We start from the raw sequence: 144,179 nt of genomic DNA on the forward strand, positions 1-144,179 counted from the left end.
TTACAAGCCCATGAAGAACAAGGTCCACTGAGGAGTGCAGAGGCTTATCTGTGACATGCTTTTCACATTGCATTTTAACTTCCAGCAACATTGGCAGCCCCAGGGATGCAAGGGATTTTGTTTGTCTTCTTCTTAGATGCTTGAGGGAAGTTTGAAAGCATCATGGAGCAGAATTATTTCATTTCTGTTATGCAAAATGCATATTTGGCCTGTCTTTCCACACAGGTCAGACTCTCACCAGACTTTCACCCCAAGAACCAAATAACCAACCATTTGAAAGATAACAGCTCTGTGGAGTCCCATGACCCCACACAACAGGACTAAAGGATGGAAACTGTTGGAAGGGCATCTTACTCTCATAAAATGTCTTTTCTAGATCTGGGCCTTCTCTGCAGATGATGCTGGCTTTAGCAGGGAGAGTAGAAAAGAAGATGAAAGAATAGACAGGTTTTTATTGATACAAGTCTAGTTTTGAGAGCCTGTTCAGATCACACATGGCATCTGTAGTGTTGTCTCTTTTTAGAAAAGGCTTGATGGAGACTGTTTCCAGTGTCCCCATTTCTTTGGCATGGTTAATGGGTGACAGTGCAGATTTTACCTGAAGTGGCCCTGTTCCCAGTCACTCTTCTCCTGTTTGCCTCTGGGATCAGATTACCTTCTTGCTACTTTTAACTCCTCAGAGATTTGTTCTCATCTTTAGGCCTTGGCTGCAAACAGTGCAGGTTATACATAAATTGTAATGAGAACCACAGAAGTTTGCTCAGGGTAATACAAATGCAAAATTCAATAGGTCATGAGACACCAAAAACCCTCACAAAAAACCTTTGAGAGTTGCCCACTTGTCTGGAGTTTCTCCCAATAAAGGATGTCTTAAATCCCCTATTCCTTTTCAAGCTGACTACTCGGTAAAAACTATTAACACTTTGCTGTACTTCACATCAGGGAGCCTGAGAGCCAGACTTTGTCACATCTGGAACTTCATGTGCTGTCCAGCAAATTCTTTTCTTCACAGTGAAAACTGAGCTGAAAATTTCCTTTAGACAGCTGAGTGTACTGGAGAGTATGATATAATCCTGAGGTCTTCATGGAAAACTGATAATGGCAGCAGGAGGCATTACATAAGAAAATGTGAAAAACTGAGCATCACTAAAACCTGTAAATAAAAGTAGTCAGAAATCTGAGAGATAATAAGCACAAAACTTAAAGTTGCACAGAGGCCTGTATTTGATTCTGTAAATTGAATCATGCATGGTTATAGAATTGCCCAGAAATAACAAGTAGCATGTTGATGAGAAAATAGAATATCACTAAAAGCAATCTCTAATTTTCACAACAGAAAGAGAACTTACTAATAAGAACAGAAAATCTGACCAATGATTTGCCATTGTTTTGAATGAGACTTAGAGCTGTTTCTTGTTCTGCAATTGAAGCAAAATCCATTGTGGTAACAGCACATTGCTCTCAGCTTCCTTTGCTTCCTCACCACCAGTGAGGGGTGTCCAGCATTCCAGGGCAGGGTTACTTCCAGTAATCCTGGGAATCTCAGCTCCTCCAAGATGCCCACAGCTTCTTCTAAGATTTAAAAAAAAAAAAAAACAAAACAATTTGTTACTAATGTTTGCATGGTTATGTGCAAATTTGGTGCACAATTGTGCACAATTTACTGCACAATTGTGCACCAAACATACTGAGGTACTTCCAGATCTCAGTATGTTTGGTGCACAATTGTTTCTCCTTAGTTGCCACAATATCTTTGTGCTCCTCTAGCCCCCTGAGAAAAAATACATTTAATTTCTACACTTTTGCTAACCAGGAGTTGGAAAAATCCTCACGATTTGAATATTTCACCCAAAAACCTACTGGACTCAACTGGTTTTGACTGTTCTACTGTACCTATTAACCCTAGATAGGATTGCTGGTTGAACTCCTGCTCTTGCTGACAGAGCTCATGCAATATAAAAGCAGATACTTTATGTACCTTATGTAAGGTCAGAACATTTGGCATTTCTTCTGAGACTGTAAGGAAATAAAATCAAAGCACCATGTGATTCCGTAGACTTTCTCCTGGTGATTTATTCAGTGACATACTGACCATCACCTGCCTCATGGATGGATATGAGAATGTTTGGATTAACATGCTATCTCAAAATCTGGATCTTTAGCTAGGGTTTATCTAAATATATTAATCATAACCATGTAGACAAAAAGCTCTGTGTTATTTCTCTTTCCTTGTGATCTCAATTAACTTAAAATCCTACTATGAAGAAAGGAAAAAAAGTGCAATCAGATTTTATGTTTCTCTAGGATAGTGCCTTTAAACAGGGGCTGAATTTTTTTTTTTGAGGCTGAATTTTCCAGCCATGTACTCCACTGCAGTACCTTAAGTTCCACATTCTGAGAAACTGAAATAAAAAGCTGAAGACTACTCATATAGGCTTTATTTTTTACCCGTGAAGTCACTGATTTTTCCACATTAATGACAGGATAAAAGATATCGGGCTTCAATTCAGATTATGACAGTATTTAATGTCTTTTCCACATACAACTTCAAGCTAGGAGAGGACTTCCTCTCTTGTTTTCATGGGAATTTTGTGAATTCCAGTATATATATTTTTCCAGCTGTGGTATTTTATTTGAAATTGGAAATTGCCAATTGAAATATCACCTTTCCCATGGAAAAGTTGCTCGTACTAAATCTTAGCAACATAAATTTATTTGAAGTACTCCGGTTAGGTGGTCTCTACACATAAAGCAGTGTCCTGAAATTTGAAATTATTCTCCATAGAAGTCAACACCTGGATCTTGGCTTGTTTCCCCACAGAGAAATCCACCACTGCAAAGCTGAAGGACAGGGAGGAGTGTGTTGTATCTTTAGTCTAAGGTCACTCAAGGTAAACCTTTCCTTTGTTAACCTATCTTCTGATGAAAAACCAGCTCTGTTTAAGCATCCACCTGGTTTTCTGGGGAAGTACTGAATAAAAGCAGCTACTGCTGTATTCATGGGTTTCACTTTTTATCGTCAGTCTGGAAATTGCATCTGGGGAAGCAATTAACCAGGAAAAATCATGGCCTATATGATACACTATATACTATATAGACTATATGCACTAACTTTCCTGTTAAAGAGAAAGTTTGTTACTGCCTACAGAAAATAACCTAGCACTTTTGCTACTCCGGTGGATCTGTAAGTGTGAGATTCTTGAATGTGGCCTCTCCTGTGCCTCTGTCATGTGGTTGTCTTCTTGTCCAGCTCCTCTTGTCCCACTACAGTAGCTCAGCCTCGCCTTTTCTGGCAGCCTGGAGCCTTTGGCTAGGCTGGCCAAGAAACGGTGCTTCTTCCCCCTTGCTAGGGTGCCTGTCTGGTCCAGCCTTGGCTCTCTGCAGGTTTCAGGGGCTATCTGGTGCAGCCCACGGTGACATGGGGTGTTGTCCCTAGCAGCAGGAGTCCCAGGCCAAAAGCAGTTCAGCTCCTCAGTGTCTTGCTGCAGAGATCCAGTCTCACAAGGGTGGAACTGGAGTGTGTGCACTGTGCTGCCACCATGGGAGATGAACTTCTGCAAAAGCAGTGGCAGCCAGGCTGGGTGCAACCCAAATTTGTTGCCTCCTAAGCTGAACAGTGAAGGATGCAGTGCAGAGGTGCTGCTGTATAAAAGCTATGGTTTTAAGCATTGATGTGATCCTGGTAAACATTAAATACAATGTGTGCGGTGAAGTTGAAGAACAATCTTGGTTTAACCAGAACTGGTCTGAGGGTTTGGTGGCTGCTCAGGAGCAGGGCTGTTTTCCTTGATGTTCAGGCTGAGATATTTGGTCGCATTCAGCACAGCAGATGCTCTCAGATGGACTCTGCCTTCATCTGAGAGTCCGTAACTTCAAGAAACTGAGAGCTTTGCAGTTTGGGTGTCTCAACGCTAAAAGGCATTGCCAAAGAAGAACACATTGAAAAACTCTAGTGACAAAGGTAGGAAAAATAATGTCAGATCTACTGTTTTATGGCTGTTCCAGCACACAGTTTTCATTGATGACTTCTCCAGATGGAAAATATTTCTTGCTTATTCAGTGCATCATGTCTATGCATATGTTGCCTATACCTGCATGCATACATGCCTATACATATACATGCAGCAACTTTTATTCCCATTGACCACGTGTCTAATTGTTTCAGCTTCACATTTGTAAGCAGGCACAGCACAGACTCCCCAAATGTTCTTTTGCTTTTTCCTGAAGCTCTGCTGATTTTGCATACAGAGCACAGAAATCTGACAAAATTTTGTCGCCATCTGTAACTGCTGTATGCATCATTAAACTGAGTTAGAAATTCATACCTATCAGCTTTCATTCTGATTGCCACGTGCACACACAAAATTCCTAAACAGAAAAGTATAGATAAGTCTTTGAAGACTGTACCTCACTTGTTTTTCTCACACTCAGTTTCATCGCTAAAGAGCTTTTTACCATGGAAGTTAAAATTTCACCAGTTTCCCTCTACAAGGATAATCAACTCTTTTTTCCCCTTCTCCTTGTGCCTGCATAAGAAAAATAAATATCCAAATGAGCACTTCATTCTGCCCATAAAGCTGACCAGTCATATTTTGTTTAATAATCTTTGCACTGTTGCTGTTTTGTGTTTAAATGTTTTGGAATTTTACATGATCAGAAACTTAGACAACATCTAATGGACTCTAAAAGGATTATAATAAATGTTAAGAATAAGATCATGTGCCATTGAAATAAAAAAAATACCATTTTAGGGGCCTTTTGCTATGACATAAAGCATCTTTGACTATTTTGGAAAAAAAAACAATCCCTCAATATAAGACTTTAAAAACAGATAATATAAAGCTCCAAAATAAACTTACCCCTCCTTTTGGAAACAGTATCTCTCTTTACTCAAGCTAGACAATTTTGTAAGTCATCTTCATTTTTGGAAAAAGACGTCTTAGAATGACTGGCAAATCTGGTGATCCAATGGAAAGAATTTCTGGATGTTCAGCCAGTCTGATCCATGTTTTGACATTTTATGCAAGGAAATAAAAACTGGTTTTCCCCCCATTACTACAGGCTGCTATTACAATCATTTCATGCAGATCTGGTTACAGGCTCACAGAAAAGTCATCAATGTATTGGAAGAAATGAATAAGAAGGATTATTTCTGTTTATGCAAAACCAAAACTTCTGGAGGCGCATTGCAGGTTATTTTCACGGTGCAGCTTGCCATAGATCCAAGTTAGCAACACAACACTGAGCAGCAAAACCTGCAGTGATGGCTGTTACTGTTAGCCTGGAAGGCCAAATGAGACCAATTGTATCTACCTTGTCCCTAGAAGACCACAAAAGTACATCCCCACACTAGAGAGCTCAGGGAATGGTGGATGTGTTGAATGGTCTAACGAAAAACTAGAAAGGTACCACATGCCCTCCTAGAGACATTTCCGAAAATCCTATTTTTAGGTGAGATTTTAAGAGGTGTGCTGGGTGAGAGACATAGTGTGGGAAGAGGGTTTCATTTAAGGAAAGTTTCATTGTGTTCTCACCTCTGGAAATAGACACAATTTGGGTTTCTTTTCAGAAGTCTTCGTACCAGCAAGACCTATGATTCAACATAGGTGCACATTCTGGCACCATCGTGGTCAGTGAATCTCCTTCTGATGTCTTCTCTGCTAGTTTGACTTACCTTTCTGAAAGATCAATGAGCTGGCTGCTGCACCTGTGAAAAAACTCCAATCATGCACTTTACAAACTGCACAGTGTCTTGGGGAAAATAACCATATTCTCCTGACTTTTCTCCTCCAACCTTTTGAGGTCTAATTGTATGAGTTGGAGGTAGCTGTTCCTCAGACTCAAGACAGACTCAGTCACAACTTGGATGTCACACCCAGGCCACAAAAAACAACTTGACCATTTTGGCAGACAAAGGTGATGAGGAGAAATAGATGAAGAAACTGAAGATATTCCTTGATCCTAAAGCCTGGCCCCTTCTGGTAGCTGATGGAAAATCCATGGTGCTGAGAACATTAGCAAGTTGGATACCTTGGGTGTACCACCCCCAGTCACATTGTCACTGCCCAATGAAGGTAGTGAATGGATGCAAACCTTTGCATGTTCAATCTCCATTACATTGTGTGGTCTTCCTGCTCTGTGACTGCAGCTTTCTCCTCAAGATTAAAATTCTGACTCTTCTCTTCTGACTTATGTTCTGCTTGGCCTCCGAAAAAACCCTAGTTAAAGGTCTTTCCTCCAGGTCATGCACATTGGATTACATTTAAGAAAACAATAATGACAGGCTAATGACCAATCCCAAGCCTGTGTCTACCTGCCCAAGCTCTGGGAGAAGAGGCCCAGGGGAGGTGGGCATTGTGAGAGTGGGCATGTGTTACTGTGCTGTTTGTATTCCACAAATGCAGCTCTGGGGTACAGCTGAACAGCTCCAGGAGCTGTGCTCTGCCCTCCTATCTGCAGCATGTGTGTGCAGACACCACTCTGCATTATGTTAATTTGTAACCTACAACAAGTATTCTAAAATGTGTCTTTTCTTTCAATTTTTTTTAAAGTTTATCAGGTGCAATTCCCAGCTGAGTAATGGTCCCACTGAGCATGGTAAAAAAACACCACCCTCTGAGGGTGCCAGCACAGCCAGTGCCTGTCAGCTACTACTCTTCACTAGGCTGGCATGCACAAAAATAGAAAAGACAGCCATGTCATACTTGCATGCAGTGGCCTTGGATTTCCTCCACCAGCCCACAGATTCAGGAAGTTCTTAGGCTATGGAAATATAATTATTCTAATATTGATTTTATTTGGCATAGATATATTAGAAACACAAGTAGCTCCAATTTCTTCCCTAGTTAAAAGTCCCTTTATTGCCTGATCAACAAACATAAGGGAAAATTAGTTTTATACAGACTGCAATTAAAACTAAGGCTCTAGGCAATCTAGGAAATGCAAATTGTCTGAGGACCCTGGAAGCAGAACCAGGCTCTGTATACAGCCAAACTGAAATGGAAACAGAGCAGAAGTGAGGTTGAGCAAATAAGTCAGTACAGTGAGATGAGTAAAGGAAGATGTTATAAAAGACTTGTGGAATACAAACAGTATAGTAGGGAAATACCAGAAGAGGGAAGGACACAATAAATGAGATAAATCTGTGTGTCTGTGGATGTGTCAAGCAGAGAAAACCTCATTGATTTTTTACTTATAGGAAATAGCATTTTGCTACAGTAGAAAGGTAGAATGAAATTGAAAAGGCGGGACTAATAAGAACAAATTTTCGTTACTCTAGCCCGTTGATGTTGACTCAAGTTCAGGTACGGTCCACTGGCTTTTGTTAAAGGTTCCAGCTCTTCATGACAAAACGCAGCAAGATGTGCTTCTCCAGCAGTAGTTCCTTCCTGGAAGAGTGAGAGGCTTAGTCAGAGCAAAACTGTTTTTGTTTTTCTTGGCCTCCATAGATGTTGGTGGTATAGTGCCATCAGTGAATCAGAAAGCTCAAAGATATACTTTGGAGTTAATGTCTGTGTTGTTCAATGTATATAATACATATAATACATGGTTCGATTTTTTAAAAAAATATTTCTTACTCTTTCTGTTGTCTCTGTGGTGTGACTGAGATAACTAAATATATTGAATGGGAGTTTGTAAATCTATGCTGGGATGTGTTGCAATATCCTGAAAAAGTCCCCTTCTTCTGGAGGGCACAGCCTGCCTCCTGAACCCACAGAAGAACACTGTTCAGAAGAGATGATTGCCTAAGGGGAGGACAGGGCCTGTGCCAAGGAGGAAGAAGCTGGTCCAGAGAGTTGTTGCATAGTGCACCGGGGCTGGGGCTGGTCCCACAGCAGCAGACAGCAGTGGGAAAGAAAGCTGGAGCGCAGGATCCTGAGAACATGGCCAGCGAATCCTGCCCAGGGGACCAAGAGCAGACCCTGCACAGCCAAACCCAACAGACCCTGGGACTGCAGATTGCCTTGACAACAGATGGATATACATGTTTGCTCTCAGTCTGAAGTCTGGTCACAGTCTTGTCAAATCCCCAAAAATGCTGCCTTCTGCCAGCAAGCATTACTACTGTTTTATCTGGATGGAACCAAGAGTATCAGACTTTCATCCAGACACTGGGGGCCACTCTGGATTTACACTGGAATAACACCAATGTTACTGAGGTCAGACTCTGGCAGTGGGTGAACAGAAACAGAAATAGCTCCATATCATGCAAAGGAGACAAAGAAATTTGTCATGAACTGTGATGTGACAGAAAATCTAAGAAGGTTCATGAGAATAGACAGACTCAAAATATATTTTATTTTTTTAAAAATACTTTTATGACCTATATATTTTAATACACAAAATACGTATTTATTTGTATTCATTATTTTATATATAATGAAAAGAGGGAGCCCAAGGTTTCCAGATTAAAAACCTGCATAAATCAAACATGCACTTTAGATGTTTCTTGAAAAAATGTTTCAACATCAATGTCTGTTTCTACTTCCTGTAAGGTCTACATGGTAAAAGGATAGTAGGATCCACCTGATAAAAAATATACATATCAAAGTAGAACCCCCAGATTGAATATCTCAGGGCCTGAGTAATTCAATTCAGGACAAGAAATACATTATTTATATTTCTGCAAGGTAAATGCAAATAAAACTACATGTTGGCAAGGATTTCTAATTTAATTCTAGGCCTTTCAGAGTAGGACATCTTCCCTCCACCTCAAGCAGAAATTAGAAATGAAGGTAAAAATAGGGCTTAAAGTTTATTTTAAGAAAGAAAAATAGCACATAGAAGGATAAGTGAAAGCTCACAAATGCAGAGAGACAGTTTTTGAAATTAATCCAAAAATAAGAACTGATTAGATTGTATTGCTCTGCCAAAGAGACAAGTTCATCTGTTGTTGAACAAAAGACTCAATTCATTAAAAATTACTTAGGTGGATACTGATATTTTTGATATTTCACCCTCTATGCTGGAGTCAAGATGGTGATTTTCTACCTGATTTAAAATTAAAAAAGGCACTTTTGTGGCATAGAAGCTAAATGAGAAAGCTAAAATTAAACATAAGCCAATAGCTCTTTATATTGAATTAGAATGCTTCAGCCAGATATCTGGAGGATGTAAGCAACAATGTTTGAGTGGGATGGGTCTGAGCCAGAAGTGGCTTTTTCTTTTGTCCTCTTGTGATTGCAAATCACTATTCTTTGAATCATAAGCAAAAGAAAGAGAATCATGAGAATGAGAGGCCGATGCCTGCTTTGAAAAAAACTGTCTTGAGGAAAAGCCCTCATGACATAGTTGATCAGCACGGACAGGATGGGAAGTTATTGCATGGGAACAGGAGGAGTGTGAAGTACATCCCTACAGTGCCACCTCTGCAGGCCTCATCTCTCCTCACTCTGGGACTGCTCTGCTGGCTTTGCCAGTAAAGCTGTCTGCAAGGGTCAGTTCATCTGTGCTGTGCAGGTGGGAGCAGAGCGGAGGGCAGAGAGCAACAAGTAGTGCAGGATGTTGTTCTGGGAACACTGCTGTAGGTCGAGGTCACTCATGCAGAATATAAAGCTCTTTGTAAAGGCCACCTCTGAAATCTCCCATTTGTTCTGATGGCCAACAATTGTGTCAGGTGTGCCAGACCATGACTTCCTTCCTCTTTTGCATTCATATCAACAATTGGAAGGAATATCAGAAGTTTTTCCACCTTTATGAGTTACCTGGAGGAGAATGACACTTGGCAAAAACCACGATTCATAGAGGCTGATTTGATTAAGATGCAGACTGCAAACTCCCTGTATACCAGCCCTCCTCTGCTTTTGGCTTTGAGTTACTCAGGACCCAGAGTGGCTTTTAAGCAAGATCCTCAATAGGAATGCCAACATGAGTCCAAATAGTAGATATTCAAAAATAGCACTTTGTTGTGACCTCAGTGTAGATTCACAAACTGTTCAAGGGTCTGTGTTTTCACTATGTTCTTTACATGTTGGGATTTGTTTGGGATATAAAGGAGTTATACTAAACAGGCCTAAAAGTCCCTGCCCAACTGCATGTGACCAGCTCCCTGTCCTAAACAGAGATTTTCAAAACACACCTAGAGAGAAAGACTTCTCATCAAAAGCAAGAGGGGGAAGTGGCACCATTGAGAAGCGCCACACATGCTTCCCCAAAGTGTAAGTCATATTCAGTTGTCTAAACATAGCTAAAATATAAGTAATAGAAAAGGATTAAAATCATAATGAAGGTAAGCTTAACTAAATCAACTTACAGAACATACTGTTTTGTCTCCTGTTCATTCCTGTAAACCCTGAGAATCAGTAATACCCATTTTTAGGATGTGTAATGACATTCAGAAATAGTTTTGCACTTTTCTTTCCTCTGACTGCCATTTCTCTCTTTTTTAGTTCATATCAACCTAATACTATAAACTGACTCTTTTTCAGAAGCATTCCTACAACATGGTGTTTCTTGTGCTAGCCCTTTAAATTTAGTGATAACACCCTCAAACCAGCTAATTACAGTCTACTTCCATCACCTTTTAACGCTGGCTGCCCTCCTTACTCTTATGTCCTCCCCACCTGCTTCCTGGATCTCTGGGGTTGAAGTTTGTTCTTATAAGCCTTTCTGCAAGAACAGCCTGTAATGTGTGTTTTGGTTGCTAATGCTGTGTCCATTTAGGGAGCTCTATCTATCTATCTATCTATCTATCTATCTATCTATCTATCTATCTATCTATCTATCTATCTATCTAGATGTATATATAGTCTACATAACTACAAGTACAAAGGTGTGAGCATTAAAAGCCTTTCTTCAGCTTGTCATGATGAGAGGTGAATTAACTACTGAGCTCTGTATACTGACTATGTAATTCACACGTAGGCAGAGAAGTATAAATAGTCTAAGAAAGGGGAAGATGTGAGTAAGTTGAAGTGGAGCTGCCAGTAAAGTGGAGTGAAGGTAGAAGTTTTTCTTCAGGTGTGTGGGGGACAGCAGCTCAAGGTCAATGCAGAAGACCCACAGAGTCTGTAAAGTTTTGAGGTGTGTGCTCTTGCAGGCCATGGAAAAATACAACCTGTCTTTTCAGCTGAACAACTTGAGGAAAGCAGTGACGGGTAAGAAATAATCACATGAAGAAAATAATTCTGTAAGCAATTGAAATTCTGCTGAAGTGACTGTTTCAGGAAAAATAAAAAGAAAAATAACTTTTCTAAATGTATTGAGCAGATCAGTGATTGGAAAACTACCAATATGGTGAAAAGAACACCTCTGGTGGGCAAGAAGCTAAGGAATGGGGAAAAAATCTGTCCTCTTTTCCAGTCAGTGTTCTTAAATTTCTCTAATGAGGAGTATATGTATTTGCTGATCCAGATTGTCTATGAAATAATAAGGATAGCTTTTGGTTGCTAGAATAAATTCCTGATGAGACTTTGGCTGCAGGATCTGGGGCTCAATGAGAATCCCTGCTCAGTGATGCAAAGAAGTTCATGCAGTGCAGACATCAAAATGGATGATCTGGCTGGTAAAAGGCATGCACGATCACAAGTAAAGCTTTAAGCCCTAATAGAGATCTTTCTTGATTTCCTCACGGTTGGTCTCTCACCTTGCAGAAATCCATCACCACTTCACAGGATCAGACTCTAAGTGTTCTGGTGGTAGGTAAAACTATAACTGAAAATGCAGTTCCTGTTTGATGAAAAATAAATGCCATCCTGCTGAGAGCAGCTACAGCCTTGGAGTCAGCAGCACTTGGAAAGGATGAATTACCCTTATAGCTGTCTTGAAATATCAAGCAATTTAGGAGCTCCTGGGGATTAATTTAGAATGGAAGCTGCTCTGAGACACTGGCACTCGCTGTCTCGGCTCTACCTGTTACACCAAAATGCAACCAGTGCCATTAGTTTTATGTCTGGAAAATATTTTTCTGGCTGTTCATGTGATCTGCAAGGTTGTTTGGTGCCTAAGTAGATGAAAGAGCTGGACTGAGGTATTCAGAAGAAAAAATGGATTGTGTTAAGTAAACTGTGCCCAAAATTTTTGTGTTCTATCCATTAATTGCTAAGTAATAATAACATCTGTGGTAAGGATGTATTATTTTACCCAGTTTCCAGTTGCAGAGCTCAAACTTTTTCCTAATTCTCAGTGCTAACTTCTGCCATTTGGATTATTAGATAGTGTGTTGAAAAATGAATTCTCAGGTATTATGGATCTGTATTTCATAGCATGACAAAAAAAGTCAAGACTGGTTTTGTTGAAGGTGCCAACAGAAAGATGTCTACAGGAAAGCTTTTGCCTCTCAGCTCCATAGTCTATGGGGGTGAGGATCATTCACCAAGTCCAGTCCCCAGTGTATTCAGTGTGTTAAATCAATGACTTTGGTTGTTGCTTTTTTCTTGGTTTTTTACCTTCCTCCCTCCCCCCCTTTATGTGTTTCCCCTTCTGTTGAACCAGACTGCTGTGCTGGTAAAAAGGTTTTCTGTTTATTACAGGTGGTGCTTTTTCCAGAAGTTTTGATAATTCAGGGGTGCTGGAAAGATAAAGACCAGCAAGTTTGTAAAGTTCCTGTCGGGTCACTCAAGAGAGGTCAGTAACAGTATCAGATGAAATCTGTGGAGCGCAGGTTGCAAAACAACATTGTGCAATCTAGAGATGCTTTTGTAGATGAGGGAATACTGGGCTTGGGGAAGATTTGTCCCAGTAAAGAATTCAGGACATGCAGTTCAGCTCCCATGTGAGGTGGTATATGGGCATGTCCAATCCAGGAGGTTGGAACAGACAATGAGAATTCTCTGTCTTGGCTGAGGGTGTGTCAAGATGTAGCCTAACGGGATGGCTGAAAAGCTGAGAGCAAATGAGCCTGCTGAGACATCCGAGTCTAAAGGAATAGCCACATGTTAAATTTCAGCTTCATGAAAATTTTGAGGCAGGGATAAGTTTTAGATACCTGGAAGTCGTGCAGTGGTCCAGCTGGCTATCACTTCAAGGTTTTCATGCAGCTGGCATCATGTGGAGCTGGGTTTATTCTAGATAAAGTGCGATTATTAATACTCAATAGTGAATGCTGTTCCATAATATTTCCTTTGACACCTTTTCTGCCCCAGGTATGTTCTAAACACATAAACTTCTCTCATGTGTGTGTTTTCCTGCTGACTGGGTTTCTTGAAATTAATCTTGTTGCTGGTCACACTGAAGTTGAAGATTTTCTCTACTCTTTCCTCCATGTGTGACCTAGTGGTGCTTAGATATTGAAATTTTGTGCTTTGGTTTAGTTATCAAGCCACACAGTTCCTTTCTCAAGCTTTCTTCGGTCTTTCAAAAATAGCATTGTTTATTTATATTTGCCAAGCAAGTGAGGTGCAGTGAGGACTTTGTGAGACAAGGAAGACTGAGTCAGTCTTACTCTCTTAAAAGCAACATTTAAAATTGTTTTGTAAGTGGATTCTTTCAGACCAAGCCTCTGTCTCTGTGCTCGGAGACGGTAGGTGTTAAAAGATACTTTTACCTCAATTTTACATCAAAATAATTTCAGTGAAGCAACTACAAAGTACTATTTATTATTTTGTTGCCTTTTTATCTCATGTTAAAACTCTAGCGGTTAGATACTTCTGCATGTGGAGTACATTCTTATTTTTCACTAGATTGGTATGTATGAACTGGTGAGAAAGCTGGGAAATTCTCATTTTCTTTGTGTATGGAGATACTATTTTACATATAATATTTTTTTCTCCTCTGGAAAAAGCTTTTCTCATCTCTGTGCATTTTAATTCCTTGATATTTCTTGAGCTGATGCTATTGGCAGTCAAATGCAGAGAAGAAAAACTGAATATCTAGAGTGGGAGTAAGAATTTAGCTTGATGCAATTGATTTTCCTTTTCCTGACTTCCATATTGCACCCTAAAGGAAGTCATTACGAGAAAAGTAGGGAAGGGGAGGGGTGTCTTAAAAATGTATTATTAGATATACAAGCTGAACCCACATAATACAATTCTGAGATCTTTTAGTGCTCTTTTAGTTGATTTCTGTAACCTTAAATGAAAATTCTGACAGTATTTGTAAATGAGTGATCACTAGCACTGCACTGGCTGAGAGGCAGCAGACCAAGTATGGATAGAGGCTATATTAGTCTGCTCTGCCAGTGAACTTCTTTCCTAAGTTTGACAGGCCTATTATTGCAGATCTGTGACACTCCTTACCGCGAAAGCTAGGATTCTATAAGCAGTACTATTTAAATCAAGATTATTTTTGCTTTTTAGTATTTGCTCCAAGATTGGAGAAGTGGGGTGTGGGGGGGGGAATGGGGGAAGGGGAACAGCTTATAGAAACTCAAATGCCAAGCTGGTGATTATTCTTTTTCTCCTTGAAAAGGATGCCAAATTCTTCCATCACACGAGACTTCTGTACTGCTTTTTCTACACCACTGCTTGCAGTTCATATATGTTGTGGCCGAGATCCAAGTGACTTCAGTAAAAGCAGGACCAAGAGGGAGAGGGTGGAGTGAAAGGTTACAAGTTCACCAAGAGGCAATTCAAACCAAATTGAATCATAGCATCCTAAAGTAGTTATTTAGCGTAAACATGTAGCCTTAAATCAATCACCCTAATTGCCAGGCTGCCTTTTTATTCCCTGCCTTGATGGGCACTTTGATGTCTTAACATTTGTTAGTAAATCCCCTGGGAAGCTTCATCTGAATAGTGTCACTGCCAGAGCTTGGTGGAAAATGAGGGGAAAGACTATGTTCAAGCCATAGAGGATCTTGCAGTAGGTCCTGGAAAAGAGGACAAAATACACAGGTTATCTCCCTTGATATTTTCTGCACCATCTCCCTGTCTAATATCTAGGCACATGGTGTGATTCTTGGGGCTGTCCTGTGCAGGGCCAGGATCTGGACTTTGTTGATCCTTCTGAGTCCTTTCCAAATCAGGATATTCTGATACAGCTTTCACAGAGGTCAGTTTGTTGTCTATCCATGTCTTTCACAAGAGGCAAGGTCACACAGGGTTCCTGCATCTGCCATCTGCTGCCTTCCTCCACCCTCCATAGATAGATTGAGTGCCTTTGCAAAAATAACCCAAACAGAATTTTAAACATAAGACAAATCAAAAGTTGCACCACAGAAAAAAAAGATAAGAGGAAAATCTGGATTTTCATATTTGGTAAATTTCATACATGGGTTGGATAGGATTAAACATTATATCTGTTTCTGAAAGTATATGAACAAGCCTCTTTTTTAAGTAGTATTTTAAATAATAAGTGTTATGACTTTCCTATTTTATCCCTTGTTAAAATGCGAGGAACTCTGACTTGGAAGAAAGCATTTTCAATGAACAAGCTGGCCCTGCCAAGCTCTTGCTGTTCACAGCCTTCGTTGTGGGTCAGTGGGTTGTACTGTGGGAGCACCTCTTGCCATGGGCTGTGTCCACTGCTCACTGGAGTGGAGTGTTTTCCTTCAGGGGCAAATTGCTTCACTTGTCTTTTGTTCATTTGCACAGAGACTTTCTCCTCCCAGCCTCCTCCCTCCTCCCTGAGGAAACTGCAGGGAAAATTTGAAAGAATATCTCTCTGTGTTTCGTAATGCTTTCTTGTTTTGCTGGCTGGGATCATATCCAGATACCATGTGAAAGGTACAAATGAGACCTTCTGATACAGCAGTGTGCCCAGGTGGCCAAGAAAGCCAAAGACATCCTGGCTTGCATCTGAAACAGTGTGGCCAGAAGGACCAGGAGAGGGATTGTCCCTGTATATTAACCAGTGCTGAGGATGTGCCCATGAGCGCTGTGTCCCGCTCTGGGACCCACACCACAAGAAAGACAAGAAAGAGGTGTTGGAGCCTGTCCAGAGAAGGGCAGCATAATTGTTGAGGGCTCTGGAGCACAAGTCTTAGGAGGAGTGTCTGATGGAACTGGGGTTGTTTGACCTGGAGAAAAGGAGGCCTGGGGGGAGTTTATCACTCTGTACAACTCCCTGAAAGGAGTTTGTTTCTTCTCCCAGGCAGCAAGAGATAGAACAAGAGGAGGTAGTCTCAAGTTGCACCAGGAGAAATTTAGATTTGATATTAGGAAAAATCCCTTCACTGAAAGGGTTTTGAAGCATTGGAACAGCCCAGGGAAGTGGAGGAGTCACCATTCCTGGAGGTATTTAAAAACCACATAGGTGTGGCACCTGGGGACGTGTGTTAGTGGAGGACTTGACAGTGCTGGGTTAATGGTTGGGCTTGATCTGAGGTCAAGAGGTCTTGCCCAACTAATGATTCTATGATTCTGCAAAGTGAGACCCCAACGTCTTTATGACTGTTGAGAAAGTCAAGCATTGGCATGTTCAACAGGAGATCTGAGCTGCTCATTGCTGTTTTTAACTTTGAAGCTATGGCAGGCATGCTGAATGTGCCTTATGAACCTGCAGCTGCATTCCTGCTGGTGTTGCTGGCTGTCACACTTGGCCATCATGCACTGACTGCCCAAATAAAGCTGTTTGGGTTTTTTTTCCTGGCACCTTTGGCCAGCTAAAACTGTAATGTTGATTTTGTGCTTATTTCTGGAAGCAATACAGCAAGTGCAAGGTGCAAACCTTTGGGGACAGGCCGATTTGGAGGTGGATAAATCTATACATGTCTATGACTCTTAGTGCTGGGACTCTGTGGCCTGCTCAAACATTGTCAGTGTGACTGTAATGTTCATGGACAATGACATTGCAGACAGTAAAAGTTGTGGCCATATCCCATGGACGTGATCTAGGGCAGGTTTCAGTAAGGGGTAGAAAGCTCAAAAAATTTGTCCCAGTCAATTACTGTCAGGATCAGTTACAGGGTTGATTACAGCTGGGATGATGGGAGGAGGAGGGAGAAGAGGAGGAGGGTTGATAAGTCTTGAGTGTTTTTTTCGGATCAATAGATGTAAACCATGTGCTATTAAGATGTGAAAGTTTTGATATTAACACTGGGACAGAGACAGGCAGTGAAAAATTAATTATGATTTGGGGAGAAACTGCGTTCCTGCCCAATTTGACCTGCTGTGAGCTGAAACCAGGAGTTTTTCTCCAAGCCCTATCCTTCCCAACCTCCCCTGAAATGTTCTGCAAGAGCCAAATTTCAGTACCAGAAGGAATCTACCTCTGGCAGTGCCACGTGTGAGCAGATGTCAGTGTCAGCCACCTGTGTGACTTGATGCTGGAGCTTTTCACAGAAATGTTTATTCTGAAGCACATCATAGTAAAAGGACAGGGTTTGCTCAAGTTAGAATATGTGGGCACTTCTGCCAAGAAGGAACTCAACCTTAGAAATCTGTGAAGATACTGGATCATATTTTTCTTTTTTCCCTCCAGTATTCTTGCCTAGAGCTTGTTTTAGTCTCTGCATGTCTGCACAAATGTGTAGGTCAGTATCTTAAAATGCAGTGTAAATCTGAGTTCTGTTTGCAGCTCTCACTATAAAGAGGGTCTTTGAGTTAAGGCAGACAGGTAATACATAGCATTTCTCATGCTCTTGCTACTGGCCTTTCATCAAAATGTAATTAAAAACCTACTAAGAGTAATTTAGTAAAGCTGTTTCTGCTTTGAAGCAGAACCAAGCCACAATGGGACTGTCAGTCTTTGCTATTACAGAGCTTCAAACCTTATTAAAATCTTAGGGAAATTCTACTGAGGTTAACTTGGAGGATCTGATAGATGGGGGATCTCTGTGATCAGTTTACTTCTTATTAATGAATTGTATTTAAAATTCTAAACATTGTATGTTTAAAATATTATATATGTCACCAGAAGTTTGTACAAAAGACAATAGATTTTAGTTTAGACTTATTCTCCCAATAGAAAATCTGGATTAATTCCTTAATCATAAGTTAGAGAGAAAAAATTAGAGCCATTTTTTTTTCAACTTTCAAAAAAATAATATTCCAGATGATAATAAACATGTACATGAAACAGATTCTGATACTATATTTGAAGACTATTTTTTAATGACTTGGACTCATCTGTTATTTCATTTTTTTTTTACTGGGCCTAACCATTTATTGCAATCTGAACATGGAGTTACTTATTAGTTCCTATTTAAACACCAGTCTATAGAATAGTTATTTTGTGAAGAAGGTTGTTGTGAGATGATTGACCTTATGAATTTTAAATATCAAATTAATTATCATGCTAGGATTTTCATTGGTGATGCTAACCTCAAACACATTTATTTTTCAACTGTTTTTTTAATATCTTCCAGTGTTATTATTTCTTTTGTTTTGACTCTTAGTGAGGAAAAATTAAATGAATCTCTTTTCTCAAGTAAGAATTTAGGGAATCCCATAGTACATTTGGCAAGATTTTAGGGGATTTGTTTTTATCCATGGATTTATCGATCTCTTCACTTATAAACTCACCAGATTTGAAGTCTTAAATCCTTGGAAAGAAAGTGTCAATATTAATAAAGAGTGAAACAGGCTATGGAGCAAATTTATGGATTCTGCTGGTACCAGCAACTATTATCTGTGCTGCTGGAAATGAGAAAATTAGCAGCATATCCTTCCTAGAGAATTACTCTGGAAACAATTATATACTTGACCTCTGCCAGATTCCAGTAATGCCAAATATCTGATTAGGTGAAGCCAGTTTCACATTTTGGTACCTACAGTGGGGCTTGTTTTTGCAGAGGTGAAACACCATGTGGTTTCTGGTGGCTTTGCACTGCAAACAAGGAGTTGTGTCCTTGTGTTTGTATAACACCCCGTTGAGGCTGGGGTGCAACAGTGAATGCCACCATGTGATGATGCTTTCTTGAGCTGCCATTCATGCTGGCTGCTTGTCTAGACCCTCACTCTGTAGATGGCAGCAGGGGCTGGAGTTCAGTGCATTTTCATTTGGCAAAGCCTGCATCTGGGAAGACATCTTTTCATTAACAAGAGGGAAAGTTTTGCAGTTTGAACCCAGTTTGATCTGGCAATATAGAAAAGGCAGTGAACTGTCAGAGTAAACCCCACAGTGGCTGCGCTCAGTGGAGGTCTTTGGAGGAGGTTCAGACTTCCTATTTAAGGTGTTGTAGGCAGATGGATGGGGAATGTAACAGCTGGGTCTGGAGATTCAGTAGTGCAGTGCTCCTTGATCCTCTCTAATTCCATTGACTGGAGTTCACAGGCAGGTGTCTCACGCCTCTAGAAGATTTTGTTTCTCCAGAAGTCCCCCGAACTCCCTTGGCTATGCAGCTCAGCCAGGACACAGAGCTTTAGAAAGGTTTTGTTTCAAGGATTTGATATGCACTTTCCATAAGACAAGTAAAAGCAGAGTTTGGCATTACCCTTTTCCAGTGGGCACTGTAACCTCTTTGAAGCAGAGCCTACCACTTGTACTGCATTGCAGCCTTCTGGTGGAGTGACCCTCAAGTCCAGGGCTAAGCTCTGGCTGATTGCTTAAAAAAAGGATCAGAAAATGCATCAACCATCAAAAGCATAGGCTGGCCCTTGGAAGGTCTGTTGAAAAAGGGGTGTTATGAGCCTGAATCTCTTCAGGCTAGCAGAACTGGAAGCCAGTGCTTCCATTTCATGCCTGGATGAAGGCTCCTGGCACTTGTCATCTCTACCTGCCCTGATCGTGGTTTTGTATCAACTGGGATAACCCAAGCTGCAGGTGGATGAAAATTTATATGGACCTGATTTTGGTTCCAAGGAGTTCAGATGCTGTTGAAATATCTGCAGTTTTCCTCCTGGATGTATAGGTATTGCCTTCCCCATCAAAGCATTTGTGAGGATCCTTCATACAGCCCCGAGATCTCGTGTGCCTTTGCACAGGCTAGGGAATATGTTATAAGTACTGCAATAAGCACTGGTATTTTAGCTTGTCTGATTATTGCCCCTTGGGACATGTTTAGCTTTCCAAAAGTGGTCAGAGAAGATTCCTTCTGTATAAGATGACAACTTTTATGTGATGCCTCTGGTATTCATTCCTTCCAATAAATGCAGGTGCTGTTTCAAGCACATCTAATTCTCTATTTGTCAGTAGTGAAAGTTTGCCTTACTAAGGCTGGGGAAAAAAAAAGGTAACATATACATGTATATTTAACACCTAGAGCTTTGGTTATATTGCAGGAAGGCTTTGTTTTTAGTTTTGTTCAAGAATTTTTTTTACCAAGCTGGATGAATTTCCATGCTCTCTGAGGCTGATGTTTTGTTCAAGGACTTCACAGGCTTTTCTGGAACTCTGAGCTGAAAGGTGCTGGTAGCAAAGCTGTTGTTTATTCCTTAGGAAAACTGCAGTTTTATCTATGTTTTTGTTTGCTGAGACAATAAAAATTCTGCAAAAGTGCCCTAGGCCATGCAGGCATAATCCATGAGCGAGGACACACAAGCTGACTTGCATATTTCCTAGAATCCACACTGGTTTGGCAGCAATGTGCACAGATCACTTAGTTTCTGACTAAGCTGTAGCAACATTTAGGTATGGAGTATGAAAGCAGAAGCCCAGGGATGTGATACAAGCAGTGAATCTATGGGTAAGAAAAATTAAAGTAATTACTGTACTGCTTGAGTGTTCTATTATTCAGGATGCAGTAAACCTTTGAGATATTTCTGCTACCTACATAAATCCTGGCACAATCAGAGAAAACATACAGGCAGTTTAAAAATAGCATATGGCAATTTAAGGTGAGAGCATCTTCTTGTTATTTAAAAGGATCTTATTGTGATTAGAAAAATATACATTCTTTCTACACACCTTTATGTTACTTCAGTTGCTGTGACTTAGTACTGCTTTCTCCTTGCAATGTTTGCAGGAGTTTCAACCAATGTACTTCTAAAGATGAAATGCAGCATTGTCATGCCTATGCAGATTTTACTGAGGAAAAGAAATAAAATTTTGGAAGCAAGAATTAGAAAAAAACGTGTGACTGAATAATGGTCCTTGATTATAAATAACATCCCTGAAAAGCAGAAATAATTGTTGCTGTGGCAGGGGCATATCTCTGTAGTCTTGGAAATCCAGCAAAGCCATGACATCTTTGTGAGCTTCCTTGAGAAAAGCTTTCAAGTACAGGTTAATTCTGTGCCTTTTCCAATTCACACCTGAATTACTTCATGCAATGGGATTGTTTTGTATACAGCTCAACAACTATGACTAGATTTTATTCCTTTCTATGAGAGCCTAACAACGTGATTTGACATCTGCCAATGTCAGAATTATATTACAATTTAGAAAAATTTAAATTACCAACAAGTTACACATGTAAAGAAAAGAATTAGTTTTCAGAGAAGCAGTGACCAAGCATAATAATCTTTATTGTCCAGTTCTACAGTTGGGTTGTTGCTTGTTTGGGTCTTTTTTAACATGTTTTGTGAATCCCAACTTTCTTATTTGATATAATTTTCCTCATTTCTTTCTCTGTCTGACAATGAATGGAGTAGTCTTGCTTCATAGTCTGAAATTGGAGGGTGGGAACAGTGTATACATTTACCAAGATAATGAAATAATGGGACAACTTCCTTTCAATAAAATAATTTTCATGAACACAGACAGTCAGATGAGCCTATCAGCCCTCAAGCTGGGGGCTTGCTCTCCTGGTGTATGTGCTACAGGAGCATCAGTTTGCACTCAGGCTCAGCTGGGGTGTGAATAGAGTGCACTGATGGTAAAATGGTTTCGGGGTTTAGACTGCAACAGAGCCAGAACCTCCATATAAGGTCTTTATCCCTAAGACAGTGCAGTCAGAAGTAGAAATATTCCCTTGCTTTAGGTGGATATAGATGTTGGAAGAGAGCTGTATAATTCACCATTATTTTTACTTTCCCATTGCATAATTTCTACTTTATATTCTTCGGTAAAGAGTGTTCCAGGCTTTAGCAGGACACGTGGTTCCATACAGTAATTTATGAAGACACTGGTGAAAGCAAGAGCTGAGATATATCCTTTATTCTTTATAGACTTCAGCACATGCAGGATAGAGCTCAAAGCAACAGGGAGAACTCAGGAGGAAGAACTGTGAGCTATGGACCACAAAACTGCAGACTATAAGCACCTATGGAGCTGAACTCATGCTGTTAATAAGGATACCTCTCAGACTTTGGGTTGTGTTGTAGTTTGCTATTATAATTTCTTTTTACTCTGAGATTTTAACATCCATTTTCCTTAGTAACAGAGTTTATGCAGCTGGGTGAGCCTAAGCTGTGCTGTGGCCCCACATGGTTCTGAGGTCATTCCATAAATCAGGTGTGGAGAAAAAAATTAACTTTAGGTAGTACAGACATGAAAATCAGAGGAGTTTTTTTTCAACAGCTTTTGAATGCTTTAGAATGAACAGGAGAAAGCAGAGGCAGAGAATTTTTCTGCATTTGTCCCTCTTTCCACTGACATCAGGAAAGATTTGTCCTCGAGACGCCATCCTGTTGTGGAACAAATACCACTGTTCCAGGATCAGGTTGGTGCCAACTCACTGTTCAACTTAGCTGAACAGGATATTTTTTTTTTTTTTTTAACGTGTAGGGCATTTATCATAAAGCCTTTGTGGCTTCCTTCCTTGAAACTTATTTTAGCCCATGACTCAGGTGCTATAAACACTGGTACTGGTTGCTCCTGCATTGTCTGCTGCACCAGCCTGTATTTAAATTGTCTAATGAACAGCCTGGTGATGTTGTGGGAAAATGATTGCCCCATCCAGCTCACAAGTGCAAAAAGTAGGGGAAACAAGCAATAAAGATGAAACTTTTGCTATGCTACTCTGACAGCACACTGTGATTTGGGAATGGTACTGCAGCTTCCTTCCTTGAGAGAAGAATGCTGCTTGGTTGTCCTAACAGACACTGTGTTTTACCCCTGTGGTAGGAAGCAGGTATCCTGAGAGAACCCTTGCCCATCAATGGGCAAGAAAATGTGTGCAAATACAAAGATCTGGGAGACTTGATGATATGTGTTTCTTTCCATTTATTTATTCTCCGTAGGTGATTTCTGCTCTTTATGGAACAAAAATCTCAGTGGTCCAAGAGGACAATTGTGCTGGCACCACAGCTTTATCACAGATTTGGGCCTTTACAGCACCCTGCTGCTCTCTCTTCTCTGGCACTTTCCAAGACAGTGACCTGGAGGATAAACCTCATCTGGCTGATGAGAGGAGGTGGGTGTAGCGCTTTGGTAGCTCATGTACCATGTCCCTGGAGGAAAAACCATCAGAGGTCATCCACAGCTCTGAGCCCTGTGTGCTGACATGGGGAGTTCCCCTCATATTTAAACACTTATGTGTTTTCCCAGGAAAAATTAGGATGTGAAGAAAGGAATTGTATGACTCTTGAAGAGCTACTGCAGCCAAACCTTGTGTTCCAGGCTTTCTCCTCTTGAGACATGACAAGCAGCATGTTTTATTTGTGGTTCACCTTGCAGTTCACCGAGGGCTCACGGCACAGCAGGAGGAAGTGGGGACTTGGGGCCATGTGTGACCTCTGGGTAAGCAAGGTTTAGTAGCCATAACCCAAGCATAGGAGTCATGCTCTTTAAAACAGAGTTTAGAGATGTGCTGGAGGTGGCATTTTGCCCCTGAATCTCTTACATAATGGCTTCATTGGAGTGACTTTGTGCTGCCTGCTGTTGTACTGCTGCTTTAATATTACCTAAGCATTTTACCTCACAGGGCTGTTGCTCGCTACAGGTGACTATTTTTCTTCATGCCCAGGCTTTTGAATTATTTCTCTGTTTTAAAGCCAGATGAGAGCATGCACAAGAAGGTTTTTTCCCTGTACATGTGTTTGTTTCTTTGCCTTTTAGTTTGGTAGTCATCTTGTTGCCAAGGGGATGCCTTAATATTATGCTACTTTGCCAGTGCATGATTCGTTGATTGATTCTTTGGGAAACTGCAAGCTCAACTTGCCATATCATTTGCGCAGCTAACAATCATAGTCTAAAAATAAGCTGGTTTCCTGATAGATTGAGGTCACCCTTTAGAGTGCTTGCCTCTTTCCACCTGGATCAAAAGTTCTGGCAGAGATGTTCCAAGGAAAAATTAACAGTAATTGAGAAACAAAATTTCCATTTCATCACAGCAGCTAAAGTTACTAAAACAGACATACAGAACTCATTAGCAAAATAAAAGGCCTTGACATAATTTGTCACAAGACAGTGAAATTGCTCTGCATTGATCTGTGCCAACGTGGGCTCAGCGGTGAGGGAGTGCTGCCAATGCATCTGAAGGAGTTTGCTCCTTGCTGTGGTGCCCCTGGAAGTATTCTTGGTGGCAGATGCTCTTGCAGAGATGTGCTGAATTGGTGCACCCTGCAGTCCCCAGCTCTTTGACCTCTCAGGCTGTTCCACCCCCTGTTTTTTCTGGTTGTGCTAGACCTGCAGGGCAAGATATTGTCTGCCACTCTTCTTTAGCAGAAGCCCTGAAGATATTGGCGAAATCTAGTGGAACAATGAATGAGTTTAGTCCATTTAATGAATTTACATAAATAGGAGGTTTTCTTCCTCCGTCTCCCCTCTGCCCCCCCCCCCCCCCTTTTCTTTGTTTCTAAATTCTGCATAATGCCCTGTTAACAGCTTGGTTAACTTACTCAGGCTTGAAACACTTTGGATAACCCCTAACTTTTGGCTGCCACTAACAAATTATGAAATATGGTGCAAGCTTATCTTAACCACAAAGAGAAAGCATTTCTCTCTTACACTGTATATTTTCCATTTACTTGGACTCTATAGTAGTAACAACAAGCTCTTTTGCTACTCTTCTACTGTTTATTTTTCCTTTCCTTGATATAACCAATACTGTACAATGCAATGAGCTCCTGATGGTAAGCTGAGGGTGAATGTTTTCCTTTCTCTTTGAATGATGTCTTCTGTTTCACATCTAACAATTAGAAGCTATGGAAATCAATACTATTAAATAGTCTAAAAGTCAACATGAAGGAATGAAGTCCAGAGGAGACTGAAGGCCATAAAATCAAGGCAGGCAAAAATGCAACAGCAGCAATAGCAAGGAAACTTGTATTCTGTATTGCCTGATGTCAAACATGTCTTCTGTGCAAACAACAATAATGTTTGAGGTTTGTCAGTGTTTGCCACTTATAGTCGCATCTTTCCATGAATGAGATTTCCTTTATTTAGTTTATAGTGCTGGAAAAGCTTTGGTTTTCTGCCTTCTTCAAAATTTCTTTTGCTGAGACCCTCTTTTGTTGTACGTTAGGAAGCTTGACTGATTGAATGGGGTTTAGTCATGACTTCAAAATATTGAAATTATGATTTTATTGATATTAACAATTTTACTTTATGTGTAGGGCTGGTCTCTGCAGCTATGCATGCATAAGAAATCTTATGGCTTGATAGCACAAAACTACAGTAACTCCATAAATGAATGCAATAGATAATGCTTGGAGCATATTTACAGGATGAACTATGCTTTGCATTTATGATATTCTATATCCGAAAGTGCTTCCTCTGAGGTGTGTAGGGCATCAAGTATACAAAGAAAGAAATAAATCTAGGTCATCATCACTTTTGAAAATTATTGGGCAGTAATTGCTGGCACACATGACTTAATTTTGATATCCCAGCAACATTAATTGGAAACTAGACATTTCTACCCATTGTGGGAACTTTAAAATGTACATAGTACTTGTAACCTATAAGCAATTTCTTAACAAGTATAAATTATCATTTCCCAGAACTACTGTAGAATTTCTCTTGCATGCATTATAGAATTACCACTGCTTATTTGACCTTGGTCCACTTTTGCTACACTGAATCTGGACTATGGGTCTATTGGAATTTGACAGATGCAAAAAAAAGCTAACAGAATGCAACTTTAATGATTTTTTTGGAGTTGCTTCCCTCTTTAATTTCAAAGCAATTTCATATCTATAGTTGCTTATAATTTCAGCTGATTTCCAATATAATAATTTCATTAATTTAGCTACTAAAGGATATATGAGATCTGACTTTCTTGTCTTCAGTGGACAGTTTACAATTTCTGCATCATTAAGTTTTACTAAAACTTGACACTGGTAAAACTGTATTCTACACAGACTCTTGCAGGTGTAATTTTCATTTCCTCCATACTCCTGGAAAGCCACTATTCATGGTTGCTTTTAGTCCCTGTAAGAGTAACATGTAATTTGAAGAAAGGCTTATCTTTTTCAGACATCTACACAAGCATCTATGTACCCTCCTTGACAAATACATACTCTTCTGTCATTTGAATTCAGTAGGCAGATTGGTTGTGGAGAATTTCTCAGTTAAAAAAATACTGATATTAAATCTACTGCCAGATGTTTAATTTCTACTTCATGTAGCAAGTAGTTAATGTACAACTAAAACATCTAAGGTGGGCTGATAAAAAAGGAAGAAGACAGAAAGAAAACCTATTATCACTCCTTTCAATGATATTATATTGAGTTTTGACCTTATCAGAGCTTTCCTAACCTGTAACATACGTGCAGGGAAGCAGAAAAAACCAAGACTGGGACACACAGAACTGGAATACCAAAAGGCTGGAACTACCAAAATCCAAAGTTTTGTAATCACTGAGAGTAAAGCCAGCTAAAAACTCCTGAGCTGAGCAAAGGTGGCAGAGAAGATCTGTGACACCTTGAGGGGATGAAGAATTGGATTTAGGGTGTAGGAAGAAACTCAGGAAGGTGGGATTGTGATGAGAGCCCCCATATTGACATTGCAACGTCACCATATCCCACAGCAGAGCAGGGTCAGGCTGATCTGGTCTCTGTGAGCCCTTAGCTGACAACAGACCTCCCTGCTGACCATGAACAACAGAGGTGCTGCAGTTAGGACAGATGACTGGGGTTTAATATGGCTGAGAAAACTGAGTAACACCCCTTGCTGCTGTCATCTCCAAAAGTTGAGAGTATCCGGAGGTAGGATCAGCACTGGGAAATATTCTTCATTTGGGGGTAGAAGTAAAATGCTGGGAATCATAAAGCTATTTGAATTTTCAACTTTCAAATATTGTATTTTCTTTCTACTAAAAAATAATTCTGAAGAGAATTAAAGGAGTTGTTGCAGGACTTCTTCTGTCTGGGAGATACAGCCAAAGTGGTAAGTTACACTGCTTGCACACCTGAAGGAAATAAAAGCAACTAGTGATATAGAGTGAGGGAGAAGAGTGCCAAATTTTCTGCTGCAGAATGCAAGTAGCAGAAATGTTCTGAGGAAACAGACTAATTATCATGCCAGTGATTTGTATTTAATATATTTCATTGGCTTTTACTAGGAATAAGGAAGGTTACTGAGGAACACATTCCAGGATGAGTAACTATTAAAAGTAGGTCAGCCAAGTTTACATTTTGTGCTTTGACTGGTGCAGAAAACAACTGGTGTGATGATCTCTTAGTAGAAACACAAACTCCTCCTTCTGGGACATAAAGCCACATCAGTCTTCTTTTTTGGGAGAACTGTGACCACTTTTTTGCAAGTGCATTCTTTTTATTTATATGTAAATAATCTTTTTCACAAAAGAAATTCCAGTTGAGACCTTTTAAAAAAATCAGAGCAACAAAATATTATGGATTGCATATGGGATGAATAGTTTATTTAGGGCTATTCAGGCTTCCAGTCATGCAATGAGGTGGATTCTTACATCTTACATGATCGTTTTTCAGTCTCTGACTCCCACTTTGCTTGTGTTCACCTTTTATTTAGATTGAGATTTGTTTCCAAACTTTGTTAGCCTCCTGATGACTGTATTTAAATGTCATTGTCATCAAGGAAGCCAAGAAAAGCTGATTTCCATTTATTCTTCTTGAAAAATTCTCTCAGGGGTGCCTTTTAAAAATTTGTCATTAGGTGAATCACATACTCATTTTACATCTTTGAGACTTTTTTAATAAGAAGCCATCGGCAGCAGTCAAAGGTGTGAATGAGGTTTTGTATCTTTGTATTGACATGGGATTGGAAATATAAAATGAAGACCAAATGAAAGAGATTGCAGCATGAGAGCTGCTCATTCAGTCAAATACCCAACATGGACCAGCTGCCAACATCTTGTGCCTTTTATTCCATTGACACCAATTAAACTGCTCTTTTCTTACAACTCTGAATAAACTGATTAGGTCAAAAGATATTTAATTTTTGGCGAAGAAAGATCTGAGTTCAATTTATGTTGCTGAAAGTTCTCTCTTTCTGTGAGCAGGCTACTAGTAAAAGGAAAAAAATAGTATTTGTAAACAGAACATTCAAATGCTTGGACTTCTTTAAAGAACTTATAGCAGAAGTCATAGAAATACAATGCTAATACATCTTATGTGGTTTTCTTAATGCTATTGACAAACTACTGAGAATTAAAGAGTCTGAGTTCCTGCAATACAAGAGATAATGCCCTTACGAGGATAAAAATATTTTAAAAGCTGGAAAACTTCAGAGTTTTATTGGAATATTTCAGGGCTGTGTTCTGGGAAATACAGTGATCAACATCTTAGTAACTGGTTTGAGTAGTAGTGAAGCATCAAAATTTGTGGATGACACCCAAGACACCCAAGTCTTAAGGGCTGGGTGAAAATAGTCACAGAAGTACTTGCTGTTAACAAAGAATAAAATAGAAGCTGAAGTTTGACTGATCCAGTCAAATTTAAAACAAAGGGAATGAAGAAACTTTCTAAATCCTAAGTGTTCTGTGCTTGCCTCCAGGCCGATCTGTTTTGGTGCCTGGGAATAGGATTTGGGCCAAAAATAGGCTACAAAAGCATTACTTCACTGCTTCTCAGGGAGGCCTGGGGAAAAGCAAACAAAGGCTAGTAGACTTAAAGTGAAAGTTCAAAATGTTCTATAAATCAGTGTTTCTTCTAATTAGGAAATACTTTCTTATTTTTTTTATTTTTCTCTTTTTTTTTTTTTTTTTAATATATGTTTCGTGTTGTTTAGTTCAAAACTATTTGTCATGGGTGGAAAAGGAAGAGGGAGACAAGGGTGGCCAGGTCTGGAACTCAGGACTTCATCCTGAAGGGAAATGACAAAAGGCCATAGAGGTGTAAGCATGTCACATTTTGTCACATAAGCACTATGAGGAGGATGATCTGGGAACAACAGTTCAGGGATTTGCTCACTAGAGTGGTTGGGGAGCATTAAATGAGCTTTAAAGGTGAGGGAATAATTCACCAAGCGAGCAATAACTCTGCCAACCTCCTTATCATGGGACATTGTAGACATCATTTTATGTCACAAATTTGATCAAGGTAATTTATGGAAGATAATTCATCTTAGCACTTAAATTGAAAGGAAGCAGTACAATTTCAGGAAGCTTTTGTGTTTGTGTTTTTTTTTTTTTTTGGTGTTTTTTTTTTTTTTTTGTTGGGTTTTTTTTTTTGTTTTTGCTTAAAGATATGCATGTTTGTAGCTTTCATTTGTATTTTTTGATACAGCAGGACAACAAGATATTTGCCAATATGCCTTACTCTTACAACCAAAAGCATACGCATTTCTTTGCTCTGTCAACCAGAATGTACTTCAACAGATGCAGATGTCTCAGATAAAGTGAAGCAGCTGAAAGTTTTTTTTAGTCATGTTTATGTCTTCATAAAAGAAGATTTTCCTTTAAAAGGGAAAAAAAATGAAAATGGAGTAAGGCAATTGTTTTCCTATTATTTTACAGATGTTTCTCATGAGATTCTTTTAAAGTACTCTGATAGTTCATTCCTTTTGGATCCAAGAAATATAATTTTGTTTTATTCTTAAGGATCTTGGGAAATGGGGAAAGAAGAGTGGTAAGCTAATGTTAGGAACCTGGTGTTCTGCCTCCTAAATTTCTTTTTCTGCTTCACTAGTCTGAAAAGCTGTTGATAGCAAAGGGAGCTCAAGGAGATTGTGGAACAGAAGGAAATTCTCTGTGAAGCAACATGAAACTTTCTGTATAAAGAACAACCTCTTCGTTCTTCTGGAGATAGCTCACATGAATAATCTGCATTAGAACTGTGACCTATTGACTGAAAAAGTAGTGAGCTTGTTTGAAAGTGCAAACACTCCCAGTAATTCTCATCAAAGCAGCTGGGTTTAGGCTAATTTTACTTCCCCCTCTCCTGCTCGTGTGCTGTCATATGGAAGGGGAATAACGGATGACTGTGAATGAAGTGGAGGCTTGGACCTTTCTGTGAACTGGAAAAAATGGGAATACATGCAATTTTGGGTATATAACACTGATTATCCACACATAAAGGAGCAGTAAATGAATAGCCTGCCCTAATAATAACTCAGAGGAATGAATGGCTTTTCAGGGGACAAGTGTTTTTATTCCATTGAGGAAAGCCAGAAAGCCTTTATGGCTGTAAAAAAATAAAAAAAAAAAAAAAAAAAAAGAAAAAAGAGTTGTTCTGTTGATTTTTTTTCTAGAATTATTGGGCGTTTTTTTTTTTGCCATCAGATATGTCTAAAAGTGAAATCTTTAACATTTTAATTAGTGCAAAATTAGTATTCCTTTAGAAATTCTGTTTTAAGGCTGCTTATTGACACAGGTCACGTAAAAATGAAAACTGCTGAAGAGGTGACAACACCAGCTTATGTTCAAATAAGGGTCTGTCAAATTAGTTGCTCTTCACAAGATCCACAGTCTGATATGATTTTATGGAATGTCTTTATTATGGAAGAGATGATAAAAGGCAAAGGGCCAGAATTTCTGGTCAACATCAGCAAGCAGGGAGGTCAATGTAATAACTATTCCATGTGATCCCACAGTAAATACATAAAGAATCAAGTTCAGAATTGGAGTGAGATGCTAACTCCCACCAAAGTGTAACCTAGCCAATAAATCATTTGTGTGAGGACTGGGAGCAGTGATTTTGTCTTACAGAAGCTTACATAAAATGGCAAGGCTTGTGGGGAGCAATGACAATAAAACCTTCTCAATTTAATGTACACCTCCTATTGGAATGTATTGTACTTCTCTTACTGCTCTTGAACAGCCATAAAGCAGGATGTGTAAATCACTTAAGTCAGTTCAAATGAAATACTAAAACTCTCACATTTTCACGTGACATAAAGAGAAAAATGCAATCTTCATAAAACACATTCTTTAACATAAAGTGAACTATACTAACATGCTAGGGATACATTTGTAAGATACCTTACATGAGTACAAGGGATTTATGTTTTAGAGTTTGTTTGGAATGAGGATCCAGAAATGTGCTTCTGTGTTGAAACTAGGTGGTGACAATTAAAAGGTGTATGTTGCCTGCTTATTAGCTCACAAGCCCAAAAGTATATCTCCCATCTACCTGACTTTAAACTGGCCCTTTCTGCATTTCTTTGGTCTTCTACCTGGTAGTTCCCCCTGCTTGTGGCCTGCTGAAGTATCCAGCTTCTGCATTTCTGGGGATTATTGATTGGATTCATTCTGATGATTTCCGGTCTTCAGAAAAAATCACAAATGTGCAACTCAGTGACAGATTGTTAAAACAGATTTTCAGTTGATTATGAGATGTGTATCCAGATGTTCAGATAATGAGTGACTTGGGAGCACTTATCTGCAGCTTAAAATTTCACCACATTAGTCTTTGTGTGTTACCTCATGAACATTACAAATGCACGGCTCATTAATGCTAATATGTTTTGCTCTAGTGCTCAGAAATTTCAAATTCACTTCAGTTCTGAAAAACCAAGGCAAACTCTGTGTTTTGTATTCAATTAATGAACCCAGATAGATGTTTGGGATTTTTTTTCTGTCAAAGATTCAGTATTCAACTACTGTCAGATACAAATTATTTAATAGAGGAAAATATCCCCCACCAAACTCTGGTAAAGTTCCTATTATATGGATTTGAATGTTATTGTTAGCATTGATGAACATCCAGGGCAATTGCCTAAAGTGTTTCTGTAAAAAAACAGTCTCTCTATCCTATCCCTCAAAATGTGTGATCTGAATGAAAAGACATTTACAACATAAAAAAACTTTTTTCTATTTTAATGTAACTTTTTAAATTCTGAAATTATAGGCTGATATTTTTTAAGTTGAGAACAGATTTTTAATTTTCTGGAAGTTTCTTAAAAAATTTTTACTAAGTATTTCAAAAAGAATAAAATATTCTAATATCTTTTTCACCTTGTTCTTTTGCACAGTAGCTTTATTATCCTAATTTTTAGAATTTATGGCCTGGTGAAAGTGGAATGTTAAAAGACTTGAAAAAAAATGGAAGTATTTGTAAAATATTAATTTTATAACTCTTCTGGAGTCTTCTGGAGGAAAATAATATTATTTCTTTACTGATTCCTTGGAGTTATAGAAGTTCAGCACCAACTAATGTAGTATGTGTCAGGTGTCTTCCTGTCTAAGAAATCAGTATCATTACTGATCATTATTTTGTAAGAAATTTTTTTTTTATAGTGTGAAGAAGCAAAAGATATCATAAGTCCTTTTTTTAAGGGAGAGCAATTAATGACTTTGTAATACTTTAAAATCAATCAAAGGAATATCAACTTTCTAGGACAACATCACTTTCCAGGATTGTCTCTGAAGTTGCCTTGGCAGTACACTTCAATGTGATGAAAAATGTCTTTTATGCTTATATTCTCATCCATAAAGGTTGAGCAGAGGGAAGTGTAGGCATTAGAATTGTGCACAGCCGTCAACTGAAGAGGCAAGAGGGGGCAAGAACCTTAGCTCAACACAACAAATATTTAAAATGCTTTTTTATGTTATTCTGTGGCCAAAACAATGCATGGTAGCAGCACTCCTGTTGTGCTGCACTAATGCAGCTGCAAGGTGAGCTGCACTCAGACTCCAGAGAAAGATGCCTGGAGGGGAGAGTGCTTCCACGTTCATGTACAACAGGAATTTTTTACAGTGAGAGCAGCCTCTGGAACAACTTCCCCAGAGATGTGGCAGAGCCCCCTTTGCCAGAGATTTTCAGTATACTGTTGAGCAGTACTGGATAATTTCATGCAGGCACACTTTTCCATAGAATGTTGATGAAGTAATCCTTTAAGTATCTTTTCAACCTGGGCTATTCTAAGGTTCCATAATTCTCCAGCACAACTTTTCCTCTGCTAAATGCAGAGGAAAGAACAGATATTAATTTGGTGGTACTGGTGACTGTGTCAAAAGTGTGGGAAGTATTTTTGGAAAAGTCAAGGAGTGTTATTTGCTATTTTTGGTTGGATGTATTCCTTCTGTATCTTTATCAAAGCCTGGTTAGATTGCCCAGAATTAGTAATGAAAATAGGCAGGAAAAGGAAATTGTAACATTTTAACTAGGATAATGTTCTTCTCAAAAAACAATATTTAAATTAACTTGTGTAAATAACATATGAACATAGAGGAAATATAGATTTATCCTGACTAAACTTGCTGCCGATTGAGGAAGAGCAATTAATCACATGCATGGTTTTAGCGCCTAGCAAATAGAAGTAAAAAGCTTAACTTCACATTTTATTTCATTTCACATTTATGATAGGTTGTGTGTGTACCTGACTCATTACCATCTGTCAGCTGATGCACAATAATTTGTTAAGAGATGATATATGTTCACATGGTTCAAAGTAATCATCGTGGCTTAATATATTGCTTTTTATCTCTTTGGGGTCTGACTGTGAATGCTCCTAGTTTGCTATGGCTGTGTAATATTGTGCTGTGTAGATTAACAAAAATCTCATAGTAAAAGGATTGTCTAAAGACGTTATAAACTCTCCATCCTTGGTGGTCTTTTAAAAACAGGATAGATAAACATCTGTCAGGGATGATGTGAGATGAGCTGATCCTGCCTGTGGACAGGGAACGGACGAGACCTCTTGAGAGCTCTTCCAGTCCAAGGAATCTATGATTTTAGTTTAACTCAGTGAAATGCCACAGAGGGATTTGTGCTAATTTAATTAAGTTGGCTTTTAAACAAGTTAACAGATGTTTACACTTATAGATGTAACCTTTTAACGTCTAGAATGTGCATTCTATTCCATTGCTTCACTGTGCTTTTAATTAGAAAACTTTTCTCTAAATGTAACTGCAACATGTATAAGTCCATGATACAATTGTGTGTCATTCATGCAACTTTTATTCTGTCCATCATAAGCATATTTGTAGTAGGGATTTTTTTTTTACTTGGAGTCATGTGCTGATTTTCCCACTTTGTTTTTGCTCTTTGGTCTTCCTCCATAGGTTTAGCAGCCTGCATTTTGGAATCAGAGGAGTTTTACCCTTCTGAATATTTTTTTTCTCTTTTTCTCCTCCAGAAACTTGCCAGTTAACTTTGGTTTTGTTTTGTGGGGTTTTGTTTCGTTTTTTTTTTTTGTTTGTTTGTTTGTTTTTTTTTTGTTTTTTTTTTTTTTTTTTTTTTTTTTTAAAACTGTGACTTCCCAAACTGCATCACTTCTTAGGCTGAATCATTATCAGTACTGATAAAGAAGAAATATATTTTCATGGGCAGCATTCTTGGTGGTACATACCAGAAATTTTAAACTGTTTTCAGATGCATCTGAAGGATCTGGGTACAGACTGCTTGCAAATAACTAAAAGTTTCAAATCATACTGTTCATCTCTTATGATTTTAGTGCAGATAAAACTATATGTATCCTGATTTTTATTTTTTGGTTAGACCAAGGACATTGTGAGGCCTGGACTCTTGAATATGTTTATATGCTCTTCAAGGTTGTGGGGTTTTTTGTTTGTTTGCTTTTGGTTTTTGTTTGTTTGGTTTCTTTTTTTGTTTGAATCAAAATGAAACTTCTGAAAATTCTAACTGGAATTTCTTGATTTTTTGTTTGTTTTTTCCTAAATTACAGATTAAAGCAGTGTTTCTCACTTCTCAGGAGTTATTTAGATTCAGAGGGAGGATCACTGAATCTAGGGAAGTGTAAGATTAATTGAATTTCTGCCCCACCAAACCATTTACATGGCCTTTAAAGTATGAATAATAGTCATATAGCACCAGTAACATTAGGTAGTTGTTCTCAACATGGAGGGAATTCTATGAACATTAATGCAATTTTCCACAATCAACTCCACAATGCATTTAAGACTTCAGGTGTTTGGATTTATTCATGCCCTTGGGGGTGGCATGGATGTAGATTTTGCATTAGCTCATGTTATTTGCTGGCAAACACTGACACTTGTTATCCAGTAGCTATCTACAAGGGCCATCCTTCCTGTTCTGTTTTGCTTATTCCTTATGTTGACTTCTGGATATTTTCTTTGTTTGCTTCATTTTCAGTCTCAGATGAGTCAGTGATATGTCTTTCTCATGTACCCGATGTTAAACTGATGGTTAAATTTTTTTCTATCAAATTGACAAAAGGTGTTGCTTGGGGTTTTTTTGCTTTATTTTGTTTTGTTTTGTTCTGGTTTTGAGCACTTTCTGGTGCTTGCAGTTACTGGGGTGTCTGGTTCTGCTGGTGGTCTCCCAGCCAGCCCATCACCTTTTTCTGGTAGAAGCAGTCTGAAAACATCAGCATAGGTGCTGCAGCTGTAATGATGCAGCTCTAGGCACCCTCTCAATCTCTAGACATTTTCAACAAAGTAATTGCCTGCTATTGTAGGAATCTTTCCCCTTTTTGTGACATAATTGCTTTTCTTGAGGTTTCTTATTTTGTATGTGAAAGGCTTTAAGCTTATTATAGGGTGGATAGTGTTTGTTTTTGGTGGAGTTGTGGTATGGTCTAAATTCTGTTGTATGGTTACATTCTGTGCTGGGGAACTAGATTTGATAGCCCTGATGAGATTAGTGGGAGTCATGATCTCATTATTGTTATTTGTAGTGCTGCAGCACCTTCCCTAATGGCACTGCAAAAGAAACAAATGGTCCCAGTCATGAACTAAAGAATTATAAAACATAGAAATGAAAAGTTCATGTAATCCTGATTAAACAGAGTCAACTGTTCCTTAATTCCTCTGTGTTGTATAGTGCTAGGCAATATAGTGTTTCCCAAACACTAAAAATTTAAATAAGTTATAGTGTTAATTCAATTTTAGTATTCTTCGATTTCAATCTGTTCCCTAAATACTTTGGTCTTTGATCCTTTTCTGTTGTCCTCTTTTGTGAGTGAATAAAGCAAAGACTTCTGTGATCAGGCTTTTTCTTGTGAAATTTCCTATTTTGTCAGCCTTTTATCCCTGACCTCACAGAGCAGTCTCTGAGAGATCTCTGAGCCCAAGCAGGACTCAACTAATTTAATGGCCAGCTGGAAACAGGGACATGCAAGAACTATATTTTGATGAAAGTTTTGATTTGGCACTGCTTCTACATCCCTGTTTATTTATTTATTTACCATAATCCTGCACTGGCCATTCATTTCTGCCTCAGGCTTGACTGTTCTGTTGTGCTGGAATTGTTATTTAATCTCTTTCATTCCAAAGAGAATTCAGCTCATTAAAGCAGCAAGAAAGATTTTCAGCAGAGGATTACAGGCTCAGGAGCTGTCTGGGGGTGTATGTATACTGTGCATGTGTGTGTGCCTGTTGGTGAACAAGAGGGAAGGGGAAGTGACCAAAATAAGGAAGCTCCCTTATGTCTTCTCACATAGAAAGTGGTATGGTTTTGTACTTTTTTTTATTTCTTCAGTTACAACTTCTCAGAGTCTCTGTCTCTCTCTCAGGGAAGAGCAAACCCAGTCTTAACATTCTGATTTAAAAAGTCAAATTGTTTTAAAGCTTCACTCCAATTTCAGCCACTGGTTGAACCTTTTTAAACTTCTAGACATTACATTAACAATAACAAACAACTGGAAATGTTTTACAATCATAATGACTAACCAGGTCCATGTTTTCTACTTCTTTCCACAGAACCACTGAAACAGATCTGGAAATGGGTAGTTTCAAACACTGCTGTTTGTATCAGTAATTTGTTCTAATATTTCATTTTTTTAAATTAAAAAGGTTTCCTTTTTAATGAACATTGCCACCACATGCCTTTTTTATTTTAGCCAGTTGGGTTAGTTGAGTGGAGTAGATTAGTGCTTTCTATTAACTATAGTTGATTACGCTTGCTATAGGAGGTCTGTACTGCAATTAAGATTGGATTAATTTCTCCTTCCACTTCTGCCTTTGCTTCTATGCAAAAATGGTATAGCTATAAATCTGAGGATGTCAAGCATCCATCTTGCTTTGTATTTGCTTGCAACACCTACTAATGGGTCCTTTTGAAAACTCAAGTAGGCAGTGATGGCTTTGTATGGAATTTGGATATTCCTGTACAGAGAAGCATGAAAAATTCTGTTAGGGGAAGGAGTCTGCAAAGAATGAGAAGATTTGATACAGATCCTTCGGCCATGCTGAGGCCAGTGTATTGCTGTGCCTAAGTCTTGTAGACAGACACATCCAACCTGTGATGTGGGTTCTGCAATGTCCCCAGACAATCCTAATCCTGGTGATGGGGTAGGCATGTATAACTCATGGCTAGAGCCATTGAGTAAGTCATCTCCCAGGACAAGCTGTTGGAAATCTGAAGCAGAAAGCTGAGGTTATATACAAAAACTCCATGCAATGACTGCAAACTCGGATATAGGCACACACAGCAAATAAATACTTCTTTTAACTAGCATATGGAAAGAAACATGAGTGGATTTTTTTTTTTTAATTTGGTTGGCTTTTTAATTGTTATTGTTAATTTATGGGATCATCTTAAACATTTGTCTGAGAACGGCTCCCTTCTGAAGTGGGGATGCACAGAGCATAAATGTATTGCATGTGGGACACTCTCTTTGCTGCAAGTTTACAGCATAGGAAGAAAACTTGGAAACAGCTGGTCCGGTGACAGCACTTAATAGATTGTTTTACATATGGTCTGTCTTGTTGAGAAGAAAATGGAAATCCCAAGAGGATGCATATAGGCTCATAAGAAGAGGGGAAAGATCCCTCTGAGGGTATAGCCAGAGTGACAGACCTAAGGGAGGAAGTAAGGGCAGGAGGTTAGGACAATGTGCTGCAAAGAGACACTTTTAAGCAAAAATTAACATAAATACCAATTTCTGTATGAAATGTTTTTGTGAGCTCCAGTGAATGACTTGATTTCCTTGCAGATTTTTTTGTTTTTCTGGTATTGTTTGCAGACACCCTTTTTCACTCAGCTCTTGTAACTGAGCATTGAGTTTGCTATCCTTCTTTGGAGCAGTCATTCACACCATTGGAGCAGATGTGAACCCTTTGGTTTGGATGCTGCTCCAGCTGGGTCCCATCAGCTTTTTCTACTCTGGTGTATTATGGCTTAAAATTTAATCAAACCTTTTCTCAGTTATGCCTTGTAATGTCTAGAGGATCCATCACAGAAAGACAGGTATGCTGAGATGAAATAAAATGTGACTCATGGCAGCATAGTTTGCTCCAAGCTGCTGGGCCAAGACAGCCTTTTGAAATGATGCAATTATTTACTTGTATTGAAGGTGGTCTTAACAAAATAAAACATTTAGTTAGGTATCATCAGGCTACATCGTAGAGCAACCATTGCTCTGTGTGGGTAGAGCAATCATCCCTGGATCTGGTTAGAAGGAAAATACATGAGAACATTCCTGACTCTTTTGAGATGTTGAGAGAAATATATGCCTGGGGTATACTCCAAAAAACTTTAAAAAATCCCAAACAAAGAAACGCCAAAATCCAACAGTCATGATTATTCTTCTCATCCTTCAGTTAGAACTTGAATTTATTTGGAATACAAAAAGCTGGAAATCTTGCCATACAATCTTGCCTTTAATTTCATCCCACCCAAAATTGGACAATGGAATTATATATATATATAGTCACACAAAGTTTTATCTGTAATTGACTGAAGATATTTCAGAATTATTCAAAAGGAAGACAGTATCCACTGACTAAAAGTAGAGTACTTAGTCCTTTAGGCAAGTGTCTGAAATTAGAGATGATGAATCCAGACCTTGAAACATCAAAAGGTATTTCAGAGGAAATCTTTCAATCACTGTTTTCTACCAGAAAAAAAAAAGGAGTTGGCTAAAAATAATAACAACAATAATTTAAAAATGATATATAAAGACTTTAACCTATGCAATCCATTAAAGATGGCAATTGGCCTTAAGTTACCTTTGATTTCAAGAGAGAAACAAAGCCAAACCCACAGTTTCTGACATAGGCCTCTGGTTTCCAGACTCTGCCTCTTTGCTGCCATGCAGAGAAGAAAAACAAGCCTGCTCCTATGCAACTCATGTAAATGAAGGATTTCTGGTTTGTAGCTGGCAAGCAGATGCTGATTTTATTGAAGCAAAACAAAATAGCATGTCTTTGTTTTTTGATTTCCATTTGCCACTTAAGAGAGCTCTCAGCTGAAAATAAGAAACTTCTTGCAGCTTGAGGAATCCTCACTCTGAATTTAATGGGTAACATCTCTGAAACATCAATGTCAAGACTTTGATTTCTGATTAATCATCTGTTTGTTTTTTTTTTTTTTTTTTTTTTTATGTTGCCATATTTTGAGTGTTTGACTTCGTGTTCTTAATGGTTTTTTATGCAGTTCAAAATGTGTTAATAATGTTCTTATCTATTTTCAGGCTATTGAAAACATTATTCTGGAATTATTGAATAAGAACAAAAAATAGCAATTGCTTGTTCACAAATTTTAACCAGAATTCTTCCTGGTATAAAAATGTTTTAATTCTCTTAGTAGGAAGTTCCTTTTTAGTGTATTGATAAAAATATTTGCTTACATTCTCTTTAGTAATTACTTCCAAAAACAATGTTTGATAAATACTACAATGTTGGAATTAGTTCAGGTACAAAAGCTTGATTTTAAGTTTAATTTTTACATATATTTTGATACCATGTAAGATATGTGATAAAAACAATATATCCAAAATTGCAATTGTTACTAAATTTTTACTGTGTAAATGCATCCATAGAAATTTAAGCATAAACATGTAGGTATAAATGTGTTTTGAAAATACTAATGCATTAATAAATATATTTTATATTAAATTTCTCTCTATGTGTGTATATAGATATTTCTGGAATTTTTTTGACTTGTAAATATCTGTAGTTGGGTTCGTTCAGCTGCTTTGCACTGATGGCTGTTTTCTCTTTCTTCCTGTTTTCCTCTTCTGACCATCCCTGGCAGATATGTTTTAAAGAGGAAGATCACAGGTTCTCCTTCTCCTCCTCCATGTTTGGAAACAAAATGATCTTCTGAATGCAGAGAGGCTCTCTGTAACTTGGAGTACCAGTCCATAAATGAAGATTATTTGTGTAGAAATTGCAGGGTGTCCTGCAAAGGCAGACAATGCTGTAAATGAGAGCAAGTAATTTCATCCTGGTTTGAGAAGTCCTAAATTTGTGGTGAGTTTGTGCATAGCTGTCTGTTTGAGATAGCCTGAGGAGTTACTGCTTCTTTGTTTTTCTGCCCCCCTTGTCTCAGCTCTACCCTGTACAGTTCCCTTCAGTGCATGGATGTGGATGAGATCATAGCTAGTTCTGCTTTTCTGTTTCCCTTTCTCTCTTGTCTATGTTTACAATAAAGTGCCTGTATTGAAACTGCAATGAATATGCAGAGTGAAGGAGGAACTTCTTTTAGTGCAATTCTTTGTCTTGGAGAAGTTTTTCAGATAAAGTTGAGCAAGACCCTGAAGGACTTTTTTTTAAATTTCAATTGAAAAAGATAGAAGGAGCTTTCTCAATGCATGTTGTCCTGGTTTCGGCTGGAATATAATTTATTCTCCTCTTCATTGGTTCAGAGCTGTGTTTTAGATTCAGTAAGATAATAATGTTAACAGCACACTGATGTGGAGGACTCCCACAGAAATAAGGCTTAAGGATCACAGGGAATGACTCTGCTGTTTCCCTACTGATGTAGTAAACCACTGGCTGCAGAGCTGGGGAGAAGCAAAAGGATGGGGGAAAGGTTTTCGCTTCTATAAATATTCTACAAATACCAGGGAATTTCATGGTCCAGTAAGGGCCCCCACCACTTCATAGCATAGAGTGTGTCCTCTGAGAGGGCTTGTCTTGCAGACATGCTTCCCTTCCTTCCACTGGTGAAGACTCCAGCTTTCCCTTCATCCAAAGCATTATACTAATATGTCTTTCTGTGGTACCTGGCATATGTTGAGACAAATATTAGGAAATATTTAGTGCACTCCAGCAGTGGGAAATGAGAAGGTTCAGCATCACATAATCAAGCAGCTATTTGTGGATGACAGGCAAGTGCTCCACAGATCACATGGCTGGAACTTCGTGATTAATGCCTTTCCCAAAAGCTATGCAGTCCATCCTAACTGCTCCTGTCACCCCAGGGTCTGAATGCCTAGTCCAGCTCATCACAGTTATTACAGGCAGCTGAAGCAGAAATGGCTCTAGGTAAAATTACCTGGCAATTTCCATTATAAAATACTGTTTTCAATGACTTACAGCTTTTCCAAAGTTTAATTTGTTTTTAACTTTGCACAGTAAAAGATTTATTCTTGTGGGGGGAGGGGTGGGAAGGGGCAAGAGAGGAAGGAATGGTAGTGGGTAAGGAGAATAAATGGATAGACTTAGAAACCCTGAAGGATTTTGTCTATTTTACTCTTCTAGAAACATGTGCAATTTTTTACCTGCTCGTTTGGGAGCAAGGACAGCAGAGAATGTTTGTGGCACTGAAGGTGGTCACTGTGGCTGATCCTTTGTAAATGCACCCACGTTATGCATTTGGAAACCTGTTTGCAGATGGTCAGACGTGGGACAGGGGGCAGCTCGTTTTTCCCATGGCAATGATGTGTGTGCTCCTACCCTTGCCAGCACCACCGTCCTGCCAGCTCTGAACCTGTCCCCTCCTGAGTGGCGTGGGACACATAGGCCGTCAGCGTGGCCGGGAGCTGCCGTGGCACTGGGCCAGGACCTGGCACTCTGGATCCAAGGCTGCAAGCAGGAAAGAGAAGATGGAGATCAGACTTGGAGAAGGGGCCTTGTGCAGATGGCAGGGTGGCTGTGGCACTGTGAAGGAAGAAGGAGGTGCTGGGGCAGGGGGAGACAAGGGATGTTGGAAATACAATGGATGAAATCCTCGTGCTGAGTTGTGCCATTACACAGAATCACAGAATCACAGAAATTCTAGGTTGGAAGAGACCTGTAAGATCATCAAGTCCAACCCATGTTCTAACAATTCAACTAGATCATGGCAGCAAGTGCCACATCCAGTCTTTTTTTGAACTCTTCGAGGGATGATGACTCCACCACCTCACTGGGTAGATGATTCCAGTATCTGACCACTCTTTCTGTAAAATACTTCCTTAATTCTAACTTGCATCTCGCTTGACGCAGCTTGAGACTGTGTCCTCTTGTTCTGTCTGTTGTTGCCCGGAGAAAGAGACCAACCCCCAGCTCACCACAGCCACCCTTCAGGAAGTTGTAGAGAGTGATAAGGTCACCCCTGAGTCTCCTTTTCTCTAGGCTGAACAACCCCAGCTCCCTCAGTTGTTCTTCATATGGCTTGTGCTCCAAGCCCCTCACCAGCCTCGTTGCCCTCCTCTGGACACGCTCAAGCATCTCAACGTCCCTCCTAAACTGAGGGGCCCAGAACTGGATACAATACTCCAGGTGAGGCCTCACCAGTGCCGAGTACAGGGGAAGAATGACCTCCCTGCTCCTGCTGGCCACTCCATTTCTGATACTGGCCAGGATGCCATTGGCCCTCTTGGCTACCTGGGCACACTGCTGGCTCATGTTCAATCGACTGTCAGCCAGCACCCCCAGGTCCCTTTCCACCTGAGCACTGTCCAGCCACTCCGTCCCCAGCTTGTATCGGTGCAGGGGGTTATTGTGGCCGAAATGCAATACTCGGCACTTGGACTTGTTGAACTTCATCCCGTTTGATTCTGCCCATCCATCCAACCGTTCCAAATCTCTCTGCAGAGCCCTACGTCCCTCTAGCAGATCTACACACGTTCCCAATTTAGTGTTATCTGCAAATTTGCTAATAAAAGACTCTAAACCCTCATCCATGTCGTCAATAAAAATATTGAACAGAGCAGGCCCCAGCACAGACCCCTGAGGGACACCACTGGTGACTGGCCCAGCTGGATGCAGCACCATTCACCACCACTCTCTGGGCCTGGCCATCCAGCCAGTTCTGAACACAGCTGCTTTTACAGGAGTTACACACACACTTGTGTGCACTGGTGCACAGCTCTGAGCCGCAGGAGTGCTAATCGTTTCTGCCATTTATTTCCAAGGGTATCCAGTGCTTGGAGGGTGAGTTTGGGCTGTATCATAAAGGCAGCTGCTCCCAGCTGAATCCTTTCCTTCTTTTTGGCCAATAACGTTGAAGGACAGAAGATTGCTGAAGAAGAGAAGATATCTCATGTGATTTTGTGACTTGGTTTTGAGTTGTAACCTATACATCTATCTTGCTAATTTTAAATTTCTTAATTTATATTTCCTTAAGCTTATTTTACTAATAACTTTTTACCATAAATTACCTATTATGTTGATGAACTCCATGGAATTAAGACATTATGAAACTCATTCTGCATTCAGAACAGATTTTTGATAACACCATGTAAATAAACCATGAGATTATATTTTTAGCTGTTTAAATATTTTTATTTGTTTTCATTAAGTGTTTTTTTTTCATTGAGAACAGTCCATCCTGTGCACTAAATGGTTAGAGACTCTCTGGGGGAGTAATAAATGCATGATATTTGAATGAAACTCTGTCTTGGCATGTAGCAGAGAGAAGATAAATGTAAGGTTTTCTGTGCAAACTCATGTGGAAACTTCTTAGATTTTGAAATTTTCACTGTACTACCCTAGTACTGTATTCAATTAAATTATTTTTATTTGTTATTTAAGCTAATATGGAATTTTTTCTCTGACTCCTTTGGCACATGTGCATGCTCAAACATATATGTGTTTATGTAAAGTGTAGTTATTTAGTATGCATAGAGATGTACTAGAGATGTATGTTGGGCCAGAACTCTCTCATTCCTGAGCTGCCCCATGAGACTGTAAAAGTTATGGTTTCCTGTTTACTTGTTAATTCATCATTATAAAATCAAAATGCTATTAGTATTCTCAGTGCTCCTGGTGAGTATCTGGAGTTTTAAACAAATCCTTTATTTTCATAAAATGAGAACAAGACTTTATTTATATCAATTTGATGTTTTTTAAACACAGAGAATGCAGAATGTTTTTAAAAACAATTCTCCCATCATCTGAATTAGAAGTACTGGGGACATTTTGAGAACACAGTGTTTAGGCTGTACTTGTGTTCCTCCTATTTTCAAATCCTATGTTTAAGAGTAGATTCATGTGCCACTTAGGTGCTACCACTGATTGATTCTGCAAGGTGACAGGATAGGCAGGGAGCTACGCTGAGCAAAGGAGAAAATCAGGGTTTACCACAACCAAGGGTTGCCTTGGTGTGGTAAAGCTTAAAAATGATGTTATCTCTGTTATCTCTCTGCCACCCAGCGCACTTTCCCAGCTGATTCTGAGTGCAGCTGTCAGAGCTGCCAAGTCAGTTTCCTTGTAAGTTCACTGAGGATTTGAGACAGCAATAATGATGAAATTAGATATGGGCATTTTGATTGTGTTCTCCTGGGATCTTCAGAAAAGTGCAAGTTTGGACGGCTTGACCTTGTTGTAATTCACACAGAGCTTGTTCTGTAAATTGCAGTTTTCTGCCATTGGAACATGCACAGCTCCTCTCCTGGAGGAGCCTCTGGCCATTCTCAGACATTGTTTATGGCAAGAGTTCAGGAGGATGTGAGCCAACTCTCTTAGCTATTTGTACCATTTATCTCCCAGTCCCTCACCCGATCTTGATTTTTTCCATGGTTATGAGAAGAAAAGATTTTATAGACATCTTTACAGCCCAGTCTCTCCACTGATGTCATGAACAAGCATAATCTTTTCAGTACAATGTGATAACTGAGTCCTAAGAGGGAATTCAAGTATGTAGTGGGTGACCTGCTTGGCATGTTTCCTCTCCACCTCTTTGATTTCCTTCCTCTGTACTGCACTCAGACTGTAATGGTTATTCAGCTGAAGCATGTACATTGGAGTGAGTATTGATCCCTGCTCCACTTGCACTTTGGCTGGCTATCCCTCCTCTGAAGCTCTCTTACCACTAAAAAGATTGTGTTTGACTGAAGCTTAGACAATCAACCATTTATTTTGAGTTACAAAGATTTGTCTGTTTTCAAAATTTCCCATGTAGATAATGGTCATTCTTCAAAATGCTTTTTTACCTTTGTGCAGCTGAAGACATGCAATTTTAATTGCATTTTGGGAAATTTAAACTGATTGGTCAGTGGTTATGTCTGTAAACATTTGACAATGTAATTTTTCTCCACCTACAAAGCTTGTTCATTGTCATGACTCTTAATCATTCTCTTTACCTTCAGGTTTATGCCCAAAAATTAGTATCTAGAGATGTTACTGGGCAACAAGATAGTGTCTTCACTAAATGCTCTTCATGTATTTGTTGCAAGAGGAGGTTGGATCTCTGCTAATCCATTTGAATTCTTCTTTTGACATTAACCACACTGTGCTTCTTGATGAAAGGAAGAATTTTAGGGAACCAGCTGGAAATCTTCTTTTTTCCTTTGGTCAATGCCAAGTTCTCAGCTGCACATCATGTTCCTGCATATGAGCCGAAAGATAAGAAGGAACTTTGAGAAATTGAATCTCTCCTATTGAGGTACCTGCAGGCCAATTATTGCCTCAGGTGGCTATGCAATCTATCTTTTACAGATTGTTTATTCCTGTCTTTGGCTGACACTACTGCTTTTGTGGTGGTTGTCCAAATTGGATCAGGCATGAAGCGTCTTGATTCCTTCTTAGGAATCACTCCACAATTTGTACTAATGCTTTTCCTGTGGGCCAGTTGCCCATAGATAGATAATGGATACGTTTGTAAAGTTTTGTCAATATGGTGATAAAATCCTTTAATTGTGGGAAAGTACTCAAAGAACAACTTCTTGAAAGATTTTAAGAAACTCTTCTATGAAATGTTTTAAATTTATGCATAGATCAGAGACTGAAAATAACATGAAGAGTGTAAGTAGGCTGATAAGGAATACCAGGTAATAACAGTATAGTAAATCAAATAATCAAAAATAAATCCCCAAAACTGTTTTAAAAATACCCCACAAAACAATAAATTTCTAATTAAAAAAAAGAACGTACCCTTTATACTTATCTATGAATTTAAAATCCAGAGATTTTGATGCTTAAACAGTGAGAATCCTTTTATACTGGGTTTGTATTGAGAATACAAATAGAAATAGTTTTGGGTCAGAGGACATGCAATAACCAGATAAATTTTGAGTCTGTTCCTCATCTTGCATCCCAGAACTAATAGTATTTAAGTTTAAATAACTCTGCATCCTGTTTAACAGGACTATTTTTAAAGCAGTAAGGATTTAAGTACAAAGACTGAACAAAGCTAATTGATGGTTTATTTTTCTTAAGCCCTGGCATCTTTTAAAGTACATTTTGTCCATTTAATCAGCCAACTGTTACCATTCCATATCTTCAGAGAACTTTTTTTTCATTCCACTTTTCCAAAATGCTGTCTATTTTCTCATATTTTTAACAGAATTGTGTAGGTTAATGATATTAAACTCTTCTGGAAGAATGGGGAGGTTCTGATGCTTCAAAGGCTCTCCGTGTGAAGTCAGTGGGTATTTAATACAAGAGCATTCACTGACAACAGGAATGCTGGTATTGCATTTTGCCAGCAGGCATGTCCTCAGCTATTTAAAACTGCAAAACAAACCTCAAGCCCACAGTTTTAGGAGACTCTAAAGTTGTTTAATAAGAAATTAAAAGTATGCCAGTGCTTTCTCTTGCTTGAGAATTTGGAGAAAGAAGAGAGTACTGGTGGCTAGACTGAGCAACGCTGGTAAAACCAAACTGCAAATTTTCAATGCATGTTGAATCTTTATATTTAGAAGGCTTTTTCAAAGACAGATGTATTATTAGGCCAACAAAGAACAAAAAATTCTGTCAAAAGAAGTAAATTATGCTTTTTTTTCTTTTGTGCAAAGAAAATGAGGACTGGCTTATACAAATACAGAAAATATTCTGTACATGCTCGTTTAATACTATTTTTATTTTTAAATAATAACTTCACGCTTACATAAATATGGAATATTTTGCCTAAAAGAGCAAGTTTTGGGTCCTAATCCAGTCTACCTGGTCAAACTGCATATCCTAACTTATGGGAGATTTCATTGGTTTTTTCAGTGCTTAAATCAAAGGGACTCTGTTTAGTGCAAAAAATAATGAGGTTTCCTCTGAAATTCTGTGAACTCTGAATTAATATGTAACCAATAGAATTTAGAAAATTGTCCCTCACTTTTGTGTGTCTCTAAAGGGAGAAAAATTTCTCCTTGCCACCTGGTTTAATTTGAATCCATGCTTCCAACAAGCAGATGACAGAAAAGATAAACTACAGAAAGAATAAGCAGGCAACTAGAAGAAGAAAAAAAGAGCTGAAGCAAGAAAGGGCAAGATGGGTTTGTGATTCCTGTTTTATAAGGTAAAAATCTTTTTCTCCACCTGATTCAAAACCAAGGGCAAATTTAACAAACTGTGCATGCATTTTGAATGAATTAGCTTATTTTTCTCTGTATATTTTCACAGAGAGCATTTTTCAATGATCTATGCAAACTTACTGTAATACTTACTCAGGTTGCCTGCAAGTATCTGACATTAAAAAAATCTTATATATCACTCAGACTTGTAATGCAGCACTCTGTCTTATTATAAACTTCATAAAAGATTTCTCTGTAAATAGACATTATGAAAATAATTTCAGTGTCAATTCAATATGGTGTAGGTGGGACATGCTGCAGTGTTATCAGAGATTTACAAGAGCCTGTATGAGGGAAATGACTGAGGCTCTGTGTGCAAAGGGGAATAAATTAGGAAGACAAAAATATTTGAGTGGGAAAAGCAAAACAAACCAAACCCACGTAATTGTTATTGCCATAGCTGTGTATTTGAAATGACTGATGAATGGTGAAGGTGTTATGGCTACTTGTCAGGACTTGTCAAGTCCTGGCAACAATGCCCTAGAAGAATGTGTGGGAGCAAATCCCTTACTGAGCTCTGGTCTCAAATCCTGGGGATAGAAACACTTCAGCTGTAGTGTTGTCAGTAATGTTACCTGAAATTTGTAATCATGAATGCCTAAAAGTTCAAATATCTATTCACAAATATATTTGAAATTATTTTACAACTCCTTGGATAGTACAACCAGAGTAAATGCCAACGCCGATTTCATGAGTGAAGGATCCAGGGGCAGGTTAGAGTGCTCTCAGGTGTAGAGAGGAGAAGGCATGAAAGGAAATTTCAAACATAGGACCTGGTCACTGCCCAGTTCCTGAATGCAAAAACTGGGGTTTGAGCTAAAATATATCAGTTTAAGCAGGATCTGGGGCTACTTTTTATCTGAGAGCAAGAACTTCAGGGGGAAGAGAGAAGAGATTGTAGGAAATCACAGGCTTCTTTAGGGTGAAGCTTCTCTTAAATGTGAGCTAAGGTGTGAGCTGTGAAGCAGTGATAGAAGGGTGACGGTTTCACAGTGATCATTTCCTGTACTGGGGAGCAATTCCAGCCCACTATTGCGTGTAGTTAATTATTATAATGAAAGTGTAAATTAAGGGGTATTCAGAAACCAGATATTGCATGGCAAAAGATGACATATAAAAAACACAAACACATTTAAATACAGAAAAGTTTTGCATAGGTAGAATGTACAGACTCTTGGACAATGGAGAGTGAGAGTTAGTAGAAGACAAGGACAGGAAATTCAGATCCTTTTTTTTCCCAAATAGAAAAATTTAGATAATTTCTGCAGTCTTGGGAGTTTTAATGAAGGAAGAATGTCTTTCTGTCTTCTGCAGGATGTTCATTGTCCCATTGGGTTCTTGGTGTTGTAGTCCTCATGTCAAGACTGACTACCTTTATTTTGCTTTCAAGATGTTTACAGCCACCACTTCTCTAAGTTACTAAAGATTTATACATATTTGCTTGTTTTCTTCCCACCTTGTTTTGGTTTTTTCCCCCCTTTTAATTATGTTCCCTCTTCTTTGGTCTGGAGACATTAGAAGATAATTTTTAACCCCTTTTTAATTTTTTCTGTAAAAAATATTTGCTTTTGGTTTAGGATTTTCCATCCAATTTGGCAATATGTTTGATAATTCATTCCAGTAATATATTAAGAAAAATAATGTGAAGTATTTTGCTGATAAAATACTTTTCCTTATTTCATTAAGAAAATCGCATGGTTCTCTGTTTTGTGTCATAGTGTCATAGTCATAATCCAGAACTTCGTTTGCCAATTTGGTTATTCAGGGAGGATCCTGAATACCCACTCTGGGTATGCCATGGCGCACTGGGTGCCACAGGTACCTGAGATATCTGCATAGGGATGGCAGGGATCAGAGAGGTACCTAAAGGAGACTGGGCTATTTCTTGATTGTCAGCTGCCATCTGGGGGTCACAGAGGTTCCTTTGGGCACTGGGCATCTCTGTGTTGCTGACAGAGTTCAGTGACCCATTTCACTTACCCAAACTTTCCTCTAGTGCAGTCATGGCTGCGTGAAATCTGCTGGAAGGCTTGGCCTCCACAGCAGTGTTATCTGTGCACCGCTCCATGGTATTGAAAGTTTGTGGGTTTTTTTGTTTGTTTCTAATTTACTACATGTTTAAGTCACAAGAAGCTAAAGAATATTTTGTTGCGAAACAAGGCTGATTTTCCCCACCTGGATTTGTGGTTGTTATATTAGCTAACGCTAGGTAAATAATACACCAGGAAAATGAATATTGAGAGTTGCATTTGTTGATTCTTTTCACAGAATTCCATTATAAAATTTTCTATCAATCCTTGTTACATAAGGGAATGGATTCTCAGTTATGTCATCTTTCTTGTAAAGTATTCTAGTGAAACTGTCATTGTATTTTCTTGTTCCTTCAACTGAACTCTCTGGGGTAAAAAACAGGGCTCAATTTGAGGGCAATCAGATGCTAATTTTTAAGACACTTCTTGTTTATCTATGGTAATTTACTGCAAGGGAAATTTCAGTGGTACAAGGCAAGCAGCAAAACAAAGCAGTTTGGCTCGAGTTTCACTCACACTCTCTGAATGGGGACTGTGCTGCATATGTAAATCAGATCTGTGGTCTAAAAGAAGCTTGAGGGCTTTAAAAGGCTCTATATGTATGGGTGTCTTACTGACCCTGCATCATTCCCACAGCCCCTGTGACTAACAGGACACAACCTGGCCCCTACCACTGTTCTCTATCTGCAGTCTTGCTCTATTTCTTTGTGTGTGTGAGGGGACAGAGACATGCCTGTCCCTCTCTTCAAGTCTTCCCCCTTTATCCCTGTCTGGCAGCTCTGCCAAGCGAGAACGGGGCCATTTGAGACTCAGGATTCAAAACCTAACCTGGCATTGGGGTGACAGTGGGCACAGCCACACTTCAGGAAAACAAGGAGTTCTTTGAAAAACAAAGTTAGGGAAACTGTGTTTTGTACAGCTTTACATGTTTTGATTTAACCTCAATGTCCTCAGCTCCTGCTTCTCCTGCCCTTTTTATATTACTCTTCCCACCCCTCTCCCCAGGAATCCCATTTGCTCTCCACGTTTTGTCCCCTGTTTGGCATGCTATCCAGAAACCACATAAGCTGTCTAGCCAGCTGAGCACAGTCTGGTATAAGGAAAAAGGTATTTTTGGCTATCTACCACTTTGTCACTGTTTCTTTTACAGGCAGTTTCTGGGGAGCTTGCATCAGTCTCCTTTGAGATCTCATTAGCACCTTGAAAATCCAAGGTCACTGGAAAAGTGCAGGAAAAACATGAAATGTTAAACTTCTCTACATATTTTTATTCTGACTTGGATTGATATTTGCCAAGATTGTTTTACTAGTAATTAGTGACTATTAATTGTTGTCCTGGGAAAGATCTCAAGCGCTATCAAAGTGTTAAGGCAGGAGAGAGTTACTGCTCCACAGAAATATGTTTAGTTATCTATTGCTAACAAAACAACTTATTATGAGTTTTTTTTTGAAAACTCAGAATGAGATTTGTTGTTCAAATAGGGATTAATTAATATATTAAGAGCTTTCTCTACTTTGATGTGGGTGGGAGTCTCCCTGACCACTGGGATATATTGATACCCAGTCCTAACCCTTATTACATAAAGAAGTTAGGAATTTTCTAAATTATTTTTACTTCTCTTATGCAACAAAGCACCTTTTCTACAGCTACAGCTGCACATTGACATGAAGGTGAAATTCTTTTTTTAAAAAGCTGTTTATTACATTAAACTCTTCAATGTTTTGATCATAGTGCTAATGCCTTAGCTTTTATTTTAGTATGGGGAAGAGATCCTCTCTTTTCCATTTCATTTGGCTTTCTGTTCTGTAGTCAAATATTATGAAAGAAGTTTCAGAAGATTTTCTTGGTATTCTGATATAGATTTACTGGCTATATTATGTTTAACATTCTCAGAATAATCTTGATACCACCATAAAACTTAAGATTCATAGAGAAAAGGAGCAAAAGCAGCTGTTCTGTCATTTTCCCTGGTCTGTGGATGTCTTGTATTTAACCCAGTTACTAATATCTTGAGCCAAGTGCCATGGACTTCATTAATTAATATAATGCAATAGCTCTTGTTAAACCTTTCACAGAAATTTATAGAAGCTAATCACCCCAACTCTCCCTTTCTGAAGCCCATCGGTGCTGCCTTTAAAGAGCATAGAACTCTCTATATCATCTTTGAAATAAAATAAACAGTAAAACTCTGACTGAAAGTTATTTGCTGCTTTTCCCAGTTATTTTATTGCTATATATTGCATTATGAAGTATTCAAAAATCCTCATAATAGCAGGGATATCAGAAACACCTAGAATAAGCCAGCATACTTTAAAAAAATATCTCATATCTAGACAACATCATATTTTCTATCTTGTTTCTCACTGCTGTCTTTCTAGCTTTAGCAAGACAGATCAGGCTTTATTATTTTATCTGAAAGTTCTGGCTACAGTTTTATCCTTTGTGGTCTATGACATAGTTTGCTCATGGGTTTACCACTTGCTTCTATGAGTGCAAGGTGGATTCCTGTTTTCTCTAAAAAATAATGCAACTAGGGGAGGTTTGTGATGACTGGAAAAAAAATGAAATATAATGGTGTATGTCCTTCTGGAATTAATTTCCAAGTATACGAAGGATAAAAAGTCAGAAATTATCTACCTATTTTACCAAGGGAAAACATGCTCTACCAGCATGGCTGTCTTGTATGATTAAATGATTTTCAATGTGGGTGACCAGTGAGCAATAGCTGAAACTTGAATTCAGTAAAGCTTTTGATACCACCTCCCTCAACCTCCTCATTTAGAAGGCAACCTCTGGACAGTATGATTGGGCTCTTTAAGGTGGGTGGTTACTTGATGCCTGGGAATGAGTGGATAAATATTGTGTGTCCAGCACAAATAGAGCAGCCTCTATTATTGAATAATGCTATCAACAGTCTGGAGAATAAAATTCCTTAGAAAATGTAAATAGAACATGAAAGTTTAAACGGAGCATTAAATGTGGAGAGTTGAATAGTGAGTGGCTAAACTTTGGTCAAGAGTATCCTAAGGACAGTGTTAAAAGAAAGGTTACAAATTTCAATGAACAGCACACATTTCCATACTGGAGGCAAAACAATGACAATAGAATTAATTCTGGGCAGGGACAGCTGTGATTCAGTGTTCTCATGGCCCTGATGAGTAGAAGTAAAGCCAATTGATGGAGAGAAGTAATCTGTTTCCTCTGCTCAGCACCAGTGCTACTGGAAGTTTGCTTCCAGTTTTGGGTTTTCTCTTCATAAAAGTTGTTCAGAGAACGGCTGACATCAGCAGAAGGTTACCAAATGGTATGGAGCATCAGGCATGGGATCTGCCTGGAGAAGCTGATGGAGTTGGGAATCCTTAACCTGTCAGGAGGAAGCTAAGGTGAGGTCTAAGAACTACCTGGGGATAATTGCTGGCAGCTACAAAGATGCTGGAGCCAAGTTCTTTTCATTGATGGCAGAAGGCATAAAGAGGCCAAAGACCGCATTTTGGGATGTTTGCTAGTCATGACATTAGGAAGGAGACTTTCTTTTGGAGGATAATGCAACACTGGAACAGGTTCTGTCCTTGGAGGGGATGGAAAGCCAGACAAAACTACAGCTACTTCACCTCATGCAAGAGTTTGCTGTGCTTTGGATAGAAAGCTGGAGTAGATAACCTCCAGGCATGCCTCCAATCAGAGTTCAATGATTCTGTGATATATAGATGTGTTTCTCTGGATGAAAATCCAAATATTTTATATGACCATTTAAACCCTGATGTTGTTTGATGTTTTCTCAGTCATTCCATTAGTAGATTTCATGAACAGTATGTAGTTTGTAGTATCTGATAGTTATTTATAATGTTGAATGTCAAATGTCCTTGAGAAATGCAACTAATTTTCATTTTCTAATCAATGTTGAATTTTGTAAATGAATATTTGATTTATTTGTTAATCTATACCCCAGATGATGTATTTCTGTTTAGTAAGACAAGTGGTTTATATTTCCAAAAATCTAAACATAAAAAAGTACAGATGCCTTTATTAATCAAGCATGTAATTTTCACTCAAAAAGTGAAATCTGATTTGCTTTTACTGTGATTGTTTTTTCATTAAATTATAATGATTGGTACTAATTATTTTTCAAATCTGCTGTTTTTGTTTTGTTCATTGTTAATACAATCTTGTGTCATCTGTTCCACCACTATGCTTGGGGCTGATGCCATGTAACCTTTTTGAAAAGATTTATAGTTTCCATTCTTCCTGAATTTTTACTGTGTTCCAGACTTGTTACACTGGATTATCAGTTACTCTGAAATCATTTGTCCAGCAATTTAATAAATCTTAGATTCTCACTAGCTGACCCATTTGGTCTTAAAAAAAAAAAAATAAAATTATCCAGTGTCTCCTTATCTTTGTGGAACCAGCCCCATTTGAAGCACTTTGCATGTGTGCACATGTTTTGAGGGTTTCACCTTTGCTTATCCCTGCTCCAGTCTAGTAAATGGGTTCTTTATGTTGATTGTAAAGAGATCTGAAATACCTGCTTAGTTTTCAAACTGAGGTGAATCTTTGGGTCAGATTGTTCTCTACCATCCCTTAAAAATGTTTAACCACTCTTTATTTCTGTATCTATTTTGTAATAACTATTTATTTTTCTAATACAAACTTGAGGAGCAGTTTATTCTCTTGCCTAATTTGAAAAATAGGCTTGATGAGACGTATTTTCTTAGTACATGGACCTGTATTTTTCTGAATTCCTTCAGGTCTTATTATGATTATTCATAAATTTTTGCATGCATGTATATAAATAAATAAATGAATAAATAAATAAATATATATATATATATATATATATGTATGTGTTTGTTCATACCATCTTTCTGAAATAAATAACAGCCAGAAGTATTTAAAGATGAGATTTTTGGCAGAGTTGGTTCCAAAAATTAGAAAAGAACAAGTGGTGTTTCTCTGATGAGATGAAATACATGGCCTAAGTCAAATTATTCGTGTTATTGCCAGTTGCACAGGATCTCAGTATCATTTATACCTAGTGCTTCCTGCTTGAACCTCTTAGTGACCCTCTTTGCATAAAAGTAAATTTTGCTTAGAGTTATTAAATGATAAAATTAACCTCTTGCCTTTTTCAGCATCGAGGTAACCAGAGTTGTTCAGGAGGAGGAACATGCTTGCCTACACTCTTATCTGTCTCTTTTCTGTCCAGAATGAGACTGCATGAGAGAAATTAACCACCTTGGCTTTTCTTTGTGCTCCACAGCATGTCCTCTTCCCTCAACACCGACTCTGCCTTTGGGACTTGCATAAAAACACACCACATTCCCCTGCACTCTGTCCTGCCCTTGGTGCTGCCATCAAGCTTTATGAAGGTGGGGCTCACTTTCCCCTTGATAAATATTTTAAAATAAGTAAATATAGTTGCCTATATAAGTTAGTCCTCTGCAAAAAATTGATATAGGGAAGGAAAATACAGAGAAAGACAAATGGAAGAGAGTTGGCTGTGAATTAACAATTAGAGGCTCTAAAAAAGTTATTTCTTTGCTCCTCCTAATTGTGTAGGTATAAACCTGAAATGTGAAAAGTTTTCTTTATTTTTTTTTCTCCAATCAAAGTTTTGGCTTGATCCTGCTTAGTAGAGTGCTTACAAGGGTGAATAACATCATTGCAATGAAATATGGAGAGTTAGCTCTATGTTTGCTTTGGTCTTAAAGTGCGAATCACTCACTGAATAAAGCAACGAAGACTGTCCATAAGAGCTGTAGAATTATCTGTCAGAACCAAGTTAGATAGAAAATACTTACAGGAACAAGGTCAATCATTACCACTCTGAACAACACTTTCTGTGTTTTCTGGGAACACTCACCACTCACCAAGATATTTTTTTTTTTTCTTTCTTAGAAGTCATCTCATATCTGCTCTGAATAGAGGATATTCAGTTCGTTTGATGAATTTGGCAAGGATAAACGAAGCCATCATTTATTGATGCTTTTTTACCTAATAACCCTTCTTGCCGACCTGATGGATTTTAAGGTTTCTGCCTAGATAGTTAACAGAAAATATTTTGTAGTGGTCTTCTTGCTCTTTCTCTAATTTTATTTTTTCCACACATTTTACCATCCTAAGAGGCCAATGGTGGGCACCAATGGAAAGCAAATCTCTGAAAACTGCTGAAAATAAGGGTGCTGGTAAAGCTGATGGGTAACAAATTCAGGCTTGCTTTGTGGCTGCAACCTGTAGTTCTTCCAATGACTTCATCCATCTGGAGCTGGCTTGGACGGTTTATTGTGCCACCTCACAGAAAGAACCTAGAATTTAGCTTTGATTAGAAGATGCCTTTGGTTGACTTAGCAGAAAGTTCCATATGGCTGCAGCTTTGAGAGCTTTTAGAACATGCTTTTTCTTGTCACTTGTGTTCCAGTAAATGTCAGCATAATTGAAATCCCCATGATTAATGTGTGTGCTTTCTTACAACTCTCCTTTTTTCATGTATAAATGCTTCCTGCTCTGCCTTCTAATCCTGCCTTGGAGATGCATAACAGTTCCTTATGACTATTGTTTTTCACTATTTTCACTCTCATCTCAGTCCAAACTCTTTCAGCTGTGGTGAGCAGACTATATTTGTAAACTTTTCCCTCTGAGATAATGTCCTTCCTCACACATGTTTGCATATAAATGTAGTGCATCCTGCTACTTGAATGCTAACGTTGCCAGTTCCCTGGTTTAGTGATACTGAAGTGGGGTAATCATGATCCACTATTTCATTTTTTTTGTAAATATATAAGGATAAAGAGGGGAAAATATCCTGGATCTCCCTGTGGATTTTATGATTCTGTTTTTTAAGCAGGATGAAATCTTAAGTGAGCTAATAAAAAAACTCTTTTGTTTACACACAAACATTATTTAGCAGATCTGTGACACAAGACATTTTCTTAGCAAATTCAGTGGCTTCTAGTCCAGTCTCATATAAAGATTGACCTTTTGCCTGACTTTAGGATGTTTTTTGCAAGATTGATGATTCTACTTTTTCATATAATATGACTCTTTCTGAAATATTGCTTTTTATTAATCTTTTGGATATTCTTTCCTATTCTCTTACTATTTCTATGGACTGTCCTCTCATAATTCTTCCAGAGCTTCCTATATCATCTTCTACTGATGCCAGCCATGTCTTCTGTTAGATTCAACAGACTGCCCATGTGAATTAATGGTCCATATTAAATAAGGGAATATTATAACCTCTTCTTTTCCTCCATCAGAGGCAGATACCAGGTTATTCATAAGCACAGACACTGAGTCACCATAAACCAAACCATTCTCTTTCTTTTTCTTACTCTACAATTTCTGCTAAAACTTTTCCCCTCCCTTTTTTCGCTTTGAGTAAAAAAATGCTTAACACATAAAACCCTCTCACACACAAGCCTAAGCATCAACTTCTCTCTTTCTTTAAAATGCTATTTCATGTTGTGGTCACATCCCAAATGCTTCCTGGAGTCTCTAGCTCTGACACCACTCTTCTTCAAGTGGCCCAAAGCAGGGACACCAGGGTAGTCAGCCCAACAGCATCAAGCCTGGGTTTGGTTAAGCCCAACATATCCTTTCTATAAACCTTCAGCTGCCTCTTGTCATCTTCATGGACCCATGCAGATTTCACTCACCCTCTCAAATGTCATTTCTTAGGCAGCTATTTCACTTCTTTCACAGCACTCGTGGTCCTTTTGATGAGAAATCTGTCCGATGCTTGTCTCTTGAGGTAACAAAGCAGCCAGCACCTTCATGGCACAGCAGGTAACTGCTCTCTGGCCACAAGAACCTTTCTTGAACTCTTGTTGTCCTGTAGTGGATCTAAACAGTAACTATGTGCTTCCACCAGGGTGTTACATAGGAGAAGAAAAGGCCAGATGAGCTATGCTCTAGGCCAAGAACTTGGCATTAACTTTCCCAAATGGCAGTCTTGTAGTGGTGGGGAATGTCTTTACTGTTCTCTTATGTATACAGTTGAGTATTCTTTTACTGAGTAAATTTTGACTGTGGAGGGTGGGTTTTGTTTTTCTTCCATAGGAATTATGGGGTGGCAGACATAAAAATGAAAGGAACACAATAAGTGGAATGAGTTTATAGGAAATGTGGTATGATGCAGATCACGATTTTAGACATAGTTGATGCTGAGAAAATTTTAACTTCTTCATGACCATTTATTGATGTTATTCTGCCCACCCCTCAGCTCATATCTGGATAACACTAATAAGCCTTATTAAAGTAATTAAGAATTTTCTGCCTCTCTTAAATAAAGTATAGAACTTCAGATAGTTTGTTCAGTGTGATACTTGAATACGCTACACAAACAATAAGAAAACAATATACTCGATTTGATTCTTGACAGTGTCTGTAGTTTATAATGTAAAACATTTACTTATTTAAATACAGTTCTAGCCCTCCTAGGGATAAAATTTAATGAACTTGATTTAAGTTTTAAGTGTGAAGGGGAAATGTAGTAAACAGAATTCCCCAAACAAATGAAGAAGCAGTAGAAAATAATGCCCTAAGTGTGACTTTGCATTGTAGTCCAGCTCCCAAGGAGCCTTAATGCTATTGGCCTGCCCATCCTCTGTTACTCAAGGGGGAAGTGGTGGGGCTGATGTGCTGACTTCAATTTCTTGTGTCCTGGAGATGAGGAACTGCATCACTGGACAAGAGAAGTAAGTGCCTTAGAGTGGTTGTCTAAAGGGATACATTTAAAGAAGGTTTGGGGTACATTTGAATAAGGTTTGAAGGGGTACATTTAAAGAAGGTTTGAAGATATCAAAATATGTAAGGATTGGCACATTTGATCCCAGGAAATAAAGTATGAGATTCTGGAATGCTGAAAAGGCCAACAGAGTTGGTGAATCATTGCCCTTAACGTACCTAAGAGCATCAGACAGGGATTAAGAGAAGATGATTTAGCTGAGTCAGTAGAAGAAAAACCTGGGTTGCTTTGTTCTGACCTGTGAAAGGATGAAACAATTTGCCAAGTCAGGTGTTCAAGCCTTCATCCATTAAGACACACAATGGAAAATATACTTTAAGAAGCAAATCTCTGACATATTCTCTGCCTGTATTTTTTGTTATGCTTTTCTTGTGCTAATCTTTTAAACCACAAGATGTGAGTTATCATTATGAATAATAATTTGATTTCTGACTGTGTAAATCCCATATACAGCTCTCCTTTTCCATTCAGGCTCATAATGCTACTTCTGAATCAAAAGACAGAATTACCAACACGACATTTAGAATTTTCCAGGAGTAAAGGAAAAGAGCCTGGGCATAGAAATTCCTCTCTCCATCTCCTAGCAGAATGCAGACCTTCTTGGATATCCCATGCAGAAGCTAATCTTTCTTCTCATTTTTAAGGGTGTGGTTTTAGTTCCTAGGGAAGTGATGTGAGGTGTTGGAAGAAAGTTTGACATATTTTTGGAACAGATAATATCGGAGATTTTGCAAGAGTCATTCTGACATTGAAATTGCTCCCTTCACCTCACTTGGACTGAATTCTTCTGCTATATCCTGTGATAAAAACCAAAGTGAAGGAACTATCTGGAACAGAAGAACAATCTTTTTGTATTGAAGGGCAGAAAACAAGTATATAAAAGCAAATTAAATTAGAGTTACATAAACAGCTGAGTTGAGGAGGGGTATGTTCAGTTAAATCATGCATAATGTGAAAAATGTGAGCAAGGAGTTATCAGTCATTGTTTTTGGGAGCAGAAAAACTAGTGGGCCTCAGTGAAGCTTTCCTGCAGCAGGTTTGAAAGAAACAAAAGGAAATCTTTATGATGCCTATTAAATTCTAAGAATCCTCACGGGACATTTTGGAGGCCAAAAACATAGAGAGAGCTGGAAAGGATCTGGATAGATTAGTGAAGATTAAGTCCATTTGTGACTATTCCATGCAGCCATTAGATGCAAGCTTCGTGTCAGACACTTCCACTGATAGCTGGAAACAGGGGATTACAACACAGGAAGAGCCTTTTAATGTGGGCTCTGTTCTTGTTCTGTTCTGTACGCATCTGCTGCCAGCAGCTCTTGGAGAAAGGATACTGAATATATGGACCTTCAGTGTTGGACACAGCAGAGCACTTTGTAGGAAACAGCTGGTAGCTTTCTGGATCCCAGAGGAATGAAACACATCTTCACTTGGCTGTCTTTCAAGCAAATGTTTAATGTGAGATCTGTAGTGAACTTTATAGCTGAGAAATGCAAGGCCATTTGGTTATAATGCTATTGTGGCTGTATTCTCTGAGTTAACTGCAATGTACCAGGTGATCTTTCAGTTTTCTAGCAATTATATTAATTTAATGAATAAAATAATAGTATTAGGTATGTATTAATATCAGCTGCATCTCTTGTTATGCAAAGCATAAACAAAAAAGCAGAGGGACCTATGGGTTTAGAAATCCATCACAAAAGTCGTGAAAGATTGAGGAAATTAGAAAACATGATGAATTAAGGTTTTTCAGGTGCTACTATGCAGAAGTATAACATCAGGTTTCATACCAGAGACCATAAAAGACCCTGTTTCTGTGTTATTTTCTCAATTCTCCTCAAAGAGAAATATAAATACATATTTTCACAGTATGAGGAATTTGATTTCTTCTCTACTCATTGGTGAAAATAACTAAACCAGCATTTAAAATGGCAGGCTGGCTAAGGGAAAATTAAGGAGTGTGCACTGCACCTGCTTGCAGCACCTACTCACAGCCAGAAGACCCTCTAGGACATATTTGGCAATCCTAGAGAGCCCAGACGATGATGACCCCTGTGCTGCACTCTGAAGAGGACAACTCAGAGCTGCAAGGTTTTTGCAGTGAGAAAGGCAGACAGAGCTGAAGGCTTCCGCTGCAAATGCTTTTCTCCAGTCCTCGTCAGCTCTGCCCTGGGGACGGACTACCAAAACACTCATGCCATCTGCAGCTGCCACACATGGGTGTGGAGAGGGCTGACCTCCCTGCAGGAGAGCACTCCCTGCTTGAGTTGAGGCAGCGTATGGGAACAAAAATGTTCTTCCTGAGCCAAAGATGCAGTGGCATGGCAAGGGCATGGTACCAAGCAGGAGAGCCCATCCAAACGCCCAAAGAATGCTCAGCCAGATGTGCAAGGCAGAGAGGAAAACTCTGTACCAGGTCGCTAAAGGGAAATATTTGCAGGAAACACAATGGTATGAAATGCGTTTGTGCCACCCTTTATTCGTTTTAGAACATTTACTAAAACCAAAAATAACTGGCGAGAATTTTTACAGATCTAGCAAAGGTCAAGCAACGATCACAAGCTTAGAAAGCAAAAGTTGTATTTATGATGGTTGAGGGCTCATGTTGAAAAGGGCACAGGCTTCAGGTATGTGACTCATGCAGTACCATGTGGCCTCTTTTTCCAGTGGAAAAAGGTCACATTTCAGTGTAAATATTTTCAGAAGAGAGAAAAAAAAATTAGTTTGAAAATAATTTTTGCATATGGTTTTGAAGATAATGAACTTTTTTAGAGAGAATAACTTACCAAAAAATATTTTTAAGAAAAATTGCTATCTTGTGACAAGTTTTCCACTGAACTCTGCCTTATATAAAAAAAGGATATTTCAGTTATGCTATTGTGAGCACTCTCTGAGACAATCAGTAAGATAAAAAGGTGAAACATTTTCTGTTGTTGTGGTATCAGAGCACATGAAACTCAGCTTCTTGAATAATTTCCCTGGAGATCTTGAAAAAGAAAGTTGTAAAGTAGAAAAATACGCCTGTATATTGTAGTCAGTACACTGACATTTGGCCTTTTTCATGTGGAATTTAAGAATTCCAGGAGGATTAACTTTTTGAAGAGGTGAATATTTTATAGTTCTGTACTTAGATGAAATTCATACAGTGACAGGAAATTTCTGCAAGGAAATTTCTGTTTGTTTTAAGTGTAATGTTTCAAATACACAAAGAAAACAAAACTTATATTCCCTAAATAAAACGTATTTCTGTCTACCCTACTCAGAGCATCTGATTATATAGTAAATCCCCTTAGTTAATTAGCTTTTATTATTTGTTCTCTATGGTTGTGTACTACAAAGAAATGAAAACCCAAAATAACTAAGAAAAAAACCAAAAACCAACAAAAAGAGTTTGCAAAATTCACCCCCTTAGACTCCCCCAAAACACAATCAATCACTCATTTGCTTTTTAAAAATCGTATTTATTTTGAAAGTGTATTAAGGAAGGCTTCTCCTTACAGATGGCTTGGGATGATTAAATTTAAATTTGATAAACTTTTGTCTACAGTATGAGACAGTGGGGAAACCTCACACACCAACCAAAAGAATTGGAAATAATGTTCAGGTACACAAAAAAACTCCATTAAATCTTACACTTTACAGTCATTCCAGAATCTTTATGGATAAGCCAGGAAGATCAGCCCTTGAGCTGGTATTAGTTTCACCTAGGTGGTGGCATCTGTTTATTTATGTGAGGGACAGAAGTAGCCATTCCCAAATGAAAAGCAGAACTTGAAATAAAAGTCATGAAGGAACTGCTCTCAGCTGCACGCTAGTTTGGCACTCAGTGTTCTGCATCTTGGCCTTGTTCTGCTTTGTGGTCTCTGGGCTAGAAAATATATTTTGTTCCAACAATTAAAGTTCCATTTTACGTTTCTCAGGACTGAAATTTCTGGCTGAGATATTGCCAACAATAGAAAGCTAAAAAGTTAATCCAAGGGTGGGGCACAGCGTTGGATAAATTGTACATGTTCTCTCAGAGGTTTTTTCATTGCTCCATCCTATATCCAATGCTGAAATAATAACATCTTGAACTAGGTTAAATTTACATTTTTTGTTGATTCCTTGGGAGCACATGACTGCGATGTGACAAACCTCACATTTGGTCCTCAAATTGTTTTCAATTTTTTCTTTACAGACAGGCTCAGCACTTTCATGGGCTCAGTTATTTTGAACTTTGAAAAAAGATAATGTGCAGCCCCATCAGTTTTGAGCAATTCAAGTTCAGAACAGAAATACTGTAACCAATGGGCCTGCTTGACAACTTTACAAAAGTTAGACCAAATATGTGTTTCCTGCTGTCCCATTGTTTTTCATCCCATGGTTATAAAAACCATGGTTAAACCATGTTATCTGATGAGGTCCTTGTAAAGCATATAATTCAATGAATCATTATTAACTAAACAAATAAAAAAAGCTTTTCGCTTTATGTTATCTTGTTTAATGTCAAACATATGCAGTTAGTTTTCCTTGTGTTTAATTTCCTTTGTCACGTTCTCATTCGCATTACCTGTTCTGCCTTGTCTCATCTTTAAAAGGACAACTCTGATTTTTGGCATTCTCAAGTCCTTAGATCTCGGCATCGTGGGGCTCGTGATCTAACTCATAGATAATCTATCAATCTATCAATCTATCTCGCTTGGCTCTGAGTACAGATCTGAACAGTGCTCTTGAACAAAGGTTGACTTTTTCAGATTGTGATCCACAGATTATGATGAAGTGTTAAGAGTGTTTTCCTAGAAATGCCTAGGGGAAGTTTGAACAAGTTATATCAAATCTTGGAACATGAGTTTTGGGGCAATGCCCAGGTTACATTTGCTTTGAAATAGATGATTGATGATCTGGTAACTTGGGATCTGCTGTTAATTATGTACATCTGCAATCCAGATATTGTGTTAGACTCTTGAAGGATGGGCTCATTCATGCACCTTTCTTACAAAGTGTGGAAAGCAAAGGGAGGAGCTTTCATGCTCCCTAACACGACGTGGTTGTTTAGAAGCTGCAGAGTTCCTGAGGAGGGAATCAAGTTGTGTTTGATGGCAGTCTTGTACTTGTTGAACCCCACTTGCAGAACCTTTAAAAGTAGCCTGTAGATAACCAGCAGTCCAAAGTCTACTGGGTGAACAGTGGCAAAAGCATTCTTCTGTCACGTGGCCTCCAACATAGCTGAGCGGTCTTCACTGTAAGTACCTACATTTTCCCCTAAAAGGCATTATAGGATGACCACTTTCTTAGGGCTATTTGTTACAGTTCTATTTTTCCTGATTTTGTTTTATTCCCACTGAGACAGAAAAGCAATGAAGACTCTAATACACTGGCTAAGGAGCTCATTCAAAAGAAATGTAGGGGATGATCCACCTGCTTTCAGATCCAGCATGGTTGGACCCCCTTTATGTCTACATCTACATCTGTATCAATCTAAGATGGGGAAACAGGACATTATACAAGCTATTGGTTTTTATTAATTTTTAAATAGTTATTTTTTTCTGCACTAGAGTAGATATGATACATCATACTGACTACACAAATAGTGTTTTGTTGCTTGCAAGAATTAAAGAAGAGATGCACATACTAAGTCAACATCCCTATTGCAGGACTTGGCTGAAAAGCTCTTTATAAGTCCAAACAGATGTTTAGAACAATGAAAAGTTTATGGAGTGTATGTTTATCTTTAAAAAGAGAATGTTTCAGAGTTCATTCAGGCTCAGGATTCACTCTTTCTTGGAGGAACTTGACTTGCCTAGGTAGATTAGAGAAAAACTCTATGATACAGAAAGATATTTTTCAAATATCATAGAAAAGCTTCCTTTCCATTGGAAAGCAGAGACTATTGCATTGCTTACAGTGGTTTTTTTAATGATCAAAGCTGATAAAAAAGTTTTTAAGCCTAAGTTTGGGGATTTTTTTACTATATTTTCAAATATATTTTTAACTGATTATAGCTCTTGACAGGTTTTTAGAAGAGAGTGAAAAATTGTTTCTTACTTAGAAAAAATTCTTACTTTTTTCTTACTTAGAAAAAAATATTTTGCTCCTGCATTTAGAAATATTTTCGATAGTGTTAATAGTTACAGAAATGATTTGATGCTGAAAACTCTGCTTTGTGCAATTTTATGGTTCAGGAAAAAAAGAATTACCTTTCTATCTAAATAATATGTATTGTTCAAATGTAACCTGAAATAATAGATTTCTCTGTATAAAATCTCTAATTCATATTTGTGTATAAAATGTTTGTGTCACTATTGATTTTTTTCTTTTCCCACGTATTTTCCCTTTACATGTGATTTTCTTGTTCTAGTGATCCTGCCTAGTGAATATTTCATTCCCCTTTCAAACTGTTTAAATTTTAATGAAAATATTCCATCTGTAGATAAAAATTCTTTTGAACTACAATTACATTAAATTAAGAGTCCTTGTGGTATTATAGGCAGAGTGAGTCCTGATAAAACTGTAAAATCAGCAGATCCATCCAATCCCCTCCCCCAAATGAAACATTTTTCAGGGATCATAGCAGCATCTACTGCCTGCATAGTATTATATAGGAAAATACAGTTTTCAAAATGAACTGGTTCCATAATAAAACAGTTATGATCTTGGCAAATAAAAATCTGTGCTTCATTGCAGTGTGCAGCAGTTGGACTCTGTGCTTTGTCTTCTGTGAAGAGGAAGCATTAACATGTGACAGTGTTATAACTTCTTGAAATGATCTCTTCATTGTGTTGCAAAAAAAGTATATGTGGCGATACAAAGAATGTTTTATCCACAGAGAATGGGCCTGTCTCCGGTGTCAGGGCTGACTATCATGTGCTAGCCATATCCATGCCCCAAGATGGGAAGATGCAAGATGGTTTTTAATCCAGATCTGCATAGCCACCTCACTGGTTCATGTAGAAGGCAGAATTTGTTAGCAAGTAGAGCAATTATTAGCCTGAAGGCTTGTGGGCCTATATTTAATAGCCTAAAATCGTGGATGGAATGTGACCCTTGATGTGTTTGATTATTTGGATTCTTAAATACTTGGGACAGGCATTGTTGAAGTGGGTGGAAAGAGAAGACAGATGACTCATTGCAACAGGCAAGGACCTGGGAAGGCTTGCTGGTTTATCCTTCTCAGAGAGCAGTGTGACTTCTTTGCCATCTTCCCTAGGCCTATGATCTGCATCATTAGGTTACTCTTAGTCTGACGTGGAATACAGATGGATGCGTTGCATTTGTATTGCAGGATAGGACCTGATGAGTACTGACCTCAGACTGCTTCTGGATGAGGTTATGCTCATAGAAGAGAAAGGATCCAACATCAGGGGGTGTAGCTGTCTCCTTATGCAGGCAATGAATGTTATATTTTTATATGCGTGGCACGTAGGTGACTCTGTCCAAATTACTTTGCCCACAGAAATCCTAAGCCATGAGATGAATACTCTCAAGGACTCTGTCTTCAGTGATTTCAATACATAGAGAAAGCAAATCACTCAATAGAGACTAAGCTCTTATCATCCCAAAGCTGGGAGTAATCCAAAGCATTCTTGGGCAAGGTGCTTAATGGGAGTAACAAAAAAGCAGCTGAATAGAAGCCAGTAATCCAGGCCCTGGCATCTCTGAAGGGAAAATAATAATAGTATATTTCCTTCTCCAAACTCTTGATGACTGCCAGCCAGAATACACTATGTAGGACAGTAATTTAATACCGTGTCATCTTTTCCCCAGATACGTTTTTGGACAGAATTAACTCATGAAATAGCTATGAAAATTAACAATGTCATACTGTCCACTAGAACCAAATTCAGCCATGAAAGCTGTGCTTTTTACACAGCTTTACAGGACCCTGGGAAAGCCTAGGCTTTTAACTTGCCTTGCAGATATATGTGAAGTTTAAAAATTCTCATTTTTTTTGGGTAGGATTTTCAGTTAGATTTTTTTTCCCCCTCTTCTTTTAATGAACAAATGAGGACCTGGAATATATGTTGTAGAAGACTTGGGGAAAAGATTCAGAAGAACTAATTTATCTGTGCAACTGATTTATTTCCTCTGAGGTGGCCCTTGCCCAGCCCACCAACATATTCTCAGTAACTTAATCTCTTTGCTCAACTGCAGATTGCAAACAAACTCAAACTAAGAGGAAGATATAACTTAAATAAACACTCCCCTTTCAAGGTTCACCCATGTGATATATATTATATGTGCCTGGCACAGTGGGAATGAAAGAGAATTCAATTTATGATGGGAACGCTGCTTTCAATTCAATAGCCTGGCACATTAATAAAGAATGATTAAATGCCAGTATTTGTAGAAGCCCATGTTATTCTAGAAATGTAACATTCTGGTTGACAGAGTCTTGAACTCCTGTGAAGAGTAGCCCTTTAAATCTTGAAGTCTGACTGCTGTTTGCCTGGTGGGCTGTCTTATCTGATGGAACCACAGCCAGTTAAGGGTCTCCTTATTTGACCTTAATATTCCTGTTAACCACCTACAGCTTTAACTCAAGATGCCAAGAATTTTCTTGGCATCCTTCCACAGAGTGCTGGGCCAGATTCTGTTTCTAGTTACAGCAGCGTGAACTCTGGAACTGATCTATCCTCAGCTTCTTCAACCTTGTCTGAATCTCAGAGAAGTTTCTGTCTCCCTATAGATCTGACTTCTCTTAATTCCTCACCTAGAATGGCTTACAGCTAACTCTCTTTATTTTGGTCATGTCTTGTGTGTTTGTTTGGAAATTTTGCAGTGATCCATGTATTCATGCTGATTTTATGTAGTGGCTATTTGGTCTGACAGAACTGAGTTTGGTGTGTTTGTAGAGCAAATATTTCTTACATTCTTAAAGTTTTAACAGCAGTACTTTTTCTACTTTTTTGCCATTTAGTTAGGGCTGGATAAATGGGGAAGAAATATTAAAATAATACTATTATTGTAATTTCCTTCAAATATCTCTTTGTCTTTAATGTCCATAAACATTTGGCATGCTAAGTAAATGGACTTTAATAATCTGATTTGTTTGAAAGAGGCTGTAGTCTTATCCAGCCAGGTGAAGGAAAACATGCTACATGACTTATTGTTATCTCTGTTAATCTTTAGAACCAGACTACCAAATATTGAACACCCAATACTCACTGTTAGCCATTAAAAGTTCAGCATTTGTATATTTGTATACACACACACACACAGAGAAATATTTAAAAATGTAGAATGAATTATATCAGTTTATGGACCAATCTTCCTGAGGTTGTTCTGTGGACAGAAAAGAATGCAAATCAATAGTTCATTATAATATACTTGTTCAATTTTGTTTTGTTTAGACTTGAGAATTTCTGTTATTCAGTGCTCTGGACTTGCTGTTAAAGGCTTTATCAGATTATCTGCAAAAATTCCACTGCCACATTGCTTCTACAGACTTGGAAATTAGTCCTATATCAAAAAAGATATGCACTCTGCTATCCAGTGTGGTGCTGAGTTATGAGATTCAAACTTGTGCGTAAATTGATTCAACCTGCTTGTCAAATGGAGTTATGCTCTATTGCCAGCCATGGTCAGCTCCTGAGGGCACATCCCAGCACCTCTGCACTGCAGTTCTGGCTCAAGGACAGTCTGTCTTCCGTTCCATTTGGAGAATATTCTTTTTCATTAGAGTGAGGTCATCATATCTTCACAAACTATTTTATGAGACAGAATTTTATGGAGGAAAATGTTAAAATATACAGTTTCTGTTTCACAGCAGATTTCTGTGGACAGGAAAGCCTCTTACTGCCCTGTTTCAATCTAACAGCAGAATGCCCGGTAATCTTATTTCTCACTATTGTTATTCCCACATAAATTATTTGGAATAAAACATCACGTTTGAGTGAAACCTGAACCTGGAAACGCAGAACTTCAGGAAGATTACAATAGCCAGTAACTAAGCTATTTTTTTTCTTGGCAATATTTTTGTTGGTTTCATAATTTTCCTGTTGTGCAAAATAACTTTTTATATTTCTCAGGCATATATAACAATTCATGAGTAATTTATTCAAACTCTATCTCACTAGAACTACACTGTATCGACTCAAACAGAATTGTTTCTGTAGATCTGTTGAAAATGCCGTAAAAAGTTTGATTTTTGTCAATCTATAACTATGAATAGCTTTTGAAAAATGTTGGGATATTTTTCTATTACTGCCTAGGAATCTCTTCCCATCCTCTTGCAAACAGGAAATGCACAAAATAGGATTAGAGTTCATTTTAAGGAACTGGAGAGATAAATGTGTAAATGTGTTTTTATTGATCCCTTGGTGCTCTGAGTTAAAATGTTTAAAAGGACTGTGGCCAAAAAAGTTAAATAAAATATTTCTTTCCCTTTGATGCTTTCTAACTTTATTACAGACCAGTCCAAGTGAGACACATGTAACTAAAAATTCTGTGCCTTTTGAAACCATAATAATATGGTAGTATAGTAGTATATTCATTCTCTCTTAAGTGGAAAATAACATCTTTTTTTTTTTTTTTTTTAATTCCAAAATACTTATTTGCCACATTGTAATTTTAACATATCACATCTTAGAAAGGGGGTGACAGCCAAATCTTCTGAGACAGCCAAAGTTAGATAGTTCACGGTAAGGATGACCTGGTAGTAATGAATAGTCCTTGATTTGTAGGCAGATGGTCTCTGTGACCTACTAAATCCCTATACATTTTATAATTTTTTTATTATGTGTTTTTTCAGTCTTGGCATGTTATCAGTGAGTTGGTGTGTGAGATTAGTTGTTCTTTGGATTGCTCTTTAGTGTGTTTTATTTTTCATCTGTAGAATAATTATTTGACTACGTCAGCCAAACTTTTTCAAGATAAGTGTTTAAACCTGACTTCTAAATATATTCTGAAGTACTGATATAAGTGTATCGAGTGTCTAAGAGGGCACAGGATTCATAAAGCATCTAAAATCTCTGAGGACTGAGAGAGTTCATCAACTTTCAAGAACTGAATTAATTCTAAATAGGAAAGATGCTTTCAAAGGACCCTAAATAAACGAGCCTTAGATCCCTTAGTCACATGAACATTTTTGAAAATGTTGTTCTGGATGCCTTTTGGACATGTGACAAAATAGCAGTAAAGAATTAATTTTGTAATTGATTAGTTTGAATCTGTTCAGGACACCTGTCTGAGTTTAATTTGGAGTTCTTTTTCCCCAATTTCATGTTGTTTTTTTTTTTTTTAAATTTCTTTAGAAATGAATATAAGTATATTGCAGTAAATGAAAAAAGATGTGGGTGCAAGACTGTGAAAACTTTGGTCCAGGAAGACCCAATGCACTGAAAGTAAACAGATTGTCTTGGGAAAAAACTATATCTGCTTTTTGTCTACTATGTTGTGAAAGGAATATAGAACTCTATTAATGAATTAAAATAATAACTTGATGCACCATAATGGAGTTAGAATACTGTTCTTGTAATTTAAACTGTTCTTTTTTCTAAGTAGGAGGTGATTAAGAAGCCATTTTTAAAATTTTGATTTCTCTACACAAAGCAGGGGAAGCTATCATATGATCATATCCCAGCAAGGGTTTTTTACTTCTGTATAATTTTTGATGCATGCAAAATATGCTTATCCTCCAGCTTGCCACCAAACTAAATATCAGGAAAAGAATCTTTCCATCCTCCATCATATTCTGCTTGCCCAGGGCTTTGTATAGGATTTCTCACAGCTAGTGGCTTTTGCTGTGGCTGCTTGCTGTGCCCACCAGTTTCAAACTGCTACAGAAGAAAAGCAAAACCAGCAGTTTTTCAGAATTTCCTGGAGCCTGTTGTAATTCTACATTGCTGTTAGATTTTCTGCTAAAAAACATTCCCAAGTTTTGTGCTGGCTGGCCTTGAAGGCTTGCTGCAGCTTCAGATTCTTCATGTGCTAAAGCAAGTTTTCAAATGGTCCAGGGCCACTTGGAGAATATGTACAGCTGGTACTTTTGTGCAGCCTGACCAAGGAAGAAGAGAAGGTTCACAGGTGTGCACTGCTCATTAGAGTGCCTATCATATTCAATGAAATGTTTTTTCAAACAGTTCAAAGGGCCCACTGTGTTTTCTTGGTAGACAGCCCTATGCATTTCTGACCAAACATTTCTGCTGCTAACTAGTTGGAACTTGAATTAGTTATCTATACAAGGAGTTGGTCCTGATCAATCAGCTGTCCATGGGTTCAGATTGAGAAGATCACACTCCTAAACAGAAATACTTGTGCAAGGAAGCAACCAGCAACACTTGCAAGTGTAGGATAGATTTTAGTCTTAGATTTCACAGTAGTGTTCAGGTGTGTGTGCTTCCCAAATCAGGAATGTTAAGTTCAGCACACAGTCAGCTGCAGGATTTGGATTCATAAAATCCTCATACACCTTTTTTTACCCCTTCCTTCCTACTCATTCCTTTCTGCATACCCAAATATGGGAGATAGATTAAGGTATTATACTTCTGCACTTTTTGCCTGCAATGTGGTAAAGGAAAAATTTTAGAACTCTCTGGCCATAATTTCAATATTCTCCCCAGTTTATTTAAATCTGAATCATAGTAAAAAAGGCAGACTAATGAAATACTGCATGATTTATGCTACATTTCTGTTGACAGCTCTTCTTCCTCTCACAGGCAAGGGTTGAAAGTGCTCATTTAAAGTCATTGAGTAGTTCAAATTTCTCCTGGGTGCTTTCATTAATATTGGTGGTCCTTTGAAATTTTTTTCCTGAGTCCTTGCATGCTATAATCCAAATTTGATGCAAGAAGGAAACAAGGAACTCAGAAGCAATAAAACTTAAAAAAATAGAAGAGGTAAAAATTTACCAAAAAAAAGTTAAAGGAATGAAGTGCAAAGCAATGAGTTATGTCTGACTGCTTCAACATTGCTAGCTGAAGGCACTTACCTATTTTTGTGACTCTTGAACTGAAGTCTGTTAACTCTTGCATGCATGACTTCATCTAAATGGTGAAACTATAGAGATGATGGCCATGATCAGCAAAAGTAACTTTGTTTTTATTCAGATCTAGAGGTTTTATGAATTTTATAATGTGTCCTCAGTGCCACACTAATTCTACAGAATGGGCATTGAACAATCAAGAAGACATGGGGAAACCTGGTCTGCCTGGAAAAAAAAAATCACAGAATTAATGCACACTAATTAAATGTGTAGCCATGTTTAACCACCAAATCATTGGCAGTAAAGGTGGGGAATGTACTGTGTTTTTTCCTCATGTGTGAAGGCTCAGAAATAAGGACAGAGATGGTTTTGCTCTCATGTGCCTTTCTGATTCTAGGGGAAAAAAGACCAAAGTGACTGATTTTGTCAGCAGATTGCATGGAATAAAGGTTTTGATGTTGTGTGAAGGCAGGCTGGGGGTAGGGGGCAGACTGCCTGCCCTGCTGATACACAGCCAGCCCCAGAGATTTGCTTAAACTGATGTCAGTTCAAGAAACACCTTATGGGTGTTGGTAAGCTATGAAGTAGTACCTTCCAGGAAAAGAAAGTAGAGTTATTGCTAATTAAAATAAATTATAATAAAAAAATGTTTTCACTACTAGAAATAGTTCATACCCATGCTTCAAATAAAAGGTCTATCTTTTCATTAAGTTTTCTGACATAGATTTTGCACTGCAGTGTGCATGGCACCTGAAATCTGTTTATATTACAAATCAAAGTTCTTTACAGTTGTTTATAATCAGAAACAATTGTAAGTTTATTACACATACAAATGCAATAATCACAACATGTCACTGATTAGGCTCAACAATATTCTTCCTATCAGTTGCTCACTGAGTCCTCCCTATTCTCAGTTATTTATTCTTGATGTATGATCAGCACCTGAATCATAGGGCATGGAATAATCAGCCTGGTGATTAGATGACTGAAGTATATTTAGAAGTATTTTAGTAATGAAAGGCAAATATTTGGTGACAAGCAGAGATGTAGATAATCAGCTCTGGAAACTGTTTGGGTAAGATGGCAGATTTCAAGCTATAGCTAGTCCTATATGATCAAGGAATACTAAAGCCCTCCTCTCTGCCAAGGTTCAACAACAACAAAAATGTCCCTAACAGGTACCTATAGAACAGGTACCTAACAGGTTTCCTACAGAAAACCATTTGTAGAAAATGATAAAATATGAGTGCAAACCTCTAATAATTATGACATTATTTGTATTATTTGTATTGGTACTTGAGATTAGACATTCTCTGTGTTATGGCTTCCCAATGTTAAGAAAAAAATGGTGCTGCGGGTGGCCTTCTGAGAGTTGATAGGAAAGACTGAGCATGTTCAGGTGTCTCTTGAAAACAACTTGGTATCTGCATTTTGCCATGAAAGGACATCTGTGCGTCACACAATAAAATTAATTTGGCTTGTCAGTTCATTAGATTGACTACAGTGGGAGTCTGAAGGGTCTAATTTGCATTTGTTTGACTAATTTTTATGATTTTATTACATTTTCATTATTCTTAGAAGCAAGTGCAAAGGCATGTTGGAAGGGAAGCTCTTGCTAGCATGAGTTATTGTCAGGATTTGCACTGTAGAATGATTCTGCAGATGAGATGGAAGCTGGGCTGTTCTCTGCCTGAAGAACATTTTTCTCAAATGGCAACACACACTGTGATTTTTAACATCTATGGTATTTAATACTCAGATTTCAATGTGCATTCACAAGTACTCAGATCTTGCTATTGGAAATGAAATAATAACAATCATTGCTCTGAATAACATGATATGTAATGAAAAAGAAAAAAAAACACTGTGGGGAGCAAATGAGTCAAGAACTTCCTTCAATTAAGAGAAATTTATGTTGTGTGTACAGGGTTGGAGGAAATGCCATGAAAATTTCACTATCTCATTTGTTGTGTATAAATTGTATTAACCTTTGAGGGTATTAAATTTAAAACTGAATTTAATTCTGTGGATCTATAGAGATAACAAGCAGTACTTTCATAGTGCTGCTAAATCAGCAGACTGAGCATTGTGTGTACCAGCTGCATTTCAACAGAATGAACCAGGAAATACAGTCCTGGAACTTCTTTCTAATTGAAGAGATATCACTGCAATGGTTTCCAAGATTAATTGAAAATTTTCCAGACAAAATATTTGTACTAGAACATTATGAAATTTGAAACTATAATTACATTGATAGACAAATGTTTCCTGTCTAGTAAAATTGGCTTGTGTGTCATTGAATTCCTTCTATGAAATTTATATTGGTTTATATTTGGATACAGGTTTGATGAAATCTGCGGTGAGAATCTGAAACAGGGTCTAAACGAGGAGGCAATGAAGCTAAAATGAAAACCAGTTCTTTTCAGCTCTAAGAGAAAAGAGAGGTCCCGAAAAATGATCTGTTGAAAAGTCTTCATGGGCCAGATGCTTCAGCATGAAGAGACCAGGTTCACAGAATATTTTCCATTCAGCCATCTGAAAATTACAGCTTATCTTGGGAGCAAATCCACCAGTAAAACTGCACTTGTAGAAGGTTAGGATGCCCGAGCTTTCCAGGAAAAATTCCTAATAAAATAAAAGAAAATTCACGTGAACCAAGATACTTAAGGAAATTCTAAGTGTGTTTTCCTGAGTGTAACCAATGATTCAGTTCCTCTCATCTGGAATAAATGCAACATCACCGAGAATCTTCATATATTGCAGTCCCAAAGAGAAGCCCCAAGATGTAATGAAAGTTCAGGGTTTGGCTTTTGGCAATCGCCACTGCAGCCAACACTTTGCTCACAGAAACATTCCTGCAGTTGATTCAGAAAAGCCTTGATGAGCTCAGTCAAAAAGAATATCAGCTGTTTTTCAGAATGGCACAGTTGATGAGAAATGACTTAACCTGTACTGTGAATGACATCAATTGCTGTGCTGTACTTAGTATCAAAATATATTTTTATAGCACTGTGGGACAAGCATGTTTGAACAGTGTATGATTTCACATATCCATAAGAACTGGTGATGTTCCACTTAGGTATGTTGTGGAAGTAAAAGATGAAAATCTTAATTTGGAGCTTTTTTATATTTATGGTTCATTTTTAATTTTTTTTTTTTTTTTTTTGAAAAAAGTACTGCATTAGTCAGTGCTTTTCTACCGGGAGTGAATTTTTCCTCTATAGGTCCATGGGTTCCTGCATCCTCCTATTCTTAAATGAGAGTGAGAAAAAATACAGTCCCCATCTGCCAACATCAGAGTCAGTTTCAGCACTGACTTTGAGAGGAAGCAGGTTGAATTTGGAGGAGTACAGACTGGAAAAGCCATCTATACTAGATGAATAAGCTGAGGTGAGGCCAGAGGGGATGTTAAACATCTTATATACTACCTTATCCCTAGCCGAAAGTGGATTCTCTAGAAGGACATTTTGTTCTAATGGTAAATATGTTTGCTTTTTCTTTTCTTTCTCTCTTTTTTTTTTTACTTTTTTTTTTTTTTTTTTTTTTTTTTTTTTTTTTTTACTGAAGATTTGGAAATTTGAGAAGATTTTTGCTCTTTGCTTTAGAGAGACCCAAGCAGTCAGTGGATGAGAAGGACTTATCAGCTGCATCTCCACAGCGAGATGCTCTGGGAAACTGTGGCTGGGGTTCCTTCTCCTCCTGTCCAGCAGGACCTCCACGTGATGACCTCAGGGGGTCCATGGGGCTGACAGATCTCTGGTGAATGTTTCATGCTGCCCAGGATCTGAGCAGCTCTACATGGCTTCTTATAGTAGGCAAGTGAACTCCTGTTAATCTGACCTCTTTTACTGATGGGGAAATTTCCTTTTATTCACTGTTCCATCAGGACCTCACTGAACACTGAAAGAGGCCCTGCTGTGGATATATTTGAATTACGTAGACCATGTGTTTTCCATTTTAAGGAATGTCAGTCTAAGCATTTAATTAAGAAGTATGTACATCTGGTGTTTTAACTAAATGTAATGTAGTTGTTGTCAGCCTTTTCAAGCAAAAATTTTATTTTCTAAATAGCCACAAATTGCTAGCACAAACCATGTCCATAATGTATCATAGTTGGTTTAATTCTGAATCCAAAACCATACCATTAGTTTGGGGTTTTTTCTTCAGTTTATATTTCCAAAAAGAAAGGAAGAAACAAGCAACAGCACCAGAAGCATACTAAATGTTCTTGCATTGTGCTTTCTACAAAAAGGATTTTGACTGTTTTTGACTGAGATCAAAAAAGCCCAGAGCACATCTGTAAATAATAGCTTAGCTGTCCTGAGGAAAATTAGCATTGGTCTTATTACCTCAGCCCTGTGTGCCTGCCTGTAGGCTAAATGAACAGATAGTTTGCCAAGGTGAAACATCAACATCTGGAATACAGAGTTTGACTTGGGACGCTGCAGGTTTTACCCCCAAATTAAGATGGTCTGGTAAGGACATCTGTCCTATCAGATGGGCTGATAGGAAATTTTCCAGGATAGAACAGAGTAAAAGCTAAACTTGAAGCTAAACAGAAAGGCCAGAGATTTTTCTCCTGCTAATTGTTGCTAAAAATTAAAATAAAGAATAAAATAAAGTAAAATTAAAGTAAATAATGAGAAAAATAAACAACACAAGCAGTAATTTTTCATGGTACATCTCTTTATGTCAGTGTTCTCCATCTCCACCATTAAAATTAGAACAAACTCTGCCAGCTAGAAGACCCAATCTATTTCATTCCATCCAGAATCATAATAATTATCTTATATTAAATCCATATATACATCTATTACCTGAAAGAGAATAGGTCAAAAAGTCATGGCTCTGGTCACTCAGAGTAGAAACCTTGACAATGATTCCTGACTCTCCCCAACAAATAAACCAGTTCCCAGTGTGGCAACTTCCCATCCTGTTTCTTAAAATATATATGGCATTTCACCTGAAATCTTGGTTAATAAACTATAACAAAATAACAAAATTTCACATAGCTGATGGAGGTAATGTATAATTTGAAGAAAAGCAGGGTCTCTTTTATTTTTATAACTAACAGATGTATTTGGAAGAAAATGCAGTTCAGCTCAGTGTATCTTCTAATATTAGGTAATCACCTGTAGCCTTAAGATAAGATGAAATGAAAATCAAGTATCCCTGATACACAGATTTGGTTCTTGTGTCTATGAAAAGGGTGTTCAGGGAGTATCCAGACACAGGAAATCACTCCTTCTAAAATTGATGTGACTATATGACTTGAAACTATATACTATATACATTAATTCCTAAAATTAAACTAGTTATTGTTGTGTCCTGAGCTCTTATACAATTTAATGCATCCACAACTTCTCTGGACAACCAGTGTCCCACCTCTCTCAGAGTAGAGAATTTTGTCCTAATTTCCAATCTAAACCTACTGTCAGCCTGAAGTCATTCTCCTTTGCCCTATCACTACATGCCATTGTAAAAAGTCCCTCTCTAGCTTTCTTGTAGGCTCTCTTCAGGCACCAGAAGGCTTCTACTGGCTCCCACCAGAGCCTTCATTTCTCTAGACTGAACAACCACAGCTCTTCATAGGACAGCTGCTCCAGCCTTCTGATCATCCTTGTGGCCCTCCTCTGGGGCAAATGATTACTCTAGTGTGAAGTTCAGGCTTTCCCACCTATGCTGCTGACCTATTTGGATTTTCTTTGTTTTTCTTGCCCACAGTACATTGCACAGCACTTACAGCTCTGTCAGCAGTCACTGGCCAGTCTTGCGTGCCAGGAGGAGAGACCCTCCCATGCATGTGTGACCTCTGGGTTTGATTATTATCTGCAGGAATTAGATGACTAAGCTAAAAATTTCTCAGCTGGTTCATAATTCAGCAGCTGAAGGAGACTGGCTGCTGAGAAGATGGGAATAACACCCTGCTCTCTGGATGGGTCCCTGTTGAAGACAGCTCTGGACCAAAACTCTCAGCACCATCAAAGCCCAAGTGAGACATACCAGTAGCTTTTCTTCCACATTGGATAGTATTTCACCTGAAGGAAAGATTGCTAAGTCCAGCTGTGATTTCTGTTGTTGTGAAGGGCAGGGATTCCTCCTCAGCTGGTCTGTGTTTCTGGGTGTTCATCTGTAAACAGCCAAAATTACTGCAGGCCTCATTGTTTTTATAGCAAAGCACTGTTTATGCTCCTTTGTTGAGCTACTCTGATTGCAATATCAAACAGATAAAATCTCAGAAGCATTTCATAGCTGGAGAATGTGAAGAAAAAAAGAGTTTTTGTTCTCTTGATAGTGCTCAAATGTAGTAAACAATTTGGTCCTACTGAAGGTGAGGCTGGGTTCGTATGTACCCACATTAGCAATTAGCTATTTCCTGCTATGTGCTGGACTGAGCCAGCAATCTGCTTCTAAAAAGAAGACCTAGAAAACACTTGACGTGATAATTTGTTCCAGGGTCTGTTCCTGGATTCAGCCCATGTCAAGATTGACTCTTTCCATCTAGGACATTCCTCCCACACTATCCCAAGTGGTAATGCAGCACATATCCTTGGTGTCATGCTATGAAAAACACAGCTGTGCCAGACTGCATTCAGCACAACCCTCTCATTATTCTAGACATTGTGAACTGGAATATGATGATGAACAGTATATCTTTGACACAGAGGAAACCCCATAGGAGGGGATGCTTTTACTTTATAGCTGCAGCCATTACATCCTGGGAAGAATGGTGAGCTCAGTGCTGATGGTCCTGTGGGGCCTGTAAAGACCAGGATTTCTTAGCCATTAACATGGAAGAGATGGTTGCAAGACCACTTGTGACATCACCTTGTCAGGAGAAAAGCATCTTCATCTCATAAGACCATTGGCTTGGTATAGAGAGAGAGGAGACCTATTCCCTTCAAGTGCACAGCTGGTGGAAGGTAACAATATGCGGTGGTGTCCTGGGGTGACGTTATGATGCTTGCATCCCTATTCATCTGTTCTGTGCCTTTAAGACCGGCTCTGAAGAGTGGAAGTTTTGTTTGGGTTTCTCTTATCAGGGACACAGAGACGAGCAGTACATAGGGCTGTTTTTTCACTTCTTGCTTTCAGCTTGCTGCTTTGCTTGCTCCCTTTTCTGCTCTTGCTTCTGCTCTGCTCTTGCTTCTGCTCTGCTTTGGCCTCTGCCTATTAGCTCGCTCTAGCTACACAGTCCACATCCCTTCCTGGACTGTTTCTCCTCTCCTGTTCCTGTGACCATCTCGAACCTGCTCCGGACTGGGACCTGGGAACACCGAAGGTTTGGCTGCAGCAGCTGCCCCAGCGCCAGAGGGACTGAGAACAGAGCCACCACCCCCGAAAGAGACTTTCTGATTTTGTCATCATTCTCAGAGCGGTGTCATCGGGTATTGTTCATTTTGTGTGCTGGGGGGTGCTGTGCCAGTCAAATAAACAGGTTCTTTCCACCTCTCCCCAAGGACTTTTTTCCTGAACCGGCTGGGGGGAGGGGTCCTGTGGGTTTGTTTCTGGAGGGGCCCTCCTTTGCAGATTCTTTAACAAATTTGCCCTAAACCAGCACAGGTGGGTAACAAGAGAATAAAAACCATCAATCAGAAATATCTAATGACACTGCTTTGTAGAATTAGTCAGAGAAAAGTTATTTTCCATAAAAGTTTCCCCATGGATTCTTTGACTAATTTGGTGGGAAAGAGACATATAATAGTTTATTTTCAATAACACAGCTTCTTTTATAAATCAGCAAGAACATACTGCCTCCTCATCACTATCCAGCTAAGGATTGCACATAACAGCTTTTAAGAAATGTAAAATAAACTCAATAAACATTCTTTTTGGTTTTTTTCCTGAAAACAATGTGCCACAGTTCCAAGGCGAGTTTTGGGAAAACTGGTGGGTGTTTATAGCAGTTAAATAACATCTTGCAATTAAATTTCAAAATCCCTTCCCCAAGAGATAGAAGCTCCATATCTTTGTGCATATGTATGTACATATTTAGGGATTCCTTTACTCAGCAGAGGAAGAGCCAGTGTTGGGAGGCTGGACCAGGGCAGCTGCTCAGTTGTTGATGCTCTCACATCAATAAGAGTGTTGAAGAAGAAGTTACAAGAGGGTTGAAGAAAAATAAAACCCTCAAGAACCATTAGAATTCTGTGTCAGAAGTCTGTGTCAGGCATAGAGGCTCACTTGCTTGTCCCCTCTCAGGGACAGCTCACCTGGCATACAGAACTGTAGCAAGAGGATAAGAATTGATCATATCAACAAAATTTTCTATTTCTTTTTGTTGTTATCTCCCTTCCAAATATAGATGCATCCTTTTTTCTTACAGGTGGGACAGTTAGTTTCACACACATTATTCTCTGAATTTCTGTAGGTGTTTTTCTTATACTGGTTTTATATGAATTCCAATATAAAATATATTTTTTGACTATAGAGTTTATTTTATTGACAATGCACTTTCTGGCAATTAAAATTGCATCCAGTACAGTTTACAGTGTTTATTCTAATACTTTTCCAGCTGACATCAGCCAGGACTGTGTCGCTGTAACCACACTATGCCTGGCCTATTTGTGTAATTATGTTCAGGGAATGCAAGTCCATCCACACTTCATTGAAAACATTGTAAACATTTTTTTCCTTATTTAATGTCAGAGTTGTATGTTTTAGATTATATATTAAAACTTGCATAGTTACTAGACTCTTATGGCACAAAGCACAGGCCAGGCACTGTTTGCAAATTTCATTAACATGTTTTGCATTTAGTTTTTGGATGTTCCAGAGGGTTTTATTGTTTTAAAACATTGGCAAAAGGACAAGCAACAGTATCAAAGCCCTAAAGGTTAGAAAATGCAGCCAAATGTATAAAGGAATCTTACCCAACCAACAAGACACTTAGGGAATATATTGGCTTACAAAGAAGATGAGCAAAACTTTTTGTATTTTCCCACAAGCTGAACTGATTTTCACTGCAGTCCTTGTGGCAATCACTTACTCTCAGACAAAAAAACTGAGCTACACTCCTGCAGATGTAAATAAAAAAAAATTCAATTTAGAAGATATGGGTCAAAGTTAAAGAAAAAAAATGTAGAAGAGAAAATATGAGGGTTATAATGGTACCAAGTAACTACAAAGCAAGATCTATAAGCATCTTAATGCTAATGAATACAATCTTAAAATGTTGCATACTGTCATTTTTGTCTACAGCTCCAGTGAGATGAGAACTAAGGAAACTTGCATAAGCAGCTGCATTCAGAGCACTGAGGAAGGAAGCTGGGTAGATTTCTAGGAATGCTGGAACAGAGAACTTTACTAAATATGCTTCCTAAAGATAGAGTTTATTTTGATTTTGGAAACTGTACCAAGTTCCTCTTCAGAATTTTTTTAAAGAGAAATTTCTAATCTCAAGAACTTGAGGATAATATGAAAAATCTTAATGTAGCAGGTGTATAATTTAATATATGGCTTATTAAATTTTCCTACATTTTATTTTGACATGGTGTGAGCACTGTGGTGTGTAGCCATTAGCTGAGTGTTCTCTTTGCTTCCCCTTCTTTGTAGTATTCTGAAAGGAGATTTATGACAAGTCACACTATGGGGATGACTGGCTAAGGCATCAAACGCAATCTTGCCTCAAGCTCATTTTTATATTGCATAACATTTGAATAATTCCAAATGTTTAACCTTATAATGCAGTCCTTGTTCTTTTTAAACTGCCATTGACTGGTGCTGTGAATGACCAGTTTGGGACCATACTTGCCTTCATTTATGTCAAGAGCAAACTTGGAATCAAAGAAAGTTGATTCAGATCCTCAGATAAAAGGTATTAGGTTACATATGCATGCATTGCCCTTGGCTTAAGAATAGACTTTATAAAAACTGTGTGTGGATGCAAAGGCTTTGGAAACAAACACAAAAGTGAATAAAATGGTTTGGTTGCCACAGATCAGTATAAAATGCTGTTTCTGTGAAAAACAAAAATTGTTAATATTATGATGCTGCTAATACAAATGTGGCAGTAATACTGTCTTGGGGCTGAGGAAAAAGAAAAATGGTTTCATTGTTTACTTCAAAAAGACTTCAAAGTGCGCAAGTAAAGAATGAGTTTGATTATCTTATTGCTGAAATTCTGCATCAGAGGATTTTTTATTAGTTGTTCTGTCAATAATGTCTTAGTCTGATTGGCAAAACCAGGAATGTGTTTATTAAAAAACTTACCTTCTCTTTAAACCCATTAGGTTTGGCCTTACAGGTATTTCTCCTTGGCCTGGGGGGAAGAGGAGGTCATTAGCGAGTTAGTCACCTGATCTGGATACTTGCAGCACATTTGTTTCTTTCCTTATCATGAACTTTTGAGTTTTGTCTAGAGAAAGAGCAGACTACAGGAAATATGCTTTATTAGGGGGGAGTTGTATTTGTAGGATATGAAGCCACAGGTTTTGATGCTTATACAGCTTTTGAGTAGTGAAGTTTTCATGAGGTATATTTATTGCAATGTTACATTATAAGTTTCTGTGGTGGTGCTATAAATAGTAATTTCATGCTTTTGTAAGATATTTCTGATTCTTTACATGCTGTTACCAGCTTTTTTTTTCATTTACTTCTCTCTCTTTTTGAAAATTTGTGAATAAATATGCATTTCAAATTTATGAAACTGGTGAGTTTCTATAAATATGAAGAACTCCTTTATATAAGAGAGAAGAGTAAAGAGAAAATAAAAACATAGAAAATAGATTTGGCAGAGATTTGTGGAGGTTATGTAGTCTATATTCAGCCTCAAGAATTCAACTCTGCCTTTGCCACCTCGGCAAACATTTGTCTAATTCCTCCTTAGAAGCTCACAGTGACAGATTTCACAATCACCCAAGGCAATCTGTTCCCACGCCTGGTGATTCTTGCAGATAAAGGGGTTTTTTCTGATATCCAACCTGAATTTCTGTAGCTGTAATTTGAGCGTATTTCTTCTTGTCCTCTGTCCAAGGGCATGAAGAAGAGATTATTCCTTTGCTCTTTGTGGCAGCTCTTTCTGTACTTATAGACTGTTATCAGGTCTTCCTTCAGGCTTCTCTTCTGTAGACTAAACAAACCAAATTCGTTTTCAATTACAGTTTAATGTTACTTCGCTGTCTGTGAGATGTAATGTGGAAGAAACATTTGCAAAATACACAGCATTAGGACAGTTAATGTTTCAGAAGACACACATGAGGTGTTCTGCATTTCATGTGCTTCTGTCCAATTTATTTCCTAAATTTAAATTTAGAGCTTTGTGTCACACTTGTTTATAAGTCCCCAGACTGCAGTCCAGAGCTGAGTTTAGGTTCCAACAACCCATGTAACCAACAGAGTATTTTATTCAGGAGTTTTAACTGAGGTCAGCATTTAGCTAAGGTCAGCTAAAACTGACAATTAGAGCTATCAGAAAGGAAATAACAGTGCCTTAACATTGGTCTATGGCTGTAAAGGAAGATTCTGTAGTTCCATTTCATAGGAAGTTGTTCTCAGAAAAAATAAGATAGTTCTTTCTATTGATGTTATTTATCCAGTTGTTTTCTTTTCTCCTGAAAGGCATGAGTGGATTCATAACAAAAAACTGATAAATACATTTAACAATTGTTAACAATTTCTAAATTCTATCATATTCATGAAGATCTCAGAAAATGTTACAAAACTTTCTGATATTTCTCATAGACCCATAGAAACATGGAATATGCTGAGTTGAAAGAACCCATCAGGATCATCAAGTCCAGCTCCTGGCCTTACACAGGACACTTCAAGAATCACACCATGTGCCTGAGGGTGTTGTTCAAACTCTTGAACTCTGTCAGGCTTGGTGCTGTGACCACTTCCCTGGGGAGCCTGTTCCAGTGCCCAACCACCCTCTGGGTGAAAAAGCTTTTCCTGACCCTCCCCTGACTCAGCCTCAGGCCATTCCCTCAGGTCCTGTCACCGGTCAGGAGAGTGAAGAGATCAGTGCCTGCCCCTCCTCTTCCCCTCAAGAGAAGCTGTAACTGCAATGGGGTCTCCCCTCAGTCCCCTCCAGGCTTCTCCTTTTGACCCTTCACCATCCTCACTGCTCTCTTTTGGACATTCTCTGAGAGCTCTCCAACTTCCTTACATTGTGGTGCCCAGAGCTGCCCCCAGCACTGGAGGTGAGGCTGCCCCAGAGCAGAGCAGAGCAGGACAATCCCCTCCCTTGCCCAGCTGGTGATGCTGGGCCTGATGCCCCCAGGACAGGGTTGGCCCTCCTGGCTGCCAGGGCACTGCTGGCTCATGTTCAACTTGCCATCGACCAGGAGCCCCAGGTCCCTTTCCACAGTAGCTCTCTGCAGCCTCCCATTCCCTACTCTCATGATTCTCAGGATTTAAGGTTATCTGGATTTTGCATGAAAGAAAAGATTAGCTAGTCGCTCCATCACTAATGTCCAAGGGCTGTTCTTTCAACTGTTTCTTTTTCAACATCTACCATGAAGAGCTTATGCAGTCCTCTTTGTTAAAGGACAAAATATATTTGTCATGATCTGGTAATTTTGTTATGGTTAGCATAAAAAGGACTGACAGAGTGATAAGTTTGTATGACTTCAGGTAAAATAATCTGGAAAATTTATTAATCTTGACTTGGACAAAATATTGTTTGAAAATGTTTTATCTAAGACCATGTTATCTAATATATACAGGCAAATAGGGAACTGATTTGACAGTCAGTAATAGATTCAAAGGTGAGAAAAGACAATTCATAAAGTGATATGACTTGTCCACCTTGATGGTATGAAAAAAATATCCCCCAAACCCCCCAAAACCAGAAGAGTGTGGAATGAGGAAATGCTCTTACTTTTGTGCTTTGCATCAGTGAGATAGAGGCTGGAATTCTAACTTCAGACTTGGTACTGAATTTGGGAAAAGAGTACAAAAAATCAAAGCAAGTTTGAAAAAACTTACAGCATATAGTAAATTTTAGAGGTGATTTGACTGGTACATAGCCACATTCAGAAAATAGCAGATATTTAATGGCTCTTTAGAAGAAAAAGCAAAAATACTTTCAAGTCAAATTCAGGCAAATTCAATACAAATTGAAACAGGAAATGAGGCACATGTCCTTTGAAATGTGGTAGAAACAGCTGAGATCAGGTACAAGAGACAGGCTTTCCATCTCATGATACCAACAGATGAAGAGAACCTGCTGTCCTGTGAGGGGCGTTTCAGCAAAGCACGAGTAACTAGGCTCTGCTGGGGACAGCAGGGTGGCCTGGATGAGCTTCCAGCAGTGAGAGCAGATCACAGATCCCTGTGGCTTCTCCTTCTCAGTCGTAGCACTTGGCACTGAGCTTTAAACTCTGAGTTATGAAGGATTTGACTTGTAAATTTTCTGTTCAAACACATCAGCTTCTAATTCCCTTCTACAAAAGGGGCAAGTAGATGTTTCTCTCTATGCTGGTTCTTCAGTTCCAGCTGCTTGCCTTTCACCTCATTCACAACACCACAGTTTTGAATTCTTCCATTATTTTTGAACAGCCTTGTTGAGTACTGGAAAAATGGTTTTGGACAGAGAAAATCCAGTGAGAGATGAGCTCTCAGGCTCACAGGAATTTGCTGTGTACTTCCATGCATTTGAAGCATGGCTGGTCAGCTGGTGTCACCCACCAGATTCCTCTCTGGAGATAATTCCAGTGTAAAGAATGAAGAACCACTTCAAAGTAGCCACTGATTTGTGTAAGAGGTTCTTTTCCCCACTAATGTGTTCTGTCCCCCAGGCCAAACTGTGTGCAGCTCCTCTTCTAGAAAAAAAAAGCCACTAGCCAAGTGACAGAGATCAAGAAAATGAATTTATCGCCACTCTGGGCAAATGGTTTAGAAAATTAAATTGGAATCCATCAAGGATGTAAATGTTTGTGACATTAAAACAGAAAGTACAGTGAATAAAAATCTGCCTTGCATTCTCTGTTGTGCCTGTTTGTAGAATTTCCTTTGCTAAGCCTTTTTTTTTTTTTTTCTCTTAAGCTGTTTTTTGGTTTTTTTCTTAGCAAGATACCATAACTTGGGTCATTACAAACACAGATGATTCTGTGTGCTGAGCCCCACTCTCTCAATCTCAGACTTTCCTTGATGCCTAACACCTGGGTGCCAATTCACATCTCTGCTCCTGAGTAGCCTTGCTAGGGAAAGGAAGCGTAACACGGTGCCCACCTCTCTTGCTCAAGTGGCTCTTCAGGACAGGATGCAGCAGAGCTGGGCTCATCCACGGTGGTCACAGACATTTTTCCTGTGTCTTAAGTAAGTCTAGGAGATTGGTTTGAGAAGAGGAGTAAGGAGTTGCTGGATCTTCTTTTACCTTCACTGGAAGAACTGCTCTCCTCTGTCAGGTACCTCCAGCCAGGCAAAGGCATGAGTTTCCCTTGGGCTAACAAGGTGCCAATCCTCTAATGGGCTGCTCATTGTCAAGGCTCTGAGGAGGCTTGTGGTGTGTGTTCAGGACACATAGATCACTGATGAGCTCTTTCATTGCTCAGTGCTCTCATATTTCTATTCCATAACTCTGTATTGCAGAACACAGGTTCAGTTCAGGCCGCCCTTGCCCTGGGCACAGAGACCTAATGTAACTGAATCCTTCCTTCTGGGGAATGCTGGGCCCCATTTCCAAGGAGGGGCTGTGGTGAAGGAGATGGAGTAGCCAGGTCCACATGCACTCCTGCCCTCTTCTTCTCTGGCCATGGAAAATCAACCAGAGGAGACATCCTGGGTAAGGACAATGGCTTCTCACAAAAATGGTCCCTGCAGAGACCATTTCTTCAAGGGATGTAAAGCACGTGCTTTACCAGCTTTCATTCATCTTGTAAAGTCTGTTTATTGTTACCATTTCTCTTTCCCAGTTCCTACTAAACTTTATTTCAGTTCTTTGTTGTAGATTTTTCTAAGTAACTCTTAAAAAATTTACTAGTGGTGTCCTCCCTAGTTTCTGTTTTGCCTCCCCTCCCCCTTTCTCACCAGCTCCATTTTCTGCTTTTAATTGTGTTTTGCTTTGCAGGAGAAACGAAAGAGTGTTTACTGATCCTGTCCCCACCCTTTCCTTTCCTGTCACAGCTGGTCCTTGAAATTCGATGGAATAAGAGTTCCGCGTGTTTTGTTCTCTGTGCCCGCCCCCTGTCTCTTAGAAATGAGTTCTGGTGTTGTTGAAAGATTCCAGATGAAACTGCCACCCTATTGAAAGAAAACTAATTTTATAACTTATGAAAATATAATTGCTGCTTAATTCTCTATTTAAATAGTAAACAAGGGGCAAAGGAAGATTTGGATCATCTTGGATGCACCCAGTATATGCTTTCTTCTGCTGAGCAGCCTGGTATTTTGATGGCCTATGTTGAATAAATTCCACTTTTTATCCGTCTGGATTATTGACACAAACAGGAACAGACACCTAAGAGAGGAAGCCTTTTGTACTGGGGAGGAGAGATTCCGGTATTTCTCTTTTACTCTGGACATTGAAAGTGGAAGCTGAAGAATAAGCCCCTGGGAGAGTGGGAGGAATGAAGGTATGTTAGCAGATAGAGATGCTTTATTTTCAAGTTAAACAGAAAGTTGAGGACATGGTGACAGAGCTACAAAACAGGTGAGATGTGGTTTTTACAACAATCTTCAATAGTATGCTTTTTCTACGTGCAATGTTTGCTGAATGGAATTTTAACAAATCATGCAAGCAGCTAAACAAACAGATTTTTGGCATGATTTCATTAGAAAAAAGAAGGCTGAAGATTAATAAAACAGAAAAGGACAACCCCACCCATTCATATTGCATGGAATTCAAGTGGCAGGCTGGTTAACAGTTAACCTAGTCATGCCTATAAATGATTTATAAATTGATCAAAGGCATACATGATCCCAGTTCCTATTGGAGCAGTTGTCTGAGCAACAGCTGGTGATTATGTCCTGGTCTTGCAAGGGGAGGTGCCCTTCCTTTTGGGAAGGCATTCAAGTTGTTACACAGTTGCACAGCTTTGGTATTTTACCTGAAAAAATAGTGCAAACGTTATCACTGTGTAGTAGGAGTGAGCCCAAAATCTGCCTTCTGTGTATGTGAGCTTATCTGATGTCATTTTGGGGAGGAAAATACCATCTTGGCATCAATAAGGGACACAATAGTTATCAGGACAACCTTGTCTCGTGGTTAAATTCAAATTTAAAAAATAAATAATATTTTAGATGTTTTAATTGTATTTCAAAATATTTAAATATTTTTAACACTCTGAATCCAAACATTGCTTCCAGTTGTACAATAACAAGTGAAAAGCTGAACTTAAGAGCATTCACTCCTGATCTCATCTTATGTGTATAAGAACAAGCTATTGTGATTTCAAACTCCTTTGTCTACTAATAAATTCAAGATTACTTACTCAGCAAATTCATACAGCACTGCAAATTTTCAACTCTACAACAGTAGCAGAAGACAGGAAAACCTGCCCACTTTATTGTTAACATACCAGTCCTCCTTAGCACATGCTGGACTAATCTGCTTCACTTATGTCTGGCTTTGGTATTTGCAGACAGAGCTTTTTTTCCCCCACGTTTTGTAGCATTCCTTGGAATATTTGGCAGGAACTACCTGGATTTAACCAGCCTAAACTGAGAAAATGATGATGAAAGTGTGCTTGTGGTTGGACTGTGGCAATATTTTATCTGCCAGGCACTGTTGTGTTTACAAATACAAATAAACATAGGTTTTGTCATTGCTAGAGTGATTTTTTTGTAGCAAGAATGATGCAAAATGTAACAAAATCAGTTCTATCAAAGCTCATTAATTAGCCAGTATTATTGAAATGAATAAGAAGCAGTTTGGCTGGGTAGAATCTATGTCATAAGTCAATATGTTATACTCATCTCAAGGTCTCCAGAGCTGGGTTTTGCTTTTGTAAGTGATGAAGAGTTACCACTTACTATATCTATAGTAAAATGATCTTTAGACGTTCAGATTAAGTTCAAATAGTGACTCAAGACAATATTCCTAGACAAGTTAATGCTTAAGATACCAAACTTTCTATATTGTATTACATGCTTTATTCATAGCCTAAAACTTGACTGGATAAATAAGCTTTCAGTTTGACTTCACTGTTATTTGCTTTTTAACGTGAGTTTCCACTGAGTGTTTATTAAAGAATTCAAGCATTTCATAGGGAAGCTGAAGGGAAATATTAGAGTATTATTGTGGAATATAACATAACACTAGGTTTAAATTAAGCCAAGGGAAGCAGATGTGGTTGCTTCCCTTATGAGGGGAGCAGCACTGAGTGATGTAGACTTTATCTAGTATCATGATGTTTCTTCCTTCTCTGTTGAACTGTTTTATTACTCTGGCACAGATCCAGTACTTGTCTTTAGCTATCTGTTCAAACTTCACGGATAAGAAAATAATGCCAGTAGAAACTCGACTCCACACTACTGCAGTTGATGGCTTTGTGTCTACATGAACACATGAGCAAGTTCATTTTCAAGGTTTGTTGAAGAATTTTTGTACCAAGATGCTTTGCTATTAAAATTTAAACACAAGGGAACTATGTCTTCATGTGTGGGGACACTTTTAAATATCCCCATGGCTGTTTAGCACCAAAGAAAACAAGACTAATCTAGTTAACATATTAAAAGAGCAAAAAATCTGTCACACTGTATTAGCTGAGCCTTTCTGAAGTTAGTGATTTATTGTTATAATATTAAATTTCTTATGCTAACAAAATTTTTCTGAGGGTTCATGGTGTTTCAGACATGTACACACACATGCAACATAGATCTTATGAAAAAGAGTTTAGGGGCTTTTGTCAGCAGAAGCTCCTAGAGCTTTTACCACACTGGGATTATTGGATATTTCTACCTCTCAATATGAACTTGGTGGGCATAAGGCCTTAAGGCTACAAACAGATCAGAACTTGGGACTTTGCCTCTGTCTGACACTTTTGTCCAACCAGAAGAAACTAGGTCTGCAGACAAAAGGAGAAGACTGAGATTTGGAATAGTATCTCTCCGCTTTTGTAGGGGGCAGTGGAAGGGCATGTGCCCTTTTAGCAAGGTGCCATTCTGTTTACCTTCAATAATAAATTTCATTTCTGGTTTCACAGTGAAAAGTGTAGTGCTTTCTAGAACATACAGTAGCAATATTTAGCTGGAAAACCTTACTGTTTGTTTATTAGCCTGAGTTCTGGGAGCTGGATGTTCTATTCAGCTTGATGATCACTGAAGCTAAAACTATGCTGTTAAAAAAATTAAAATTGTCATATATTTTAAATTCAGAAAAGTGTTCAAAATTAAAAACCTGCTAGCTCACCCCCTTTAAAAGACTAGGCTCTTAATTTTTGCCAAATGCTAAACTCTCCTGGCTCCACAGTAATCTACCCTGCCTTCTCCTCTATAGACACCCTTTCAATGGCAACTGCTGGTAATGATATATGCAGCCCTGTTTGTCAGGGTACGTAATGCCTTTAATTACAGCCAGTCTTCCCTGCTGCCCAGGTTTGTTCCAGAAGTAACAACACAAGTTGCCAGTTCAAGCACTTCATCTACTCCAACCTCAAAGTTTTTTTTCCTGACTGATTGTTTCATGGCCAAGAAAAGTGTCTTTAAGTTTTGTTTACCTAATTCTAAAACCAGGCATTCAGGGCATGGCATATATCTAACAGATATGAGACACTGAATTAAAATAAACCAAAAAAGTTCTTCAATGACAATATCTCTATCTGTATCACAGTTTTGTCCTATATGGACTGTGCTCTGGTGAAGGCAGTCATTGTTTAGTGTTTTTAGAAGAAAATCAAAAGATACCTGGTCCAAAGTGTACTATGAAACTACCAGGTAAATACTTCAGAAAGCCTCAGCATGAAAGTAAGCCACTAGTGTTTAAAAAGGGTTACTTGAAAGTTCTCAATGGTTTCACTCAGTTATTTCAGACTATATTGCTGAGTGCTTTTCACCTCAGCCTTACAGACCAAATAAATAAAGATTTTTCCAAGTAAATATGCTCTCTCCTCTTAGGAAAAAAAAAAAAAAAAAAAAACCAGATTTAAATAAAATCTCCAGTATTCAAAGAGAAAGTACTTTTCTCCTATATTTCTTCAAAAATACCTTTGGCTGGGCAAGACCTTTTTATGTGACATTTATGGCAAAATCCAATATTCAATATTTAAAGCTGGAAGGTGTCCATCCTATCTAGCACACATGCTTTACAGCAGTGATACAAATATATCTCAGACAAGCTGCATGACACAGCAGGCAGAGGACAAGACATCTATTCAGGGGACAGAGCATCTGCTCCTGACCCTCGCATAGCTCTGCCATGTGACTGGAGGGGAAACGATTCTCCTCAGCTCTGGTTTCTTTGTCTGTGAAAATGGAGATGGACATTCATATCTGCCTTCTGAAATGCAGTAAAACATTAATGAAAAATAAACTTTTGAGCTGTGCTTAAAAGTGTTGTGCTTGCAATCACATGTACACTTTTACCTAGAGAAATCAGGGAAGCAAGAAATTATTCATCATACTCTTTTAGAAAACATAATTTCAAGCCCTAACCTTTACCTGATACTGCTTTTCACTGAAGAAGGTAATTGTTTTCTTTTACAGATTTGAACTTCTGACCATTCAGATTGACAGTTAACTTGGGATTCTATTTACAGGTTAGGTTTTGTATGTTTGTGTGAATTACATTTATGTGCCAAGAACAGAATCAACAGGAGAGTCATGACAAGCAGCCTTTAAAATGCCATTATTTTTTGATGCTGAAGGCCTTGAATAAAAGAAGACATGAAGTCTTGAAAAAAGTTGACCTGTCTATTTAGATGTGTATTGACACATCCTGTAACACCAAACAAAGCCTTTTTTTACTTAAAAATTCAGCAAATGAGTGATGGGGGCTGGGTCTGTAAGCCAGTTGAGCTCAGTGCTTAATGAAGAAGAAGTGGTGGATGTAACACTGATGTACTGTGAAGAGCTTGTAAAGGGTATTTTATAAGGATGCAGAAAAACAAATCAAAACTGAACAAATAAAACAGAAAAGGGGTAGGGGAAGTGTAGGACACAGTGTTTTGAAGGCCATCCTGAATAGATATGAGCTACTCACTTCTTGAAAGCCAGAGAAAAAGAGGTACTTTGAGTAAGAGAACTATAATGGTCCTTTGTGATTCCAAAGGATGCAGCAATACCAAATGGGAGGATTCATACCTTCCAAGGTAACCTGGATGTTCTGTCCTTTAGTAGCCTATATCTAGACTGATGTTATTATAACATCTCATTAGAGAAATAAACATGTCTAGCTCATTTATTTTTTATTCCAATACTTTGACTATCATCAGAGAAAATTTAAAATTTAATTGAAATATTGAAATGTATCAAATTATTCATGAGCAGATTGTATTATTATGTGTTTTGTACAGTTCATTCACCTATTTTGTTTGCCACCTTCTCCTTTTCTTTAAGCATTTGATTTCTGAATATTCTGTCTGTCTCCTTTGGTAAAAGTCTATGTTTAATGACTTTCTTGTGTTTAGATGAGACAAAACATTTGAGTTGGAGCAGCCCCATGCTGTTGTGTGCTTACAGTGGTTATATACTTAACTGAAATATAAATAAATTCAGATCCTACTAGTGTGACTTAGAGATTAATATGAACTATATAGACTTCAGGGCAGGGCAATGATAGTGAACTACGAGATGGGCACAAAGAGGCTGCTTAACTGACATATTTTAATTCACATCCACCAAGCACTGACGTGGGGCTTTTCCTTTGGAGTGGCAAAAGGCCTGCAAACCTGAGAGCACAAGGTTGTTCCTGTTTGTGCGAGGTCTTTTGTAAAACAGAGAGTAGCAGGAAGGTAGAAGATGTGATAGATCTTTCTGAAGTCTCTTCTCTTCAGCAGCTGTGTAAGGGGAGACCATGTTAGTGGGCACACGGAGTAAGATCAAAGGCCAAGGCAGGCCTTCACAGAGGACTGGAGACAGGCACGTGGGAACAACTGACAGCATGCCTCAGGATGATGAAGGGGAAATGCTTCTGTTGTGATAAGGATAGTTTTGCCTTCACAGTAATTGGTGGAGGTGGCAGTCAAGAGGCTGTTGGGGAAACCTCTGTGTGCATTGAGGATTGTTTATTTGAAGAACCATGGGACCAGGCACAACCAGTCCATAAACACATGCTAAAGGGAAAGGGCTGTTCAGCAGCAACTCCAAACAGTGACCTTGAATGTTGTGAGAGCAGGAGGGGAATGGATCACAGACAGCAGTGAAGCTTGGGTGCCTTTGCTGTGTCTCCTATACCTACTTTTGGAGGAACCAGTGTTCCACTGGTACACAACAGGTAGAGCTGCAGGTAAGTCATGTTTAAGGCAGCTAGATGGCTCTTGTTTGCCTGGGAATCTGAAAAGTAATCAGAATGACCTGTCCTAAATTTTGTTTACCATTCCAAAGCAAGTAGGAAAAGGAGAGCAGTAAAGGACATAAAAGTCACCCAAGAGAGTTTTCTACAGAGGTTATCTAATAATTTGTATCATCTTTGTTTGAATAAAAACTTTACTGATGCTTTTTTAAGCTGATGGCACATAAACAGTGGTATGAACTCTTTTAGAGTCTGTTTCCAGTGTGCAGCTGTAACTATAAAATAAGGATAAGGAAAATGTTGCCTTACATCACAGGAAAAGCAAACCACCTTTAAAAAGATTTTGCTCTCCTGATTTAATTAAACAACACAAGACTGGCTAAAAGTAATTTTAAGCTCTGGGTGTGAAATATCATCATCCATATCACATAATCCCATCTTTCTGTCCTGTGACGGTAACAGAGAGCCTGAACCATTTTGTCTACTTTTGAAGCAAAAAAGGGTACAGATTCTATAAATGGTATCAGTCACAGAGCAGCCAAGGGAAGAAGCAATCTAACTTGCGTGATATCGTTATATAAGTTTTGGATTTCTTTCTAAGTTTTCAGTTTTCTAAGTTTCAGTTACTATGGAACTGTCATCACCTGCCAAAAAGGTGCTGAGGATGTCACAATCATTTTATCTCACAAATGCCAAATGCTTCAGAGAACAGAGAACTGGACAGCTCTAATGCTATTCCCTCAAGTTTGAGAAAATGTATCCTTTGTAGATTTGATCTGACATTAAATAATCCAGATATCCAAAAAAACAGGAAGACTTCATTTAAGTTTGGCTTTCTCTCCTGCCAAAATATGCATATTATTTAACAATATGGTGAAATGTGCTTGCAGTGTCTGCATTTTTGTGGGAGATTAATGAATCAGTTACCTGCATCAGAAGTTGAATGCAACTCCAATCAAAGTGTAAACCCATCCTTTTGCTGGAAGGGTAAGAAAACGTGCTGTAAATATTAGGTCTATCAGGTACATCATGTCATAAAGAGTTAACACAGACGTGTACTCAGGTTGCACTTTCATCTGTGATTATTCTGCATTCAAAGCAGCCCAAGCAATGAGAGTGTTACCTTCAGATCTTCAGATTAAAAAGAACAAAAAACAAAAAAAGCCTAACAAAACAAAACAAAACAAAACAAAACAAAACAAAACAAAACACCGAACAAACAAAAAATCAAACCAACCAAAAAAACCCCAACCTCCCCCCCCCCAAAAAATAAAAAAAACAAACCTCAAAAAAGTTTAAAAAGAAATAATGTGCATGAAATCCAATATATATTATTTGGACACACTCGAGCTACAATCAGAAAGCAGATCTATGGTTTTCTGGTTTAAAATGTGCCATTTTGGTGGATTCTGAAACAGATAAACAGCAAAAGCTGAAGCCTGGAAGTTGAACAGCAGAAGTGCAAGCATAATTCAGATTTCAATCTTTGCTTCTGGTCCTAGAGATATAGTGCAAGACAAAAGTAGGCACAGAGGTGGAGGGAGAGATTGGTGAAATGAGTCCCTGTCACCTTATTTCAGTGCTCTGACACAGGAAAACTCAGAGCAGGATGTTTAAAGTGCATGCATTTGAAATGAAGTTTCTATGTTAAACAAAGTAATGTCTCTTAGTTTTACTCACACATAGATGTAAGAATGGTGATGAGTGAATCCTTCAACGACCATTTCCTTTTGACATGCGATGTTGAAATTTCATGTAAAATTTATTTGCATTAATGACTGTTTCTACAGAAGAAATTATATTTTTTTGTCATGTTCTTGGTGATATTCTTAAATTTGTAATTTCCTGTGTGAATCATGTATTGATAAGATCAGGATTAAATGACATGTTACATGTGTCCTTCCAGACAGGTTCACTTAGGTCTGACAGGGAAGGAGCTGTGGTGGTCAGTGATACCCAGGGGTTGCAGAAAGCATGGGATGAAGAAGAATCTGGAAAAGGCAAAAATTTAAGTTTCCATTGAGGAATTGCAAGGCACAAGAGCACTATTTACTTCATTTTACATTGTTCTACACCTCTGTGTAAAGTGGGTGCTGCCATGTGGTCCAAAGATCTGTTTTTTCTGCTCTCTCACATCACAGTTGGTAAAGAAACAGTTGGCGGTGTGATTCATGCCCTTGAGACGTGTTATGGTATCATGCTATCCTCGTTTTCATAGCAGAAACATTTCATAGCAGGGAAAAAGCCAAACACACTGGTGATGACAAAGCATAGCACCTTTGAAACTATGTATGGTTTTCTATTTGTAAAATACTACATCTTCCTAAAGAGGCTCTTTCCTCCTAGGCAGGTTTAGCAAAGAATGTGTATATATACATATGCCAGTTTGTTTCTATGTATTTCTTCACATAGTATCAAATCAATGAAATGATTCATAGCAGCCAAAGCACAAATACACTAGAACTTGGTTTTTCAAGATGCTCTGATTTCACTGGGTTTATTCCAAATATCACATACAGTTTATCTCTCAACATGCCTGAAATGTTTGCTAATTTGTAGGATTCATATTTCATGAGGGCTCATTATAAAAAGGAAAATGTTACATTCCAGTGAATTGTGGAAACAGATTACTGGGAAATGTAAGGAAATGTTAAATCAGACAAGACGTGAAATGGAGGAGTAGATTTCTGAAGGGAAAAGAAAATGAAAATAGGAAGAGTTAATGGTACGAAATTTCTCTTGTGGAAGTATTGTGGGTTTGATTAGCAGGGCTGATTCATGGTACTGAAATCACTGTAGTCATCAGATATTAACACTTTTAAAAAGTATATTCCATCCTGGCGAAGTCAAGAATATCTTTTATTTCAGCAAAATTGAAAAGGATGACAAGGATGGAGCTATTAAAATAGATAGTATCTATGTCTTAACCGTGGTGTAGGTGATTTCTGGAAGCATTCTCAGTATTCTCCCTTGGTCCTGGAGCCCAGGGACCTGCTGGAGTGTACTCTAGATTCTGATCCTGTAGCAATATTTCCTTCCAAAGAAAAAAAAAAGGGATGTTACATGTGCAGGTCATGGCCAACCATGGAGGCAGAATAAAAACAGGCTCATAAAGGGGAACAGGACCAAGTCTGCATCTGCCACGTGTTCTATGCTCAACTAGATTGACTTTATGGATTGTCTTTCTACATTCTTTTTTGGTTTCCCCACCTATTAATATAGAGGAAGAATGGAAACTACTTGGAGAGAATATTAGAGAAAATGCACTAATCATGAGCTAGGTAAAAGTAATAAGACCTTTAATACCTTAAGTTATTAATATTTTGTCAGTCTAGTTTAGTTGTCGTTTAGTTTGCTTTCTGCAAACTAATGCCTTTAGCACTGCCTGTTCAGGTGAGTGGCATGTGTCAACTGTCTCTTCCTCTAGGAAAATTAGTACATGTACTTGTATGATTAGGAGACAACTTTGCAATGTTTATTTATTTGGTGTAGGAAAAAAACCTTTTCATCTGAATTGTTTTCAGAAAGATTTATTTTGTGCATGAGCCAATCACAATGGAGAAAATGCTATAAATCTTTTGGCAGTCTGGGAAAGAGTCTCGGAAGAAATATTTGTAATAAGCAATGTTTGGTTTATATCTATTGTTGGCAGCAGAGTTTCCAAAGAAAAGTTCCCTCCTGTGACACAACCTGCACTACTATTTGCACTGTAATATACTGAGGACATTTAGGGTGACATAGTTGAAAAAATTTCTGTCAATATTGACATCTTCCAGAATTTGTTGCTACAGAATATAAAATGCACAATGTTTGAAGCTGAGGAGATTGCTTCCTCAAGACAGCTTAGAGGTTTAAAAAATTGCAATAATTTCACTTGACATTTAGGTAGGCCTGTCCCGCCCTGATGGTTCAGTTGACAGTGGAGGTTTCCTGTTTGAGCCCTTTAGCTGGCGCTCACAAACATCGTCAACAAACTGACTCAAGAAGATTTTCTTAGAGATGTACTTCCATTTATTGCTACAAAAAGGAAAAGTAGGCATTAAACTTTGACTTTGGTGAGTTTCTGTCTAGAACCCTACTGCTCGTGTTGGCTTCAATGATAAAGCAACCATTTACAAATTTGCCCTTTTGTTCTTATTTTCATAGAAGCCAAGCTGACTCAGCAAGAGATGACTACAATAACTTTTAGACACATAAGAAAGAAATAACACTATTTTTCGTTACCCTACTGTTTTCTTTAGACATTTTTCTTTCAAAAATGTAGGTCATCACCAGTAAAATACTTTTTTTTTCATTCCCGACTGAATTATAGGGTGCTTGGCTAGTAGAAAACAGCAGTATTTTAGACTTGTGCCTGCAGAGGACTAGATGTAAATACAGATGTGTAGAAATAATATCAAATAAATTCAAGCATTACTTCATGTTCTTTTAAAGCACAATCTCTAAGCTTTGGCTAAGTACTCTTGCACTTTACCTTAAGGTATCCCCTGTTCATTACATTCTTCCCCACAAGGTTTCTTTAGGTGGGCAGGTTTTATGCTGTGAAGACTTTCCAATTCACATCTTGTGAAAGCTTTCTCTGAAATGTGAATCTTTTGCAGCATTTTGTCCCAGGCTGAATGACTGGACCTGCCATTCAGCTCAGGCTTTTACAGAGCCCTGCATGTACTGCCTGAGCAGTGGCCATGAGACAGTGGCATCTCGTGTTCTTAGACTCTGCTTTTCTCTCCGAAAACTATGCAAACAGGAAGAAATGGCTATGGATGCCTGTGACATTTTCTCCTCACATCTCAAAAAGGCCATGAGATTACTTGGCTCCTCCTGAAGCTAACTTTAGTGAGAAGGGAAAGCTTGCCTGGGAATAGTGAAGAGATAAGTCATTAGCTAGCAAGCACTATGACACTCGTTGTCTGACATGCAAATTGATTCATGTCTAACAAGTCCCTGACCCTGGTGTCCCACTAAGTTTTATAGACTAAACAAAAAAAAAAAAAAAAGGCAAGAAAATATGGTAAACCAAAGAAAAATGGAAACAGATTTTGTTGGTAAAATTCTTGGGATTTTAAATCCTCTTCTCAATGCCAGCCAGTTTTGGTTTTCCAGATGAAGTGCCAGACAGGTTTTCAAATGGCCCATTACCCACATGGTTGATATAAGCACACATGTTGGTGATCCAATGAACTTTCTCCTTTCTATTAGAAGTGTGGGCTGAGATGGGCTTCTTAGGCAGGATTTTTACCTAATGGAAAAATATTTGGGGCCAATCTAAGCTGTACAGTCTTTGGGCTAAAAAGAAGGTCTGCTTTACTGTTGTAGAGATCTAAGGATCCTTCTAGGACTGGAGAAATAAACTATATTATGTGACTGGTTAGCTCAAAATGTGAAAACCTGTGACATGTTTACTTGTTGCTAAATCAATACATCTACTGGATTTTGAACTTTTGTAGAGCTGAACAGGAACTAGAAAATTGTGCAGAAGTGGGCTGGTCATACTAAAAATCTGTTCTATTTGAATTTAATTTTATTTAAAAATGCCTTCATGCATACAAGAAAAAAGTCGCTAGAGCTATTGTAAGGGATCTCTGCATTTGGCAAGCAAACTCAGTAGTATTATCTATGGATAAACCTTCTTGATGTTTCCCATCATCAAACTCTTTTTAACCTTACTTTTAAATTTGCTTTTAATTTTTCCAAGATAGAACTAAAACTTTCCATGCCACAGCTTTGCCTCAGGTTGTGTTTTATATTTTATATTTGGAAAAAAATCAGGCTTGGATGAGGGTAAGATAATAATTCTGGCATTTATTTCCATTTGGGAAGTTTTACTGTTCTATGCTTTAATGAGGCTTGAAGTTTGTCTTTTATGTACACCTCATGATTATCTGCCCCAATTCACCTTTGAGATGTTGTAATTTACAAACAGCTGGGGAACTTTTCAGAGCTCAGCAGTCTGTTATTCCTGATCAGCAGTCAGTTCCTTCCTTGTTCCTAGGAAGAGCTGGAGTTAGCAGATGTGTTTTCCATAGCATATTTGGGTGTATTTCCTTCATCTGGTCCACTAAATTAATGCTCCTCTTGAAAATGATACTTCATGAGTAGTCTGGATGTGAGTACTTTGTTCAAGTTTGGATACTGGGACAGAAAACAAAACTGGTGTCTGCTCACAACCACCTTGCCCTCGTGGCAGTGGGAGAAGGGGGTCAAAACCAGGGAGGAAATCTGAACCCAGGAGGAAAAATATGAGAAATACCAGTAAAACAATCCCCCAAGGAAATTCTTTCTAAGGAGTTAAAGCCGGGTTTTGCATAATGCACACAGTGAGCACAACGCAGTACCCAAGTGACAATGGAAGTGGAAGAGAAAATGATTGTGTGCATTCATGTAATGAAAGCCTGTATTGCCTGATTAAGTTTGTCCAGGCAGTTTTCATTCTGGCTTTCCTCAATCTCTGAATGCTTGGCTTTGAACCAAAGAGTTCTTCAAGTTCTTCTAACATATAAAGTGTCATATATAAATGGTGCCTTTGTTTTGAAGTTTGTCACTTCACTGCTTCGTCCTCTTCACTGAAGAAAAACAAAACTCATTAAAGATGGTCATGAACAAAGGAAACTATATTGGTAAAAATTAATTTGTGCAAAAGTTGAAGTTTGATACTGGAATCCTGAGGCTGTTTTATAGAAGCTGAAAAGAAAATTACACTTTTGACATGAGGAACACAACAGCTGGACTCTTCATCAAATCCTTTTGCTTTGATATGCAGAAGTACTTGCATGTTAACTTCACAACAGATTTGTCAAAGAAGCTGCTGGCTTGCTCCAAGCTTTCTCCAAAACACTTGAAATGGTCATTCAGAAATGTTTATTTAGGAAGAGATCAAAAAGCTGAAATCCAGACAATTCTCTTTTACAAGACGGCCATTAAGGACAATGAAAAAGAAATAACATCTGGCTGAATGGTGGTTGTGACAGCTGAAAAATGAACAGTTTTTTGGACAGTAATTGTGATCTCGCTTCAATGCTGTCTTCATTTGCATTTGTGCTGCTCCTTATTTTGACCAGTGAAAATGTGATGCAATCCACCTGCCCTTTCTTCATAAAAGGAAGCTGCAATGTTCATATGTTCCTTCATGTACTTACAATTCAAAATTTCAAGTTCAATAGCCATTAAAAGAAAAATTGTTCTGATCTGGGTAGTCAGGAATAGCTTTTAGAAGAAAGTAAACTTGTACTTTTTTGAGGGTTTTTTAATTGATTCTTTTCTGTTTTAGTACACTTTGTTCTAAGAGAACAAACAAACAAACCCACCTCCAGGCATACAAGAAAAACAAAGAAAACCCCACCAATATCTGCTTCTTGCATTGGAGAGATTCCTGATCTAATGGAGAATGGGCTTGTTTGTCACACCTGTGTGTTGAGGGACCACTCAACAGGAAGAGGCAGCAGTACTCAAGACAAGTAAACACTCATTAGTCCTCTACAGTTGGAAATTGCCCTTTAAAGACAGACACACAAACACAGTAGGGGGACGACAGAATAGAATGGAGAGAAACATGTTATTTCCTGTTTAGTGTCTGAATCTTTTTTTGTTGTTTTTTTTTTTTTTTAATTTCATTTTCCCTGAGCAGAGCATTTGGGAAGAAGAATGGAGATCAGATTTTGTGTCAGAAGACGGCTGAATAGACCTGAATATGTCATTCCCTTTCCATTTCCTTTTCCCTTCAGCTGTTTATCCCTTCCACTTTTACAAACTAAGATTCTCCTTGAGCGAACTGTCCAGTTGTTGGTTCCACATGTGTATGTGTGTTGACCTGCCTGTGCACACTTTTTATCTTCCAGTCCCTGTATTGGCTCACCTTGCCTATGATTGATTCCTCCTGTTCATGCTGTAGAGCTGCATGGTTACTGCTGTGATTCAGATTAGACCTTACTGTGTGGGCTTACTCTTCCAGAAAAACCTTTGATCCACCCTCAGAGTTCTTTTTTTATATTTTACTAATTCCAATATTAACTTGTTTTTGGTAGGTCTTAGTTTGTTGTCTTTCTCAATCTGTGAAACTGCTTCTTAAGTGCCATGTCTCCAGAAACGTTTGTATTTGATGGACTCCTCACTTGAAAAGAGGCCACACCACAAACAGATGGATACTTAATATGTCCCCATGGTCTAGAAAAACCTTATTACCTTTATCTCATCAGCTCCCAAACCAATAAAAGGGGCAAGTATTCATTTTTGCTACCTCACAAATGTATGGGGACCGTATATAAAGTGAGACCTCAGACTATGCTTGAACACATCTATTGGAGACAGAGCTGTAAAATGCCTTCTCAGACTTTGGGACTTCTACACCTGTTCCAAGCAGGGAAAGAAGTTCTCATTGAAGAAGATAGAAATCCAAGGAAAGCCTGTGTCACAGGGGAATTATCCACCTATATCTGTCAAAGGTGACCATTTAGTGTTACACTAGTAAGAGCGGGCAAGTGTGGTCAAGGGAGCTGTCACAGAGATTGTCTTTGTAACTTCTGACATTCTTAGTCAGTATAAATGACATATCTTTTAAAGGGACCTAAACCCTGCAGTTTTGGTTTTTGTTTCAGTCTTTAGACAAATACACTTCCAACAGAGTTTTAGAAAGTGTCACTCCCTTCTAGAAGATAGAACAGGAAATGTTGCATGTTATTGTTGTTATTGGCAGTCTTGCTTCCATTTTTTCTGACAAAGCAGACAGTGGAAAAACAAATAGAACAACTGCATTCTTTTTCTGTAATGCCAACAAAGATATCTGTTGGAGGAGGAGAGTGTGGTCTCTACTGCTTTAGCTAAATGTGGAACTGTGAATGTCATGGAAACAGGGGTGGTTCCGCTCCAGAAAATTTATTTTGAAGGTAAATCCTCTGGGAACATAATCAATGGGAGCAGAGATGTAGAAAGAGAACCACATAGATACAGATTTGTGTATGGTTAGAGGAAATCTGCTTTAGCAAAAATACAGCAAAAATACAGTTCCTATTGAGTCTGAAGATGTTGGAAAGTTTGGCAAAATTAATGACTTATGTATTTTTTTTATTCCATGAAAACATGCAAAGTAAGCTGGAAGGGAGCCTTCTTGGTCATCCAGTCAAGCTGCAAGGATTAGAACAACTTATGGTGTGTCTGTGAGATATTTGCTTAACTTGATGTCTTGGAGGATTTCACACTTTTTCTGGGCAATTTAATACAGTTTTTTATTAAGTTCCTTGGTAAAAGATTGGGGAAGGTTTTAAATTTATTACTTATCTATTTCAAAAATATAGAGAAAGGGTGTTCTTACTGAAGTATCTTGTGCTTGACTTGATGCCTAAAGAGGCTAACCTGGAACAGAGGCTGGACAGAGTTAAAGGGATAAAGTAGGTGTTTATTGAAAGGCCTTCAAAGGATACACCTTGGGCAGCACAAGAGCCTGGCCAGAGCTCTGCCCAAGATGGATACATAGTGACAAGTTTTCACACTTTTATGAGTTTTGGTACATTTACATATTTGGGTCAATTGTCCAATTTCAGCTTCAGGTTATGAAGTCCCATCCTCCCAGATTGCTCTCTTCAATTTACTGCTGTTTGCACTTCTTGAGCCTAAAGCTGCAACTGTGTCCTCAGCTCTCAGGCTGGAAAAGGATTGTTTTGTCGAACTAAACTGTGAAGAGAACTTGATAACACTTTATATGAAGTTCAGAGTCACACACTGAGGCAGTACAGAATCTAAAAATATGAAAGCTAAAACAAGGCGTCAGATTTGTAGTTAATAAAATCCTGCAAGCTGCACTAGAAAGATTGTTACAACAAAGGGTTAAAATCTGTCACAGGAGAAGGGTTCCTAATTTGCCTTCAGATATTTACATGTTAAGTATAGGCTTGTTACCCTTGGCTCCCTTTATAGAAACAGGCACCTTTGAAGGATAATTAATCTTTCCTTTTCAGCCACTCAACCTTTGGGAGGTGGAAACTCGTGATTTCCTACAGCTTTTTCTTTGAATAAAGCCACTCCACTTTCATCTGTTTCGTGCTTGTTTTGCAGGAGTATGCAGGTAACAAAGTTCGGGATTTTTTTTTTTTTTAGAAACAGTGAATTTTAAGCACTCAGAAGATTATTTATTACAAGTTTAAGGAAAGCAAGTTTCAGAGTCAAGAGGATTTGTTATTCAGAACAGGTGCCTTAGGCTGTCAGAGAGCCAAAATGTTATAATGTAATCTTAATGTTCTATCATAATTTAGTTTAATGTCAGATATAAAACATGTTCTATGAATTCTGTCTGAATGATACTAAAAGCAATACACTTTTCTGGCAAATTATCTCAGACAAGGGATTTGTTTGAGAGCACTGAAAGCTCTCATGAAAGGAGACTGCATTTTTATATTGGAGCTGCTTCCTTTGTCTGCTTCCTTTGTCTGCAGCAAATTTTCCAAGACTCTCAAGTGGATATTTAGTGCCTAATTGAAAGAGAAAGAAAACAAATTGAAATATTTATCTTTGAATTCTCTATATGAATAGGCCAATACATAATGTGATTTAGATCCTGATTGTCATTTTTCTTTTTTTTAAGCTGAGTATACATACTTTTCCTCTTCTTTAAACAAGACTGGAGTCTATAAAGCTACGCGGTTGTACAGATTCACTCATGGTGTGCATTGCTTCTCACATGGGAGGTTTTTTCTCTCATGCTTATATTCCTCCTGTTACAGCGTGAAATGTCCAGGAGGGAAAAGTGCCAAACACTCCAACAGGTCTACAGTGATTTGATCAGTGTCTTAAAATCCTGTTTAGAGAGAGAACCTATCTTAAAACAATAGTGGGTTATTATCTGGAGTTTCTTCAGTGCAGATTTCGGTTCATTAGAAGATTTTTATTGCACATGAGTAAACTTACTCTCAAATGCTACCAGCTGTACAAATCTAGAGGTCAAACCCTAAGCTAATTCACTCTCCAGATACTTCTTTAGCTTCATTTACTAATGCTAGTATTTAAGAATTTGATCATAACTCAAGGAATTTTATTTCTAATGGAGATCAAAACTTTATATGCAGTCTAAAATATAAAATCATAGGAGTTTCAAATTTTTTGTTTTGGTTATTTTTTAGCCACCAGCTTTTCTTATTACTGTCTGTATTTCTTCATTCTCAGATTTAGTAGTATGATTTCTTTACTTGCAGCAGTAAATGATAAAAACGAAAATGACTTTAAAATTTAAATTAATTCAAGATTTTGGGAATGTTTTCTTACATATCTCAAGCCTGTCTTGCATATACCAATTTTTCCATATTCTAGAAGATGTTTCACTTGTGGTGATGGTATATTTTTTCTAACAGAGAGAAAACAGAATTAAATGCTGCTGAGAAGAATGTTGCATAAATAAATAAGAAAAGCAAAGCAATTCACTAGTTTTTCCCTCTGGATTTTCCATTACTTGTGTTTTATTTTATAATTTCAGGTATCACAATAATATATCAAGGCTGCTCTTTGCAAGCTCTTGCAACATCAGATGCTTTGAAAAGGTGAAGGTTGTTAATATTATTAACACAAAAGTAATTTCAGGATCTAACAGATTATAACCCTCTTGTCAGAATGGGCTGAACACCTCCACAGGAGAGGGGGTAGAGAACTGTGCTTCTGACCAGTTTTTCTGTATTAGTCAATGACATTTAGAGAATAAAAATTAAATATTTGTAGTGAATCCATATGTCTACAAATATTTAAAGACAAAAAATGTAGCTGAAAATGTTCGTCAAATAGTGTCCAGGAAATTACATTTACTGGTAGTTTTTCCAGCTAGGAGAAGAAAACAGCTGAATTCTTGGAAAATGATCCATTGTGAATATGCTGAGCTTCGGAAGAAAAAAGAGTGCAAGGTTCAAATGAAGTGCCTGTTAGTAAGACTGGATTTGACCCTACTCTAGGTGCCACATTTACCTTATCTTATCCTGTTTTGACTATGTGCAATGTTCATTCATTGGTCTTTATACTTACAAGTCACATTTTATGTCAGGTAATTTGGAACTAATATATTCCTTGAGAATTCCTAAGCTATAGCGTATTTTCTCTAATTAAAGCCCTGGTATGAAAAGTATTTAGTCTTAGCTGCTACCACACACCAACAAAGTACCAGGAATAGAGCGGAATAAAGCTGCTTTGCAGTCTCTGTGTGTTAACCCTGTTTGCTTGCTAAGCTGCAGCCACACCAGTGTGGGTTGCCTTTTCCTCAAAGATCCAGCCACAACACTCCCTCTGGCTGCAGTGTTCCTCAAACTAATGAGCACAGTGGTGAGGAGAGGATTTCAGTGTGACATCTCCTAAGAAACACCACAGAGAAGAGGATGCTTGTAGGTTCCCATGGCTCTTTCGCACACATTAAGGAATAATGATACTACAGTGAATAATGTACCGGAGTTACATACTCTAATGTGTTGATGTAATTTACATATGAAAACTTTTTCATTTGTTAAATTACTTCCAGCTCCTTTACTCTGTGTTTTAAGCAAATGTGATTGATGGTGCTAATTATTTTTGAAGATAGAGCAGGTGATATCTGTGACAGAGTAGCTGAAGAACAGCAAAATACAGGTATTGATTACAAGTATTTGGATAAAGCGTTGCTGTTTGGAGCCTGAGCCTCTTATTCACATCCCTTGCTCAGTTCTGCTTTACAGGAGGCTGCCAATACTCCCCACATAGCTCTGCTAGAATTTGAATGTAATCACATTAACTTCCTATCAAATAAGGACTGTAACTGGAATCCTGGCTAGCATCTTACTCTCTGCTATAATTGCAGTCTCTCCATTAATATAAAGAATTAATGAGTGTAAATAGAGCAGTAGAAAGTTCTAGCCAAAACTCTGGAGTTGCAGTCTGGGTAGTTTAGATGTGCTCAGCAAGGAGAGTTTATGCATAGTTGCTTGCTATGCAGATCACTGTTTTATCTCATCTTGGCACCAAAATGATTCAGAGGGCAGTGTTGAATTAATCTGCCATTGCAGGAGACCTACTTTGGTGGGGTTTTGAAGCCTAGTTTTGAATGCTATTAATTTATCCTTTACTCGGATTGTTGGTTTGTTGTTTTTTTTCTGGTTTTGCTTTTTTTTTTTTTTTTTTACCTGACAGCTATAAAACCAATCATTATGAGCTGATGGTCATGTTTTTGAAGTCAGGATTTTCCCTCAGCTATCTTTCTGACCCTTGTGGTGGCACCCCAGGATGCATTTCCTCTTTCCTCCCTCAGGGCAGCAGGCAGGGCTGCAGCAGGCTCACCACCCTCTCTACAGGCAAATTTTACATTGTGTCAGGTCTGCCTTTACACAGGGACAATACTTGCATTGCAAGAGTATGTCCCAACATTTTAAGGCATTGATGTTTGTGATGTGGAATACAAATCATTTTAAACCCAAGAGTGTAATGACATATTTTCTGCTCACTCTCACACGGCTCTGATTTTCAGGACCAGCTATGCATTTGACCATGGGTGAAAAAACTGTGTGACATTTTGGTAGACATTTTTTTTTTACTTTCTTAATATGTGGAGGCTTGCAGTAAATGATGGGTAGAGTAGGGCCAGGGAGACTCCAATGGACAGAGTGTGAAGATTAGGAATAAGACGTGCCTGTTGGTTTGAACAAGATGTGTCTAGTGCAGCCCACAGAGCCCTGACCCTAAACTTCATGGCATCCAGCCCAGAGAGTGAAATATATCCCAACAATAAATCACCAGATTTTTGTTCTATTTGACTGTGTTAAAGCAACAGTCTGCAAAAGCTGGGACCACCAACTATGTTGTTTCTGTTGCATATCTGCTCTAACCAAATCACTGCTTCTTTTTATAAGTCAAATGTTACTGAGATGACTGAGAACATTATTTAGTAAGCACAGGTCTGTGCTGTTCATCACCCAGCAATCTGTGCTTGATTTGAAGTGCACCCTTATCTGGTTTCCTTGGGGAATATCTCAAAAAATTGAAACCATATTTTGCTCCTTTCACATCTTCACATTCCTTCAGCTCTTGCTATGAAAATTCTAACCATCATTTCCAGTTACTTAAAAAAAGCCTAAACCTTGAGACAAAGCATCATTTCAGCTTGCCCTAAACAAAAAAGATTACAATTTAAAGAACATTTAATTATATTGCAAAAGTTTTCCATCATTGGAGCCTATGTTTTGCTGGACCAGCCTCTGCTCTGCTTTTAGCCATCTTAAGAAATGTCTTTCTTTTACACTTGTAATACTTCAAACTCTTTTTTTGTATGTTTTCTTAGCGTGGAAAAGAGGGCAAGGTGTCAGTCTTCAAAAAAATTCAATTTAATTTCTTTGGAGTAGTAAGCACACAGTGAAATTTTCCAGGGAGGATGGGAAGAGCAATACTTTACATAGAAAATGTGCAATATTGAAGTGTTTCTCTCTTAAAGAAAATCCAAACAAACAACAAAACATAAAGTAATTGAATCCTATTTTAAAAGACACTTCAAACACTCGTGAAAGAAAAGACAGCATTAATGTTCTTGTCCTGCTCCACTCTTTGGCAGGCCATGATGGAGATCCACTAGTGAAAAAATTTACATATGCATGTAGATGTATGTATATGTATTTATATATATATATATGTGCATATACATATTTGTATACCTGTGTGTGTGTGCCTGTATTAGTGGTATGAGACAAGTCCAAAGATATTGAAATTTCAAGAAAAAAAATGCATAATAGTGTAATGCAGAGGTAATGGCTCTTTCTGAAGCACTCACTGAGAGATCCATGTCTCACTGGGGCCATGGTGACTCAAGAGGAGATCTTGCCACGTTCCTGAGGCACATCATCAGGCATGGTGATAAAAGGTGACTTGTCAAACCGTGTGCCACCAAGTCTCTCAGGTTCAGAGAACTGTTCCAGCTTTGTGCATGAGTCTGAGCAATTTGGGCAGCCCTGTACTCTGCCTTCTCTGCAGGCACAGAATGGGGTAGCGCTGTCTTTTCAGACTTTCAGATCTCGGTTGGATATCCCCTTTGCTGGCTTCTGTGGTTCCTATTCGGTCTGACACCCTCCTGGATGGGCAAAGTTCTCCAGGAGTTGGTGTGTTTTCTCTAAAAGTGGTCCATATATTTTACTTGATAGAAATGTACCAGGTCAGTGATTAAGGCTTTAAATTTTTTTCAACAGGTTTTACATAGTTTTAGATGACAAAAGCAGAGAATTTTGAAAAACGGTTATACTGGGTTGGATTCTGCAGAGATTTGGTACTTCCCTGGCAGTAATACTGAAACATTGAAGAGCTGGAGTTAATTAGAAAAGACTGTGGGATGAAGATGGCAACTAAAGACGTGAAGGTTGGGGAGCCTGAGCTTTAATAAGTTCATCCTGCTAGCTTTTATATATCACTGAAAAGTGAGGGACTCCTGCCTCTGTTTCCATGTAAGAGATTCATGTACTATACCTCTGAAATGTCTCTTCCTTACAAAATAAAACCAGAATATATAAGTATTTTTGATATTGTGGGGCATGGTTTTCAATGCTTTCAGTGTTACTGGAGGGCATCAGTGTCATTTTTGCTCCTTGAACAACTATGCTTTCATTCCCTTAACAGGAAGCTTTTATGGGATTTTTTTCACATGCTTCCCACTCATTTTTCTCAATGATCTTCCAGATAAATTATTCAAAAGGGTTTTGGCTGTAGGCTACTGTTGCCTTTTCTTGGAGTGGTGCTAAAACACATCATGCAGTCCCTCAGGACATTTTCATGTGCCCACTATATGCAAGACCTTTATTCAGCCTTTAAAAAGCCGCTTGCACAATTTTGCAACCAAGGTCTGAATACATATGTCTCAATAGCTTTGATCTGAGCAAAGCATGTGTGTATGCAGAGCAGGTTTTGTACAAAAACAATTCAATAGATAATATTTACAGATGTCTCTCAACCTAGCAAAAGTTATCACTGGAAATCAGCACCCACTTTCTAATGAGATCCATTTATTTATCAGAGCTGCTAGTGAAACGTCACAAAAATATCTGTGAGATTGTTCGGCTGACTTGGAAACTCATTTGAGCTGGTTAGCAGGAAAATTTTAGCTAACACCAAGTGTGACGCAACATGAGCACTTTTAGGGTTCTAATGTTCTAATCCTTGTGCTTGTTTGCTTAGTGAAAAAGTTTCAACCCGCTGGAATGGCTGCTCCTTCAGTGCCTTAAATCAAACATACCTCGAGGCCTCAAGATGAGAAAAATAAATATATGAAAAAAAACCTGCCTGTTTGCAAGGTCCTCAATAGCCTGGTTCCTCTCTGACACTTTCATTTTCCCCTTCAGAAACTTAAAAGGAATATGCAGACATCCTGGGCACCTAAAACCAGTACTAAAGGGGCTGAGAGGCAGGGCTTGTGAGTTGTGGGAGGAGATTATAAGCAAGAACAGGATAGCCTTTCAAGGGTGTTTTAACCTTTATACATGCTTGACTGCTTTGAGCTCATCCTGTTTGGTAGAAAGCATGAAAGTTAAACTCAACCAGAAGGGCAAAAACTTTTTTGCGTTGAATAAAAAGGTTTAGCAAACACTGTCTGTTTATTCCTTGCTTGGAGAAAAGGGCTGCTCTTTCATAAAATACCTTACACGCTATTTTCACTGAAACCCAACAATATTTGTCTCAGAATGTTTAGTTATTTGTGAGGAGGAGTTTTTATATGCAGTAAAAAAAAAGACAGAAATACCTTCAACCTTGCTTTTATTGCTGGTATTGTTAGCTTTACAGCATTTTTATTGGAACATAGATGCAGAAGGGATCTATTTGGATCATTGGGTCTGGACCATGCTTTGCAGCCAATGTCACTATATGTGCATTATACCCTTCATAAAACCAGATGGAAGTCTCTCAGTAGCTAGGAGTACTCAGACTAAAAACCTATCTGAAGCCTTTTTTCAGTATTTCAGTGCCATAATAGCTACAGACCCTTATCTAATTTCCAAACTACAAATTTTAAATATTTTCTTACTAGATAGTCATCCATTAATATATACTGTGAATGAACTAAATTAACAGAGGGATACTGTAACAATTTGTGAATCCAGTTAAATTCTCTAGGGTAGAACATACGGTGCCAACAGAAATATTTGCATGGTACTAAAAATTAATGTATGTGGAAGAATATAAATCAAGTAATTCAATGTGAGCTTTTAAAGCTTCCACATGATTTTCACATCTTGCTTGAAGAATGTAAAAGGTACCCTGGTAGTAACCTCTGAAAGTGCTACCAGGCACATTGTCCATGTGCTATAGGTTGTATTTTAAAACACATAGTGATAGAAATGACTATTTGTTTATTATTGTCATTCATGCAAAGCCCAGTGTAAAACTGTTACTTTTATAGAGGCCTGGAAATGTAAATAGTTTTGAAGGATTGGAAGCATATAAATATGCATGTATGAGAGTCTATTCACCCTTTGATGTGGCAATGGTTAAGTCCTGCACAGACTGTGCTCCTTTCACAAGCCATGCCGGCACAGCAGGGCAGGGAGTTTCTCATCTGTGTGGGTAGGCACTTCTGTAGGCTTGTGAGGAAGACATACATCTTGATTTCTGAAAGAGATACAATAGTCCTGAAATACGGGGCTTGGCTTTCACTAAAGGTTTCTTTACCCTTTTCTTCAGGGAAGTGAGTCATGGGATTTGCTGGTGTTTATCCATCACTCTCCAGCTCTCATGTTACTCAGGGCAAATTGGTGCTTCACCCTGTAAACTGGTGTGTCTACCAAGGTGACAAAAATATGCCCTTTGAGGGGTATTGTAGCAGACTGGTCCTTCTCCTGCAGCTCTCTTGCAGCTGACTGACTGACAGGAAGATGTGGGACAGGTTTGAACTGATTTCTTCCACACTTGGGAATCAGGCTATGGAGTGATGGTCCACTTTGAAGGTGCAGCAACAAATGTGATAGAAAGGACCGTGGTAAACAAATAAATGAATTTTGCCTCATATCCTATAGATTGCATATGCTTGGTATAGTAATTATTTGCTTAGTATAATTATTCAGTCAGTGTCTTGACAAAATTCCATAGGTCTATATACTATTCCAGAAAATAGGAATTTTATTATAGAATGTATTGCCTATGAATAATTTGATGATCCTTTTGAAAGACACAGTCTGACCACCAAGGTGCTTATTAAAATGGCCACAATGTATTATTTTCCATAGCAGGATTAAGCAGATAAAATAGTGGTATTCATAGCAGTGTTTGGGAGGTTTGGCTGTCAGTGATCGTGTATCAGTGATGTGATAATAGGAAGTTCTACAGAGGAAAATTGAGCAAAGAGGAGACTTTTGATGCTGACATAGAAAACAGGCTAGACTGAGTAATGATCTAAGGAGATGGTTGTCAGCACCTAAATGGGAAGGGAGAGGGAGCAGGCTGCTATCTGTCAGCCTAGAGAATCTTGCACACAATTGTACTTCAGCTCCCCAAAATGTTTTCAAAAAAGTTCAAAGTATTTTAAAATAATAGTTCAGAAGTACCACCTCTGACCCATACCTATCCTTTGCCTAATGATTTCCTGACACCTCCTGTTCCTGACCAGGACAGCTCAGAAGGAACAATGAGTACTGTTTTCTTGAAAAGATAAATCCTTAAATGAAGCATTTGCAGTCCTTGAAGAGCTCAGCAGGTCCTATTTCTCCTCTGCTGTAGCTGCTTTTTATTAAGATGCACTAAGAGGACAAAAAATAGATCACAGATATGGTTGCACAGATTATTTCCTTTACATTCCTTTACATATGTGAAGATTTATAGACAACGATGCAGATTTACACAGACTATGTCTAGGGGAAAAAAGGTCAAGTTTCCAATTCTAGGTCCTTGATTCTTAAGTTTTCTTGAACAAGATTGGACTAATTATTGAGGTAATTCCCTAGTATTGACAGTTCAATCCTGTCAGAACAGAAGTAAGATGAATTTGAATTGATGGAGTTTCATCTTTTCTCAGCACTCTGTTTCTTCAGTAGCTCTTCCTTCTTCACTTGTGTACAACTGTAGAGGGCACAAATCAAAGCCAGGGCTACTGACCTTTTAGTACAGGGTCCCTGGGAGTTTTTCCTCTGAGCAAAAGGATTCTCAGCTGATTGAGTTGTGGTTAAATTTGCAAACCCAATGGGCTTTGGTCCTTTGAACAGTGATATATGATATATTTCACATGTGGAACATATGAAATTCTTTGTCAGCACGAAGAAGACATAGAAAGTGAATAATCTGATTTAGAGACTTGGGTGTTTATGGATCACCTCAAATGATTTAAAACAGAGAACTGCTATTTGAGGCATAAATAATTCCAAGTGCTAAAACAGCATATCCAGCTTTGCTGCAATACCTAGATCCTCCCTTGAGCTACTGTGTTACTGAAAAGCTCAGGAATAAAAAATTTGACTACTCATATTTATACTGATGCTAGCCTTCAGAAAAGAGTACTTTCAGGGGAAGTTATCTGCGATCTTCAAAGGGGTAAAGGCAAAATAGATTAAAAACTAAATAAGAAAAGCCAGCAGGAGAGTAAACACATGCCTCTTTCATTTGTAAAGGTGTTAAAATGCTGTGTGAGATCTTTTCTGTACTTCACACTTAAACTTGCAGACTACTAGAAATATTTACAACCAATGAAAGCCACAGCATGTGCAGGGAATTTCTTTCCTATTTTTGAGTGTAACTGTCTAGAATATTTGAACATGATTTTGTGTCTCTCCCATTGTTCTCTAGTGAATAAAATGAGAGTCCTCAGCTGAAAGTCCTGGCCCTACACTGCTGAGTCTGCAATAAAAACCTCTTTGAACCAGGGGATAAGAAGAGCTACATTCTGCTGGAATTATCACAAGTTCTGAATGGCCTTGATAAACAGTACAGGCAGAAGTGCTTCCCTTTTGACATACAAGAATGTCCTTGTTACAAAGGCTTGTACACAGTATTGCCAAGACCTGATTTCATTTGTAGGTTTCCAGATGATAATTTAATAGAGATATTATTGAAGGATAACGTTTGAAGGACTGCTGTGTACATGCATTTTGCTGCTCTCTCAGGCAGTCTGTCTGTAAATATTTAAAATTTTTAGAACCCACATTTAATCCTCTCAAAACTAGAAAAGAGATAATATTTAGTTTAAGAAAAAGCAAGATATATATCTTCTGTAATATTTACTTTTCTGGAAAAGCTTCTTGACCTTTAACTTATGTCATCTTAGCTCTGCTTTCAGTGTGATCTTTTAGGTTTTCGCAACTGTTAGATATTTATGGAATGGTAGTGCCTGAAAACCTCAATCATTCTCCTGTATATAAGGACACCAAATACCTGCAGTGGGAAAACTTCTGAAGAGCATCTAGAAGACCTTGGGCTCTAAAATACCAGGTAACCAGGTTAAAAAAAAAAAAATAAAAAAATCAGTGTTTACTGTGGCACCAGAGGACAGACTGATGAAGTGAATTGCTTGAGATCAAGTGAGAAAGCTGTGAGAGAATTTGAAATTTGTGAGTCCCTGAAACCTCAGTTGAGAGACACTGTCTTCAAAGGGAACAATTAGTCTGCTAGGCTGGCATTGCTTGGGCTGTTCCAAAGAAACCATTCCCTGAGCCCAGTGCTGTCCTGCTCTAGAGAAGTGAGACTCTTTGCAGAGACATTCTCATTCCCCGCTCCTGGACTACCCTAGTCCTCACTTGCCCAGTCCAGAGGTCCTCAGTCCTGTGGGGCATTTGTATGCAGGTCATGGGGCTAGAATTATGTAAATGCCTGCCCTAGGCTGGATTAATGTCTGATGTTACCCAGAGAAGGAAAAATTTCTTCTGCATAATTTCATATATTCTCTGGGGTAGTTTTTTGAACATTCCAGAGAACTGCTGTATGTTCACCTCAGTTTCTTACAGCTTTGTAGGTCCACATACTGGACATTTCTGAATGATTTTCTTTCACTGTGCAAGACACTCAACTCCTTCCTTGGTTGCTGTTCTGTACCTTCCTCTGACATTTCTAGGAAGGCTCTCTCCCTCTCCCTCCTTAGCACAAGTTTTTACTGGTATCTTTTTGTGCATGCAATGAGCTGCTGTACCACGCTAGTGAACAAGAGAGCAATATTTAGGCTTGAGTCCTACAGTCTGCAGCACTCAGTGCTCTCTTCCTCAGCCAACCACAACTTCCCTTACTATTGCCCACCTGGGAGGGAGCCACAAAACATCTGGGGAGGAGAGTCCTGCCTGCAGTGATGGGGATACTCGGGGCTGCAGCACATCTTGCCCTGAGCACCCACAAATGAAAGTGAATCAATTGCACATGGATGTAAGTCAATAAGTCAGGACAGGAAATAGATGGAAAAGATTCTTGATTTTCTTGTTTTTCAGTTTATGCTCTTGTGGTTACACTGCTGGAAAGCTTCAACAGCTTTTGATGATGAGAGAGTAAGAGGTTGCATGAAACTGCTATTCTGCTCCAAGTTCCCTGCCCCTGAACGGACTGTTATGGGAGAAACTATATGACAAAAGAGGAACCTTATAAGGAACCTTATCCCATCTGTATAGTTGAGGCTGAACCCTGATTTAAAATTGGCTCTTAGCACAACTCAAGTCCAAAAATAGATGATGTATATTTACTCATCTTTAACTGAAATAAGCATGCCAAGACCAACTTTGTTGTAAAAGCATAACAAAAATGTATTCCATTTGTTATATGCCTTTGTCCTATCTATGTGCATTTGATTTCTGGTTTACAAAACCAAATCTAAACAAAACAAAACAAAACAAAACAAAAAAAAAAGAGCCAGTATCAACACAATTGTCCTGATACAACCTGTTCAAATCAAGGAATCAATTTAAAAGTGGTGTCAAAGATACAAAGATAGAATATGCTGAAAACCTTTTTTCCTTGTGAGTTTTGTAGTAATTTGGTTTCAATAAAAATGGATTTAGTTTGCTTCATTTACATTAAAACATTTTCTGGTGAAAAATTTTCTTTTTTTTTTTTTCACCCCCACATTTTTCTCAGTTTGGGTAATGAAGCTTTCTGGAGAGAAGACTCAAAGTCTTCAATTCAAAAATATACTGGTTCTATTGAAGTACGTAGTAAATCCCATAATTCACCACTGTAGATGCTGTAGATTCCAGCTGCAACTTTATTCCCATCTCACTTGAAGGAACACAAGTGAAGTAGGCCAGTAGGATAAATGAAGAGAGAGGCAGCTTTTGTGCTCTGTGGTTTATTGGCTTCAGAATTTTTCAGATTATATTTTAAGAAAAAAGGTCATCTTTTGTTTCATGGTGCTTTGATTGTTTACTTCTTAAACAGAGAAAATTACAATATTTTGGAAAGCTGTCTGAAAATGCTGAAGAAAAGAGGGAGGGAGGAAGACTATGGTTTATCTTAGAAAGGCACTTCAGGTTTTAGCATATACCCCAATCTATAAGGCAAAACCAAGCCTCTAGCATTAGTATTTGAGCACCTTGCTGTTTCCAAACCATAGTACTTTGAATATTATAATCAACCCAGTGAAGCTCAAATTCACACTCTTTTTTGAGCTCATAAAATCAGTTCTCATGAATACTAGAAAGCAGAACACTGTTGAACACTGAGATTAAAAACTACTGTTGAAGAATTTGAAGGTATTTTAAATTTGTGTCATGCTTTATAAAATATGTAAAACATACCAAAACAAACAACTCTCTGACAAGCCTGTTCTGTTTCTTCTAAGCAAAGCATATATTTTTAATATAGATTTAAATATTGAGTGTCCTCACAGTTATGGCTTCCATCTGGGTTAATTTATTCTGTTACAATATGAAGGTATGCATGATAAATTATGCATTTGTTTCCAGACATGAGAATTTCTCTCCTTTGGAATCACATGAAAACAAAGGTTTCCCTGCCTCTCTCCAGGGCTGCAGTGTGCTCTGCAGTCTGTGCAGTGCTGTGGCAGAGAGCTGAGACGCCCCACACTCACATGTATTTGTCACTGTGACCTCATCTGACCCTGCTTTTAGGGCAGTTAGAAACTATGCTGCTTTCTGTAAATGCAGCTCGGTCCATGCAGAGAGGAATTTGGCCAGCCGTGGCAGTACCACAGATGTAAATAATTCTCATGCTTTCCCGTGACAAATTTGTTCACTGCATTTTTGGACTGGATTCCACTCAGGGAGAGCCATGTTGGCTCTTTAAAAGCTGTTGGACACAAAGTAACACACAATACCTTTCTTTTTTTTTTTTTTTTTTCTGATTAGGCTGCTTTCCTCTAATGGTATTTCTGCTAGTAGTCCTGCCTGTAGAGGTTTTGAGGCAGCTATCTTGTAATCTAACTCATGTCAATTAGTTGTCAGTCCAGACAAAAGCCCTCTTATTCAGTCTGTGTAACTAGTTCCCAATAAATCTTTCTTGTGCTCTATCAGCACATATGGTACCTTTTTTTTTCAGTCCTCATTTTGTAGCTTTTATCAACAGCTCTAGTCAAGAGACCAAAACCTCTTTCCCACTCTAGCTTTATTTCGTTCTCACCTATGAGAGTAGTGTAATAAAGTGGAAATGAGTGAGGTTGAGTAATTACACACATCTCTCTTTTAACTAATATTTAAGGAAGATGTTATATGTGTGAACATAAACCACCTAACTCATTATTCAGGAAAATGGATCAATGTGAAGATGACATGTTCCTACATGGAATTAAGAAACTGAAGAAATTTGTATGGACCCAAAAAAGAAAGAAACAATGAAAAGAGATTTAATTTCTTAGAGCTGAGTCTGCCTCATTAAGTAATGGTGTTTGTCTTGCCTGGGGACTGCTGTCTCATGTGTGATTCTAAAGTTTCACTATTTGGGAAGGCACAGGGTGCCCAAATTTTAACTTAGTTGGTGGCCTTGGTCATTCCTGTGATTAACAGTGTACTAACAGAAACAGGGGGCAGAATGACCTAAGTGAAAGAGGTTTAAAATTAAGCTTCAATACAGAGAAGTGTGAGGAAGTAAAGTTCAGCAAACAAGTGAGTGTTATGGGAGAAACACTCAAGGCAATTCAGGCACGAAAACTTTGAAGAGTTTATATGAGTTAGGGCAGAACCACAAACCACCAAAAGATAGTATTGCAACCTCACTGTCAGTTTTGCCTTATTTTGCACATGTGGGGTCTGCTCCCAGATGGGAACTTTGAGCCTGTATAGTTTTGGTCAGGTTCCAGCCCCTACTTGAAAGAAATGTGTCTCCGGTAGCGAGAACCAGAGAGCAGCCAACATGAAAGATGCTCCTTCCTGAACTCAAGAAGCAAATGGGGAAACACCCAAGAAACAAATGAGTTTTATTGCATTTAGACCTCTAGAAATAAGGGAGAAAAATGGTAGTAGGTGGCAGAGACAGAAGCTGTGGTGTCAGAATGGAGGCAGGCAGAGAGGCCTTTCCCAGCTGGTAGCCCAGACTGCCACAAATCCTCGCTGCATGGAGAGTTGAATCTTAAGGTAGGAGCCTCAGGATTGCATTCTTGAAAGGCTGGGAGTTTAATGGCCAGTGCGTGTCAGACAGGAACCAAGGGAACTGGAAATAGTTGCCTGCTCCTCCTGAGAGGAAAGAATAATCTGCAACCAGCCTCAGCATTTCACACAAAGCGTGGTAATGCCAGAGCCCCACAGGAGACGCTGAAGAGCAGTTGCCAACAGCTCCTTTGGTTTCACTTTGCACTGGTGACTCCTGTGAAATGTAAAAAATCTGAGAGAGGGTCTGGGGATGATCTGAAAGAGATGATTTGTGTCTTCCCATCTGAATATAAAAATCAGATATGAATCAATACATCCTGAAGGCGAAGAGTAACTTAAATAATATAGACATTGTTGCCGTGCTGTTATTGAGATGTCTTCAGTGTGGAACGATGCTTAACATGGATGTTGAATGCAGATAAAATCAATTTAACAAATAGTGTGAGTGGCTAACTCATGAGAAAGCTTTAGATTCAGACTGACACATGTTGACATAGCAGGAAAGACAGAAGTGCTGGCAGGGTTAACACGATCTAAAAGGTGCTGGAGCAAAGAAAACAAACTGTCCTGTATGCCCTCTAAGGGCAGGACAATTACTAATAGTTACTTATTTAGCTAAATTTTCAACAGCTGAATCAACTGTGTAACCTGATAATCTGAAGACAGCAAACATTTCTTCTTATATTTAAAACTTCCCCTTGATTTACAGGAGAGCTTTCTAATAGAAATAATCACATCAAACTCAATCTAGACATCATGGTATAACAGTTAAGTCCACAGAAATTTGAAGCAACCCTTCAATCGAATCTATTTCCATTCTGGGTAGCCTTGAAAATTAAATTTATTTTCTCAGTTCTGCCATGTGCAAAATAATTCTAATATTTCTCTACCTCAAAATTAAAGTTGTGAGTAATTGGCATCTATTCAGTCTCCTCAATAAATCTGGGCACAGATTAGCTGGCATAATCATAGTTTTCCTGCGGTTGGAATAAATGGACAACTTGTGCCTATTTTTATTGACGGGAAATTTGTATAACTTGATAGCAATTTTGTTAACAAGTTGCAAAACAGAGGGATGCTTCTAGGCAGATTGTATAAACAAAGTTAACTGTCAGGTTATCTGCCTGCTGTGGAATCATGTAGAACAGTGAATTTACAGAAAGCACCTCTGTCATGCCCAGCTTGCCTCCTCCCACTGCTCAGATGTACCTGCTTTAGTTAAGATGGCTGCACATCAAGGAGATTTCAGACACTTAAGATTCAATGCAGTACGGCGAAAATCTTCAGCAAAATTTATAGTTCCTGTGTAGAAAATGTCTCCATGACATCTCTGTAGACTTCACGAAAGTTTAGGGGGCACAGAGATTGCAATCTGGCAAGAGCTGCTGTTGGAGCACTCTTCAGAGTGATGCCAGCTGGAGGAAAATGAGGGAAAAGGGTGGGTTGAATACTGATAGGAGAGGACTTAGGTAGAGGCCACATCTTCTTTCTCAGTTCTCAGCCAAAGAGCATGTGTTTATGCACAGAACCTTTGGTTCGTCTTGAACTTGACTCCTTGCTGTGACATTGGAGGAGAGAATCTGAAGTGCTGGTTTTAGATCTTGAACAAGGATTCTCAATTTCCAAGGCTGAATTTCTTAGTTTTGGGCTTACATAACATGGAAGTTTTTGTTCTCCAAACCTTTTCAGGTTTCACTGGTGTCCTTATAAACCAACTAGGCATCATATTATGTAACACATACAGCTATTGAATCAGAGAGGCAATGTATCAGTCTTATAAAATGGACCACATATTGAAAAAAAGGATTTAAGGCAGTTTGCAGAAGTGGATCAGTATTTGTGGAACCTAAATTGAAACCAAAACCAAAAATCTGACAGTTTCCTAGCACCCAGAGCATAAATTGGTTCCAGCAACACAACTGTAATTTTTGTCTTTTGGGTGTAGAACACAGCTTTCACAGAATATTCTCGGTTCAAGCACATTCACAAGGATCATCAAGTCCAAATTTTACATGAATGGCCCATACAGAAATTGAACCCATGACCTTGGTTTTGTTAAAACCATGCTCTAACCAACTCAGCTAAGCTCAGGGGAAGTTCATAAGGAAACAGCTGCTGTTTGAAATAATAACCTCGCTGGTGTTAATAAGGTTTCTTCACTTTGGTCTGAGAGTCAGTAAATTTAGATATGCTAGTTTTTGGTATATTTTTCTCTCCAGTTCTCAACTCATTCTGTTTTGAATGAGTCCCCTGTTTATTTCATTAAAATAAGTAATCAGATTTGGTTGTACCATTTAAACACACCACTTCTGACTCTGATCATGTAATATACACTAAGCACCAATAAGTCAACTGAAACAGATAAAGTATGATAGCAGCAGTGCAAATAAGATCAAACTGCATTTTATGAATTATTTTTATAAGAATACAGAAGACTGAGAAGCTTGAAATACTTTATTGTTCTCTGCAACTTACTCCTCTAGAGATCCTCAAAGACCTCTCAGGTAAAAAGTAAAAAAAGTCAATGGTTACTTCCTTAAAACTTCTGTGACCAGAACTACTGAGGAATCACTGATGTATAAATGCATGTATAAATTCAATTAATGAAAATCAGTGTGATTTAACTGAATTTGTATTTTTAAGAGTAAAAGTATTGTTTAACATCCTCTTTGAAGAAGAGATTTTATTCTGGCCCATGCACATCTTATCTCATCCCATACTGCTTTAATACCAAGCTCATTGAGATGCACCAATCACAAAGTACCTCTCAAATTTGTATCTGACCGACAGAGTGATTCCACTCCATTGCATTCTGATTGTATTCTCTATATAGTGCTCTAACTGAACTGAAATGGATAAGGCTGGGTTTGAGATATTGCTCAATATCTCAATATGTCCCTTATTGCTGGTTGTCAGTCAGTCTCTGAAGCAAATGAAGATGACCTTTCAAGGTCAAGTACCTTGAGGACACAAGTACCTCTTCTCCTCATCTTAATTATAAAACCAGTCTTCTGTAGCAGGACAAGTGGGAAGAGTGGAAACCAGTGAAGGGTATTTTTAAAAATATTTTTAAATATTTCCCATATATCCCTGAAAAAAAACAAACAGGTACCTATACTTTAACACTTTTTCACCACTTTCAACTAGTATTTTAATTAAAAAAAAAAAAAAGAAAAAAAAGGAAAAAGTAAAAATCATTTTAATTTTCCCCAAAGTTAGAATACTTACCTCCAAAGACAAAAGACTGACCTCAAATGTCTGAATGGTACTAAGTGTAGCTTTTAGAAGACATTTACAGAAAATTTAAATTTTGAATTAAATAGATTACTACTTGAACTATTTAATGTGAAAGGAGTAAGCTGTCTAGCTCCAAACCACATGTTTTTATTCTGGTACTTCTCATTGGCCATCTGTTCTTTGTTGTCTGTCCCAGTTCCACCATCTGTCCCAAAAATTCACTCAACATGATGACTTCACCTACAAAACTGCAAAAAGGCAATAGCTCTGTCAGTCAAAACTAGTAAACAGCCATCATTTCCTTTGCATTTCTTTTTGTCTTCAGTGCTGGAAATAAGGAATGCAAATTATTGCCTAAGATTTTGATTCCAATTTTGTCTTTTTTTAAACTCATCTTACATTTTCACATTGTGGTAGGAGGAGAAAAAAGGAAGAAAGTGACAAAATCAGCTGATGGAATTGATACAATGGGCATCATTGCTTTACAGAGAACACCTGCAACTTGCAGAAAAAAATATTTTTGATCAGTCAAGGGAAAAGCTTCTAACTTCCTTAGTTTGTTTGTTGCTTTTCTGTGTTGAGTTCAGAACAAAATGCAGATTTTTTTTTACATAAATTTTAGACAGCTCATATTATATGACTCCTCCTCCTAAAATCTATTTAAAAAGTCTAAATATTCCTCCTCTAGGCTTTGCACATGGCAAAACACAATATAGGTGCTCCACACCTGAACTTCTCTATTCTTCCCACATGTAGAACTAGTTCATCTTCTTTCTTGTTTGGCTGAATTAATTCAACATTCAGCTGGCACATGTCTGCAGGCCAAGGGACATCTCGATTGTCTCAGGGCTGCAGACAGGGGATGGGGTCCTGACCCCAAGTAAAGATAACTGCAAGGGATGTGAGAATTTATTGGACAAAAATAGCTGGAATTTCTGGATGTGACTGGTAACAATGCATGTAACAATGCATGAATCTGACAAAGGTGAGAGATAGCACTGTGAAGGGGGGTTGGATTTTACAGATGTTTATGGGAGAGTTGCTTAAGAAATGTCTGCATAATTGGAGGGAAACATGGGTAACCTTTTGGGCATAACTTGTGCAAAGCTAGCACTGTTTGGGTAACCATATCAGAAACATCTTAGAAAACCAGAAATCTAGACAATGGTATCAAACCCTCCAAATTTGGCTACAGATGCAGCAGAACTGGGACTAAGGCAGAAGAAATAGTTGTGGTTATTTACTTGTGAAAGGTAACAGATGACAAAAGGAGGACAAGAAGAGAGAGGTCAAGACACAAGAAAAGATATGCAGAGGTATGTAAGTGGTGTAATTGGGGCTGCCCAGGGCTACCTCTTGCTCAGTATTTCTTTGAGCAGGAGAACAAACCAAACTTGTTTCTGATCCCATTTCATGTCTAACCTGCTTCTTTTGTCAGGAGGACTGAGTACACAAGTACACAAGCACCAGTACGTGCTCCAGGAATGACAGCATGGATGTCCTTCTAATGTCCTAGAAGACTGTACAAATCCTTGCACCCTTGCTATTTAAAGTATTTGGGGGTGAAGAACATGAATATCAGTGAGAAATACGTATAGGTTAACTTCAGTGTCCTGATGAGGTCTTAAAAGTGCAGGCATCTCCTGTTTGACTTCTGGAAACAAAGATATTTCATGCTTTCCTGTCAGAGAGATGTTAAGGTAGTAGAGAGGTACTCTTCTTGGTTTCTGACTACTGTGAGAGGAGGAGCCTGGTGCCTCAGATGGTTACCCACAGAGGGCTGTTCGTGTTGGAATATATCTAGGGCCAGCCATCAAAAACAGCTGAAACATCACACCTCGCAGGGCGTAGGTGTTTGAGGTCAGCAGCTCATTAGACATTTCTGTGCACTTGGAAACCAGATACCGCATTTGAGGGTAAATGCCTTGCTGAGCAGAGATCTCCTATTTCATGAAGGAAATAGCACCACCCATAGTCAGGCAGTCACTCTGAAAAGGAAGAATATGGGTCCCCTGACCTCTTCAGGCTGAAACATTCATATCCCACCTCCTGTAGTGAATGGAAAAGTCCTGACTTGGCAGATGAAGCATGAGGGTTCTCAGGAAGATGACGGAGTTCTCAGTTCAGCTGAAGCATTTCACATACGATAAGTCTCGGAGAGAAAACTGCAAGGTCCATACGTGAGCTCTCAGCAGCTGCTTGGCCGGAAGAACAGCACTTTCAGTGTGATCCAGGGCTGTCTGGGTGAATGACGCATTCTCCCAGGAGGTCCAAAGGATTACGGTGCTTTGGGGATCTGGCAGATCAGCCTGATCACCCTCTGGCTGAGGCTGAGCCCATCTGCTCCCGCACAGATGTTGATGGGTGACTCATGCCCAGCGGCAGAAGTCAGGAAGTCAGATGGATTTTGTTTAGTTGCCTTCCTACTTTAGTCCAGGTGGTTTGTAAGCATCCTTATTTGGTGAGATTAGGGTGATCCCCCTGGGTGGATGAATCAGAATTGATTTTGTGTTGGTGCTGCCTCATTCACAAGCTTAGTTGTGTGCCATGCGTAGCATGTTTTTTAATAGGACTGTCACTTTGTCTTACTACAACTATAGAAAGTTCATTATCTCACAGGTATCCTACTGTGTTGAGGAGAAAAATAAAAGAAAATTGAGCTATACAGGCTGTATTACAGAGGATAAATACAATGCATATAACTTTACCTTCACTCAAAAGTTACTAAAAGAGACACAAAAGCTCCCAAAAGAAAACCTCAGAGATTTATTCTTAAAGTACATTTTCTGAAAATTATGCAAAAGGGAACAGTTGCACCCAGAAAAACAAGATAATGTTTTGCATTTTGCTTCCACGAGGGAATAGGACAGGTATCTTCTTTTTCCTTGTTTATATGCAATGTTTACTGATTTTATACCTCATCCCTATCTTGTGTGGTAGAATAAATAAATTGCACAGTAAATCTTCTCTTTCAGAGGTACTTGTGATGAGTTATGATACTTCTGATCATAGATACTTATCATTGTTCACTTTTTATTGTCTAGGCCTTGCTATAAAATCACAAACTTGTGGGTTAGCACTTTTCGAAATAGGCATAAAATATTTACATTTGTTCTCTTTTTTTAATTCTTTTTCTGACTACTTTTGTAAGACATATCAATTTAGGAACCCAAATTTACCATCTTTAACCTATTTCAAAAAGCACTGAAATCTGCAGATGTGAAATCTAATTGTAGCAGCTGACTAGAAAGTCTATAAACAGTGTGTGCCCATTTAGGGCAGTTTTCTCCCTTCATATGATACTTCTTCTACCATTGTGAACCATGTCAGCCGGTAGAAAATTAGAAGCACTCACATTTCTATTCATATTGAGACTTTAAAATGCTGTTTCTCTGAAAATATACTTATCTTTAAAATCCAGCATTACAGCAGGACTTGCAACAAGAAAACCTTTGCCTACGTATAAGTTAATGTGCCCTCCCTTCCCACACAAATACTAAATAACCTCTGTTTTTTCTACTAGCAATTTATATGTATTTGCTCCCTTTTTATGTTTACAAAAAGACATTTCTTTTATAACTTTACTTACTCATCTTTATGGAAATTAGAGATGTAAAATAATAAGTGCTTAAAATAACTAAATAATGTTCAAACAATTTGAAAAAAAAATCACACAAGTGATGTTAGAACTCCAGAAAATGTCATACATTTTCCCATAAGAAGGTTCAGCACCATTTTTTAATGGTTGTTTTGGGGCGGTTTCATGTATTTTTTTAATTTTTAAATTTTATTCACAAGAAATTCTTTTGGTCATACTTTAATTCTTCAACAATAAAAATTTGGTTTTCTTAAACAAACCAAGCTTACAGTCCAGCCAGAATTTTACATGCAAATATGACATTAATATTTAATTTTGTGTGTGTGTTTATAAATGTTAAATTAGCTGAGAAATATGTCAAGCAGCTGAAAGACAAAGAACTTAGCTTCAGAGAGTTCATTAGACATTCCATAACATTTGGAATGAAATTAATGAAACTCAGTCAATACGTTTCCATTTGCTGGATTTCCATTCTTTCCATTTGCTTACACAGCACAGAAGAGAGGGGAAACAAGTGAGCCTGCCAAGGTCGTGATAGTAAATGTTCCTGCACAACTCAGGACTGAAAGTTTTCTCTTTGTGTGAACTTCTGGTCGTTAAAGTACGTACAGATCTTCTGGTCAAAAGTGCTAAATGCAGGGTAAGATAATTTTTAAGTATTCAAAACCCTTCTGGTTTAGTGGTATGAGGCAATCAGTAAAAAAGGTCTTTTCTAGAACCATGTACAGACCTACCAAAGTTGCCTTTAAATGGACAAAGTGCATTTGCCCTAAATGTAGTACATGGTTGCAAGCAACTCTTCCATAACTAAGACTACCTGTGTCAGATGTGTGAAAGAAAGCTGGATACCTAAATCAGGCTCACTGGGACCATGTCTCACTAGCTACAGGAATTGTCTCTTTAAACCTACATTGCCATATGTGTGTGGGCCCGATGAACAGTTTTATGTACACATATTGAGCATGCTTCTGTTCAAATTGGTTTTGGTAGGACGACACTGCAGTCTCCTGGGTTGCTTGCAAGCCTCAGGAAGCTTGGAGAAGCTGCAAGGGATCTGACAGACTGGAGGGATGCAGAACAGTACAGAGGTGCTAAGTGTGTAAAAAGGAAGGCAGCAGAAGGGAAAATTTTCCAGAGCTTATTGTCTCCTTTTTAGTTTGAGTACAGGCAGCTCATAGGGCAGTGTGGGAAAGGAGAGATGCCTTAGCCTTAGCCTTAGCCTTAGCCTTAGCCTTAGCCTTAGCCTTAGCCTTAGCCTTGGCCTTTGCCCAGAGGCTGGAAATGCTCTGGACATGATGGTCATTCTCTTTTTCTCCGTGAGCTGGGATACTATATTTTGCTGTAGTGAGAAGAAAAAAGAGTGACTGAATTTTACATCTGAGTTGAGAAATTAAAAAAAGTTTAATTCAAAGGAGAAAGAAATTCCTTATTGGGAAAGTGAAATGTCTGTTTTGGTGGTGCATAGAAATGGGATGGATTTTGCTCCTGTTAGTGGTCTCAGATGTAGATGTCTGTGATCATTCCACGGTCAATCAACTGTGATGTCTCTCCAGAAACCAATTAATTTTATTTCAGACTTGTATTTTCAAAGGGGATCAATTGTATTGTGATGTATGTATCCCCTTGTGATGTTTATGGAAGGAATCCAGAGCAGTAACTCATCCAATGCTTTCCTTTTGGATAGCAAACATTTATAGAGGTGAATCCGGCCCTTGATGAGGAAATGAGGCAAGCAGATGTACATTGCAAATCTCTTGGAGGCTCCATCAATTTTCAGACTTAATTTTGAAGCAAACATTACTTCTCGTGGCTGCAAAGTTGTTTTATAAAGGAAGTATGCTTTGCTGCTTAAATATAGAAACTGGGTCACCTTTTAGGTCCATAGAGCAGGAAGAATCTGTCTTTCAATGCTAAAATAGAAAAAAGAATAACAAAACCAAACCCACAAAAAAATCCTAAAGAAGATAAAAATACTTCTATTTTCCATATCCGCTGATCAAAACTTAGATATAAAAATAATAAAAGATAATAAAGAGGGAGCAGAAGGAAAATAATGGCGAACTATGCAATTTCATGGCTGACACATGCAGTTTACTGGAGATGTAGTTTTGCCTGTCATCTTTGTTTGATATTTGGAAGAAAACAAACCATCTCATCATATGTATTTGTAAATAGCTTATTTATTTAATACATCTAACAATTAGAGTTTTGTACCAGAGGACTATAAAACTGACATTGGCTAAAGCTATCAAAAAATTCCTAAAGATTGGAAGGAGAATGAACACTAAAATTATTCAGAAAATAGCTATCTTCTAATTCAATGTTTTACAGTTAAAATTTTACAAAAAAAAAAAAAAAAAAAAGAGTAAAAGTTCAAGCCTACTTGGCAAATAAGTACTTGATAAATGGCATGACTTGAAGGAAGAATAAATTTTTGGTAAAATCAGCTTAGGATACAGTAAATGAAGAGCTTCTTAGTACTTGCAGTGCTTGTGAGCTGGGCAGAGCAACCTATTGATCTTGTGGGAAGAGATTGTTTCTCTCTTTTTTAATCAATTTTCAAAAGCAAGCAGCATCTTAAGTTTATTAGTAATATTGTCTGAGGCAAGGCTGGAATAGAAAATGGATTTGAATTACATTTTCTTTTCCGTTATTTTTAGAGACATTGTTCATTTTCCCCCCACTTTGCAGCTCGAGAGAAGAGAAATCCAGAAGGTAATTGGTGTACTTCAAAGAGTGAAGTGAATTTGAGTGATAGCAGACATGACATGAAGAATTAATAAAGTGACAGTTTGTTGGCACGTATAGGAACAGAGTAAATGGTCTTTAACCATTTGAATGCAGAGAGCTAGAAGGAAAGGGGAAATTACTGGTGTGTAATTTTTGCTGCAGGTCTGCTAGAGCAGTCCTTAATGGGTAAGGCAAGACAGCAAAATCTGGGGGAGCCCTTGTCTGTTAGACTTGGTACTGGTACTCTCTGTTAAAGTCCTCTTATGTTCAGTGTCATATCACCTTTCTGGAGACAGTGCAAAGGCTTCTCCTGCTGTCCTCACATTGACATGACAAATTTGATTTTTGGATGATTTTTGGAACTTAGAATCATAGAAACATAGAATAGTTTGAGTTGGAGTCCTTAAAGACCACCTAATTCCAACCTCACTGCCCCATCCAAGCTGACCCTGAATTTTGCTAGGGACAGGGCATCCACAGCTTCTCTGGACAACCTTTGCCAGTGTACCACTACTCTTATAATAAAGAATTTTTTCTGTATATGTAACATAAATTTCCCCTCTATCAATTTGTACCCATTACTCCTTGTCCTATTGCTACAATTTCTGACAAAGGGTCCCTCTCTGGCTTCCTTGGAGGCCACCTTCAGACACTGGAATGTTGCTATGAGGTCTCCACACAACATTCTCTTTTCTGGGATGAAAAGCCCCAACTTTCTCAGCCTGCCTTCATGGGAGAGTTGCTTTAGTGCCCTTATCAACTTCATAGCCCTTCTCTGGTTTTGATCCAAATCCTCTGGAGTCACTCAAATAAAGACTTGGGGGGATGCTGAACAGCCGTCCACAAAACAACTTGGGGAAAGAGAAAGCTGGGATGCAAAAATGGACAGGATCATTGGCCTGAATACTGTAAGCCTGTCTTTCACAAGAATCTTTGATTCATATAACAGTACTGTTGGTCACTTGTCTCATTTTTAACACACTGTGAAATCTTTTCCCCAGCCTTTTCATTGTGCAGCCCTGATTTTCACAGTGAGAGGGATCTGTGTTAATCAATAAGGAAGACGGAAATAAATCTCACTGGCTTGGTTACATCAGTAATGGAAGGGGGTGTCAAGGCTGAGACAAACATCTCTAGTCACAGACAAAAACTATTCAGTAATTTTTGTATGCAAGTATAATGCTCAGTCGTCACTGGATAGAGACAATTAATGAGCAGTAAATGTAATGAATAAATCCAAGCATTGATCTGTAATCTTGTTAACTGTAGGAAAAATATGAGTGACAGACACAATGGCATGACATTGGGAGGATTTAATTCAAATTTAATCTTATTTTGTCCATTCTTAGTTAATTTCATAGACCAATTTCTTATCTGAGTAATCAGAATTATTTTGGGAATTGTATTGTTCCTTTCTCATCAGAATATGAAATGGTTTTGTGAAGAGCCACAACTTGCCAAGTAACTTGATTCTAATAGTTCCCTTCTTTGATTTTAGACAAGAAAAATGAACAAAAAGCCTCTCAAGATACTCACATTTCAGGGAGATTAAATACTCCCATATAATAAATTATCAGCTGTAATTTGGCTGTGGTTGTTTAAATGATAAATCACTTCTTTCTGGTTGCAACTTACGTATTGAAAATAAATTTACTTCCCTATTAACATAAAAATATAATAAATCATACCAAAGATCCTTCAGAAATCCTTTTAAATATCATTAAATTTTATTTAGACAGTCTTCCGTATCATTAATAATAATCACTATCAGAGTCTTCTGTCTTCAAGTGCTGATGACATTCTAGTGCTGAGCTCAGTTGGCTCCCACCGGGTGATTCCTTGGCGTCGTTTGGCTTCCCTCTGTATGATCTGAGCTGCACAAGGTAAGTCTGATGCCCCAAAAATTTCTCTCATGATCCACTTGGATCACTGCAGGGCTGTGGCAGGAACCGAATGGAAGCAGGGAGCCAGAAGTGGATTTTTGAAGATGTCTCTTTATTTTTCTGCCTCAAGCATGTCTTGTGAAAGGAGAAGAATATATCCCAACTTCACCTGGTTTTAGACCATGTTTTGCTTCTCTTTTCCTATTAGGCAGAATTCATAGACCGAGAAATGTAAAACACTGCTCTTCAGTCTTTTTGTTCCTTTTAGAAAATGCAAGGAATTTTGATTATGTTTGGAGAAAACTCAATGTTTAAATAGTATCTCCTGCTTGAAGATTACCTTAAAAGGCAGTAGCAGGTTAAATATAAAGCTCTTGAAAGTATTTTATTAATTGCAGAAACAGCCTGTAAAAGATGAGCCCTTTATTTGGGAAATCCCCCCTTTTAATCTCCCAAGAGTCTTTGAAGAATTCTAGTCTTTACTTAATCAGTTTTCCTTTTCTAGACTTTTTCCCTACTACTTACATGCATATATACTGTTATGTACATATCTAAAATCATGTACTGCTGATGTTTTTTGTCCATTTAAAAACCACAGCTATAGACACTTCTGATGCAGAAGCTAAACCTTTACCCCAGGTTTTCTACAGGATAGAAAACATTTTTCGTGTCTATGTTAGTGCTGAATGTGGTAGTAGGGAATAAAGTGGCCCTTCAGTTTTTCCCCTGTAACTCATCCACAGCAGTTGAGAAAGCACAGCGAGGCATCCATCGCAATGACACCTCAGTTAGCTGAAACATTTTATTCCACTCCCACGTTTTGTGCTTTCTGAGTAGCACAGCAGGAAATTACATCCTGAAAAAGGCTGGGAAATTTGTTTAGTGGCTTTTTCATTGCCCTCCCCCACAATATTTATTTAATTAATGAAGAGTTTCAAAGCAATTAGCAGAAATCCTGAGAAGTAAACCTAGGCCCTCAGTGCCTTGAAAAGCAGCAGATTTTGTTAAGTTCGATCAAACCCATGACAGTTACATTCCAGTACAGACATGCAGAGCAGATCGAGCTTGCTATTGACGTTTTGATTGCACTCTGTAGAATTTATGTTTAGGAAAAGCCTCAGCCAGTGTTTTGGCATATCTTATCTGTAGGCCACTGCAGCAATAAATCTCATGAAATGCAATCAAATGTTAATAGAAAATCCTTTGTGGGAGACATCTCCAACAGCGAGTTTTTCTCTCCACCCCCTTTCCTATCCAAAAGGCTGTTTATCTACCCAGACAGATCTATACATGCCACTTGTAGCTGTGCTGCACTATGTTTTGTGGAGACAAAGACTGACTTTCAGAGAATAGAGTTGTGTAGACTTCTCCTAGGAACATGCCAGTCTTGGCTATGGATCTGTTTAAACCTTTGGGCAAGGTCAAGGCTCAAAGCATCCCCCCCAGGATGTGCCTCAGGAGAAAACCCTTCCATCAGGGCAGAAGAAATACAGAAAACAGACTCTAATATGATGGAAAAGCTTTGGACAGGATGAGTCGGTGACCAGACTGCTTTCTTCACCTGTCCCCAAGCACGTAGCTATTGACGAACACAGGGCATGTTTTGGCCACAGTTGGGTATACGTATATCCTTGATCCTGTTTGCTTTTCTCATAGCCTGTGGTTAAAGTAATTAAGTTTTTTATGTGTTGCTGTGTGTTAAGTGGCACTGAAAGCTGGGCCTGCTCCAGGGGCATTGGGAACAGGGCCCAAATGGAAATTCAAGAGAGCCTGACAACATCTAAGCCTCATGCTTGTCACCTGCTTCAGCTCTAAAAACCTTCAGAAGCCTTCAGTCCATGTTTGTCTGCCTATAGCTACCTGTAGCAGGGTATCCCAGGGAATGGGAGCAGAAAAGTCCTCATGAGGTGCTACCTGTGGCTGTAAGTAAGCAAGAGGTAGACACTTGTGTGTGCCAGGGGACTTGCTTGATGGAGACAGGACCCACAAATCTGTGTTTGGGTGCCAAAAGAGCCACTGCCTATAGGACAGTCTGGCAAAGAGACCACAGCATGCCACAGGGTGCCCTGGTTTTTTGAACCACAGTTCAGGTTCCAAGTGCTTTTCCCCCAGCTCAGAGACAGCCTCCAGCTCCAGTTTGACGGCATACACATGGAAGAGAAGAAGACCTGCAGCCCCAAGCCTTTCCCCACACAGAAGTGCTCACTGCAGCTCAGACTTGCAGATCACAGTTCTTTGCAGGCAAAGGAAGAGATGTTTGTGAAGGGGCTGCATCCATCTCTCAAGGAAGGGTGATAGACCAGGACAAAGTGTCAGAAGGCCAGGAGATGCCAGTTAGATCCTGGTGATAATGGAAGAATGTCCATATTGGATATTGGAAATAGTCCCTTCTAGTTAGCACTGGTTAATTTTTTTCCCTTTATTTTCCAGTAGTAAAACAAGCATAAGACATTGAGTGAGTTGCTATTTTTAGGTCTATCCTGCTATTTCCTAAGTGTAGAACTAGGAGGATTACATGAAAGTGTCCTTTTTGAAGCTATAGTAACTCAGATCTGCATTCCAATAGCACATCTACCACCCATTACACTTTTGTTTCAATGCTATTTTCTCTCCTTGGTAATCTCTCCATGCAAAAATATTTTCTTATAATGAAATATGCAGAAAGAAGGCCATGTGATAGACTGAAATAAAACTGATAGGGCACAGTCTGGAAATTCCTGGCAACCTCAAATCCCCATTACAAACTAAAAAAATCCAGCTTATGAATGCAAACAAGAAAGTTTAACCTTGCAATAATTTTTTCAATATTTTTCTTAAGTTTATAGCAATTTACTTCATCCAGGAAACACTGTAAAGTGCTGGTAACAAGAAAAGAGACAGTCAATAAACATTACAGCTATTGCTGGATTTTCAAAGCAGAAAATGAAAAATTAGGTGGTTTATTCACCATTGTTCAGGGTTTATTTGCTATTTATTGTTCTACTGGAACAATTTAGGCCATTTTTGCCCTATAGCTCTTATTTAATCTCATTTAGACTAGCACTCTGCTCACACAGGGTGTGGACACTGCCTAGTTTTCCCGTGGCAGCATGACACTGATATATTATTACCTAATTAGACTGCTTTTCCCTGGTAGCAAGCAGTTCCCATTTGTTTTAAAGACATATGATTTGTTGTGCTTTTGGAGAGGTTAGCAGTGTTTGTGTAGATATCTGAGAAAAACACCAAAGGGAAATGAACTTAAAATTTACTTGTCAGTCCACATTTTTATTCTTTACGTAACTTGGACTGAGCTGAGATTGTCTGCTCACAAAAGGCCTGGTACTGGGAATAGCAGGACTGTTATTACAGGCAGAATTCAAACACATTGGCACAATCTGTGGGAAAGTTTGTCCATTTTAGTCCTGGTTTTACTGGATGGTGAAACATTCCTTGAATAGTCAGTATGCTGGCCCAAGGCCTGAAAAAGTCACTAAACCCTTCTTTTTTCTTTATCTTTTACAGTGAAAGCTGACAAGTAGTTTAACAATACAGGTTACTCACAGCAGGCATTTGCCCCATCAGCTACAAACTGGTTGAGGTTATCAGCCTGGTTCCAAGCAAGGAACACAGAAAAGGGGGTGATGGATCTGAAGGGGACATAGCACCCTACATAACATCTTCCTTGCAACATTTTTCTCCTCTTTAGAAAAAAACATCTGTTGCATTTGCACTAACTGGAGTTTACCTCCCATTTTGTAAGATATCATCTCCAGGACTATGACATGTAAACAGAAGGGTCACTGTCATCTTTCAAGAATGTGCAATTTTTTCTTTTTTTTCTCTGCATGATGAACAGTATGTCATCAACTCTGCCTTAAGAATTACTTTCCCTTAAAATGCTTGTCCTCACTTCTGGAAATTGAAAGAATGATAAATCAAAGATAAATTAAACTTATACCTTCAAACCACCTTTACACATTTTTCTTTTTTTGTTCAAAAATTTCAAGGATGCTAGTGGAACTCTACATTGGTACCTATTTCAGTGACTGAGAGTCTGAAAAATATCTGGCTCTTTTTCTACAACTTCTCAAGGCTTATCAAATTATGGGTAGGGGAAAACAGAAATGCAGCTTTTTAGAGAGGTCATTAGGTTAGGAATGCCTGCACACTTTTAAAAATATTTGGCATTACATGTATACAAAAGTACATTACTTTTAAATAAAAAGTAGAAAAATAGACAAGGATTTTAGTAACAAAAACTTTAAATTCTACAATTTGTCATCAGAAATATCTTCTTTTATTAATTTGCAATATTTTTGTCTTCCTTTATAAACTTTTACACTTCACTTCATAAGCTTTCACAACTGAGCCCACCTCAGAAACAGATGGGAATAGTGACAGTAGGGATTCAGGGTTCAAAGCTCTTGTTACAGCTATTTCTAAGCTAACTAGAATGAAACAAATTTAATCTTCAGTTAGTGTTCATCTGTCTCTTTAAAATGCAGAATTTTTCTAGTCCACCACTATGTTGTCCTCAAACTCGAGGTCTTTTCACGTGAGAGAGAAAAACAACATTGTTAAAGAGTTATCTTTTCACAACTTTCCTTTATTTCTGTCAATATAAGGGCTCATTTCCAGTAATTTTTGCAGAGAGGAGGATTTTATTGTGAGACACACTAATTGAAATGCAGCATTAAAAAATAAATTTGCAGAATCTTGAGCAGTTTACAAAAAAGAATTATTTTTCACTGAGAAATTATGTTATTTCCTCATTTATTTAATCATGAGTTAAAGCAAACCAAATGTCTTAAAGCCTTGGAGAAACAAAGACTTGGAAAACATTAAAATGTTTTGACAGCAGTTTATGATTATGTTGACATATAATAATATAAAATTATCCGCTATAGTAAATACTAATTTTTCTATGCTGTGTCAAAATGAACGTCATAAAACTAGCTGAGGGAATAAAAAAAAATTACTGTATCTAAATAAAATACTTTGATATTGTCAAAATGTAAAGAAAAAAATGCAAATATCTTGACACTTGCAGATAAATGCCTCAAAAATCAACACATTCCCTTGAGACTTTTTATTTTGGTGGAAATTGAGATTTCTGGTCTAAAACTCATCTGTCAAAATGTTTTCACCTTGTGTGAGTGATACCTTTTTTGTAGCCAAACTTGTGTCTCAGGCTGAGCTTGCACGCCGAATAGCTCTGTACCTCACTGTCTCACCTACCAGGGCAGGTTTGATCCAGAGCCAGCCTGAGCCAAGAGTCTCATTTTTGTCAAATTAGCTCGTGCACATGAGGCAGTTTTTTCTGCTAGAGTTAGGCTGTTGGAGGGAAGAGAATACTTAATTCTGTTTAAAGCCTGTCAGGACAGCATTATTGCTCCAGGATGTTAACAGGATATTTTCTGACACAGTTGCACCCTGTGAGTTTGCACTTCACATCTTGAAGTGATTGTGTTTCTGATCTGGTAGCCACAAAGAGGGCTCTTTTGGAGAAGTGGTTAATGGCCAATGCAAGTTGATATTCATGGGAAGAAGATATGGAGTCATGGCTAACACTGAAATGTCTCTGGAAAAAAACAATACTTAAACAGATGTTAAATGGAAGAGAAAGTTTCAGCTGTGGTTTGACTCCTTTTTTCCCAAGAATCATTTATGTTTTTTGCCTGAGATCTGAAAGACCAGAAAGAAGGAGGTTAACCTTGTTCTCTATAAAGATGTCGAGTTCTCTACCTAAGTGGTCAGAAGAGAGTGGGGCCATGCACGGCTTTCCCCAAACCCTCCCACTGCTCTCTGTATCCCCACCTTTGGGGTATTCTAAGATCTCCTAAAGCTATTTGCTTATATAACCCATTCCATTTGCTTTTATCACTCTGGTCAGTGAGGAATGGCACTGTAATTCATACTACACAACCATCTGACTCAAGTCCTGACCAGCTAAACAGGATATTCGGGAAGGTGGGTGAACAAGCAGCAACAAACAGGAAGAAATAACGATTCTCTTTTTTATTTTATGTTTACTGTGCAAAAGTGTATTTGTCTTAGCTCATCTTGAATAGGCTTTAGCTAAACACTACTCCCAAGTTTTCATGACAAATCAAAAATGTGATTTTTGTTCTATCACTGCATGCTTGAAGAGAATTTCAGCCATTCATAAACAAAATGGGTGTTGCAAATGAGGGTGATTCGGCATTAAGTACTTTTAACACTTTTAGCTATAACTCAGTTATAATTTCCTTATAGAGCAAAGAGGGAGAGAGTGAAGAAAGGGTCTTAAGCCAAACATCTGTTGTGAGCATCTATGCTGTTTTAGTTCTGTAAACCTTTTCTCAGAAGTACTGGTAGAAAAGCAACCTGCTAAACACATGGGCCCTCTTTAGTCAGCATGGGGCACAGCCAGATGGTTAAAAGAGACATGAGGATGCCAAGCTCATGAGGTGTGGCCTCTTCTTTTTAGCAACTTTTTTTTTTTTTTTTTTTTGTTGAGTAGACAGGCTCTCAGTAACTGTCTGTTGAAATTATATGATCAGGAAAGAGCCAAGACACAAAACACACACACACAAACACACACACCTGTGTCACAACCAGCTTGGAGCACTCTGGCTTTGATCTTCTTTTGTACAGAATTATTTTTCAGCCTCTCTGAAGTAACTCCTGATTTATGTTCCTATAAGTATTGTGCCCAGAAGGCATGGCGCATGTTCTTATACTCTCATATTTTATGGTTAACGAAAGTTTTTGGCACAATTTCATTTAAAAACTTGCCAATTTTACTCTAGATCAAAAGATATAGTTTTCTCACATTAAATACCCAAAGAATACAGCAACTGCTGAAGTAATGTATTTTTTTTTATTTTTCAGAGTCACTGGATATGTTTTATGGGCAACCATTATGATGGTTTTTTCCCACTTGAAAATACATAAATAAACATTTTTTTCTTGTTTCGTTAAATCTTCTTAAGTGAATTCTGGATTTGATTCAAATTTTATGGATGCATGAGTGTCTTAACATTTCCTATTTCCCTGTCTCTGAGACTTGATTTGCTTTTCTTCCCCTAATGATGGTACATACATGCAGAAATTCTGCATTGCCTGCAAAGATTTCAGTAGTGCTTGTGTCATGCACAGTGATGTTTGGAAGATCTTGGGATAATGCAAAACTTTTCAGGTATGGAAGAGGACATTGGAGTATGCCCTTCTTGTGCACTATTAAATTGATCTATACAGCAAAAAGATTTAGGTAGATTTTTCTAATGACTTTCATCAACTTTGACATACTTTGTTCTTTGGGTCTAGCATGAAGCAAACTGGGCAATTCCAGTGCAGCAATTCCTGCAGCCAGGATAGACTTGGGTGAGGGACTGAGACTCCTTATTCTTTCCCAGACAAAGCATTTGCCTAGGAAAAATGTGGTTTTGGCTTTGTCTGTGATTGAGGAGCCACCTCCACTCTGAACAGTGGGTTCTGCCACGGTTTTCAGTTCGGTCATGGGCCTGTGCCTGGTGACCTGGGGTGCTACTTGACAAAGGGGCTGCTGCCTCACAAACTTGGAAAGGAAATCAGGGAGCTTTCTCACTGTTCTTTGGACCTGTGTGCTTATGTTAGTACTCGTGTTCAGTGGGAAGATTGCTGTCAGGTAGCAGGGGAGGAAGAATAGGCTGCCTGTTGGTGCTGAGAAGGGTTCTGCAGTTTCCATTAATGATCTCAAGGGTGCTTGCCTTCAGTGCCTTGGTGACTGAAATCCTGTTCTGACCTTTGAGAAGGAACAGCTACAAGAGAGTCCATTACACATGGTTATGCAAATTTTCTGGTATATTTTGGTGGAAGCAGCTCTTGTCATAGACAGCAGGTCCTACATCACTCCCAAGGGCCATAGAGGGTCACAGTCTATTGCTACCAAGGTAGCAAGAAGGTATAAAAGCTCTTGGCATCACTTTTTTTAAAGTACTGGGATATTCTGAACATGGTAAACACTACACACTACACCACCGATATTATAGACTTTCATGCATTTCTCTTCATAGCTTCAACACAATCTGGACTTATTATATTAAGTGAAAAAGGTAATTTTCTTCTCTTACAAAAGTCAGTCTTACCTAGGATTTTGAAAGCTAGCCTTTGGCCTTTCTTGTTCACATCTCAGCATTAGTAACTGGAAATAGTACAACTTTTCAAAAGTGTATGTGGAGAGTCCTGTTTACACTCCCAGAGTGTATTGTCTCCAAAGTCAACAGGGTTAAATGATAGCAAAATCATCAGCAGCTAAACCAAGCCTCTTCTATCTTCAATATGAATAGAAAATGTAGTTATTTAGCTGACAATAATGTTCTTTGTAAAAATCCAAGAGCAGTTCTCAAGGCAATAACACAACATATGCATAGTACATGTGCATTTCTGCACTTTCCACATTGGGTTATGCGCTGTAAATATGTTCATGAAAATAGTGCTATGGATACTCTGTCAGACTTCATAACACTGGGAAACAGAATGGCTTTCCCAAACACAAACTTCTTCAACATATGCAAAACTCTTCCCACTGATACAGAAGGTGGCATGTTTGTGGTTTGTTGCTGTCATTGAGATTACCAGGGAGAACTTTCCAAAAATCAAATGGGAAACTGAGGAGAAATGGAAGTTAAAGTGCTGAAAGGAGAATCTTCAGAAAGTGGATGCCTGTATTTCCAGTAAACCGGCAGTCTGGGCAGGTTGGATTTTATACTGTTTCTGAATTCTCCATTCGCATCTGCTGAAGGGGAATTAATGTGTTTCAGACTGAACCAAACCTGTAAATGTGGAAGTTTTACCTTTTTTTCTGCATGTAATCCAAAAGTTAAAGCTGAGTGTTTATAAGGATTTCCATCACATTACTTTCTACACCCTCCTTCAAGCAATAGCTGCAGTTTTGCTGGTGAGCACTAAAATTGTCTATAATTAAAATCATTACGAGAGTCTCTTTAAGCAAGAGGACTATTAGCATTTCTCAAATCACATCTGCATGTGTTAAAGTTGTGTGTGAGACAGACCAGACAACATGAACCTTATTTTAATTTAGTGAAAAGAGTAGCAAAAGTCAAATTTGATGTTGGTGGGAAACTACTGCCAGGGGCATATGAACAAACCACTTTATCACAATAGAAGTATCATTAGAACCAGTGGAAAGAGAGATGATAAACAGCCATAATGAAAAGCAATTGCTTACAGGTATGTTTATGGTTTTTGTGTGCTTATACAAATGAAAGCACATGTTTTGTCATAGATTTTCTGCCTTTGCCAGCTGGTTTTCCCTACGTCGACTCAATCTGGCCTTTGTTTTTTAAACTGGGTTTGCATAAGAGAGTCCTAAAAAATTAGGTATTAATGATCATTATCACATAGTTCTAGAAACTTCTGCAGTCATAAAATGTAATAAATGTGCACTGAGTCTCATACATACATGCTGGGACACCGTGGTGCCATCTATGGTGCTGAGCTGGAAGTCAAGGCAGCAATGCCCGAGTCAGATGAAATGAATGTTGAACATAACTCTCTGTACAAGAAAATCTCTTTTCTACAAGGCTTTGGTGACAAATGCTTTGCAAGATTTCAGTGAAATAGTTGAATAAATTTTAACAATTGTTTTTGTGTAGAAAGCAGAAAGTAATAGCAGGAATTTGAAGGAAAGAAGCGTCTGTTCAGATTTACTTTCATTGTAATTAATATCTTTTCACCCAAATTGGCCTTTTACAATGCATACAGCTGCCCAGTAGGAAAACAGACACTGCAGGACTGATGCCAACATTTTTCAACTCTCCAGTTAAATCAGAGTAACATTGGGGAGTCTGCGATTGGTACGTTCCAGTCAGAATTGTATTTGTCAGCCCCTGAAAAAAGAACAGACTCATCTGTCACTGGCTTGTAAATGACAGCCTTTCCCAAATCCCAGTGAAGGAAAATAAAATAGGTTCCCGTAGGACTTCAGAGGAATATTAGGATAGTGACCAAAGAGATTTAGAAAGCTTTCTGCTGCTCAGGACATATGAGAAACCCTTGGGCAACCTTAAAATGGGACTCAGGAAAACATCCCCTTAAAATTTGTGATACAAAGTAAAACAAACAATTCTCCCTTCACAAACACAAACAAACCTCAGAAATCTCATGAGAGCAAAACTATAAAATTTTCGATACAATGTAGGATGGGGAATGAATGATTGTTTAAACAAACTGTCTAACTTTACAAATTTATTTATCTGATGATAACAGAGATGAAAATAAAATGTCATTTCTTTTTTTTTTTTTAATCATGAAACATCACAACAAGGAGTAGAAATGTGGAAAAAAGATCAGCTCAAAGGACAGAGATGATCTTCTCATAAATTATTTTGCTGCCAAATGAGAAAGAAGAAAGAGAAGATGGAAACCATGCAGAGAGATAGTACTTTTTATTTGAAGAAGAAAGCTATGATTACTTATGATGATGCAGTGCCAGTTGATTAGGCTAAATTATTACCAGACTCTATGACACAACATTTGGCAGGATTTATCAAGTTGTTTGTGAGCTAGTTGGGAGATAGACCGGAGAGTCTTCACTGAACTAAAGCCTGATAGGTAATTTCAGTCTATAGGACATGACAAACAGAAGAGATTAATCATAGAATTATAAAATAGTTTGTTTTGGAACAGACCTTAAAAATCCTCTAGTTCCACCCCCCTGCCTTGGGCAGGGACACCTTTTACTGTCCCAGGTTGCTCAGAGCCCCCTCCAGCCTGGCCTTTGAACGCTGGGAGGGTTGGCACATCCAAAACTTCTCTGGGCAGCGTGTTCCAGTGCCTCATCACCCAGGCAGCAAAAATTAACAGCAGCAACTTTAAAATATCAATTGCTGCAAAAATAGATGGAAGAAAGAAGCTCTTTTATAAATGGCAGGGGAATGTGTAATAGCAGTTGTACCAACTGGTGCACTTATCCTTTGAGAGCCTTGTTTGTCCAGGTTATATCTCTGCAAGAAACAGACATGCATTAAGATAAGTCACAAGGGAAGACAGGGGAAAGCCATTTTCCCTCATGATGGTTAAACCCTCACTCTGAAAATTTTTAATTAAAGCAGGTTTTTATAACATTTCCCCATATACGAAACAAATTATTTCTTTCCTTCTAAAAATGTAATCTTGTCCCAGTGAAAATACCAGTTCTCACAGATAATGCATTTTTTCATGAGAATTTTTTTTTCATTTAAAAATATTGTTTAAGGATAAAGATGGTGTATTAGCATACAAAGATGAACAGTTAAACAGGCATAAACATGAGTAAATATATCTAAAGTTATTTTATTTTTTATGTTTTCTGTTCTCATCTTAATCAGGATCTGTTGATTGGAATGCAACTAAAGACCACAGATAAACATGTAGAAATTACTCTGTATCAGGTTCTTGGTGTTTTATTTAGTGGGTTTAGTGGCACTGGTTGAGAGTGCCTAAAGAAATTTAAAAACAGCGGTTACAAGTGAAAATCTGAAAAATAATGTTTTTGTGAAAAAATTAAATCTGGTCTGTCATGTCTAAGAAGATATTTAGAAAACAGCCCATATAACTAAGGAAATCCCTAAACATTACTTGGAAAGTTTTCTTTTTAGTTTGCTAAAAGGGATCAAATTAGAGGAAAGAAAGGCTGCAAATGCATCATATAGTTGAATGAAGTGCATGTTTCTTCCATATGTACAGTTGAAGACCTGCAATTATTGCTGAAGAATTGCACTTTACTAGACACAAGATAGCAAGTGGAACAAAATTAAATATTGTTTTATCAAGGGGATAGACTAGACAACCTTGTGGGGACTTTCTATCTATGATTTTCACATTCTTATACCCGAAACCAACAGAGTTACTCTTCAGGTCTGGAAGAATGGCTAATGATTTGAGGAGATACACTCTCAATAAATAGACATGTTATTATTGAGAAAATTTATTCTCACAATTGTAATGTTCTTTTATGACAACTGAGCAGACCCTGTCCCTCTCGGTGGCAGGGGTATTGGACTAGATGGTTTTAAAGGTTAATTCCATGATTATTAACCTAAAGTAAAATATGAAAGACTTGTGAAGTTCAGGAGCTACTGATTCCAGATAAAGAAATAAAGTTACTTTTCTAAAACAGTTATATGTATTTTGGGTGGCAATGGCCAAGTTGGACATCATACATGATAAGCCACCGTTGATTCCTTTGTGTGATAGTTAACTTGGCAACATGCTACCATCTGCAGATTAAAATTTAAATCTGCAATTTAATATATATTTCAAATATAGCAGAATTAAGAAGATGCTGTAGGTGGCAAGCAGTTCTCATTTTCACATTTTTAAAATTTCATAAAATATTCAGCCAAGAAAAATGGTACATATTTTAGAAATCTTATAGGAGTCTGTACTCATAATCTTTCTTTTTTCCCCCAGGCAATTTTGAACATTAAGAAGTTCAGAAAAATTCAGCAAAGTGTTAAGAGTTTTTAATACTTTTATAAAAGGCATGTGTATCTGTCTTTTATTAATCTATTCTAATCTATGTTGCACAACAAGGTTACAATTTTTCATGTGTCCCTTAAGCAGTTTTGATGAAAAGAAAAAGAATTTTATATTGGTTTACCTTGTCTAAATAACAGTAGGTGCCTTTCACATTTTCAGAAAGAAAGAATACGTGGAATGAAATTTCAATAAACAATGAGCCAAACTTTCAGAAGAATGCTTCTGTGCTTAAAAGTATTATCCGTCTGGTTTTAAAACTAAGAATTTTAGAAGAAAAATTTTGTCATTTTCAAACAAGAAGGAGGAAATAAATATGTACTTATCTAAAAACTTGGACAAAGTGAACTGCTTATTTGTTTTTTGCAAAAATTGCAAATTGGTAACCCTTATGTGTGAGTAGTATGTATGAATGCATGCACATTTATAAATGCATTTCTGAGGCCGTAGAATTAACTATCACACCATCATGCACATAACTAGGAGAGTACTTGGCAAACTTAGAAATTTCATTTCAAATAATTTTGCAAATTATTTTTTGCAAATAATTTGCAAAAAAATTATTTGACCATAGTTCTTTGGTATGTCATGATGACTATTTGTCTTCATATGCTTCTACATGGTTGGAAACTGAAGTAGAATTGCTTATCACTTATCACTTGATTTTAGTCTTGGTTGTTGGCAGATTTGGTTTAATAATGGTGAACACATGTATTTTGCTTTGGGGAAATGGTGGCATTGAGCTGATATTTGACTAACTAATGGGTCACATAAAATGCTTTTATAAGTATGTTTCCTTTGATGCAGAATGTCCTTTTACTTCCATTTCAGTTCACAGTAAAAATCCACTCCACTTGATTCTATTTCCCATATTTAGAATCAGAATTGGAAGACCTCAATTGCACAGTAACATTGTAAATGTAATACAGTCACCTGTAGAGAATGTTTAACTATTCTAACGTTTAGTAAGCAGGTCAACAAGAAATAAAAAGTCCAACTACATCCTTGTTTTATGAACAAGCCCAAGTGTCTGACTCTCTGGTTACTGAGCATCACATGCTGGGACTTATTTCACAGTCTGAGGACTCCTGACCTGGCAAAGGAGGGAGATAGCAGTGTCTGTCACAGCCTGACACAGGCACCCCAGCAAACTGTCCCTTCTGTCTGCCTTTGTGGGGCCTGATGCAGGTGTTCAGATGGTAGCATAATATATACCTAATCTACTGTTCTAATTGTTTAAACTAGGTTACAAAACAAAATAGAAGAGATGGTGAAGGACTGGTTCATATGCTGGCCACACAGCAGGCATCACAGACACCACTGTTTAAAAACATCACAAGTTTATTGATCATGCAAGATGCCAGGTTGATTGGGACTGACAAAGTATTTACTGACTATGAAATGTAAATGCCTAAAGCTGGAGGCTAGCTCCACACAGAAGTTTATTTCATTCAGTTTATGGAAATTTTATTGCTGAATATTACTAGCAAAAAAAAAAAAAAATGTGTGGACATTTCTACTGGTTTATGTTCTGTTTGGGAAATTATAGCACACATCCATGAGATTTTCTTTGCTCCAAACCTTCCTGGGCAAATGGTTTTCTCACTTGGGGAATGAGGTTTTAGAAGGAAAACATTGCAACTGAAATAGCTCCCAAGCATCTGTGTGGAATGAGAATACTTTATAACTGATGAATTTAACATTTCATCAGAAGCTTGTTAAGTCAGATTTGGCAAAAGCACTGTGTGATAACCTCAAACTCATCCTGCTTTGGGTGTGCTGGTAGTAAGCAAATGTACCAAAAGTATGAGAACTCTTGCAGTCTGTGGTACAGCATCCTGGGCAGTGTTCTCATCAATAAAATAGGTTAGGCTTTCCCTTTCTGTAGTATGAATTTTGCAGCCATTTAAATTAATTGACTAGAATGAAGTTAATTCATCCACACACCCTTATGCACACTGAAGAGAATAAGGCCCTGACTGGAAATAGGGAACAGCTTTGGGTAGCGCTGCTTTGTGCCCTGATATTGTACCTTTGAATCAACAGAGACTTTTGGGGTAACTGAAGGACTATTTCAGCTTATCCTTAGTCCCCTTTTATGTCTCCTTATTAATGCTGGAAATTATGAGCTTCTAAACTGAGAAATTATCTGCAACCATAATTGGTTGGCACCATTTTAATTATCAGCACTTCCATGATGCCTGAAAGTGGAGGAGTCCTGGGATAAACAAGAAAATAGCTCTTCTCAAGGATGCAGCAGAGGTACCACCCACGTGATCAGAGATAATTAGGAAGAAAAGATACAAATGGCTGAGGAGCAAGGCACTGGAACTTGCAGATAAGGACTGGCTGAAATCTTTCTCTCAAGCTATTGTGCTGGATTGATATTCAACTCTGATAATTACAGATCACTAGCACGCAGCTTGGAGTCACCAGATATGTCTCTTTTAACTTACTATGATGAACAAACCATTTTAAAATTTTTTTCCTTGAGTCTGAGAAGACTGTGTACACCAATACCAAGCACAGAGATCTACATAAAGACCAAAAGAGAAGGTTTGTTTCTTAATGTTTAGGGTAGAAAAAATCTGTTTGGAGAAGTCAGGAGAATGAAGGAGTACAGAAGTATGAGTACACATGGAAAACACATATCTTTCTGGATTTTGACAACTTACTTTTATGTCTCCTGCAGCAGAGCTAAATTTGGAAATCTTATCCCATAGGAAACTTGTGTATTTTAACATTTGCTTTTTTCCTCAAATCAGGACAAAAATATTATAATGAAAATTCCAGAAAAATATGAATCTGGAGACATTCTGACATTCCTTAAGTTGAAGCTTTATCTCTCAGCCAATTCAAGTAAGCAGACATGCTTTAATTTTATTTTTTTTTAAATTAAGCTACATTTTCCCAGTGTCACCTCACCTCAACAGGACTGGAGCTCAAAGTCCTGAGCAGTGCTCCTGAGCTGCAGCTGGTGTCATAAGTGTCACATCCATGCAGGCTTCATGAGTGCCACTTTGCATTAGGCTACTGGAGGCTTCAGTCCTGCATGAAGCCTGCCTGTAGAAGCAGATACTAGTCTTTCTTCTTACAAAGGGATGTGCAGATGGTGGATTTGAAACAACATTCCTGAAGCACTTTAGATAAAAAGGTATATCAGATAAAGACCTGAGAAAATATCTCACTTGTTTTTCAGTAAAAAAATCTTGATTCATCTGGCTGGCTTTTTTGAAGCAAGCATTTTCCTGAGCTACTCAGAAACAAAGATTGCAGATATGAAAACTCTTAGAAACGTCCTTCACTCATTTGCACTGTTTGCAAGGCTTCCCGCTCCCTGGAAAACCACATTCTGTGAGCACCATAACCTAAAACCTTCACAGCAGCAGCACCTCTGCACAAGGGTAGCTCCTCCAGA

Source organism: Melospiza georgiana, chromosome 3 (assembly GCF_028018845.1).
Source record: "Melospiza georgiana isolate bMelGeo1 chromosome 3, bMelGeo1.pri, whole genome shotgun sequence".
In the NCBI taxonomy this organism is placed as follows: Eukaryota; Metazoa; Chordata; class Aves; order Passeriformes; family Passerellidae; genus Melospiza; species Melospiza georgiana.